Genomic DNA, 144,179 nt, shown 5'->3' on the forward strand with positions numbered 1-144,179 from the left:
AAAAAAAAAAAAGGTCTTACTAAATCTTAAATAAATAAACCTCAAACTAAAATGAGGCAACATCAATTTTTGATTATTTAATACATTTAGACAAAATGTAGCTAGAATTCATTTGACATAGCTGATTTCCTAAATGAAACTTGAGAATTTTGACACATTCAAAGGAAACATAACATTTCAAATAATCAATACAGAAATATCACTTTCAGCTTTGTTTATTGATAATCTTATAAACATTAGTGATAGTAACATTATATAAATTCCTAGGCAGGCAGGATGGGTCCCCACTGAAACCTAATCTTCAAGCCAAAGACAGTCTGAAGCCTGAATACCAAGCTGCCAGTTCTAAGTTAAGTACACAACCGGAGTGAGAACTTCCTCAGTGCCTTTTAGCCAAAGAAGTGGTACTTTTTCCAGGTCTGGCCATGGGCCAATCAGCACATACTCCTCCATTCTGAGCCCATAAATACCCCAGACTCAGCCTCACTGATGGTTACCCACTTTTGGGCCCCCTCTCACAAAGAGGGCTACCCACTTCAGGTCCCTTCTTGTTGAGAGCTTTTCTGTCTCTCAATGAAATTCTTCTCTGCCTAGCTCACTCTCCAGTGTCTGTGTATGTTATTCCTCTTGGTCGCAGGACAAGAACCTGGAACCAGCCAAATAGTCAGTGCAAAAAGAGCTGAAAATGTGCTCCTTCTTACTGAGCTATGAGAGTGAAAAAACTGCTGGATGCCACACACCCCCATTTGCCAAGCTGTGTGTGGTGGGAACAAACAAAAGCTGTAACACCTACAGGGGGTTCAGACCTTGGGACTCCCTAAGCTAAAGCTGTAACACCCATGGGGCTCTATGGTTGCTGGCATCTCTGAGTTTTTGGGCCCTGCCATGTACCCCTCATCCAAATGCCAGCGCCCAAGGTGGAAACCAGTTACAGTGTGCCTGGATCAGCCACAGGCTGAGCCCAGAGCCACGGCAGGCATAGGATCTGGCCTGGTAGCATAAGCTGATCAAAACCTGCCAGGCCGAGTGCGTAGAATTAGCCCAGCCAGTTCCAATGAAGCCTGAGCAGAGGTACCATCAGCTGTGGAGATTTCTGTCTAGTGAAGCAACACTAAAAATATCACATGTCATTAGCATTACATAGACTCATTATTTTATTAAAATTTATAAGAATAATATTTTTATTATTCTTTCAATTAAACTATCATGTCCTGCAATACATTACAATTCTGGAGAAATTTCTGTTTACTTGCTTTGTATTTCTATGTGAAGATGTTTTGGTAGAATTAAGTCTCTTGCTTAATATCTCACATTGTAAATTCACTTGTCCTCACTCTGTGACCCAACTGGTGTGCAGCATGCATTCTTCCACATTTCTCCGTGTGGAATGCACTAATCTGTTAAACAGCCACAACTGGTGGAGATACTTTTTCTCTTCCTTTTTTTTTTCTACCATAATAATGTAAGAAAACAATCCTGAATGAATATACCCTGTTTTCTATGAAAATATTTTCTAGGGAAGGTTGTTTCAAGCTTGAGGATGAGAGTAGATATTTAAAATCTCAAATCTAGACCCATTTTCAATACAAAGTGGACATATACATGTCTATTTACTAGACCCACTCTCTGTCTACTGTCTCTGGGACTAGGGCAAGGAAGAAAGAGTCATTAGTAGTTGAACTCTAAAATACAATATTTTTAGTGTGTTCATAAAAGATACCTTCCCTTTCCAAAATTGTCCCCCTTTTTAGAATTTTTCTTGTAGGTTTTAATATATATAGTTCTATTTATCTAACATTTAACATTGACATTCTTTAGATGTATGTAAACACATATTCATGTAAACATATTCAGGTAATTATATTCATTTTTCTCCTTGAAAATAGTATAGGTGAAATAAAAAAAAAGTGTTGATAAGAAGTTATGTTAAAATAAGAAACTGAAATTGTACTAAGGAATCGATATGTCTTCATGAAATATTCTATGATAGTGATACAGATATGTAACCTTAGATCCAGACAAAGCCCTGATATTTAGGAATAACCCACAATAATGGATAATTTGAATAGCAGTATAGGTTGTACTTTATACAGATAAGAAGGACAAGAGAAAAAAATGGGAGAGAGACGGGAAGAGAGATAGTGGAACTGAGCTGAATCAGATAAAATAGAAACAGATTTCTGTGGAATTGTATAAGGAAATGAAATCTGATGGAATAGTACCAAGGTATATTAGGGTAAAATAGGAAACTTTAAACTCTGAAAAAGACTGGAAAATATACAATTTCTTTAGATGGTAAAGAATGATAGTTGTTATCTTAGTATATGCATATGTTATTTTAGTATGTGCATTTTAGAGTAAGGTTAAAAGATGCTTATCTCCCAAGCTCAAACACAAGACTTCGTTACTAATATGAACATTAAGATCACAATTGTAGTCCTACTTTAACTGGAACTATAGAAAATGCCTCATTGTGTGTGTGCTCACGCATGCACGTACATGTGAAAATTACCACCCAGAACATATTCTCATTTCAGCCAACATTATTTTGCTTTCATCCCAACAAAAATTATCTTGCCAATAAGCAACTTTAGTAACTTGAACTGCTAACCTCAATTCACTTGAGTTAACTCCAATTTACTTGAAACGATGTAATTATATATTTAAAGTGGAGAATCTTTAAAACCTGGAAAGTTTTAGAATAAAATATAGAGATGATGAGGTAAATCATACACATATTAATGATATTATTTAGGCTAACTATATTATCTAAGTTGGAATTAAAATATAATGATTAAGGTAATTAACTGTATTCGATAAAATAAACACATAGCTTTGTAATTCCATTTAAAATGTGTAACTGAGTGACAGATTTTAAGCTTTTGACCTTTAATTGAAAAGTTCTTTGGGCATTTTACTTTCTACAACAACATTAGAATCTTTAAGACGAGATACAATCTTATAAGTTTATTAAATTTACTATTTTAGTTTAAGTAATCATGATTATAGCGTCAGTGCTTGAAATTTTAAGAGAATGCAATGCTAATTAAAAAAATAAACTGTAAAAATATCAAATAACCTGGTTCTATTATAGTACATTGTAGTAGTTTATCCTTTAGAGCAACATGTGATCCCTTCTTTCTCTCTCTTTGAACACCATCTTCTCTTTCTTTCTCTTTCCTAAAATAAATAACAGTATATATAAAACTATACTCTCCCTTAGGCCAAGGTTTCTAACTTGTGTCCTTAGATTCACATGACCTAGCAGAAGTCCACGCTTTTCAGGCTCCAATCAGCTGGCTGGACATTCCTCACGAGATCACTTACAAGACTTTTTATTTTCTTTAAAGATCAAGTTATTTATAATCACTAAAGAAAGAAAGAGATAAAGGCTAGAGATCAAAGGTCTAATTTCATCCCTTTAATTTTTTCATCTCAAAACACATGTTCCTTTAATGTTTTTAATTGCTTTTTTCATTACTATTGCTTATATTTAATTTTCTAATTATTGATATTTAAAAATGTTTCTATAATTATTCATATTATTCTTAAATTATTCTTTTGATATTTTAATCATCCATTTTCTAATGCCTTAATTATGTTTTATATATTTGAGATATATGTTAAATTAACTTGTCCGAAATCAGTGAGGAATTAGGAGAGGTTTATCTCCACATAGCAGTTTACAAAGTGTAATAGCTGCTTCTCTGACGTATCTAAGGAAGGAACCAGACATAAGAATAAATGATCTTCAAAATAGAATGTCCTTGTGACTTCTTATCTTTCAGCTAAGGGGTTGTTGTTGACTCATGCTTTTCAATCTTCCACTGGCCTGAACTACTGGCTTCAAATCTGTGTTTTCTTTTTTTCTTGGATCTGATTGGATTTGGGGAGTTGGCTTCAGTTTTTACGCTTTGACACCATATACCTGACATTTTCTACAATTCTATGCCTGGTCTGGTTTTCATTTTGTTGTTGTTGTTACAGTTGTACCTATATTTGTTTCTTATGGCTGTTTCAACAAATTACCACAAACACAGTGGCTTAAAACAACACACATCTATAGTTTTACGTTTCTGGATACCAGAAGTCCAAAATCAGTTCACTAGGCTAAAGTCAAGGTGTCAACTGGGCTGGTTCTATCTGGAGGCTCTGAGAGAATAATCCATTTAGCTTTTTGACTGTCACCATATTCCCTTGCTTGTGGCCCCTCCCTCTATATTCAAAGCTGATGACTTCAATTTCTGCTTCCATCATTGTATCAACTTTTCCTCTTCTGTACTCAAATACCTCTCTGCCTCTCTTTCGTAAAGACACTGGTGATTAAGTTTAGGACTATGAGATAATTCAGGATACTCTATCTAAAGATATTTAATATGTATTCTTTTTACATTTAAGGAGGAGACATGGCTTCCTACTATGATTAGTCAACACAGATGTAAATATCCTGGCCAATGCTGTAAGAAGAGAAAAAAAGTAATAAGGATGTCAGAACAAGGAAAAAAGATATAACTTCCTTATTATTTTAAGAGTGTATTTTATCTGCCTGGTAAAACCAGGTACAAAATTAATGTTTTTAGAATAAATGAGAGGCCGGGTGCGATGGTTCACACCTGTGTAATCCCAGCATTTTCAGAGACCAAGACAGGAAGATTGCTGGAGGCCAGGAGTTCAAGACCAACCTGGTCAACATAGAAAGACTTTGTCTCTACAAATAGTCACAATAATAATAATAATAATAATAATAAATCAGTCAGGTGTAGTCATATATGTCTGTAATCCTAACTACTCAGGAGGCTGAGGTGGGAGAACCACTTGAGCCCAGGAGTTCAAGGCCTCCATGAGCCATGATTGCATCATTGTACTCCAGCCTGGGCAATAACAAAATGAGACTGTGTTTCTAAAAAAGTAATAAATAAAAATAAATCAGTAAGTAAATAAAATAAATAAGAGCATTTATATATACCATAAATATATATAATTTTTATTTGTCAATTAAAAAAATAGGAAAAAGTAATGAAAACATCCCACATGTATTTCTAACCTTTTTCATGCAAATACCATGTATGTGTATATATACATACATATATACATACATATAAATATATAAAGGTTCTGCAAACTTAAAAAAAGCAAAATAAAATAATTAAATTGAATAAGAATTCAACAGGGTAATACCTACTAGATCAACTTAAAAATCAATATTATTTTAGTTTATAATTAAATAATCAACACAATATGCATTTAAAAAGTAGAGACTGTGTTGTCAATCTAGCAAAGCTGAGATAATGTTTTGTAAAATTTCTTATTTTCCCCAGGTCCCCAATATTATCAATTATGTCTGAAATTTGCATGAGATTCAGAAAGTTGAAGCAGAAATCATGTTTTTTTTTTTTTTATGCTTGAAATTTGGTGTCAGGCTCCAACCACAGTATTAGGTCAAGCACGTTGCCAATGATTTACAAGATTATCTCGGTGTGAGTAGAAAGAAGCCAGGTACACAACTCTTCCAGGTACTGCTGGATCTTCCCTTGTAGATTCTACAAATCCTGGACCAGATATGTTGGCACGTGTAGCTCTGTGGCTAGGATGCTAATTTCTCATGAACCTTCAAAATCGGAAATGTTGAGAGACACATATAGGTTCACGCAGGTCCATTGTTGCAGTAAGTGCATTCTACCTGATTCTTCTGAGTTTCACCTCATCATTATTGCTTTAAATTTGTCATGGGATTTTGTCTGTCCTGCTTTTCCCCATTTTACATCCCAATACAGTTGCAGTCTTGACTGACCTAAGTTTCCTTAAACCCAACAGCATGTGCAGAAGCAACAGCCAGCCATGCAGAGACATTCAATTAACCCTGTGATTGTATAAGACCTTATAACTATAAAAAACTTTTTATTGTACATCACTCATATGGGTTCTTATTCCCTGATGGAATCCTAGCAGACAATTGTACTATATATTATAGAAACAAAAACAATAGGAATCTAGAAATTAATCTAAAAATGCTAAGACTTCCATTTGGAAAACTCTAATTCTTTATGATGAAGAATTAGGAAAATATGTAGATGAAAGAAAAGACATCTTGTGATATTGAATGGAATGACATGATATTATAAATAGTTTTTCTCCAAATAATTTTTAAATATGATCCTATTTAATCAAAATTATATTTAGATATTTATTTTGAAACATGATAAGCTTGTACTAAGATATATGTGGAGGAATAAAAATTTGCCAATAGCTATTTCAACTGCTAACTTACAAAGAATAACTGGGTAAATGTTCCTCCAGATATTAAGATATTTAATAAAATCATTCCAATGAAAGCAGCATGCTATTGTTTCAGGAAAGGTTCAGTTGCATAAACTATGAGTCAATTCAAAATGATGTAGACAATATACCTCATCTGCATCACAAGAGTGTTGCCTAAATTACATCTTCATAAAAATTCTAAAGTTGAATTGCTCGTAGTGGCTGAGTCAATATAATATTTCTAATCATACCTAATATTGATGTTTTTTGTTCAATTCATATTTACAATTAGTAATTTACTTTTCTATTCCTGCTATCATAAATTTAGTAGTTAAAACAATACATTATTGTACAGTTCTGTAGGTTACAAGCCTGACATGGGTCTCAGGGGGCTAAAATCAAGGTTCTGACAGGCCATTGTTTCTTTTTTGAAGCCTCCAAGAGAAAATACATTAGCTTGTCTTTCCAGCTTCTAGAGGTCACTGACCTTCATTTGCTCGTGGCCCTCTTCCTACACCTTCAAAGCAACACCATTGCGTTTCTCTCATCATTCTTTTATATCACAAATCCCTGTGACTCTGAACATATCCAGAAACTGTTCTCTGACTTTAATGACCCATGTGATTAGCTGGAATCTACTTGGATAATCTAAGAGAAGCTCCCTACCTCAATGTACGTAGCAATCTTATCTACAGATTTCCTTGTGTCACGTGAGTTAACATATGCACAGGTTCCCGAGATTGGTATGTGGTCATTACTGGGGGACCTTATTTTGCCTATCACATATATACTAATTTAAAGTGATAAAGCAAGTGGCTATGTGACCAAAAAAAAAAAATTTACATAAAGTTTCCCAATTCAATGCAAAAACTCTCAGCATTTCTAGACCTGTGGATTTAATCCCACTGCAGGGATGCAAACTGTTCTTGCCTTTCCCAATGTGTGAAGGTCAAGTCCTTTTCCAGAGCTTCTGACCTTGCTTTGATAAAACCTTTTTTTGCCAGATGCTATCCAAAATATTATTCTAGGCTTCTCAGACCTATCACCACAGTAATATTTCTTGAAAATGTTAGGGCTTAATTGAGACTGATAATGATCAATCTAAGTCATAGTTTTATTCCAATTTATGTGATTTTGTTTTCTTTAGAAGCACCTTACTTCATGCATATGGATAAAACAGATGGTTGCCTTTAAATAGAGTCAAATTAGAGTTAGATGATACAAGTGTAATATTTCATCAGAAAACCAAGCATATTCAGATGATATCAATAAAGTGAGCTCTTAAGAAAACAGCCATATAATTGAGGTTGATGATGGATAGGGGTAAGTGGATATATCAGAGGGTGAAATAACGTGATGATGTAAAAGAACAATTGAAGAGAAAGTACTTGAATAAGCATGTTGCATGTTAAGAGATTGCATTTGGAAAATAGCATGTCTGAGTTTGTGATGTAAGAGATGATTCAGTTTTGCATAATGACAAATTCCAGCCTGAGACTGGAATTGAAGTGGAGTGGAAGAGAAGGAATATAATGGATGGGCCATTCACAGGGATGTTTAAATAATACATGTTAATGAGAGGAGTTTAAAACAGTACAAGAATGTGATGCAGGAGCTTAAGCTGTTGATAAATGATAGAGAGTTAACATAAGTAAATAGATAATCCTTATGTGAAGGACATGAAAAAGCAAGAGACACAGTACTGAGAAGAACCAGAATTTTTACCACATTATAGAAAAGAAATACCTTAAAAATTTGTTTGCAAGTGAGGGTGATACCAAATTCATCTCCGTACCCTGAGTTATATGTGGCATGAAAGAGAAATGACGCTTAAGTGATAAGGGAAATAAGATCCACAGGTGATATTAATATTTTAATAAAAGGAAGAAAGCCAAAGTAACATTCAGAGGAACATTTGCTGACCATGAATGGACATTTCAAAGTACATTAAAAAAAGTTGGTCAATTGGAGGGAAAGGAATTATTAAGTAAGTGTAAATGTGCACATAATGTAATTTAAACTAAATACATAATTACCAGTACGGTGCAGGTACCAAACAAGCAGAACAGATGCTATCCGAAAATAACCAATAGAACTATACTTGTTTTTAGCTGCTAAACATCAGTGTTAGTGTTGTCTTCTAGTGAGGATAGATAGAAAATCTGAAGGTAAGAGCATAATAAATAAAAAGAGGTTTCAGCCAGGGATCTTGTAGTGAAGGGAACACAGGTTTGAGGTGATGGACCTTGTGTTCACTGTCCTCGGATGGTGTTGGTGGTTGCAATGATTGTTGTCATTTTTGTCAACCGTGTGCAAATGCATCAGTCAGATGGTTTATTAACACTTGAGAGGCATTTGGCAGTAACTCTAAATAAGCCAAGCATCTTCTGGGAGGCTATTGCAATGATCAGAGAAAAAAAATTCCAAAGGCCTGTTGATTCATGGGGAGGCATAACTGCTCTCCATGTTCAAAATAGGTGGGAGGTTATCCCATATCACATACTGAGTACTCTTTCCAGCTACATCGTGTGTGTGTGTGTGTGTGCACGCGCGCCTTGGGGTGGAGGACATAAACTGAACAGTCCTGCCCTTAGCTTTGGTGTTTATAAACATTAATTCTGTCTTCTCATACTTTCCCTTTTTCTTCTTGGGGTGAGCTATGAGGATTTTCTGGCAGTTTTTGCTCCTTTGTACAGAAAATGGCATTAACTGTAAAAACCAAACCCTCAGAAGGTAGCAATGTTTTCAGAAAGGGCTTCTGGAATATTCTGGTTTTGCTATGCTTCCTGAGATAAAAGCAGAAACGTTTATCCACAGGATGGTTCCTGTAATCTATAATTCCATTGCTTTTAGATAGTCAATTTGAAGCAGCCTTACTCATATACAGGTACAAAATCGAAAGCACAGTATGTGCAGTTTGACCTATTATCTTGGATTTACTTCTGCTTTCAGGTTGTCCATGCTGATTTCAAGGCCTGCACTTACTCCTGAGGCAGAGTGGGCCTAAGAAATATAAAATTAAGAATTGATTTACCATTCAGGGCAGTCTTCTGTGAGATACCTTTTAGTGGATTCATTTATTTACAACTGGTAAATGCTAAAATTATGCACATGTCATGTGTTTGGTTTACAAAAATCAGAAAAAAAATTCCCCAAAATTCACAGAATTATCAACCTTATTTTCTGCCTTATTCAACTCTATATCCAATAGGTTAATAACTATTATAGATGCCAATATTTCTGGATGATTTTAGATGCCTGACTTCTAATCTGAGTATAGCAATTGGTGCTATAATCCTATAATTTTGTCCTTTAATATCATTCACTGATATTTGCACATTTTCATTCTTCAGCTGATATTAGCACTTTTTCTGTCTAACAATCTGTTCCCTTCAAGAAAGTTGAAACCATTAGTCAGGAACTACATCCGTTTCCGTATTTTTGCACTCAAAACAAGTTTTATAAACACACATGTGTGTGCGTGTGCGTGCACACACACACGCACACACCCTTCTCAGGGAGATCCTTCTTTAAATCCAGTTTCTCCACTGGCTTTACTAATCCAATCCTTATCTATCCCATTTAAAACCTCTTCAAATATATTGAATTGGATTGATTGCTCCATCTTGGCTATATAGCCCCATATCAAAAGATGCTCAGGCCTTTCCCAAGAAAAACAAGAAACATTCCAAGATCTTACCTTGCTACAGTATTTTGTAAAATGGAAGGCATCATTTTATGATCTACTTTCACCTATTAACAGAACTTCAGTCAGAATTCTTTCCTTATTTCCCACACCACATTTTTACAATGAAGTCATATTGATCTCACGATTTGTTATTCTATTAGATGCTTTCTCATCTTTCTCCTATAGAAAACTCTACGGTGTATTGTATGCTGTCCATCAAAGCCTCTTTATAAAATTTTTTATGCCTTTGAATTGTTTCTGAATATGTTTTACTCATGCTGTTTCTGCTTCTTATATCTTCTTTCAATTCTAGATCTTTTATGAGAGCCTTACTTATTCCCATGCTTTAATGCTCATTCTTTCCGTTTTTTCTCTAAAATTCTACTCATTATCCCATCTATATATTTTCTCTAAAACATTTATTTTCTCATTGCTTCAGCTACTACTTGTATATCAAATGCTAGCTAATCTCTAGAATGGTCTCTGAATGACACAGTTTGTAGCAAAACTTTTTGGATTATCACCATCTTCTCAGATTATCTCAATCTGGATGTTCTATATAAAAACTGAATTTCATTATGTCCTTCAAAAGACTATATTTAGTTTATTTTAATTGCTTTTTACATATATCAACTTTTGCCCACTTCTTTTAACTCACTTCCTAACTTTCAAGAATTCTCCTTCCTTCACTTCATATTCGTCAATACATGTATGCAAGGACAAGCAAACAGGCTACCTCCCAGCACAGTTTTTATATATGTGCTCCAGACTTATGTCCATTTTCTGCAGAATAGCCTTCTCTATATTTCTCACAGGAATTTTGGGTTCTATATATGCCTTTCCAAACCTGTTTCATAACTTCCTGTTTTCATTTCTGATTTCTGCCATCATCTATCAATCTCCCAAGTCAAAAAAATGTGATTTGCCCCTAACTCTTCCTTTTATTAACTTCTGACATATAATCGATGAACAGATATTGCTTATTTTTCTTCTTTGTTATGTAGTAGATCCTTATTTTACAAGTATTCCTTACTTTAGCTCCTGTGATTTATGTTGACATGAAAATAACCATGACAAGTAAATAATCTTAAGCTGATCACATTACATTTGTCCATTATAAAAAATATTTTTTCAAGTTTAGATTCTATTTCTTATCTATAACACCAATGTATTTGTGAATTAGTTTCCTAATTATGAGATATACAGTAAACATACAGTATAAAACAATTATAAAATAAAGTTATAAATTTAGCATGAAATAGAATTTCATCAAGTTTGTAAAAATGATCTTGGATACATAATAGAAATCAGGGTAAATTAAAGGAAAAAGTCAAAGTTAAAGACAGGTAGATGCCAGAAAAGAAAGGATACAAAGTCCCATAGACAACTGAGGTATCCCTTGATTACTTATGAAAAAAATTCCCTTTATGATTTTGATGCAAAAGCCAATGGGGAAATGGAAGACTTGATTATATAGTTGTACATACTGTTTGAAATAAAATGAAAAAGATAATCACTACTGGATTCAGACTCTGGTGCAATAATAAATAGTTATACAAATATAACCTATATTTTGTTAAATTCAGGATACAATTCAATATTATTTTAAAATAATTTGTAGTTTTATTGTTCATAAATGTTAGTATATATTTTTACTATTTGTAATAAACTTCAATTTCTCATTTTAGTTAATTTACTTTAATGATCCATTTTTTAGGTGTCAATGAGGTTTGATATAACACCAAGATGGATTTCATGTATATTCCCCAGTAAATGTACTCTTTAAATACAGTAATATTTACTGTTTTTTTTGTTGTTGTTGTTCTTTTGTTTTATTTTTGAGATGGATTCTTGCTGTGTCCCAGGTTGGAGTGCAGTGCACAATCTCTGCTCACTGCAACTCTGCCTCCCAGGTTCAAGTGATTCTCCTGCCTCAGCCTCCGGAGTAGTTGAGTCTGCAGGCATGTGTCACCACACCCAGCTAATTTTTGTATTTTCAGTAGAGACGGGGTTTCACAATGTTGGTCAAGATGGTCTCGATTTCCTAATCTTGTGATCCTCCCGTCTTGGCCTCCAAAAGTGTTGGACTTACAGGCATGAGCCACTGTGCCCGGCCATTTCCATGTTTTTGTATTTGCTTTTTTGCTCCTCCCGACATCAATATATGTGTGAGTTGTTAAAGAATAACTTAATGTTACTTTTTAATTAAAAAAAAAAAAAAAACTATGTCAAACACAGCACCTGAGACCACATAGGTATCCAAATAATGTCTATTGTCTGGATTCTAAGAAACTCTGGCCTCACAGAGTGATCAATCTAATACTTAAAGCTATTTTCTGATGTAAGAGGAAGAGTTATTAAGAACATATTATGCTCACTCATCCCTCAAAAAATAACCACATAAATATATGGAAAATGATAAATACAAAAGAAAAAGAAAGAGGGAATAGAAAGACATACTAGTTTCCAGCAAGAGAAAGTGTGTGTGTGTGTGTGTGTGTGTGTGTGTATCTCATACCTCTTATTGGTTCACACCCAGTCATTATTAACGTATATAATTCCAGAGTTAATGTGTTCAAAATATAGCTATATTTTTGAAAAATAAATTCTCATAAAATAAAATGACTATTAAATACTTTGATGAAGAGGGCAAAAATCATTTCCAATTGATCAGAAATCAAATATAAAATCAGGCAGAAATCAATGTTCTTCATTAACACATGGAGAACTATATGGACATGTTTCAAACCTCACAATGATCTATGAGAAAAATTGACAAATTTTGGTAAGAAATCTCAAAATCTCAACATAATAGTGGAAGTACTTCATATATTAAACAATAGTTATAAAAACCTATATTTAAAAATTAAAAGATTTTTTTAAAGGGAGATCATGAATACAATAAGTACTTCAACAATTTAACGGTAATATTTGTATTATAGTTTTTGTATTCTTGTAGTAAGAAAGGGAAATCCCTTTTTGACCCAATGATTTAAGAATTTAATAGTGGCATATCAGAGAATTATATGTGCAATGAAACTAATTACACTGATAATGCTTCCAATTGTAGACAGACACCTAGGGAGATAAATATATTTTTGTAATATTTCTTTTAAATGCACAGTTAGAACAAAAATCTTAGATTTCATTGCAAGCATCAGAATCAGATAATATATATAAATTATCCATATAATAAATAAAGTCTCTAGCTGTGTGAGTATATTTGTAATATGTATATAACATATTTGCTCTAAAGATGGGTTTTAGAAAAAATACTTCACATTTATAAGCTTTGTTATTAATATCCATACATATTTTTAATGATCCTCCTAAAAAACAAGTTCTGTGAAACTTATGAAGCATAAAGTTTCATAGGTATAGCATGTTTTTATATTGATTAGAAAAAAAATTTCTTGAGATAAATGTACTAGCTCAGAAAATGTTGAGAATAAATTTGGACAATAATTCATAGAAAACAAAGGTTGAAAGAAGGAAGGAGAGAAGGGAGGAAGGAAGGGAGGGAGGAAAGAAGGAAGGAAAGAAGGGAGGTGGGGAGGGAGGAACGAAGAAAAGAGAGAGAGAAAGTGAGAGAAGGGAGGAAGAGACAGCTCCTAAACTGGGAAAAGGTGGAAGAGAAGAAAGAAAAGACTAGGGAAGGCAAGTACTGATACATCCTGATACATCCCATCGAGAGAGACAGAAAGAGAGAGAGAGACAGAGAGATGTTTTATATATGAAATAGGCACATGAAATTATGAGAGCTAAGAAATCCTGAGATCTGCAGGGTGAGTCTGCAAATTGAAGACCCACCCACATTGGGGTGACCAATTTGCTTTACTCAGTCTACAAATTTAAATGTAAATCTCCTCCAAAACCATCCTTACAGAAACATCTAGAATAATGTTTGACCAAATGTTTGACTACCCACAGCACAGTTAAATTGACACATAATAATCATCTATGAAAAGCCACACAATAAATTATTGAACTGATTTTAAAATGTAAAATAACAAAATTAATCATCATTGGAGGGAAGACTGATGGAAGGAAAAGAAGGAAGGCAAGAAGGAACAAAACTCTCAGGGCAGAGTACACAGTACACTGGCTAGATGAATGAATTCTCCATACAAACTGAGAGGTAGATTAGTGTTCTTTCCATGGGCATAGCATGTGAGAAATCAATATTTCAGATTGACAAGTACCACGTCCCATGTCAGAAGCGCATGCAGACAATGCAGGAATGTCATCTGAGCTTCCCCATCTGAGGCAGCTCCGTGACGGAGTCTCGCTGTGTCTCCCAGGCTGGAGTGCAGTGGTGTGATCTCGGCTCACTGCAAGCTCCGCCTCCCGGGTTCACGCCATTCTCCCGCCTCAGCCTCCCAAGTAGCTGAGACTACAGGCGCCCGCCACCACGCCCGGCTAGTTTTTTGTATTTTTAGTAGAGACGGGGTTTCACCATGTTAGCCAGGATAGTCTCGATCTCCTGACCTGGTGATCCACCCGCCTCGGCCTCCCAAAGTGCTGGGATTACAGGCTTGAGCCACCGCGCCCGGCCTGTGGGAAGATTTCATGTTAGGTTCAGAGGGAAGGTAGTTTCCTATCACGTATTTACAAGTCCAGAAATGTCACATGTGTCCTATTACCCATGAGATACTCTTTCTGCGGGCACTGAGTGAATAAGGGAAAGTGAGATCTCAGGAATCAGTGGTCTTACCTTCCTCTCCCTCCCTCTCTCCATCGCTCCTTCCTCTTACTTTTCTCTTTCAACAAGAGTTCTTTCTCTTTGGCTTGGCATAGATTTTGTAGCAGTATGGTGAAGCAGTCTGGTGAAGCAGTACGATGAACCCCTTTTCAAAATAATGCTTTTCAAAGTAAAAAAAAAAAAAAATGTTTTAAGAATATATAGGACTATAGGCCGGGCACGGTGGCTCACGCCTGTAATCCCGGCACTTTGGGAGGCCGAGGCGGGCGGATCACTAGGTCAGGAGATCGAGACCATCCTGGCTAACACGGTAAAACCCCGTCTCTACTAAAAATAAAAAATTTAGCCAGGTGTGGTGGCGGGCGCCTGTAGTTCCAGCTACTCGGGAGGCTGAGGCAGGAGAATGGTGTGAACCTGGGACGCAGAGCTTGCAGTGAGCTGATATCGCACCACTGCACTCCAGCCTGGGCGACAGAGTGACACTCTGTCTCAAAAAAAGCAAAAACAACAACAACAAAAAGAATATATGGGATCATAAAGGGAACCAGTTCTTTTAACATAGCTATTAAAATAACAATATGAAAATTTCTGTGATTCTGTGTCAATTCATTGATAAAAGTGATACCATACAGCCTCATGTTAACGAAACACCATAATTTTAAAGTAGTAAGGAGCACAAGTGACTTTTATGAAAATATGCAATAAATATAATGGGGAATGTAAATATCTGTGACATTTAATTGTAAAAATGTTACAGGTATTGCTCTTACTGATGTGGTTTGCCACTGAGGTTCATAATTGAATATTAAATGTCAATGAGAGCATAAGAAAATAAAGTTGTATATTTTTCCATTTAAATTCATGAAATCTCCTCATTCTATCCAGGAATCCCTGGGAGGTGGTTGGACCATTTTGGTAGACAAAAGGCAATAAGCCTTGTATAAAGGAGCCACAAGCCTATGCTCTGTTCTCTCTACCATTTGGAAATAGCCTTTAGGTAAAACCCACAGCTGTTGAATAAAGTTACAGTACTTGATGTTTTAAAATTCAATGAACCTATCGATATTTAAAGATTTTTAAATTGTTTTTATATTCCAAATCTTAGAATGCAAATAACTTTTATATCTCAAATCTTAGAATACAAATAACTAAACCTACCCAATTACGCTGAAACACTTCGTTCTTCATGTTTTAATAAACACACAATCTAAATAAAACATTTACATTGATATAATCAAGCCAGAAAAGTGTGAGATCTTAATGATGCTTGTTCTTCTTTACATTTATAGGGTTTAATAGAATCAATGCTCAATTACATAGGAAAAAAAAATCATGAAAAGTTAGGTCTACCTTGCTTTTTAAATTGCCTTAGTCATTGTATGTGGATCAGAATACAGATATAAATTCCATATATCTGGTAACCTTTCCTTAATGCAATGTTTCATTTTCTTTGCTTAAAATAGAAATAAGCAATTTATTTTTATAGTACCTAAAATAGTTAATAGTTCGTAATATCTGACAACTTCGGATGAATGAGAAGGAATAAAAATGACTACATATATGATGCTGTCAGCATAAACAAATTCAATCAAACCCCAGCATTGAGCCTTCCTTGAGCAGTTGAAATCTTAAAATTTTAGAAGCATAATTTGTCACCACATTTTATTAATTATTCTTGGTCATTGCTTATCTCCATCATTGAAAGAAGCCACTGCATCAGAGAACCTTACTGTAGATTAATAATCAGAATAACTCCATGTTTAAATATCATTTTTGTTAATGTCTGAGTTTGTAACTACTGCAAGACCCTTATTTCTCAATTCCTCAGTTAAATGCATAATGAAAACTGAGGGGTCATATTCTTTCAATAACTAATTTAGATATTGTTGGAGGGAGTATCTTAAGTTTAATTACACACTACACTTTCATATGGTTGTTGTAGGAAAAATTAAATGTACACAATTCAAGATAAAGTTATTCTACTCATGTTTTGTTTGTTTTTGTCTCCCTTAACTTTGTCTTAGAAAGTGTACCTACAAGAATACTCTTGAAGTGCCACAGCAAAGTGGGGAGAGAAGGTCATTTGGTCTTTAGTTCTTGGTCGTTGGGCATCTGAAGTAGCATCTAGTGAGTTTCCTATCATCTCTTCTGGTCCTTTATGTTCTCATCAGTTTAGATGTTTGCATTTGCACGAGTCTCAACGTTTCATTTATTGCAGCATACACTGCAACATCTTGTGTGTCCTGAAAATAAGACCTATTTTTCCTGGCTGTCAGTGCAATAGTCTATTAGCCAAAGGGAAAGGATCAACTTGCTTCTTTTTCCTTGCTGGGTTGTATGGAAATTGTGTTTCTTCCATCCCATCTTCATAAACATTGTACATAACCATACTGTTTTTACACTAGCCTGAACACTGTTTCTTATCTATGAGGCCCACCTGTTTTCTTGTATCTTACCTGGGAAGTTAGGCTATCATAACCTCATTTAGCAGATATTCCAAACATCTGGCCTTTCATTTGCTCCATCTCCATCTTGCTATGAAGGAGCTTAGTTTGGAGGTAGGGGAGCAGTGAGCGGGCCTCCTTTTGAGACCAACTCCAGTATCAACCTGTTTTAATATCCAAGCTAACAGGCATTAATTTTTTGTTCAATTTCTTAATGAGAGGAAAGTGGGAAAAAAATCCCATCTCAGACACAGGGAATGTGAATAAATAAATAATAATTAAAAATACATCAAAAATACATGAACATATATATATATTCATTCCAGATACCTAACTTTGAAATATTGAAGGCAAATAATTTACTATCATTTTAAAATTATTTTCCTAACACACAAAAACCAAAACATAGAAAGTTTAGCAATAGGCTGGGTGGTGTGGCACATGGCTGTAATCCCAGCACTTTGGGAGGCCTAAGTGGGAGGACTACTTGAGCCCAGGAGATCAAGACCAGCCTGGGCAACACAGGGAGACCCCATCTCTACAACAAATTTAAAAATTACCTGGACATGATGGCATGTGCCTGTAGTCCCTGTTATGCAGGAGCCTGAGGTGGGAGGATTCCTTGCACCTGGGAAGTTGAGCTACAGTGAACTGTGATCACCCCACTGCATTCTAGCCTGGGAGACACAGCAAGACCTTATCTCAAAAAAAAAAAAAAAAAAAAAAGACAGAGAGAGAGAGAAAGAGAGTTAGCATTAGGGTGTGGAGTAGTGGAGCAGTATTGAGTAAAAGGAATTAACAAGAATAAAAAGCTCATTAGTAGATCAAAATCTTACCCTGCTAATAAGTGCAAATGATGAAGGTACACCCACACCCACACACACACACACACAAATATACCACACACAAATATAGTTGTGCTAACGAGTTTTTTACTATTTTATAAAAAATAAAAGGTCTAATCAACACTATTTACATTATAAATAATTCTCAGTAGTCTTCTACTTTAAAATAAATTAGAATATTTTAGTACTTTTGTAGATAAAACTTGATTTTTCAGACAATATTATGGCTAAAGTTTATTAACGTTCTTCCTATCTCCATAATTAAATTATACTCTAAGCACAAATTCAAAATCTTAACGTTCTTCCTACCTCCATAATTAAATTATACTCTAAGCACAAATTCAAAATCAAAGAGAAAATCATAGCATCAAAAAGCTGTTTCAGAGAAGAAAGATGAGGTTTAAAAATGATTCTATTCATAGTTATTGACACCAATATTTAGCAATAATGTCATTTTATTCAATGTATTAGCTGTCAACTAAATGATGAAAAGATGTAATTAAATCTGGAAAATGTGGAACCAGGCAAATATATAAACATATTAAATCAATAATAAAAAAATACTTATGTGAAGTCATAAAAACAAAAACACAATAATTATATTCAGTGCAATCTGATTTTAATTACAATTCAAAGTATCTCCTTTACAATACTATAGCTTCATATTCTAATATAGGGTGTGCCAAAAAGTTTCGTTTTATTATACTTTGGATTTATATTTAGGTCAAGCAAAATTTTACATTGTTGCCAACCACTTAAAACTTCTATATAAAGTTTTTGTAAAATCCTCTATTATTTTAATAGAAATTAGAAAACGTCCTAAATTAGACATCTGCTCCTTTAACATTCATTCTGACAGTGGATTTGTTTTTAAGGAATAAAAAAGTCAAAATTTAAGATGATGATTCTTTATTTGATATAAAACAGAATATAATAGGTATAATACTTCCTGCAAAGATCATGCTCCACCCTACTTACAATATCCGTAATTGTCTTGGCACTAAACCACTTTCTTCATGGCTGTAAATGTGTAATTATTGTCATGTCTTGGGTTACAGTAATCACACATTAGTATGAAACATTAATATGTAGGGGTAACATGATTTCTAGGGAGAAGCAGCTTGGAGAGACATAAAATTCATCTAATTTATATTTCAAAAAAATTTATTTGATCCAGACTCATTACGTCTTAGAAAAACATGTCGTAAAGAATTGCTTAGATTCTTTTAATCTCAGTACATTATTATCCCTCAGTGTTAGCTACATCACAGAATTGTTTCAATAATTAAATAATATATTTATAAAATGTCTAATCTGTAACAGTAACTAATATTTAATAGGTGGGCAGTATATATAGCTTTCTTTCTTATGCATTATCTCCTATTGATTTAAGTAATAAGTCTTCTCTTAGACAAATAACAGTGGTTCTGAATGAAAAAGCATTATTTCTAAAGTTTTAAAGGACAGAAATGAGAAATTAATATTTATGAGCACTTCCTCTGCATTTGGCATTATTTTTTATATTACAGAGACCAAAATAAAATTTTCAACTTTCCTAGTTTGCCCACCACCAAATAGAAACCTCCCCAAGCCTTTGGGAAATAGGAAGTACATTTGCCTAGTTGTCCAACTTAAAACATTGGAGCCGTCTCTGAGGCCTCTTTCTTCTTTATATCCTTTCCCTTTCCAACTTGTCTAACTTACCAACAGCACCTCCAACATCCATCTTCATTCCCTTCATCCTGACCGTAAGTACTCAGAACAGACCAGCAGCATCCTTTGCCTGAACTATAACATACCATATAACTCCCTGCATTATTGGGTTCTCCAGAGAAAGAACAAATAGGATGAAAATAAAGAGAAACGTGGATATATGACAGATGGCTTATTGGTGGGTTGGTCTCACAAGAGTATAAAGGCTAGGAAGTCCCACAACAGGCCCTTTGCAAGCTTGAGAATCAGGGAAGCCAGTAGTGTGGCTCAGTATAATTCTGAAAAGCCTTAGAACCGGGGAAGCTGGTGATGTAACTCTCAATTCAAGCCTGAATGCCTGAGAAACTGGGGGAGAGCAGGTGCAAGTTCCTAGTCCAAAGGCTGAAGAGCCTAAAGTTCTAGTCCAAGGGCAGGAGAGGGTGTCCCAGCTCCAGAAGACAGAGAGAGAACTCACCTTTCTTCTGCCTTTTTGTTCTGTCTGGGCTCTCAGCCAAATTGGATGGTGGCGGCCCACCACATTATGTGACAAGGATCTTCTTTACTCAGTCCACTGGTTCAAATGCCAGTCTGTTTCATAAACACCCTCACAGACATACCTAGAAATACTGCTTTGGGTATAATGGGGATCCCTTGATCCACTCAAGTTGACACCTAAAATTAACCATCACATTCCTCTTCTTAAAATTTTTCAGCATCTTTTATTGAAACTCAAACTTAATTATCTTAGAAAACGAGACTATAAGATATGGGTAATTTGTGCGTTTTTTTGTTTTGTTTTGTTTTTTGAGAGAGTTTTGCTATTGTCACCCAGGCTGGAGTGCAGTGATGCAATCTTGGCTCACTGCAACTTCCACCTCCTGGGTTCAAGTGATTCTCCTGCCTCAGCCTCCTGAGTAGCTGAGATTACAGGTGTGCACCACCACGCCTGGCTAATTTTTGTATTTTTGCTAGAGATGGGGTTTCACCATGTTGACCAGGCTGGTCTCGAACTCCTGACCCCAAGTGATCCACCCTCCTTGGCCTCCCAAAGTGCTGGGATTACAGTTGTGAGCCACTGCACCAGGCCAATATGTGCTTTTATGACTTCATGTTTCTATGTCTGTATATATATATGTGTATATATATATAAAATATAGTTTGTGATGATGCCCAATTTTTTTCTTCTATTCAGATCTTGTTAATTTTATCATTTCAAGACATGTGTTTCTTGCCCTGATTCTTTGAATATCTGGCTGTGCAGATAATTTGTGTCTTCATTTAAATGTGTACATATACACTTATGATGTACACACATATTAATAGCAGGATTATTTGTGATTGTCCAAATTTAAATAGATACAATGTGATAATAATAAGATAGAAAACTATAGGACAATAACAATAAATGAAAACACTATTACTCACGATAACATAGATGAAACTCACAGATGTGATACTGAGTGAAGGGAAGCAGACAGACACTAAATAAGATACACTCTGTCCTTCTACTTACATAAAATTTAAAATAGGCCAAACTGTATTAACTTTAAGATTGTCAGGGAGAAGACAGGACATAGCAATTGGGAACGGGCATGAGGAGGCTTTGTTTATGAAGATTACACATCAATTTAAATGGTTTATTGAAATGACTGTTATTCACATTGTTAGTAAAGAGAGTGGAGGTGCCAAGGTTAAGAATACACATGGATTTGTAATTAGTTGGCAGCTATAAAATCCACATAAAGAATAATAGAAGGATATGTTTTGAGTGAAAGCTGGGATGAGATTGTGAAGAATACTGAATTCTAAATTAGGGGTATACATTTTAGCCTACATATAAGGATGAACTATTGGAATTTTTTATTCAGTTTTCCTACATTAAGAACATTGTCTCAAACCACAAATTATTCCCTCCTAGTAGGTATGGTAAGACATAATTCAGAAATGAAATTGATAGATTAATAATAAATATATAAAAACTTCATTATCAAGAGGCCTGGTTTCCATATGCACAGGTATTTCTGCTTCTTCCCTCCAGCACAGGTAAACAGCTAACTTCTGTCTGCACTGCCAGCAGGGCATAAAGTGTCATTACCTCTTGCTCTAAGCCGCCAAACCCAGCATTCACTCAGCAATCGGCTTTTTTCCCCACTGCCACTCAGAGAATGTTCTGTAAGCCTTCCACCTTAGGTAATAAAGTCTTGGATCCCACTGTTCCTATTTTAGTACAGACTTTTTCTAATTTTGTTTTTTTTGAGATGGAGTCTTACTCCGTTGCCCAGGCTGGAGTGCAGTGGCACCATCTAGGAGCATTGCAAGCTCCGCCTCCCCAGTTGACGCCATTCTCCTGCCTCAGCCTCCCAAGTAGCTGGGACTACAGGCTCCTGCCACCACGCCCAGCTATTTATTTTATTTTATTTTATTTCATTTTTATTTTTATTTTATTTTATTTTATTTTTATTTTTATTTTATTTTATTTTATTTTTTGTATTTTTAGTAGAAACGGGGTTTCACCGTGTTAGCCAGGATGGTTTCCATCTCCTGACCTCGTGATCCACTTGCCTCGGCCTCCCAAAGTGCTGGGATGACAGGCGTGAGCCATCACACCCGGCCTTTAGTACAGACTTCTATACTTATTGGACTTAACCTCTCATTTAATATGGAGGATGATTCTTTCATTGTCTTATTTTGAATGAAATCACCCCAGATTTGGGGAGTTTTCTTCTTACTCATGTTTTACTCAGTATCTTACCACAACGTTCCTCAAGATCCCATCCCAAGTTTTTCTTTCTTTCGTTTCCACACTTTCTGAATTATCCTGTCCATTCCTGTCATTTTAAATGTAAATCTTATGCTGATCTTTCCCTTGATTTCTGGCTTACACTTCACACTTGAAAAATTACAATCAGAAGCCATAAATCTCTTTAAATTAGCCTCAGTGAAATTTGAATAACACTATTATGCCACATGCCAATAACAGGAAACTCAACAGGACACGTGCGCTTTTGAGAATTTAAATCACTTAACAACTAGTGTTTGTTTGGATAGAAAAGTAAGCATTTTAGTAAATATATAACATTACTATACATTAATTTAAATCAATTTTGGGGACTATTTTTAACATCTTAAGATATATTTTTAATCTATTTACCAAACAGCAAAATCTTTCCCAAAATCTCAAAGTAATTTCGCGTTTGTTTTAGTTTGAATTTTTAGCTGTTTCTAAGAACTATTGATTCATAAACTTGTAATAATAAATGTTAACTTAAGAGTTCACTTAGAGTTGTATCTATTTCCCCCATAGATGGTTCATTTTGGTCATCAACATTACGATGTTAACTATAACTTCAGCAATATATTGCTAATATACTCAAATAATCATATTAAAATTAATATTAGTAACATAGATAAAATACATTTACCTTTTTAAAAGCCCAGATACAATAAAGTAATGCTAACTAATTCATTATTTTACCACACAAAGTTACCCATCTATATATGTGTGTTTGCCTGTATGCACACATATGAATATATATATATAAAATGACAATTTTTTATCTAGAGTCCCCCTAGTTCTCTCAAAGTTCAATTATTAAAATGGAACTACATATTTTGCTCCTGAAATGATTCCTTAGCAAATGTCTGTCATTCTAATAAATTGCATTGTCTTCTACCCGGTTAATTTAAGTTGGAATCTGAGTAACTTATAATTTTTAGATTTTTCACCTCCTCTATTCATTCCATTAGCATTTCCTCTTGCCATTTATTTTTTCATTTTACCGTCTCCATTTCCCTGAAATTAATCTGCTCAAAATCACCATATGCTTCTCCAAAGCTATTATTATTCATGCCTCATCCTGCATTACCCATCCCACAGAGAATCATGTAAAAAATATTTAGTTTCTCCACATCCTCACCAACACTTATCTTTCCTTTTTTGATAATCTAACCAGTGTGAGGTAATGTCTCATGATGATTTTAATTTAAATTTCCCTGATGATTAGAAATGTTGAGCATTTGTTCACGTATCTGTTGCTCCTTTGTATGTCTTCCTTTGAGAAATGGCTGATTAGATTCTTTCCCTTTTTTTAACAGGATTTTTTGTTATCTTGTTATTTAGTTTGAGTTCCTTTTGTATTTTAGATATGAGCCCCTTCTCCAATACATAATTTGTAAATATTTTCTTCCCATCTGTGGACTGTTTTTCACATCTATCAATTGTTTTCTTTCCTGTGGACAGACTTTTTAGTTTGATATAATCTCTTGTGTCTATGTTTGCTTTCATTTTCCACAATTGTTGGGGTCATATCCAAGAAATCACTGCCTAGACCAAGTTCATAGAGCTTTTTCCCTATGTTTTCTTGGTAGTTTTACACTTTGAGGTCTTATGTTTAGGTCATTAGTCTATTTTGAGTCAATTCTTGTATAAGGGGTGAGAAATGGCCCCATTTTCTTTTTTCTGCGTATACATATTATTTTCCAAATACCATTTATTAAAGAAACTGCTCATTCTTGATGCCTTTGTTAAAATCAATTGACCATAGATGTTCAGGTTCATTTCTGGGCTCCTTATTCAATTCCACTGAGCAATGAGTCTGTTTTTATGCCAGTATTATGCTGTTTTGATATCTATGTTTCTGTAATATATTTTGAAATCTGGTAGTGTGATGCTTCCAGCTTTGTTCTTTTTGGTCATGATTGCTAATCATTGGCTAATAGATGTCTTTCATAGTTCTATTTGAATTTTAACATTCTCTTCTATTTTTTTGAAGAATGACGTTGGAATTTTGATAGCGATAGATTAAATCTGTAGGTCACTTTGAGTAGTATGGACATTTTAACAATATGAATTCTTCTAAGCTATGAACAGAGAATATCTTTTCAGTTACGGGTTTTTTCTTCAATTTCCTTCATTGATGTTGTATGGAAACACTTGTACACTCCTGGAGTTATTATAAATTAGTATAGCAATTTTGGAAAACAGTATAGATGTTTCTTAAAAAAAACTAATATAATAATTACATGATTCAGCAATCTTATTTCTAGGTATATCTGCAAAGGAACTGAAATCAATATGTTGAAGAGATGCCTGCATTCCCGTGTTCATTGCAGCATTATTTACAATAGCCAAGATATAAAAACAGCCTAGGTAGCCATCAATAGATGAATGAATTTTTATAATGTGTTATATATATGCAGTGGAAACTATTCAGCCAAAAAAAACAAACAAACAAACAAATAAAACACAACTGGGCGAGGTGGCTCACACCTGTAATCCCAGCACTTTGGGAGGCTGAGGCAGGTGGATCACGAGGTCAAGAGATTGAGACCCTCCTGGCTAACACCGTGAAACCCCGTCTCCACTAAAAAAAAAAAAAAAAAAAAAGCCAGGTGTGGTGGTGGGCACCTGTAGTCCCAGGTTCTCGGGAGGCTGAGCAGGAGAATGGCGTGAACCCGGGAGGTGGAGCTTGCAGTGAGCTGAGATGGTGCCACTGCACTCCAGCTTGGGCAACAGAATGAGACTGTGTCTCAAAAAAAAAAAAAAAAAAATTGTGACAACATGGATGAACCTAGAAGACCTTGTGTTAAGTGGAATAGCAAAGCACTGAAAGACCAATAGTGTATAATCTCACTTTTATTCAAAATCCAAAAAAGTCAAAATTATGGAAGTAAAGAGTAAACTAGTAGTTATCAGAGACTGGTGGGGAAGGGGGTGGATGGGAAAAGAGGAAATGTTAGTGAAAGAGTACAAAGGTTCAGCTAGACAGGAGGAATAAATTTGATGATCTATTGCATAGCAATGACTGTAGTTAATAATAACACATATTTCAAAATATTATAAATACAATTATTGTCAATTTAAAAATAAAAATTGAAATAAATCATTTATAGTTATATATAGTTATATACAATATATATGTACGTATTAACATTTGGTAATGTCACTTTCTTTTCCAAGTTATTTGATGGTTTTTACTGTGCTTTCTATAAAGTCTCAACTACCTATCATAGCCAAATAGGTTTGCGTAATCTACTTTCAACTGTTTTTCCAAAATCAATACTTACACTCTTCTACTTGGTAAACTGTTTCTCGTCAAAGTGTTGTGATTCTGTTCCTTAAACGTCAAAGTCTTCTACACTCTACAATCTGTGAATTCACTGTTTTATGCCTTAGGAAAGCTCTTAAAATATTGTAAGCTTAGCTGATTCCTAATTTTATAGTTATCAGGGCCGTTGTTTTCGTGTGACAGATTCTACTGTCTACAGAGTGCAGACCTACTTAAATAGGTCTTCCTTTTCATTCTCTCCCAACATCTTGTTTTTTTCTTCATAGATGTTCTCAACCTAATTTTTTTTTGCTTATTTCTTTATTTTTTTAATCTCTAAAATTTAAGTTCTTATAAGACAAATAATCTTTTCTGTCTTGTTTAATAGTTTATTGCTTACATACAGCAAATATCCTAATGTGTGATAAGTGTATTCATTTCTTATTTATTCTATAAAATGATATCACACACTTAATCACTTAAAACAACACAAATGTATTACCTTAAAGTTGTAGAGATTGCAGTTGAAAATGGGCCTTACTGGGTTAACATAATGGTGTTAGGAAGCTGGGCTTCATTTCTTCTGGAAATTCTAGGGAGAATCTATTCCTTTGACTTTTCCAGCTTCAAGAGACTGCCCACATTTATAATTCATGGTCCCATCCCTCCATCTACAAAGCCACAAGGTTCGGGAGGGTGTTTGTCACAATGCTGTATCTCTAGTTCTTTCTCTTTTGTCTTCTTTCATTCATAAGGATCCTCCTAATTACATTAGACCTAGCTGGATAACTCAGGATAATCTTCTCACCAATTAGCACTTTCATTTTATCTGCAACTTTATTTCCCAATTGCCATGTAATTTAACTAATTCACATGGTATTGAGAAGTAGGACATTAATACATTTGGAGGCTTACTATTTTGCCTGCTGCAGTAGGTAATCATATTTTTTATTTCAACAAGGGAACAGATGAGAAATTTTCCTTGAAGTGTCTGTGTGTTTAATCTCTAAAATATATGGTTACATTGGTGAGTTAGGTGACATTGTGCTACTCATAAGCATACATTCAAAATTAATGGAAATATAATTTATAAGTTAAATATTTTTGATTGACAATATAATTCCTTATGAAAACAATAATAAGCACAACCAAATAAACAAACAGAGTTATCTCAACTATTTACAATAGCCCAGGGCTGTGGACAAGGTTAGATCTTTGGGGGAAAAAAATGAAAATTGATTTCTGTCTCCAAAAATGTAAGTAAATTGTAAAACCATGGCGAACTTATACAACCTCTCTGTATGATTTGGCCTCATTCTGAACACATAAAATAGAGATTTTTAAAAATTATTTCAATCCTATTTATGGTAAATATTTTACAGAGGGTAGATATCTATAAGTATTACTAGTAATTGTTGATGATACATCCTGTCATTATTATTACAGAATACTTGCCTGTAGAAATGTTTTTAATAGTTAGAATTATAGTACTTAGGAATTTTAAAATATCTCTCTTCAAAGCAAGTGTTTTCATATAATCATTGATTTGGGAAGTTGTGTCTGTCAAAAGTGGGCTATAAGAAAGGGCTCTAAAAAGATTATTCTAGTTCTCTAATACACACTCTTTTCTCTCAACTGTCAGTTTCATCCTTTAACATCTGCTCTGAAATAATTTACCATTTCAGCTCTGTTCAACTTCCAGAATTTGTGACTCATTATGCTTTTCTTAATCACTTCCAAAAAAGTAGTCATAATCTCCCTCAATTGCTTAGGGGAGAGGAAGTAAAACACATCTATTCCTTTTCATCACAATTTAAATTGGATGCAATATTATTCCTAAAATGTATCAAATCATGCTTATAAAAATAATTTTCAAAAGATGGCAAATTAAAACACATATTTTTACATCTCTGATAAGAAGGCATTGTATCCATCAATCTTTAAAACTTCAAGAAGACAAATTTTGTGATAGTTTATTTTACCCAACTAACTCTTTTTTCATGTGAACTGTGAAACATTTGATGTCCCATAAAAATTCTGTCTTGTATAGGATGGGTGTTATTTTATAAGGTTTATGTTGTAAAACCTTATAAACACTTTATCTGTTCTACCCGTAGACTTCACTTTATCTGTTCTACCCTTAGACTTTATTTGATATTTTGAAGGTTTTTTCTCCTTAAATAATTTTAAGTTGTTTTTCCTTTATATATGGCAATAAATATATGTGGTTTTAATGTTATATAGTGCTATAAATTAATTGAAAAAAATAGCAGAAGCTCCTTGTTGTTTTTTCTTCAAACACCATCCTGCTTTCTAGAGGCAGTACTTTTCACTGTTTTACTGTTTTCCAAACTGTTATATCTTTATTTACAAGTTGTATATTATATATTGTTATTCACCTTCCTGCTATAAAAGATGAAGATTTTGGCTTATTTGTATTCTTAGCACTTTCCTACCCAACAGCTATGTCCACATTTTTGTTTCAATAGAAAATCACTTTTAATATTATCATCCAGTTAAGAGTAGTACTTTATTTCTATTTTTCTATTGGACAACATAAGGCTTTTCAAATTGCCTAATTTTTGAAAAAAAATTCTATCTTATTATATCATTGCTTACTCACCAACAATTGCTCAAAAGTACTCAATATAATTTGATATTTAGTCAGACATCTCATGCAATATCACAGATTTTATTGTATTTTCAGGAAAAGGGTTGTTTTGTGTGTTTTTTGTTCTATTATATATAAAATTATTTAGGAAATCTTATAATTTTTAGTTTAATTTTTGTAGTATAATCTTTTGTAGTCTTTATTTGAAGTTGTTATAATTATCAGTAACAGATCTAATTAGTAAAACTAGAAACTTAATTTTACACAGTAACGTCTAGAAACTACTTCCATAAGAATAATCTAATCTAGTCACATTTTATTATCATTACATTTAATGTCACATACCATCATGAGTCATTTGCTTTTAACTTGAAGCTTTCTAACGCTATTTCCATTCACTTGATTAGTAAAAACCCTAAATTTGTTTTCATTGATTCATTTACTGCATCCACCCCAGATAGGCATTTTACACCTGCACATCAAAGAATAATCATCTTTTATTTCCTGAATTCTTTAGATTTCCATTCTCTGAGACAGCAAGTTCAATTCTTCTCAAGTCTTCAAAGTCTCCTACCACCACCTCATTTACACTACTGATTTTGCTTCCTATTTCACTGAAGCTTCTGTTTCTCTTTAGTTGCAAAACTCCTTCAAAAAGTCTTTCTATATTTATTCTCTCAAAATCTTCTCAACCTTTTCTTTCTAAAACATATTTCATCAGACTTTTGTTCCATTACTTAATGATGTCCTCACATCAAGATCATTTGTGCCACATGAAGCTAAATAAGATATGGCCAATTCTTGTTTTTCATATTCTCTGCTGTCTCTGGAGGACTTGACACTTTTGTTCACTCGCTTTCTATACTTATCTTCCTAGGCTTGGCAATATAATGGCTTTCTTCTTATCACCTTGACACTTCCTTTCACATCTACTCCTCACTCCCCAATGGCTTCACATTGGAAAGGTTTAGAATATATTTCTCAGAAATCACATCTTTTATCTCTTGAGACTATAAATATAATTGAGATGCTGATGACTCCCAAATGTGAATTTCTATGTTTACCCACTAGAGTGAAGTTCAGCCTTGTGTTTCCGACTGCTCCCACATCTTCACTTAAACTTTTTAATCAGTATCCAAACTTATCATGTCAAAACTGAACTTGAATCCTTATTCCTGATCCATCCGACAGGGTCCTCGTGCAAGCTTTCTGATATCAGTCAAGGGTCAGTTTCTTAGACCACACAGGCAAATCTTGTAGGTTTACCTTTCAAATAAGTGTATCGAGACCCTGAATGCTTATTACTGCCTTAACTGCTTATCTCCTCCTCACTTTGGTACAAGCCATTATCGGCACCTTCATCTGCATTTTGTGTAAATGTGATGGATATTCTGTATTATATGTCAGCTTATTAGACTTTAAATATGATGAGGCCAGGGATCTTTGTTTTGCCCAATTACATATATCAAGAGGCTTGATAGTGGCTGAACTAAGTGTCCCATCAATATTTGTTTGATGAATATTTTTTGTTGTTGTTTTGCTTTGTTTTTATTGTTTGTATGTGTGTGTGTGTATGTGTGCACACATGCTGAAAACACTAAATAAATTACCTCAACGAATCCTCCTCAATATTTCTGCTAGGGGAAAATTTGAGATAATTATTATCTTGGTATACATAAAAAATAAAACCTTGCCTTAAAAAGTCACTTGATAATTTCCAGACACAAGATTCAAATTTGGTCTATGTGTATTCAGTTCAGTCTATGTGATTACTATATGACTGTCTGTCACTTTATTACATGAACATACTTTGATATATCTTAGATGCTTCACAATAAACACAGGAGAGAAATATAATAACCCCCTTCTCTTACAGATAAAAATTATCACATTGAGAAACTAATTTACCTGCAAATCTTCACAGAAGTGATGAAACCAAGATTTCTACATTGGGTTTTTGACTTTAAATTAACAACATGATCTACTATAATGGCAATATTTATTACAGTGGATAATAGAAAACGTTGTTATCTAAAGAGAAGTATTTATTAGCCTAAGGATATTGCAAATTTTACTTAGCTGCTATTTGTATTACCAAATGTTTGTTAAAAAGCACTATTTGTGGATTAAAATAAATACACACTCTATTATTACAGAACTTAGAAAAAGTTACCCTGAAACTCTGTTAAATAATCTGGTACGGCACTTAGGCAGCTATAATAACTTTGGTCTTATGTAATAACTTAGAACTATGGCCTTCCAATATTTTGCTCAAGTATTCCTGAAAATATTTTTTTAAACCATGGTATCAAAAATTTGCATAACATAAATATTTACAAAGAATGTAACTGTTAACATATTTTAGATACTAACATAACAATTTGTTTTCATGCTAGAGATCTATATATTCAACGAAGAATGCAAAAGCTGAAAATTTGTGATTGGTCAAAGATAAACACTTTAATTATAAAGTGATAGTAGAAGGATTGTGAAAGAGGGCTTGTAAAAACAGTCCCAGCATGTTGCCTCCATTAGAAATGCATTTTAGGCACTTCAGTTTTAGGAAAACGATGAGGTTCTGAAAATATATTTCCTTTTATTATCCAACACACTTAGTAAACTCTTGATGTACTTATAAAGGTATCTATGCCCAAGTTTGAAAAAGCTATTCCAGAAAATTGAGACTTACCAAGCTTTTACTAAGAAATGTTTTTTTGTACTCAAACTATTCAGGAAGAAGCAATATCAAAAATAGAGTGCAAACATAAAATGTTTTTTGATAGTTCAATTTTGGAAAAATTAACCTGAAATGGATGAAGAGCTTAACAAAGAAAAAAAGAAGAAAAAAATAATTAATGCATGAGTGACTAACCTCTGCATTGAGATATCTTTAAGCAATTCTAAGAACAATTCAGAGGTGGGCAATTATAACAACACAAAAGTATACACAGATGGAGTTATAGAAAATAACTACTTCAGCTTTTTCTCAATTTTTTCTAAACAGGACACAATCCTAAGTATATGAGGCACCATATTGTATTATAACCAAAAGTACCACTCTGGAACTGCACTGCAAGGTGTTAAGTTATGGTTTTGTCATTTGAGGCAGTTCTCAAAACTCTCTTCTATTGAGTTACTTCATATATAGATGTATGATAATAAAATACGAGGGCGGAGCAAGATGACCGAATAGGAAAAGCACCAGTCTCCAGCTCCCAGCGTGAGCGACACAGAAGACTGGTGATTTCTGCATTTTCAACTGAGGTACTGGGTTCATCTCACTAGGGAGTGCTGGACAATCGGTGCTGGTCAGCTGCTGCAGCCCGACCAGCGAGAGCTGAAGCAGGGCGAGGCATCGCCTCACCTGGGAAGTGCAAGGGGGAAGGGAATCCCTTTTCCTAGCCAGCGGAACTGAGACACACAACACCTGGAAAATCGGGTAACTCTCACCCCAGTATGGCACTTTACCAAGGATCTTAGCAAATGGGCACACCAGGAAATTATATCCCACACTTGGCTGGGAGGGTCCCACGCCCTCGGAGCCTCCCTCATTGCTAGCAAAGCAGTCTGCGATCTAACAGCAAGGCAGCAGTGAGGCTGGGGGAGGGGTGCCCGCCATTGCTGAGGCTTAAGTAAGTAAAGCCGCTGGGAAGCTTGAACTGGGTGGAGCTCACAGCAGCTCAAGGAGGCCTGCCTGTCTCTGTAGACTCCACCTCTGGGGACAGAACACAGCTAAACAACAACAACAACAACAACAAAAGCAACAGAAACCTCTGCAGATGCAAACGACTCTGTCTGACAGCTCTGAAGAGAGCAGTGGATCTCCCAACATGGAGATTGAGATCTGAGAACGGACAGACTGCCTGCTCAAGTGGGTCCCTGACCCTGAGTAGCCTAACTGGGAGACATCCCCCACTAGGGGCAGACCGACACCCCACACCTCAGATGGTAGAGTACACCCCTGAGAGGAAGCTTCCAAAGCAAGAATCAGACAGGTACACTCGCTGTTCAGAAATATTCTATCTTCTACAGCCTCTGCTGCTGATACCCAGGCAAACAGTGTCTGGAGTGGACCTCAAGCAATCTCCAACAGACCTACAGCTGAGGGTCCTGACTGTTAGAAGGAAAACTATCAAACAGGAAGGACACCCACACCAAAACCCCATCAGTACATCACCATCATCAAAGACCAGAGGCAGATAAAACCACAAAGATGGGGAAAAAGCAGGACAGAAAAGCTTGTAATTCAAAAAATAAGAGCGCATCTCCCCCTGCAAAGGAGCGCAGCTCATCGCCAGCAATGGATCAAAGCTTGACGGAGAATGACTTTGACGAGATGAGAGAAGGCTTCAGTCCATCAAACTTCTCAGAGCTAAAGGAGGAATTACATACCCAGCGCAAAGAAACTAAAAATCTTGAAAAAAGAGTGGAAGAATTGATAACTAGAATAATTAATGCAGAGAAGGCCATAAACGAACTGACAGAGATGAAAACCATGACACGAGAAATACGTGACAAATGCACAAGCTGCAATAACTGACTCCATCAACTGGAAGAAAGAGTATCAGCGATTGAGGATCAAATGAATGAAATGAAGCGAGAAGAGGAACCTAAAGAAAAAAGAAGAAAAAGAAATGAACAAAGCCTGCAAGAAGTATGGGATTATGTAAAAAGACCAAATCTACGTCTGATTGGGGTGCCTGAAAGTGAGGGGAAAAATGGAACCAAGTTGGAAAACACTCTTCAAGATATCATCCCGGAGAACTTCCCCAACCTAGTATGGCAGGCCAACATTCAAATTCAGGAAATACAGAAAACACCACAAAGATACTCCTTGAGAAGAGCAACTCCAAGACACATAATTGCCAGATTCACCAAAGTTGAAATGAAGGAAAAAATGTTAAGGGCAGCCAGAGTGAAAGGGCAGGTTACCCACAAAGGGAAGCCCATCAGACTAACAGCAGATCTCTCAGCAGAAGCTCTACGAGCCAGAAGAGAGTGGGGGCCAATATTCAACATTCTTAAAGAAAAGAATTTTAAACCCAGAATTTCATATCCAGCCAAACTAACTTTCATAAGTGAAGGAGAAATAAAATCCTTTACAGATAAGCAAATGCTTAGAGATTTTGTCACCACCAGGCTTGCCTTACAAGAGAACCTGAAGGAAGCACTAAACATAGAAAGGAACAACCGGTACCAGCCTTTGCAAAAACATGCCAAAATGTAAAGACCATCGATGCTAGGAAGAAACTGCATCAACTAACGAGCAAAATAACCAGTTAATATCATAATGGCAGGATCAAGTTCACACATAACAATATTAACCTTAAATGTAAATGGACTAAATGCTCCAATTAAAAGACACAGACTGGCAAACTGGATAAAGAGTCAAGACCCATCAGTTTGCTGTATTCAGGAGACCCATCTCACATGCAGAGATATACATAGGCTCAAAATAAAGGGATGGAGGAAGATCTACCAAGCAAATGGAGAACAACAAAAAAAGCAGGAGTTGCAATACTAGTCTCTGATAAAACAGACTTTAAACCATCAAAGATCAAAAGAGACAAAGAAGGCCATTACATAATGGTAAAGGGATCAATTCAACAAGAAGAGCTAATATCCTAAATATATATGCACCCAATACAGGAGCACCCAGATTCATAAAGCAAGTCCTTAGAGACTTACAAAGACACTTAGACTCCCATAAAATAATAATGGGAGACTTCAACACCCCACTGTCAACATTAGACAGATCAACGAGACAGAAAGTTAACAAGGATATCCAGGAATTGAACTCATCTCTGCAGCAAGGAGACCTAATAGACATCTACAGAATTCTCCACCCCAAATCAACAGATTATACATTCTTCTCAGCACCACATCACACTTATTCCAAAATTGACCACATAATTGGAAGTAAAGCACTCCTCAGCAAATGTACAAGAACAGAAATTATAACAAACTGTCTCTCAGACCACAGTGCAATCAAACTAGAACTCAGGACTAAGAAACTCAATCAAAACTGCTCAACTACATGGAAACTGAATAACCTGCTCCTGAATGACTACTGGGTACATAACAAAATGAAGGCAGAAATAAAGATGTTCTTTGAAACCAATGAGAACAAAGATACAACATACCAGAATCTCTGGGACACATTTAGAGCAGTGTATAGAGGGAAATTTATAGCACTAAATGCCCACAAGAGAAAGCAGGAAAGATCTAAAATTGACACTCTAACATCACAATTAAAAGAACTAGAGAAGCAGGAGCAAACACATTCAAAAGCTAGCAGAAGGCAAGAAATAACTAAGATCAGAGCAGAAATGAAGGAGATAGAGACACAAAAAACCCTCCAAAAAATCAATGAATCCAGGAGTTGGTTTTTTGAAAAGATCAACAAAATTGATAGACCGCTAGCAAGACTAATAAAGAAGAAAAGAGAGAAGAATCAAATAGACGCAATAAAAAAATGATAAAGGGGATATCACCACCGACCCCACAGAAACACAAACTACCATCAGAGCATACTATAAACACCTCTATGCAAATAAACTAGAAAATCTAGAAGAAATGGATAATTTCCTGGACACTTACACTCTCCCAAGACTAAACTAGGAAGAAGCTGAATCCCTGAATAGACCAATAGCAGGCTCTGAAATTGAGGCAATAATTAATAGCCTACCAACCAAAAAAAGTCCAGGACCAGATGGATTCACAGCTGAATTCTACCAGAGGTACAAGGAGGAGCTGGTACTATTCCTTCTGAAACTATTCCAATCAATAGAAAAAGAGGGAATCCTCCCTAACTCATTTTATGAGGCCAACATCATCCTGATACCAAAGCCTGGCAGAGACACAACAAAAAAGAGAATTTTAGACCAATATCCCTGATGAACATCGATGCAAAAATCCTCAATAAAATATTGGCAAACCGGATCCAGCAGCACATCAAAAAGCTTATCCACCATGATCAAGTAGGCTTCCTCTTTGGGATGCAAGGCTGGTTCAACATATGCAAATCAATAAACGTAATCCAACATATAAACAGAACCAAAGACAAAAACCACATGATTATCTCAGTAGATGCAGAAAAGGCCTTTGACAAAATTCAACAGCCCTTCATGCTGAAAACGCTCAATAAATTCGGTATTGATGGAACGTATCTCAAAATAATGAGAGCTATTTATGACAGACCCACAGCCAATATCATACTGAATGGGCAAAAACTGGAAAAATTCTCTTTGAAAACTGGCACAAGAGAGGGATGCCCTCTCTCACCACTCCTGTTCAACCTTGTGTTGGAAGTTCTGGCTAGGGCAATCAGGCAAGAGAAAGAAATCAAGGGTATTCAGTTAGGAAAAGAAGAAGTCAAATTGTCCAGCTTTGCAAATGACATGATTGTATATTTAGAAAACCCCATTGTCTCAGTCCAAAATCTCCTTAAGCTGATAAGCAACTTCAGCAAAGTCTCAGGATACAAAATTAATGTGCAAAAATCATAAGCATTCTTATACACCAGTAACAGACAGAGAGCCAAATCATGAATGAACTTGCATTCACAATTGCTTCAAAGAGAATAAAATACCTAGGAATCCAACCTACAAGGGATGTAAAGGACCTCTTCAAGGAGAACTACAAACCACTGCTCAGTGAAATCAAAGAGGACACAAACAAATGGAAGAACATACCATGCTCATGGATAGGAAGAACCAATATCGTGAAAACGGCCATACTGCCCAAGGTAATTTATAGATTCAATGCCATCGCCATCAAGCTACCAATGAGTTTCTTCACAGAATTGGAAAAAACTGCTTTAAAGTTCATATGGAACCAAAAAAGAGCCCGCATTGCCAAGACAATCCTAAGTCAAAAGAACAAAGCTAGAGGCATCACGCTACCTGACTTCAAACTATACTACAAGGCTACAGTAACCAAAACAGCATGGTACTGGTACCAAAACAGAGATATAGACCAATGGAACAGAACAGAGTCCTCAGAAATAATAGCACACATCTACAGCCATCTGATCTTTGACAAACCTGACAAAAACAAGAAATGGGGAAAGATTCCCTATTTAATAAATCGTGCTGGAGAAATTGGCTAGCCACAGGTAGAAAGCTGAAACTAGATGCTTTCCTTACTCCTTATACAAAAATTAATTCAAGATGGATTAGGGACTTAAATGTTAGACCTAATACCATAAAAACCCTAGAAGAAAACCTAGGTAATACCATTCAGGACATAGGCATGGGCAAGAACTTCATGTCTAAAACACCAAAAGCAACGGCAACAAAAGCCAAAATTGACAAATGGGATCTCATTAAACTAAAGAACTTCTGCACAGCAAAAGAAAATACCATCAGAGTGAACAGGCAACCTACAGAATGGGAGAAAATTTTTGCAATCTACTCATCTGACAAAGGGCTAATATCCAGAACCTACAAAGAACTCAAACAAATTTACAAGAAAAAAACAAACAACCCCATCGAAAAGTGGGCAAAGGATATGAACAGACATTTCTCAAAAGAAGGCATTCATACAGCTGACAGACACATGAAAAAATGCTCATCATCACTGGCCATCAGAGAAATGCAAATCAAAACCACAATGAGATACCATCTCACACCAGTTAGAATGGCGATCATTAAAAAGTCAGGAAACAACAGGTGCTGGAGAGGATGTGGAGAAATAGGAACACTTTTACACTGTTGGTGGGATTGTAAACTAGTTCAACCATTATGGAAAACAGTATGGTGATTCCTCAAGGATCTAGAACTAGAAATATCATATGACCCAGCCATCCCATTACTGGGAATATACCCAAAGGATTATAAATCATGCTGCTATAAAGACACATGCACACGTATGTTTATTGCGGCACTATTCACAATAGCAAAGACTTGGAATCAACCCAAATGTCCATCAGTGACAGACTGGATTAAGAATATGTGGCACATATACACCATGGAATACTATGCAGCCATAAGAAAGGGTGAGTTCATGTCCTTTGTAGGGACATGGATGCTGCTGGAAACCATCATTCTCAGCAAACTATCACAAGAACAGAAAACCAAACACCGCATGTTCTCACTCACAGGGGGAAGTGAACAATGAGATCACTTGGACTCGGGAAGGGGAACATCATACACCAGGGCCTATCATGGGGAGGGGGGAGGGGGGAGGGATTGCATTGGGAGTTATACCTGATGTAAATGACGAGTTGATGGGTGTTGACGAGTTGATGGGTGCAGCACACCAACATGGCACAAGTATACATATGTAACAAACCTGCACGTTATGCATATGTACCCTAGAACTTAAAGTATAATAATAAGAAGAAAAAAAAAAAAAAAATAAAATAAAATAAAATAAAATACTACCTCAGGGAATTGACATGAGAATTAGAGAATGTACTAACTATATTATTCTATATTAATAAAAATGCTTAAATCATCACATTTCCCATAATAAGGAAAATGTGAATGTTATTGGTATATTATCTTATTATTGTTTATATGCATATGAATATCATGTCTGTGAAAGGAAATGTAAAACCCATATTAAATGTATATATTTATTATGCATATATTATCTATTAAAGTATACATATTAAACACATAAATGATATTGTTTGTTTATTATATCAAATGAGAACTATTTAGTTAACTGTAGAATTTCTATATGTGGTCTCTGCAGTTTTCTCTGATTATCCCAGAGTGGTTAATAAAAGATATTTAGGTGCTGATGTTTTCTAAGTGTCTTAGTCTGTTCTGCATTGCCATAACAGAATACCTGAGACTGGGTATTTTATAAAGATGATAGGTTTATTTAGCTCATCATTCTGGGGACTGGGAAGTTCAAGAAGGGTGGCATCATCATCTGGATGGCTTCTGGTGAGGCCCATGTCATAACATGGTAGAGAAGAGGAGAAGAAAGCGAGTGTATCAAAAGGGACCAAAAACAAGAAGCAACCTCAATTTACAAAATCTGCTTTCACAATAACTAATTCAGTCCTGTAAGAACTAGTTCATTCCTTGGAGAACTAACCCAGTCACTCCATAAATATATTAATCTGGTTTAATAAACTCATCCCCTCTTACAAGCATCACCTCCCAATATCTTTACATTGGTGATTCAATTTCAACATGAATTTTGGCAGGGACAAACCACATCCAAACAACAGCACTAAATATGTAAATTTATAGTGTTAAAATATGGCCAGCTTTGAAATGGAGCTCAGTTAATTGAATTGGTTAATTATTGATTGGTTAATTGTTTAATTTTTTAAACTACATATATATGTCAAGATATAACAGCCAGGAAAGTTTATTTCAATTATTAGTGTATAATTAATAAATCTCTATTGTTTTTAAAAAAGGTTAGTGTCCAGAGTATAAAAAGACTTACTTAATATACAATTTTACATGTTTATTTATATTCCCAGAAAAAAAAAATCACCCTTTTAATTAAGAATTTAGAATTTAATAGCTGGAATTTAAATTTCCCCAATGAAAGATTAAATGAATATCAACTTTAATACATATTAACTTTTAAAGAATACTAATGTCAAACTTAATGAAAACAGGAGATAAACCAAAATACGGAGTAAGCCATCATGTGGAACAGATCTTTTGACACAAAACACTGAAAGTTGATATAGAAATGATGTAAACACCATGGTTGAAGAAAAAGAAAGCTGAGAAGCATGCTTAGAAATGCTGGGTGCAAGGACAGGCCCCAGCCATGAACCAACTGGAGTGCAGTGGCACAATCTCGGCTTGCTGCAACCTCCGCCTCCTGGGTTCAAGCGATTCTCCTGCCTCAGCCCCTTGAGTAGCTGGACCTACAGGCACGTGCCACCATGCCCGGCTAATTTTTTGTATTTTTTTAGTAGAGACGGGGTTTCACTCTGTTAGCCAGGATGGTCTCGATCTCCTGACCTCGTGATCTGCCTGCTTCGGCTTCCCAAAGTGCTGGGATTACAGGCATGAGCCACCATGCCCGGCCGACATTTCTGTTTTAATAAAGTATGAAATAGGAATAGGCATTGTTCCCCCGTTTCTGAGCTAAAAGAGAAAGTGTTTTTATTTCACTGAAAAGGGTGGTATTTGTTGTAAAAGAATTGTTTGATACTCTTTACTATATTGAGTGTTTTCTTCCATTCCTTTTTGTGAAAAAAAATTCACATGAAATAATGACATATTTTTTACGTCTCTTTTACCCTGTTAACAGTGCAAATTATATTAAATTGTTGAATTTTTAGATGCTAAAGCAACTTTTATTCTTACAATCAACCAAAAAGTGAGCATTACATTACCATTTTTATCCATTGCCTAGATTCAGAATACTGAGATTTCTTTAGTATTTTTGCACCTATGCTCATGAGGACTAATAGCCAGTGATATTCTTCTGCATGTCCCTGACTGGTTTTGGCGAAAAGGGAATGATGATCTTTTAAAAATATTTAGTATTGTTATATGCATTAAATTTTATTTGGTTAAAAAGTAAAGAATTGGAGTTTTTAAAGCGAGATTTACAGATTCAATTTTATTTTTTAGTGCGTAAGACACTGATATGATGCTCTCTTTTACGATCTTAATATTGGTCACTTGTGCTTCGTTTTGCTTATTTGCAAGTATTTTTTTTTTTTTTTTAGTTTCCCTTAGACTTAAAATATTACAACTCTGATTGTTGACATTTTTATTGTCCAATTTCCTTGCCACATTTTGTATTTATTGGATGTATTGATAATTATACTGAAATTATAAAAACTATTGATCTGACTGTAGGTTTATGTTATGTCTTCTAATTCTCTCAGTGTTTCCTTTATATATGTTGTGGTCATACTATCAAGTACATGTATTTCTAACATGACCTTTTTATTGTTTTGAAATAATTCACTTTTATCTAATTGCACTTTTTGGAAAATCTATGTTTAATATTATAACAGCTAAGTAATATTTGTTTTGTTAGTGTTTCTATAACTTTTTAAATATTATTTGCTCTGTCTTCCTATATAAAGTGTTTCTTTTATGCCTCATATAGTTGAATTTTGTTTTCATCTTATCTGACATTTTTTAAAACTGTAGTATGTGACCTGCTATGGTCAGAATGTCTTTGTATCCTCCAAATTCAACCCTTATGGGTTGAAAATCTATCCTGTAAGGTCATGGTATTCAGAGGTGAAGTCTTTTGGAAGGTTATTAGGTCATGTGGGAGGAGCCCTCATGAGTAGGTTAGTGCCCTGGCACAAACATTGAGAAGGCCCAAGTCAATGGGCCCACAACCGGTCATGGAATCTCCCTGCACCTGGATCATGGATTTCTCAGCCTACAGAAATGTGATAATAAAATTCTGATGCTTTATAAGCTATCTAGTTTATGATGCTTTGGTATAGCAGTTTGAATGAACTAAAAAAAGATCCATTCTTTTTCAAAGTGATTACTGACATTTGCAAATCCCATCTAGCATCTTCCTTTGAATATTTTCTTTTATTTTGATCTGTCTCACTATACTTTAAGTTGTTGTTCTTGTTTCTTATTTTCTATTACATTTTTATTATTTCATTTTATTTTTGTTAGTTATACATTCTCTTTACAATTCATTAAGTGACTATGCTAGAGATTTTAATGTGCATCCTAGACTTACTAAAATCTTATAAAAAGGAGTAACTTTATGCTTTTCAGATAAATGCAAGAATCTTCAAGTACATTAACTCACATTCTGTTATGGATCACAGGCTGTTTGGCTCCCTATGTAATGGAAATTGACACAAGGCCAAGTAGATTTCCCAGACAAGGCTCTATTTTGGGGCTTGTGCTCGAGTACAAGGAAAAACCCAAAGGTGCAAGAATTTTCCAGCTGGTTCCCCAAAAACAGCCTTAGTCAAAGTATGGCATTTAACATCAGGGGTAAGATATGAAGGCTGGATTGGGCAAAAGACATGAGGGGTGGGGTATGCAGGTCACCATATCTGGTTGTGATAGTTATATTTAGTAATGGGCCATGTCGTTGTTTGGCCTGTGGCAAAAAGGCTATAAATCAATTGTTCAGCATTCCTTCCCTTGTTGGAACATTTCACAATCTTGATTTGATTTTTGAATTGCCTAAAACCAGTTTCTAGAATTCTTTAAATAAAAGCCATGTTTACACATTTTGAGAGCACAGAAGAACCATACATAATGACTACTTTCTTTGCATGAATATTTGCAGATATAGAATCAGTGAAGTAGTGGTGTGACTTTTGTGATCAGTAGGAGTGCATGAAAGAATGTTCTAGTGGGGTGAACTGAAGCTAAGCCCTGTCCCTAATCTTTCTCCTTCTCATTCTCCCCTGGGAGATTTTATCCTCCTTATTATTTTTTTCTTTGTTAGATAGTCTTGTTCTGTTACCCAGGATGGTGTGCAGTGGCGCACTCTTGGCTCACTGTAATCTCTGCCTCCTGGGTTCAAGTGATTCTTGTGCCTCATCCTCCAAAGTAGCTGCAATTACAAGCGTGCATCACCACGTCTGGCTAAATTTTGTATTTTTAGTAGAGACAGGGTTTGCCATGTTGGCCAGGCTGGTCTTGAACTCCTGACCTCAGGTGATCTGCCCACCTCAGTCAGGATTGGGATTACAGCCATGAGCCACCGTGTCCGGATGTTCCTCATTCTTAAGGAGAAAAGGCAGTCGTCTTGTCTTTCACAGCTGCTTCCTGCTGGCCAGGATCGTCATCCCACCTAATTTTGGAGGTCACACAAAAAAATCTCTTATTGACTTATTTAATGTTTTATAGGGACTTCATTCCTCCTGGGATGGTAGGGGTTGGAATCTGCATTACCATCAGCTTGATGTAAAGTATTGAAGCCTGAAAGACAAACTTTAATCATTTGCACCTCTGTTGAATATAAAAAATAATTATTTTAAAAATTGAATAACAGCCAGAAATAATTAATAAATATTTAAGCTCAGTTTAACAATGCATATTAGAACCAATCAGGCTGGGCGTGGTGACTCATGTCTATAATCCCAGCATTTTGGGAGGCCAAGGTGGGCGGATCACCTGAGGTTGGGATTTTGAGATCTGCCTGACCAATATGGAAAAACCTAGTTTCTACTAAAAATACAAAATTAGCTGGCCATGGTGGTGCATGCCTGTAATCTTAGTTACTCGGGAGGCTGAGGCAGTGGAATCTCTTGAATCCATGAGGCAGAGATTGCGGTGAGCTGAGATCACACCATTGCATTCCACCCTGGGCAACAAGAGCAAAAACTTCATCTCAAAAATTAAAAAGAAAAGAAACAGATCAGATGCTATTTGGAAGCTAAGTGAATAGGCTAGAAAACCAGACTCCTGTTACCTGCAATATGAAGCTAAGAGTTTTAATAAGAGGCATTTCTATGGGGACAGATGAAAAACAAATGTTAATGGTGGACGTAATATATTTAGAGGTTAGATTGAAAGCATCTTTAGTTATAGAGGAGGAGGGTGATGACAATGTCCATGTTTTGCTTGCCTCTATTATAAAGAGTAAGTTCATCTTGCAGAGCCTCAGGCACATGATAGGAGCAATTTCATTAAGTGAGAAGAATGGAATACTTGTAACCTGGAAAAATTTCATGATCCAGTTAGTAAATAATATAAAACATTAAGAAACAATGGGAAACACTAGACTCTAATAAACAGATATAGTAGAGTCTTTCTCCAGTCTCTCATTTTTATCAAAGACAAATCACAGTAGAACCAACTTATTTGGAAAGTAAGTTATAGTCTTATTACACTTAGCCTCATTATTTGCATAAATTGCAGCAGCAATAATTATTTTCCATATAGCCTTTCTCTCTCTGTTTTTTTTTTTTTAATTGGCTTTGCTGGAACATTGTTTCATAAGGAATCTTTATAAAGATTAGAATGTATGAAGCCTGAGCCCAGCCACAGATTTATCTGTGTCTCTAAATATCTATATAAATTAGGCAAATTTCTCTCCCCATGAGGTCCCAAGATAACTTGGGGCTCCTTGACCTGTCAGGAAGTGGCATTCTTTACTTGTCACAGGTCAAAAATTCTGTACAGGGCTGTGTAGACAAGGTATGAGGCCAGTTTCTCCAAGAGGCTTTTATCAGCTTTATAAGTCAAACTCAATTTTTTCAAAGCAGTCTGAAAGCATGCCATTTCAGTGAAAGCCTTAGTAAAAACTCCAGCTGTGTCCATTACAAAATAAAATATATTGTTTTTGCATTTATGCAAACAACTATATTTCCATAAGTTAAGAATACTCACAAATAGTTTTAACATTCTGGATAAATCAGGTAGAGAGAAGGAAACATGCTCCAAATTTTGCTTATGGGAGTATTTTGCTCCATTTTTAAAAGCTGTAAATAATTTAAAAGGCAAAAATTTTCATTATTCTGAAAAGAAACATAATCAATAATGTTTTAAGAAAAAAAAGTAATAAAATATTATATCAATCTTCTATTAGTTTAGTTCATGCAATTTACTCCTGCTCTGCTGGATATTTATGAATACATGAACTTTCTGAGGCAGTCTTGGAAGCTTTTCCTTCTATTCTAATATAACAATCTTTGAAGTTATCAGAGACCTGTATTCAAGAGTACCTGTTCGAGTGCTAACATTCATTATACATTGCCTTTTGAAAAGATCAGAGCAAAACAACAATTGCCTGTCGATGACAAAAGTCAGGACAGCCACAGTTAAAGACACAATCAATGAGAAAATCTGATCATCTCTGTGGCACACAATAATTTAACAAAACAATTGTAATTATTAAGATACACTGAGACTTATCAGAATTATAAAAATCTAGTATAGTTTTGGAATATATATTAGTAACATATTTATATAAGTATAATTTAAAGACAGTTAAACACCATTTTACATTTTACAATGTTTTCTGTATTTTTGTTTGTTTGTCTGTTTGTTTTTTGAGACTGAGTTTTGCTCTTGTTGCCCAGTCTGGAGTGCAATGGCGCAATCTTGGCTCACCACAACCTCCACCTCCCGAGTTCAAGTGATTCTCCTGCCTCAGCCTCCCAAGTAGCTGGGATTACAGACATGCACTACTACACCCGGCTAATTTTGTATTTTTAGTAGAGGCAGAGTTTCTCCATGTTGGTCAGGCTGGTGTTGAACTCCTAACCTCAGGTGATCCACCTGCCTCGGCCTCCCAAAGTGCTGGGTTTACAGGTGTGAGCCGTGGTGCCAGCCTTTATATGGTTTTAATCCACCAAATAAGCCTAATATGTGTTTTTTGACTTCAGGAGACCTAATACTTAATTTCATACTGGGAAGTTTGTCAAACATCAAAAGTTTTAAAACACTTGATATCACAAAATAAAATTCCAGATTACTATAAGTCATTTAATTGACCAAAATGGTAACTAAAAAAAAAATTAAAAATGAAAAACATTTACTCATTGATAAAGGAGAGACCCAGCTTTCCAAACAACAAGACCCAATAAAGACAGCAGGAGGACAGTTGAATCTGTCTGTTCTTTGTCCTCTCTTTTTTCTGTAGTTTATTTAAAAGACAAACCAAAGTTTTTCATTATTTTTAATATTACCCAAAAATCTTGTTAAAAATAAACAAATATATCCAATTTTAATTAGTTTAACCATAAGGTAATATTTCATAATCTATGTAACCCTTTACACTTTTTATAAAAAAGTAGATTAATGCTATACATGAACCCTATTTTCAGACACAGGGGCCCAGATTCTGGGCCAGCATTAGTCTGCTTTGTATATTAATGTTCATCTCATAGAAAAACTGAATAATCCCCTTCAAACTTTGGCCAACTTGCTCAAACACAGACCTTCTTTTACAAGATTAATCTTTTATAAATCTTTTATGGCTTCCTTCAACCTTAAGAAAGAAACCTAAAACATCCTGAAAACCTCCAAATGAGACAAAATTATTTTCTCTATAAAAACTCATATTCCCCATGACTCTTTATAATATTTTAGCAAAAATACCTAATTTTTATTTTAGTTAAAAACCTAGGAGGGAAGCAATTTTAATTATGTACCAGGCGCAGAAGCTAGGACACAGGACAGAACTGTAGATAATATCTGACTATTTCTAACATAGGTAGGGGACATGGCTCATTCCACATGTCCCCAGGCCATTCTAGAATCTAATGGCTCTTGAGCAGGCAAGATGAACAATTATCAAAAGTTACAGGAGCAGTTTATAACCTTAAAGCAGTTAGCAAGACAGTGTCTGAATTGCCTAATTTATACCAAATGTCTAAATTTTGATGAATTTTTATTTCATTTTACCAACAGTCTTTAATATTGTCTTTATTTACCAGAGATTACTAAAGTTACGTCAACTAAAAGACATTAAAATTTCTATTTTTTGGACAAAATATTTTATTTAAGTTCTTCTTTTTAAGCTAATTAATTAGAGATCTTTCATATACTTTGGGAGTAAAACATCACATCCATGACACCTATAAATACACAGAAAACAGACAGAAGTAGATTTGGTAGAGTTATAAGATTCTTCCCTTGCCAGTTTTTAAGATTTTTTTTTTTTTTTCAATTTTAGACTATGTACTCTCTTGATTACCCTTTCCCCAAGTTAAAAAGTTGTCAGCGAGGCAACTCCAAATTTGCATTTCTGAAGGCACAACTCTTAGGTAAAACAAGATTGAGAATTTATATTTTACTTAAACCAAAAAACGTGAGTAAAAGTTCAAGTGAGATGGCCAGGAACAGCACACATCCTCACATGTGGAGATTGCTTTAAAAATGTCCATTTTTAAATTTCATTATTGGCTTTAGGGTGGAGCCTTTTCAGGAACAGGGCCAAGAAAGCATGCAGTTACTATGGTCTAAAAGGAAGGCATAGCTAGAAGGCAGGATTGAACCCCCAAAATAAAAGATCTCATTTTTACACTGAATCCTGGGTCCCTTCAAAGAAGGAAATGCTGTGAGACAACAAATGTTACACTGTTGTTGGACAGTGCAGAATTTTCATGGTGAATTTTACTGTAAGGACATTTCTTCAAGGCTGCTACACGATACATGCCACTTAGCTTCTTCTGTAATCAGCCCATCTCATATCTTTTAGGTATCTTAAGAGCACTATTTTTCTTATTGAAATGTGACAAAAGGAGTATGACCCTGTAGTAATAATCACTCACTTTAAGCAACTGCTATTAGCCATTTAAAAAAGTATATCTCTCATTTAGCTACTACACATTATGATAATTTTTTTAATGCAAAGTAATTTCTGGCTCCCCTAAAAGTCAAAAAAATTAGATACAAGAGGAAAAAGTGACAGATGGGGATAAATAAAAAATTAGTCAGAATTCTCCTGACTGAGAAGATTTTATAGAAGGAGAGCAGGGGCTTTAAAGCAGTACCTGTAAACATGTAGCCCAAATATCAGCCTGAATTAAGTTGACTTTTAACCACAGATCTCTCATAAGAAAAATTCTTTAAAATGTTTTATTACCAGATTTTAACCAGGGCAAACAGGTGATATTTCCGGCTTTTGAATTTTTTTTTTTCTAACCAAAGGTTACCTCTCATGTCAAATTAATAAGCCTTAAATAAGGTTATGACTTCACCACTGGTGCATGAGGTATTTTTAGAGGTGGCAAACTGTTTTTACAAGATTTAGAATCTCCCTAAAGGTAGCTCAGAAAAAGGAAAATTCAAGACAGGAAGTCAGAATTAGTTCATGGAGAGGAAAAGAATCAATAAATTACAAAGGTCGTACAAACACCAAACTAGAAAGCACCCATCACTTAAGCCCGGGATTGAATCCAAACCACTGTAATGAAAGAGGAAAGCCCTAGCCACTGAATCACAGCATAGGGCAGTTGTCACTACATTTCCAAAAGCAATTTAGAGCAGGCAGTTTTGAGCTTGTAATAGACTTTGACTGCTCAAGAGAATTTTTAAGGCTAGCCATGACATTATCGTATGTCCTTTCAGACTGACTGCCTGACAGGAACCCCAAAATTCTCATACTCTGCATTGTGGAGACCAAGAGACAGTACTTCCACATGGCCATGAAGTCAAGTTCTCAAGTACTAATACAAGACGAGAAGGAAACTTCATCCAGTTTTTCTTTCAGGTACCTGCAGCAAAGTTTGTACCCAACCAATGGGTTGGGCTGGCTCAAGCAGGTGACTTACAGGGATCCTAGGCTTACATTCTATTTTCTCTTACCCCTCTCCATGACAGAGTGATACAGAAAGACAAATTCATAGCTCAAAGTACACTCATTCAATACAGCCTAAGGTTAATCTCATAAATCCTTTTTCCCATTAATGGAAACCTTGCAGAGGAGACAAACAGTAATTTTTATCGTTTACTCATCTGGTTTGCACAGAGAGTGAGAAGCCAGAAGCCTGACTGGTAAGAAATGTTTACCTTTTTGCCAGCATGCTAGGTTTTGGGGTTCTCTTTCTCTGCAGCTTTCAGAAGAGCACAGTGGGATTTTGGGGTTTTTCGTTTGTTTGTTTTTGAGATGGAGTTTCAGTCTTGTCACCCTGGCTAGAGTGCAATGGTGTGATCTTAGCTCACTGCAACGTCTGCCTCCGGGGTGCAAGTGATTCTCCTGCCTCAGCCTCCCGAGTAGCTGGGATTACAAGCACCCACTAACATGCCTGGCTAATATTTGTCTTTTCAGTAGAGATGGGGTTTCACCATGTTGGCCAGGCTGGTCTCTAACTCCTGACCTCAGGAGATCTGCCCAACTCAGCTTCCCAAAGTGCTGGGATTATGGGCGTGAGTCACTGGGCCCCGCTCAGAGTGGGTTTTGATGATCCTGTTCACCGTGCTGTCATTGTGGGGCCAAACCACATTACAAAAGAAAATCATCCTCTTCTATTTCATGGAACCATAAGCAAAAGCCTCTTATTTTTGAAAAATGTCCCCCAACAGAAGCATGAGGAAATAAGATGTTGAATTAAACCTACAAAAAGAAAAAAATGATTGGGACCCGAACAATGCAAACACCCCACCCATGTGCTGTCAATTCTCTCCTCACACAAACAGCACCCAGAGTCCATAGGTATACATGCTGAAACAGGCAGACAACAGAAAAGTTTACACCCTTCCCTTCCCCTTCCCTTCCCTTGTGGGGAAGGGAGGGCCAGTGGAGAAGTACTTAGAAGACAAAGGAGATAAACAGAGTTTCCCATCAGACCATGGGTGATCACTCCTGGGAGTTAGCTATTTCCACCCATTTTACACAGATTTCTGTTCCAGATAAACCAATCAGCTGTTTCAATCCATCCCACAGGATGCCTATTTAGGTTGAGACAATACAGTTAATGAAAACAAAGGAAGGCAAGAAGGAATAAAGAAGAAGGATAAAGAAAGACACAACAAATAGGGGACAGGAAGGGAGGCAAAGCTTTGTCTGGGAGATGGCAAGGAGTCTTCAGAAGGCAGGAAGAAAACTCACTTGTCCCAGTGATAATGAATCAAAGATTCAGTGTCAGCCTAAAAGACCTCACACCCAGCCTCCTGCTTACTCATAAGCCTCTCCTTCAGGGAAGGAAAATGTCTCTGGTGTTCTTGCTCCAGTGGCCAGAGAATCTGTTACAGGCTCACAGGCTCTTAGGCTCTCCATGTAATGGAAATTAATGTGGGGACAAATTGATTGCCCAGACAAGGTTGTATTTCAGGACTTGTGCTTGATGGTAAGTGAAGCGCAACAATTTTCCAGCTGGCTCCGCAAAAAAAGCCAGTAGGGAGTATTTTTGTGTGTGCAGTGGCGCAAACATGGTTCACTGCAGCCTCGACCTCCTGGGCTCAAGGGATGCTCGCATTACAGCCTCCTGAGTAGCTAGGACTACAGGCAAGCACCACCATGCCCTGCTAATTTTTGTAATTTTTGTAGAGGTGGAGTTTGCCATGTTGCCTAGACTGGTCTCGAACTCCTGAGTTCAAGTGATTCACTGGCCTCAGCCTCAGAAAGTGCTGAATTACAGGTATTAGTCACCAGGCCCAGCCTAAGTGGGGATTTTTTATTAAGCAAAGTATCAGAATTGATATCAGAGGTAGGGTATGCAATACAGGCTGGGATGGGCAAAGCCCATGAGGGATAGGGTATTCAGGTCATATATCTGGTTGTGATGATTATCTTGAGTAATGGGCCACCTGGTGGTCTGGCCCTTGGCAACAAGGCTGTAAAACAGTTGTTCGGCATTCCTTCCCTGGTTGGGACATTCCACAATCTTGGTTTGGTATCTGAATTGCTTAAGGCCATTTCTGGAATTTTTAAAGTAAAAGGTATGGTTACACATTATGACAGCACAAAGGAGCAATATAGAATAGCTATTTTCTTTATAGAATGACTATTAGTGGGTGTGGCATCAGTGAGGCAGCTGTGTGGATTTTGTGGGGACACATGAGGAATGCTCTAGTGGAGTGAGTTGAAGCCAAGATTAATCCCCATTCTGTCTCAATTCCTCCACTATAATTTGTGTGTTTTCTCATATATTTAAAGCCCCAAATAATACAGTAAATATTATTTTGAATTTAGTTGAACATTTTATTTTTTCCTATACCATTTGCTTCACCTTATGTTTCTGTGTTTTCATCTGGTATTAATTATTCTACCTGAAGAACTCCTTTTCAATAGTACATTTCTGGCATGTCTTCCGACAATATGTTTGCAGTGTTTTCCTGGAAATGTCTTTGTTTTGTTTTCTTTATTGAGGAATATATGCAATTAATTAGGTAGTAACCCACATTAATATAAATATATAAATCAAATGCAGGAGTTTACAAATTTTAGGTTGATGATCATTTTTTTTCAACTGCCTAATAATACGTCTTCTAGCTTCCGTTATTCTTCATGAAAATTATGCAGTCAGTCTTATTTTTGTTTATTTAAAACTCTTTTTCTTTATCTAGTTTGTTTTTGGCTTTTAAGAGTTTTAACATGATGTGACCAGGTATTTTTTTTTCATTTATTCTTTGTAGGTTTATATTGCTTCTTGAAATTCTGTTATGTTTTCTGTTTTGGTAAATTATTAGTAACAATTTTAAAAATATTGCATCTGTGACATTATCTTCTGTAACTTCAACTATACATCATACAAGGCATCTATCTATCTATCTATATGAACACATACATGTCTTTATAATATGTAACTACAATCATGTACCACATAGGAATGTTTTGGTTGATCACATATAGAATTGTAGGCCTACAAGATTATAATAGTATAATTTTACTGTACCTGTTCTAGGTTTAGATATATTTAGATACACAAATACTTACAATTGTTCCAGTTTCCTACAGTATTCCGTATAGTAGCATGCTTTACAGGTTTATAACCTAAAAGCAATAGGCTATACCACATGGTATACCTGTGTATTAGTATATAATATCTAGGTTTGTGTAAGTAAACTCTATGATGTTTGCACAATAAGATAGCCTAACAAGGCATTTCTCTTAATGTATCCCTACCATTAAGCAATGCATGACTACCTGATGAATTCTTAACCCATACGTAGTCAAGAGTCAATGATATAAAACAAAATTACATTATGAAAACTCTTCTTAGTGTAAATCAAATGCAAACATGTTTCACTATTAACCAGTAAAAAAGCTTCGAACAAGGCTGGCTATGGATAAATGATTATGGTTTCTCAAGAATAAAATATGTTCACTATTTTGCAATTTTTGTGAATATCAGCTGAACTTTGTGCTCAATAAATAGAATTAATTAGGTAGTAACCCACATTAATATAAATATATAAATTAATACATTTGCTCCCTATATTTTCCAAACAATAGAGAAAGTTACAGTAATAACTCTCACACAACGTAAAGAATGGAATATATCAAGCCCACTTAATAATATACTCATTAAAGCATTTAATAAAACAAGTCAAAGTGAAGTAAAAGAAAAAAAAGACAGTGGATTTATTTTAATAAAAACACATGGTCCTCTTGTATCTTTCCTCTTCCACATAGCTTTAATCACTTAATTTGGGTTCATACCCAACTCTACTCAAATAAGATAGACAATTAAAGACAGTAAGATAGATAAATAGATGATTGATAGATAGATAGATAGATAGATAGATAGATAGATAGATAGATAGATGATTGATAGATAGACAAACAGATAGATACATAAAACCACTAACCGGTAACTGGCCCACTACCTAAACTATGTTTACCATTCACCCTTACACTTTAATGCATTCATGGTGGGGTAGCAATTACATAGCTTTTAAGATGTGGCAATTAGATGTAGTCAGCAGGACCACACAAAAGTCATATGTTAAAACAAGGCATGTATGACAGAACAGGATTTTGTTACTGATTTCAATGCATAAGATCCACTTATTTCCAAGTGCAAAACACATCCCTTCTTACATACAATTGAGCAGACACAGAAGGTCTAGGTAAATTAGAACTGTCATCAACTTCGTGCTAGAAATAAAAATTGAACAATAAATGATAAATATTCCTCTCTAGTGAAATTTTTTCAACAACCAAACTAATGTAGTGAATAATTACAAATTATGGCTTAAAGTCTGTGAAAATGTGGTATCAAGTTGAATATAGCCTATCTGGATCAAGACCATTCACAATAATGAAAAAGTCACCCAAGAATAACGTGCTTAGGGTATGGTAGTTTTAGGAATCCAACACACAACTACAGAAGCAATTTTTAAAAAGTTAAATTTAAGTGTTACTTCTTTCAAGTTGGAGAGGTGGAAAATAAAGTTTCATGTTATAGGCTCACTTTACATAGGCTAATTTCAAATTGTTTAAGAGATATAACAATAAAGAGCTTTGTAAGGTATTTTAGCAAAAATCACATTTTTACAGTAAAATTATTCGTAAATCAACTAATATATATAATTGATCTGCCTCAATTTCAGGTTCATTTGGAAGTTTCTGATATAGACAATTGAAAGTTCTGATTCAATCCCATTTTTTGGTATACAACATTTATTTAATTATAAACAAAATCTGTGAGATGAGCTGTCTATTGCATATTGAATCTCACTTTCTCTTTATTTCTGTTCACTGAGTTTCAGACATTGAATCAAGAAAATATTGTAATACCAACAAAATATATATAAATCAAAGAAAAAATGCTTCATGTTATTAAAGATCTAAACTGTGTTTTTATTTTTAAAATTTTATCTATGAAATGTTTGTGGTTCGGATTATAATGAAATGAAACACATTAAAAATTTCATTTTAAGGAAAACAAGTAGAAGGAAGGAGAAAAGCTTTAAAAGGTGCCTGATTATAATAATTTCCATATTTTCATCTAAAGACAAGAACAGATCCGAATTAGTGACCCCAAACCAAGATCAAACAAGTTTCTGATAAGAGCGAACCTGATTATGAAATACATTGTCCAAAGAAGTTAATTAAGCAGCAAAGGAACTTCTCAGACTTACCATGAAATAAATTGAGCTAGTTTGTTTTATATTACTTTCAAATAATTCACTAGGTTAAAGCGGAACACTTCTGTATGAATAGAATTGGTCATCTTGAAAGAGCAATGGCAATGTCCTTCTTGATATGTGTGTGTAGTAGGAAGTAACTATATAAATATATATTACAAAAATTTGTAAGTAATGGTTATTTTAATTATTTTATGAAATTAATTATAAATCAGAATATTCATTCAAGCATTTGAACATAATGCACTGCAAAGGATAAAATTAAGCAATAACACTGTTTTTCAAATAAATATCATTAGAATCTTTGTATTTTTTTCTTTTGGCACAAAGTGATTTTTCTTTTTGTTTTGGTTCATTTTATTTTGTTTGTGTTTGGTGACTAGACAGGGTTTCTAATCTCCTAGGGAAAGTCCGAAGAATTAATCATTTAAAACAATAAAAATAGCATGATTTCTGCTCAGATAGGGTCCCTAAGTAATCATTCCTGCACAATAGCATTTTCCTCAAGGTGGCAAGAGTACTATAATTGATGATTTGGCTATGGAATTATTATGTACTAATAACAGTACACAGCCTATTACTGTGTGATATCTCCTGCTGCTTTATAATTAGCTCCGTGCATGGCTTGGATGAGTAGCTGTGTACTTCACGGACTGTTCGCCAGGTAGAACATAACGGCTCCTTGGGAGCCAATTAGCTGGGCCTGTCAAGGCCAATTTCAGCAATTTTTAGTTTTGTGGATTATAACCCAAAACGCCGTAATTGCGACAAACATACACAGGACTTGATGAGCTAAAAAGAATATCTGCACTGACAATACAAATTATTTCCCATTCATGTTTGTTCATTATTATAATAAAGAATCATTGCTTAGAATTGCCTATGATTCTGAAATTACAGCAATGTTTAGCCTATGATGAGTAATTATTTACAATTTTTATTTTCAGGGTAGATTCTTAATTTCGAATGAAAATGAGAGAGCAAAAAGAAGTGAGACTTAATATATCCTTTCTCAAAGACGATGATAACTACACTTGATAAAATATATTAAAAGGTTTTCTCTAAGAACTGAATCCATCATAAAGCAATGAATACAAAATAAGTCATGCTTGACCCTTCGTTTTTATTGTCGCTTTGCTGTTTTGATTTCTAGAACAGTATTTTGCTTAAATTCATGGTTATTCTGTGTGATGGCCATGTCTAAATTTTACACAGGGCTGTACTAGCAGAATCTGGCAATCTTATACATAAGGTAAATACTTTATTAACCTCTTCTTTTCCTAACAGCAATAAGTTGATTGTGAATGTTCCCATGGTGTCTCCTGATGTTGCAAATAGAGGCAGGACATACCTAAAAACTAGGCCTCACTCTGTTCATAGGCAGATAATCATCACCTACAGAGTTTGAATTAAAGTGTGCCACATAGCCAGCACCAAAAATTTTATCAGAATATCATATAAAAAATGTCTATTATTATACCAATTTTTGGAGTAAAGTATTATCTTAAAATGGTGATGATAAATGCAAAAGTGTAGAAAGAGTTCAAAGGCAATTTCTTAAAGGTATTTGTTGTAAATTTTAAGAGCAAATGGTTGGCCTGAACTGTTGACTAGTTAATACATAAAAGCAAGCTTTATTATTGAAGTTGTACAAGAGAAGCCTTTGTCCATGTCAAAAATAAACTAGACATTAAATAAGCAGATATAGTACAAATTTACATATAGAATTGTCAAAATGTGTGTTTTGTTATATCATTCATTTTGTAAATTACTGAAACTGTACAAATAAATATCCTGTAATAATAGGAAAATTTTTAGCTAATAAATTGCTTGGAGTAGTTTGCATATTGTAAATTAATGTCTGCAGATAAGAAAAGACATTGTATTGTTTAACTATCTTCTACATAGCAAGAGAGCATGGCTATTTTTGAAAAACTTGTATATTTTTTCTCTTTTCTATAAAAAAGGGTAAACAATATCATAATTATACAAAACTCTAATGCTTAACATTCAAGACCAATATTTTTATAGGTGGGGGTACAGAAGAAAACAAAAAACTGTCCCTCAACTATCTCACACTTTTATTCATTTTTTTAAAAAAGCTATGATGTAGTAGTAATGTTTTCCAAATACAGTTTTGTAATATGTTAAGGTGAGGTATACAGTAGAGAAAATAATACCAATGTAGACCAGTTATATGAATGCAATTATAGTTGAAAAATTCTCTTTGGGTTAAATGTATAAAAATATTAAAGTGTATTTGTTATTCTTTAAGCCAGGTACAAAACAGTAGTACTTGAAAAAAAAAACACCTGAATTAAAAAATTGTCTAAATTACTCTGGCTCCATACATTTTATTTCATAGAAGAATTTGCAATGTATGCATGTTAATATTAAATTTTGTAAAGATATTATAAATGCTTGAGGTAATAGATATCCCAATTGTTCTAATTTAATCATTACACATCGTATGCTTGTATCGAAATACCATGTGCTGCATAAATATATACAAATATTATAAATCCATAATAATTACAATATATTTTAATCTGAAAATCATTTAGGCCGATTATATTTATTAAAATAAATTTGAAGGCAAATCTGAATTTATATTTCAGTATCATCTTCCTTTTGCATTTCAAGACAGTTATTTAAAATGGTAATAACATAAAGAAGATATTGTGCTGTTTAGATGCTAACAGGGATTAAGGATTATACCCGAATCTCAACTTTATTATTAAAATACTAGTTTAAAACATTGCACAGCAAGATGTATCATATGCTGACCCACAGTACAAAACTACATAAATTGCAAATAATTGAATGCTGATATGATTTGACTATGTCCCCACTCAAATCTCATCTCGATTTGTAATCTCCATATCCCCACATCAAGGGAGGAACCCGATGGGAGGTGATTGGATCATGGTGGGGTGAGTGGTGTTCCCTCATGCTGTTCGCATGAGAATGATTTAAATTATGATGACAATTTAGATAATAAAGTTCCAAAAGAAAACATGGCTGGGGCGTGGTGGCTCACTCCTTTAATCCTAGCACTTTGGGAGGCCGAGGCGGGCAAATCATGAAGTCAGGAAATCGAGAGCATCCTGGCTAACACGGTGAAACCCCGTCTCTACTAAAAGTACAAAAAAAAAAAAAAAAATTAGTCGGTGGTGGTGGCAGTCGCCTGTAGTCCCAGCTACTTGGAGGCTGAGGCAGGAGAATGGCGTGAACTCTGGAGGCGGAGCTTGCAGTGAGCCGAGATCGCATCACTGCACTCCAGCCTGGGCAACAGAGCAAGACTAGGTCTCAAAAAAAAAAAAAAAAAGAAAACGTTAGAGTTGTTTTAAAAAAAAAAATAATAGAATGAGGAGTCAATATATTCTGAGAGAGCAGCAGATACAACCTTTGTCTTGGAAACCCGATACACAAGATTTAAAACATTTTTGAAGTATAACGTATTTGAGTTTTAGTGACAACTGGAATATTTTAAGATTGTAACTCTGACACTGTTTATATTCAGTTATATTTTATTAGTATTTTTGTAACTGATTACGATAGGTCTGTGCTTAAGTTGATATTTTTACTGGAAAATGTATGTAAAATTGTATTTATGATATGTTTAATATATTATGCAAATAAAACAGGTTTTGTAATTTTTATTTCAGAAAATAAGTGAATGCTTTTTGTACTTTTATTTTATGAAATTATTAAGTATTAGTTATAATCATTTAAAAATAATATAATTTTGATTTTATCTATTATTTTCCTGTTGTGATTAAACAGAAAGTTGTTTAGGTAAACCATACCTTTATTTTATGTTTTTAAAAATGTATAATTTTTCCTTACCAGTTTATAGTAGAAAGAAAGTACTTTTTTGCATACGAGTTACAAAAAATATATACTCACAACTGGTACCCAGATATCTTGATAGCAATCTGAATAGTCCATCACAGGCATGTACTCCTTGACCCAGGTGTACTGATAACAATCTGAACAGCCAGTCAGTGGCATGTACACCGTGACCTAGATCACTTCCAGCAGCCTGGCATCTGGCCCTTGAGTCTCTCAAGTATCACTTCTGATGTCAAGTTGAACTCATAGCTTTCAATATCTTTTAGCATATTATTGCTAGATGACATTTATTCTGAAAACACTTGACTCTTGAACGACATAGAGTTAAGGGCACCAACCCCTGTGCAGTCAAAAATCTGTGTGTACTTTTTGATTCCCCCCAAAATTAACTACTAACAATCCACTATTTACCATAATCCTTACCTATAATACAGTCAGTTAACACATATTTTGTATTTTATGTGGATCATGTACCATATTCTTACAATAAAGTAAGCTAGAGAAAAGAAAATATTGTTAAGAAAATCATAAGGAAGAGAAAATGTATTTACTATTCATGAAGTGGAAGTGGGTTACCATAAAGGTCTTCATCCTCATTGTCTTCAAGTTGAATAGGATAAGGAGAATAAAGACCCTAGTCTTGGGTCTCAGGTATGGCAGAAGTGGAAGAAAATCCATGTGTCAGTGTATCCATGCAGTGAACACGTGTTATTCAATGGTCAGCTGTATATTCATATGAATTAAAATTAATTCTAAAAGTGAACTCAATGTACCAGCAAGTGGCAAAGTTTTATATCTAACAGATTTTGTAAGTTTGTTCATATTTGGGTGGTGGTGTACAGTCATGCAATTTGATAGCCCGTTATTTATTTAGAGTAATTATACACATCTATTAAACTCTATGTGCATAAATTAAGTCTTGATATCATGAAATACTATACCCATTAGTCTTTGATATTTATTTAATGTATTCTTATATGTACTCTTATATGATATTTATTTAATGTATTCTTATTTAATGTATATGTATATACATATAAGAAATCAGAAATTATATATATACACACTCACACACAAACACACCCAGTAGTGAGATTGTTGAATTTTACAGTAGTCTAATTTGCTAATTTTAATTTTTTGAGGAACCATCATAATGATTTGCATAATGGCTATATTAATTTACATTCCCACCAACATGATACAAAGGATCCTCTTCTCCACGTCTTCTCCAACACTTGCTATTTTTCGTATTTTTGATAATGGCCATTCTAGCAGATGTGAGATGATATCTCATTGTGGATTAACTTGGCATTTCCCTGATGATCAGTGATGCTGAACATTTTTTACATGCTTATTGACTATTTTGTGTATTCTTTTGAGAAATGTCTATTCAAATCCTTCACTCATTTTTCATTGGGTTATTTGTTTTCTTCCTATTGAGTTCTTTGAGTTGCTAATATATTATGAATATTAACTCCTTATCTGATGTATACATTGCAAATATTTTCCCCAATCTGTAGGTAGCAGTTTTACTCTAATGACTGTTTAATTTGCTGTTCACAAGCTGTTTAGCTTGATGAAAATTCATTTGTCTACTTTTGCTTCCATTACCTGTGGTTTGGAGTTATATTGAAAAAGTCATTCCCCAGACCAATATCATGAACTTTTTCTCTATGTTTTTTTTGAAAATGTTCATAGTTTTCAGTCCTAAGTTTTAGTATTATGTTGCCTTATAGTTTATTTTTTCATGGTGTGAAATAAGGGTACGATTTCATTCTTTCACATGTGGCTGTATGTGTGTCCCAACACCACTGATTGAAGAGACTTTCTTTTTGAACCACTTTGTGTTCTTTTCAACTTTGTTAAAAATCAGTTGGCTGTGAATGTGTAGATTTATTTGGTGGCTCTCTATTCTTTTTCATTGCTCTATGTGTCTGTTTTTAGGTCAGTAACATGGTTCTTTAATTACTATAGATTTGAAGTGAGGAGTGTGATGCCTTCAACTTTGTTCTTGCTCGAGATTGCTTTGGCTATTCTGGGTCTTTTGTGGTTCCATACAAATTTTAGAATTGTTTTTCCTATTTCTCTCAATAATGTGGTTAGCAATTTGACAGAGTGTGTTGAATCTGTAGATTGCTTTGGATAATATGGACATGTTAATAATATTCATTCTTCCAGTCCATGAACTTGAGATATCATTCCCTTCATTTGTGTCTTCTTCAATTTCTTTCGTCAATGTTTTATAGGTTTTAGTGTATAGATCTTTCATCTCATAGTTAAATTTATTCCTAAGTATTTTCTTTTGTAAATATTATAAAAGTAATGGCATTCTTGATTTTCTTTTTAGGTATATCATTGTTAGTGTATAAAATGCTAGTAATTTTTCCATGTAGATTTTATATCCTGCAACTTTATTTAGTATATTTATTGTATCTCTTTTTTTTTAAATTTTTAGTGGAGTCTTTAGGATTTCTATATTTAAGATCATGTTTTCTGCAAACAGGGACAATTTAACTTCTTATTTTTCCATGTGGATGCCTTTTATTGTTTTCATCTGCTAATTCCTCTGCCTGGGACCTCTAGTACTACATTGCATAGGAGTGGCAATAGTGAGCATACTTGTCTTATTTCATAGCTTAGATGAAAAGTTTTCAAATTTCCCCCATTGAGAATAATGTTATCTTTCAGTGTGTCATATATGGCCTTAATTATATTCAGTTACATTCCTTCTATACTTAATGTCGTGATATTTTGTCATAAAATGATGTTGAATATTGTCAAGTGCTTTTGCTCTAACTATAGAAATAATCATATGGTTTTCATTCTTCATTCCTTTAATGTAATGCATCACAATTATTAATTTATGCCTGATGAACTGTATTTGCATTACTGAGATAAACGCACTTGTTTATGGTAAATTATCTTCCAAATTTGTTGTTCAATTTCATTTGCTTATATTTTGTCGAACATTTTTGCATCTGTGTTCATCAGGGATATTGGCCTAGAGTTTTCTGTTTTTGTAGTGTCTTTGTCTGCCTTTGGTGTCAGCATGAGGCTGACCTGGTAAAATGAGTTTTGCAACAGCCTCTTCTCTTCAATTTTCTGGGAAATTTGAGAAAAAGTGGGAGTCATTCTTCTGTAAAAGTTTTATGGAATTCATCAGTGAAGCCATCAGGTCATGAGCTTTTCTTTATTGAGAAACTTTCCATTACAGTTTCAATATCCTTACTCATTATTAAGCTATTCTGTTAAGCTATTGTATTTCTCTATAATTCAGTCTTTGTAGGTTATATGCATCAAGAAAATTACTAGTGTATAATTATTCATAAGTCATTTATGATCCTTTGCATTTCTGTTGATTCAGTTGTAATATTCTTTAATTTTGGATTTTATTTATTTGAGTATTCTCGTTCTTCGTCTAATAGTTGTCAATTTTATGGTTGTTAATGTCAATTTTAAAACTTAGTTTCGTTGATCTTTTTTGGTTTCTTACTCTTTATATCATTTATTTATGCACTGATGGCTATTAATTTCTTCCTGCAACTAACTTTGGATTCAGTTTGTTTTTGTTCTTCTAGTTCCTTGAGAATGACCCTAAAGGAATTTCAGAGGTCTTCAAGGCTTTCCATCTTATCACAAGTCAAGAGTGCTAGAGCCTTGCAGTCAGAATTTCTTAAAGGGAGGGGCCCAGGGCACAATGGGTACTTTTGGACTCACTGTCCAGGGCTGTCACAAGTATATGCTCCTTGTGTTTTCCTTAGGCAGGCCCAGGTGCATCTCAGGCCACAATTCTGGAAGGTGCAAAAGGTGAGCTATGGCGGCAAGTACATGGTGCTTACTCTGAAGGTGTATGGTGCATAGGAGCTGTGGAGGCATGACTTCACCTATCTTTATTTGAAAGGATGCCTCAGAAAGTGTTGGTGCCTAACCAACAATTTGCTACTTAGGTGGAGGTATCACGGAGAGCCCCCAATAGTGCAATGCTTAGTGGAATTGTGGGGGCAGGACTGCCTCTGAGACCCCATAACTGTAGAGCAATCAGCATGATATGCCAGCCTGTGAGAGATGTAGGCACATGACTCCAACCTATGAGAGCTTTTGTGCACACTTTGCCCAGCAAAGCCATGGTTACAGGGCTGTCCAAGGCTTTAAGGACCCAACTCCCACTCTAGTGTGTCCAGAAGCCCAGACATGGAGTCAAAAAAGATTATAATTAAACCTTAAGATTTAATTTTGTTTTTCTTTTTGAGTTTTGGGCTTACTTGAGCCCTATTACCTCTCTCCTTTCTTACCACTACCTTTTGGAATGGAAATGTCTGTCCTATGCCTGTCTCACCATTGGATTTTGAAAGCACATAACTTGTTTGATTTCACAGGCTCTCAGCAAGAGAAAAATTTATTTTTGTAATAAATTGTGCCTTAAGTCTCACCGAAATCTGATTTAGATGAAGTTTTAGACTTAGATTTTAAAGTTGATGTTGGGATGAGTTCAGAATTTGGGGGCTGCTGGGCATAGGAGTGCAAGCCTACAGTCCCAGCTACTTAGAGGCTGAGGCAGGAAAATCACTTGAGCCCAGGAGTTGGAGTCTGGCCTCGGTAACAGCAAAGCACTGTCTCTAAGTTTAAAACATACATAGATTGTTTAAATTAAATAATTTAATTTGGGGTGTTATGTAAATGGAATGTATTTTTTGAATAAGGACATCAATTTCGGAGCACCAGGGACAGAATTTTGTCCTCTCCAAATTTTCTGTTAAAACTTAATCCCTAATGTATTGAAAAGCATAGTTTTTTGAAAGGTAGTTAGATCAAGAGGGTGCTACACTTATGAATGGACTAATGCCTTTATAAAAAGGACTTGTGAGGGAAGTTTGCTTTCTTTTTCTGTTCTACCATGTGAGGACAGGGTGTTCATCCTTTCTGGCCATTCCACATTCCACTATGTGGAAACACAGTAAGAAGACCCTGAGAAGATGTTGGCACCTTGATCTGGACATTCTGGAATCTAGTATTTGTTTTTTAGAAATACTGAAGTGTGAGAAATAAATATATATTTCTCACAAATTATCCACTTTAAGTATTCTGTTAAAGCAGCACAAACTGAGAAAGAGAGAAATTGATCACATGCCAGAGATGCAAATATGGTTTAACATATACATATCTATTAATGTGACATACCACATTAACAAATCTGTATGACCATTTTTATAGATACAAAGGATGTTTTTGATGAAATTCAACATGTTTTCATGATGAAAAGTCTAAAATATTAGATGTAGAAGGAGTTTACATCAATACAATAAAGGTTATATGTTCCAAACAAGAGATAACATCAGTCTCAATAGGGTAATGTTAAAGCTTTTCCCCTAAGATATGAAATAAGACAATTTTGCCCACTCTTGCTACTCCTATACAACATAGTACTAGAAGTCCCAGCCAGAGTAATTAGATAAGTGAAAACAATAAAAAGCACCTAAATGGAATAATTAAAAGTTAAATTTTCCTCATTTGAAGATGGCATGATCTTCTATATAGAAAATTCTAAACACTCCACCAAATAAAAAACTATCAGATCTGATAAATATACTAAATAAAATTGAAAGATAGAAAAAAAAAGTAGGATTTTATATACTAACAATGAAATATCTAAAAAGATAATAAATAGTCCTTTTTATAATAGCTACAAAAAGTTACTTAGGGAAAAATTTAACCAATGAATGAAAGAACTTGAAGACACAATAAAAGGAATGATATGTCGTATTCATAGATTGGGTGAATATTATTAATATATCCATAATACCGAAAACAATCTACAGATTCAGCACACTACATATTTTCAATCATGCTATTGAGAGAAATAGGAAAAACAATCTTAAAGTTTGCATGGAACCACAAAAGATCCAGAATAATGAAAACAATCTTGAACAAAAAGAATAAAGCTAGAGACATTACAGCCCTGATTTCAAAATACACTATAAATCTATAGTAATAAAAACATCATGATGCTTACCTAAAAGCAGATACATGGAGCCATGGAACAGAATAAGGAACCCAGAAATAGATCCACACATTTACAACCAGCTGATTTTCAACAAAGTTGAGAAGAACAGAAAACGGGGAAAAGATAGTCCCTTTAAACGATGGTATTGAGACAAGTAGATTTTCACATTCAGATAAATGAAATTATTGTTAATTATAGTTGCTCTATTGTGCTACTAAATACTAGGTAATATTCTTTGTATCTAACTGTATTTCTGATAAATAATGATAAATATTTTAGGAGGTAAAGAATCCCAGTTATCAAGATTTGATCATTGCACACTGTATACTTGTTTCATATATCACATATGCCCCCTAAATATGTACAGCTATTATGTATTCATAGAAATTAAAATTAAAAAGCCTAAGAATGAAATTAGACCCTTACATCATACCACATACAAAAATCAACTCAAAATGGGTTACAGACTTAAATGTAATAACTGAAACTGTGTAGCCACTAGAAGAAAACATAGGAAAAAAGCTCCATTACATTTATGTGGGGAATGATTTTTTTATATGTGAACCAAAAAACAGTCAACAAAATCAAAATAGACAAATGGAACAACATCAAAGTAGAACGTTTCCATATAACAGAGGAAACAATCAAGAGAATTATGAGGCAACCTATGAAATGGATAAGATATGTTCAAACTATATATCTAACAAAGGGTTTCCATTCAACATACAGAGGAAACTCATACAACCTAGTAGCAATGAAACAAATAATTTAGAAATGGGCAAAGGATCTAAACTGAAATTTCTCAAAAGAAGACATACAAATGGTCATAAGTACATGAAAAACTGCTCTACATCATTAATCATCAGGGAAATGCAAAGTACCACTACAATGAGAGATCAACTTACACCTGTTAAAATAGCTATTACTAAAAACACTAAAGATAGCAAATGCTGCCATGTATGGTGGAAAAAATAACTCTTTCAATCTGTTGGTGGGAAAGTAAATTAGTACAGCCAGTATGGAAACAGTATGGAATATCTTCACATTAATAAGAATAGAACTATTATAGGTTTCAGCATTTACATCATAGGGTACATATCTAAAGGCAATGAAATCAGTATGTAGAAGAGATATCTGTATCATATGTTCATATTCATGACAGCATTATTCACAAAAGCCAATAATATATGAGCTCAACCTAAGTGTTCATCAACAGTGAGTGGATAATGAAAATATTGTATATGTGCACAATGGAATATTATTAAGCTTTTAAAAGAAAGAAATTTTGTCATTTTTTATGACATGAATGAACCTAGAGGACATTATATTAAGTAAAATAAGCCAGGCATAGAAAGACTAATACTACATTATCTCACTTATGTGTCCTATGTTTTAAAGTTGAATTCATAGAAGTAGAGAGTATAATTTTCTTTGTCAGAGCCCAGGAAGTGTAGAGTTTGAGGAGATGTTGGTCAACAAAATCAAATTTCAGTTAGGCAGGGAGAATAAGTTCAAGAGGTCTATTGTCCAACATGGTGACTATAGTTAATAAAAATATATTTTATTCTTGAAAATTGCTAATCGAGTAGATTATAAGTATTCTCACCACAAAATTGATGAGTATTTGAGGTAATAGTTATAATAATTAGCTCAATATAGTTATTCCATAATGTGTTTATATTTCAGAATAATATTTTGCATGATAAATATGTATTTTTTGTAAAGTAAAAACTTAATTACAATAGAGTAAGACAAAAAAGCACATGCTATATGATTCTGTGCATTTTAATTTCTAGAAAAGAAAAAATAATCTATAGTGATAGAAATTAAATCAGTTGTAGATAGGAACAACCATTAGGAATAACCAAATACCCATTTGCTGCAAAGCAGAATGAAGTAATTTTCACTGATGGAAAGAAATTATGGCATCTTAATTTGGTAGTTGCATGAGTACAAAGTTGTAAAATATCTCAAAATGTACACAAAATGTACACATTTGAATGTAAACTATATTAAAAATATAATAAAATATAAATAAATCATTAAAGTAGACTGTGATTGAGTAGTCCACAGCCATCACAGTCTCTTTCTGTCTTGACTTCCTCTAGAAGACGGTGAATAAATAGTCACACTTCTTTGAATACCTTGTATCTAATGCTGGTTTTCTGGACCAGTTCTCTCTAATAAGATGACAGCAGAATTCACTGTCAACTTCCAGGAAGCTCATTAAAGGGGAAGACTTACTGGAATGGCTATTTCAACCGCTCAGCATTTATTACTGCTTCCTTGTACTTCTCTTCATATTAAGAAATAAATACTAGTGGAGCTTTATATTCTTTCTCGTATTCTCTAATTTTTGGTTTTTACAGATATGTAGTCAACATGGAATGAGTAAACAACAGAAACAGCAACAGCAGCAGCAACAATAACAAAATATTTAGAATGGCCATTAAAAATAGATTTTCAATGATTTAGAATTCAAAGATTTTAAATAAAATACATTTAACAAAAAGAGTAATCTTATGGGAAATGTTTTCAGATCAAGCTTTCTTTATAGAATGGAAAATATTTTCTACATATCATGCATTTATAACAAAATCTGTTCAAAAAAAAATTGCACCAGACAAGTTAAATAGGCAAGCAAGACTTTATTCAGGACTGCTGCAATATGGGAGAGAGAATTACCTCAACTCCAGTGAAAAAAGTTCAAAGAGTTTTTCAGAGCTGGAATGAGGTAGTGCAAAAGGACTAGAGGGCTGGAAGACATTAGGGATGAAGTTGCTCAATGTGATTAGTCCATTTATGTTTACTACACAACAGCCTCCACGGAAGCTCCCACGGAGACTGGTAGATAGGTGTGCTGCTCCTTAATGATTTCACTTCAAAAAGATGCCTCTCATGTTGTTGAAAAATATCTTCCTGTGTTGTAAAACTGGCAAGAAGTTGAAAGAAAGTGTATTTCTCAAGGGGTCAGAGAAGAGTTTGTAATTGGGAAGTTTTCTAAAGTCACTGCACAAAGGAAAACGAAAAGGGGTCAGGGACCTAGAGTCAGTGAGCAGTAACCTGTCTAAAATTTAGTCAAGCTTAGGGGAATATTGAAGCTGTTTTGGTGACATCCAGCACAATTATGAATTAGTTTTACATAAAAACCAATTTAAAACAGCTCACAGTTTTACCACCTGCTAATACATTTTGGATAAAATGGAGAAGACAGCTGAATAAGGGTTCTTCCTTCAGTCGTGGCCAGTGTACGCTTCTCTCCAGAACTAAAGAGTACCAGATTTAAGCCTGTCCACTGGATCACTTTCTTGATCACAGCTAGAAAATTATTCTATGTTTGTCAGAAAGACCAACACACATATGCTTTTTGTAGTTGATATCTAAGATTCCACTTTCAAGCGTGTGTGTGTGTGTGTGTATGTGTTTGTGTGTGTGTATGTTGATATGCTTACTAAAAATATTTGTAAAGTTTAGGAAAACCAAGTATGGGCCATAAAGATATTATGTCATTGAAAAAGGAATGAGAGTACAAGTGCATATAAGCTGGAGAACAAGACAGGTACACAAAATACAAACTATGATTACTGATCTAAAGTTTAACTTTTTGCTCTTCCCTCTTTCATGGCAAAGTGTTTCACACTTGCGTGGCAGAGCTATGAAGTAAGTCTAGCCTGAATCATACTATTTTGGTCTGATATCATCTGCAATTTCTGTCATTCTCAGCAGTTAGATTTCTGGTTCCTGACCTAGACTCAACTAGACTTTCTAGATGTTTGGTCTCGTTGGTGCTGCATCAGTCTGAAGGTGAGAGAAATTTCACACTAAACTGATGTCAGAACACTAATGTTTTTGTTCCTGGTAGCTGTGTATTATATCTTGCCTTAATTTGTCTGAAGTCAGAGAAGCAGTAAAGGTCTTTAAGTTTTCATGAATACAACTAAAATATTTATAACACAATATTTAACATTTATTTAAGTTGGTGATAAATTATATTATGGGGGTTAAGAGAATGTACTCTTACATCAGAATCAAGAGATTTGAATCCCTGCCCAGCCACTTCATAGTTGGATAACTGTGGGTCAGCTACAATAATGTCTCTGTACAACAGTTTCTTTTCTAAATGGAAAAACTAATAATGCATACTTCATTGAGGTGTTGTGAGTATGAAATACATCTGAGTCATAATATGCACTATATGTATGTGTTACCATTAATGATATTATTATTACAAATTCAGTACCGTATGACTAAGAACCAGTTCTCATGTATAGGCAAGAATATAACCCAAAGGATAACCTGCCATTTCTTTTCTTTCATCCAAGCAAAAGATGTATAAACCAGGGAAGGTTGTGTCACATGTTTCTTATCAAAAAGGGTGAAATCATGCTAATCATTATTCTTACCATGCATAATCAGTGTTTATGCTCATTTCATGCTGTGTTTAGCAGTAAGAGTCTCTTATGAAATGCCACATAGTTCATGGAAATCCTTTAATATTAACTTATAATAAATTTCTGCTCCATTTCAGACTTCCTGAATCAGAATTTCTATGTAAAATACTGAGAAATCTGCACCTTAACGAAGTATCACAGGTGTTTCTTAGATACTGAATTATGAAAACCACTGTTTGAAGGTCAAAGTACTTATGAGGAAGAACTGTAAACTGCCCTAGTCTAATGTTCTTAGATTTTATGTCATCACCCTTGTTGCTAAACCCACCATGATCTTTTTTAAAATTAATTTTAATTTTATTAATCGACAAGTAATAATGGTATGTATTTATGGCATTCAACATGATTTTTGATATATGTATACATTGTGAAATTGCTAAATCAAAGTATTTAACATAGACATTGCTTCACATATTTATCTTTATTTGTGGTGAGAACGTTTATTTGTAAGCTACTCTCTTAACCATTTTCAAGCACAGAATATATTGCTACTAACTATAGTCAGAACGACGTTGGTCAAAAGATAAAAAAAAATTATTTAATCAAGAGTAATATGCCACCCAAATCTTGGATCAACCTCCAATATATGCTCTTTAATATTAATATTACCTAGTTTCCAAATTATATCCCAGGTTTGGTAAAAATAATATTTTGTATAACTTAATATTTGAATTTGACTCTGGAGTTTGTTATTCTTTCTACTCATTTCAGTTGGAAAGGCAGCTTGCTTTATCAGCCTGCCTCACTAGTAAGACTATTTTGCACATGTGCTCTTCATTTTATGCAAAGCTTCTTGAATACTATTTGGATGCTCTGTCTGTATTCTCTCTTACTATACTCCTCCGTTGGAACATATAATAACCTAATTTTAGTTTGCTTTAAATTTTTGTTTCCAAATCAAATTGTTTTTCTAACATCCCTTCATTTATCATTTTTTTCTCCCCTAAAATAACCTATGTGATGACCGCAACTGGATTCATAACACTAATATTTGCTTCTCTCAGTTGGACAGACACTAGACTTTCTAGTTTGCCCTAATCTTTGGTGATAGGGAATGTATGTATGCTACCTTTTAAAATATATACCAAATGGACAAATCAAAGCTTATTTCCAAATAGAATTTTATATCTCCAATTTTAAAATAAAATGTTGCCTAGAAAGTAATAATGTAAAAAATGAATAATATCTACAAGACTCATTTGCTGCTGAATAATAATCTTCTTCTTTGGTTAGGAAATGGCACAAAGAGTGGGAATGTCTTGTAATCTATAGCTTTTTATCTATAAAATGAACTACTCTTATGAAGAAATATAGTCATAAGTTTTAATGTAAGTCAAATTATTACATTAGGGAAAACTTATTGTATATCAATTTTTCTTGACAATGGCTTGGAAGAGCTGCATCAACAGCTTTCATACTCCATCTCCTCAAAAGTCCCTCCTGCACACACTTAGGTTCTGCAACAGCTGTGCTCACATTATGTGCAATTTATCAGTATCAATGCGATCCTGAGATTTGTTCATTAATGACAAATACTTTCAATCTCTAGCAATTAATCGTAATTATTTTTGCCCCCTTTTTTTGGCTCTTTGCCTAAATGGATTGCATGAACTTAGAGAAACAAGGATAAGTTCACCATTAGAGCCAAATTAAATAGCTAAAGAAAATTTTATCTCACATATGTACATGAAAAGTAGTGATTATATTAAATACCATGTTTTAATATTTTAATAATTGCCTGATACATGGTTGGTGGGTTTCATATGTTGTCTCAAAAAGTCTTCAGAAAAACTTCATAAGACAGTTATCTTATCTTTACATTCTACGTGAGAAAACTGAGCTTTGTAAAGCTTAACTACAGCATTCCCAAATTACATGATAAATTAGCATTCAATTTTCTATTATTCTGAGGTCTCTACATTTTCTTCTCTCTTGAGTTTTGTTAGATTATAAGAAGTTGTTGATGATAGCATTATAAACTAATGAGAAACATTATAAATAGCTTTACAAGAGGCTAAATCTCTATGAAGATACATCTGAAAGTTTATCATAATAATCATTGAGGCTACTCAATTAATTAAATGGGTCTTCCTGTATTTAAATATTTTTAGAATTCTTCTTTGCGTAACACATTCAGAAACCATTTATTAGTTACAAATACATTAGTCTCATAACAATTCAATTTTATCCAATTTATTGTTTTACCAAAATTTATAACTATTTCTAAAGTATTTTAATCAGATTCAGTTGTCACAGGCTTTTGTGACCCTAACTTGACTCTCTTCAATGACTACAGATAAAGTCTTCACAATAATATTTTTCTGGGATTCCTACTCAGCAGATCATCTTTTGGAAGAAGAACTAAAGAAAGATTTTAAGTGGAATCAGTTTACTAAATAAATGAAAGCCGATTGAATGTAGTCTTGTGCAAACATAGAAAGTTACAAATCTTGAAACTGTTTGTGGCCAGAAATTAAAGAATGGAGCAATAAAAGGTAAATGTAGGGAGTCCCTATGTGGTTAATATTTTTTTCAAGTTCATGAGATACAATTGCATATAGCACAATCCTTGCTTTTAAAATGGTTAGTTCCATAAGTTCTGACAAATGGATGCAGTCAGGTAACTGCCAACACAATCATGGTATAGAACATTTTTATTATCCTCCAAAAAGTTATTTTATGCCCTCTTAGGGTCAGTATCAATCCTCACTTCATTCTCTGGAAACCACAGATTTTAATAGATTAAATACATAGAGTGCTTGCTCTGAAGCTACTCCCTTTTCATTTGTCTCAAGTACCTTGGTATCTTTTTTGATCACGCACTTTACAAGAAAAAAAAAAAAAGCTTTTACAATCTGTCATGTGTATCCATATTTTCTTTGGTGTTTTTAGTAATATAGATCATTTATTTATATCTTTGTATGCAGAAACTAATACATTTAACACAGTTGAAGTCTTGATGCTTTGGTTCTATTATAAACCTACATGACAAGATAGAAACGATCTTTATAACTTTTAAAATAATGTTAGTGATTTACATATATTCATCACATACTATGAAGGGAGGTAAACATTTATAATCTCTATTTACACAAGTGTCTCTTCTTTGAACTGCTTTAACCTTTTAAGGCAAGTAATATTGGGTGAATATATACTCGTACGTATTTTGTAACCACTAAGTTAGGAATTAGTCTAAGCATGAGGAATGCAGCAGTGAATTATTAAGACAAAAATATTTGCCCTCAAGAAACTAACATTCTTTTGGTTCTAACACTCTGTGTATTTAAAGACTATAGAGTTTGTGTCAAAATCATAGCCCTCTTAGTTGGAGTGGCCTGAATTCAGAATTTGCCCTGTTAATGTCTGCAAGACACTGTAAAGTCACCTATCCTTTAAGTACCTCAGGTTTCCAATTATAAAACAGAACTATAGATAGTTAACTTAAAATACTGCAGAATCAAGATATAGCATGTAAAGTTTTTGCATAATGTTGGAGATATGATGTATGCTTAATAAAAAGATAATTAGCATTTATTATCATGAAACAGATGACATCTTTTGATATCAGTAAAATGCTAAGCAGTATTGATACAGGAGGCAGAAATAAATTATTTAGGCAGATAGTGAGGGCAACAGAGTCCTCAGCAGAGCTTCCCTTCTAACAGAAAGCAGTCCCCGAAATCATGTCTTTTATAACAAATAGCAGCCTGAAAAATCATGCTACAAACATAGATAAGCAAGCTGGAAGCTTGCATGGGGAAATGCCAGCAGCTGTAGCAATAGAAAAGTCGTACCTGGGGTCAGGCATGTCCAATATGGAGACTTCATTTTCCTTTTTTGTTGTTGTTGTTACAATGTGTCAGGAACAAAGAAACGGGCAACATGGCACAGCTTTGGCAGAGAACCCACCTGCATCATAAAATATTAGGGTGTGGGCAGCCAGAAATTTGTGTCCTATGCCAATGCACACCTAGACCAAACCAGATCTTATGCCCTATGTAAATAGCACACCTGGTCCAACCAGTCTTTCTCACCCTACGTAAATCAGACACTCCCTGCTCACCAGTTCATCTCTAAAACCCTTTGCATTTCACCACAGATTTGGCAACCCATGTCTCTGGGAGCCCTCTCAGCAGCAGAGAACTCTTCTCTTTCTTTCACCTATTAAACTTCAGCTCTTAACCTCACTCTGTGTGTCGACATTCTTGTTGTCTATGGCTGTGATCAGGTGATACTCCAGACAGTGAGGCTGTTTCATCGTGGAGGCCCATTGAGGATCCAAGGTAGATTCGTTGGAAGGATAAGTATAGGAAGGGATCCCCCATTTTTACTTTCATTTTGGGGCTTTCTGCCCTCAATTTTAAAATCAAACTTAAAACCGAGTGTCTGATGGCCGGTTAAAAAAAACCATTTGTGTGGCTAGTGTTCTTAAGATTCAGACAACAGGCTTGCTGGGGAGAACTTAGCAAATCCCCCTGAGTCTTCACGGTGCTGGGAATATTGACTCTGTTTCAAACTGGTTTCCTTTCCTGGAGAGCCTAGCCATCGTGAAGGGCTGGAAGAAGTCCAGAGGCAACTAAGGGTTTCTGGCTGGGGCTACACTCCAATGTTAACAGAAGGCTTCTGGACTAACCCCAGCCTCTGACTGCCCAATGGGCATTGGCAGTAGGATCTTCAATCCTTTTTTATTGCAACTTTCCTCCTTTCCTTTCCTTGGCCCCCTTGCCTCCTGTCACCTCTCCGTATACAATGCCAGGGAAATTTTTACAGTTCAGGAAAATAATCCTATTAGGCAAATCAGCAAATGCCATAGAAACCAGGAATATAGCTCAAGGGATTGGCATTTTTGTGATTTTCTAGGAATAGAGAGTTTCTTCCCTGCCCCCATCAGTGAACATCTCTGTCTCTAGCCTTGGTCTGGAGAGCACATTGTATTTCTTTCTTTCTTTCTTTTTTTTTTTTAGATGGAGTCTCACTCTGTTGCCCAGGCTGGAGTATAGTGGTGCAGTCTCAGCTCACTGCAAGCTCCGCTTCCCAGGTTCAAGCTATTCCCTTTCCTCAGCCTCCCTAGTATCCTGGACTATAGGTGAGCACGACCACACCTGGCTAATTTTTGTATTTTGAGTAGAGATGGGGTTTCACCATGTTGGTCAGGCTGGTCTCAAACTGCTGACCTCAAGTGACCCACCCACCTTGGCCTTTCAAAGTGTTGGGATTACAGGCATGAGCCAATGCACCTGACCAGAAACCACATGGTATTTCGAGGCCTACAGCACCATCTAGTGGAATATGGATCCTTTCCATGTGGCATCTTATTGGCCTTTTGCCAAAGCACTCTAGTTTTCCAGTTACCCTCCCCTTCTCACCCCTCCACTAGAGACCAGGCTCTATGCCCCTTCAGTCACTGGGAAAACTCAACAATGAGGAGAAAAATGTCTCCAAATCCAAATTTTAGACCCAACACTGTCCCATCAGCAGGAAAACTGCCATTTGGTCTCCATGACATATTCTTTCAAGGCATCTATTCTGCCTTATGGAATTAAAAGAGCACTTAAATAGTAAGGGGATTTTGTGTCCAGAAATTAATCAGAACCACTGTCTAAGAATAAATGATTTAGTCAGGGCCATAATCGCAGATTATAGAGCTCAACTCAGTACACTCTGTCCATTAAGAGACCTTGCCCAAATACAACTGTTGCATAGTCTTTCCTGAGATGTATCTATTGGGGAGCCATGCAAATCACACAAGCCTAGGAAGTCAAAGAGTAATCACCAACAGAGGCCTACAGTGGCATGTGAAAGTGTAACTAATGCCACCTCTTATTTCCTCCAGATCCATGGCTGAGTATCATGCCTGTATCCATGGGTGGCGCCTTTAATGGATGCCAGGGCATATGAAACCAAAGAGGAAAAACAGTTTGGGGGGACGCTCCCACTGTATTCTCCTCCACCTGGGCCATTCCAAAGGAATTGAAGGAGACTAAAAGTACACCTTTTTTCTCACTTCTTTTTCTGGATGGGTAACAAACAATTTCAGCCTGTACTCCTCTGGATCGCATTCTAAAACACTGGTACTCCTTTGACCCTGAGACTTTGAAGAAAAAGTGGGTCATTTCCTTTTGCACAAGGGCATGGCCTTCTTACTATCTTTAACCAACCTGGCCTGCAGAGGGAAGCTTTGATTTTAACACTATCCAACAATTTGATGTTTTCTGTAGACATGAGGGCAAATGGTCTAGGGTCCTCTATGTACAGTCTTTCTTTGCTATGTGAGACAATCCAGAGCTTTGCAAGAATTACACAATTAACCTAGCTCTTACAGCAGTCATATCAGGCAGGCCCAAAGGGAATAAGTCCCCAAAACTAGAGAAGCAACTTCCAGGAGAACCATCTGAGGCAGCTATTGAGTGTTACAGCTCTTCCTTTCCCCCTTATTCAGGGCCACCATCAACCACACCATCAGCTTGCCCATCTCCACCATCTCCAAAACTCCACCTCCCCCACCTTCACTCCTATCCTTACAGGAAATGCCCAGTGGAGGTGATGCCACTAGGGTTCTGGTTCCCTTATCATTGCAGGAGCTTAGGCAAATAAAGGGAGATTTTGGCCAATTTTCTGATGACCCCAATAGATACATAGAAGTTTTCCAAAATTTAACTCAGGTGTTTGACCTCACATGGAGTGATGTTATGCTTCTCTTAAGCCAAATCTTAACTGCGGCTGTAAAACAGGCAGCTCTGCAGGCAGCAGAGAACTTTACATGCAAGCAATATGTCTCCTATTGTAAGACAAAAAGGAAAAGACAAAATACGGAAGGCAAAGAAATAGGGGCATCACCATTCCCAATAGAAAGAGAGGCAATACCAGTCGACAACCCTAATTGGAATCCCAATGACTCCACAGATGAATGGCAAATGAAACACTTTTTAATGTGCATATTGGAGGGCCTATGAGCAACTAGGGCCAAACCTCTTAATTACCCTAAATGGTCCATGATGAACCAAAAGCCAGATGAGAATTCCTCAGCCTTCATGGAAAGGCTGAAAGAGGCAATAAGAAAACACACTTCCTTATCCCCTTATTCAGTCGAGGGGCAGGTAATCCTAAAGGGAAAGTTTATTACACAGGCACCTTCTGATATTAGAAGGAAACTGTAGAAGCAGGCTATAGAACTAGATAGCACCTTGAAAAACCTCCTGACGGTAGCCACCTTGGTCTTTTATAATAGGGAGCAGGAGGAGGCCCAGGAAAAAGAAAGGAAACACAGGAGAAGAATAAAGGCTCTCATAGCTGCTTAGAAGGCTTGCAAAAAGTCCAGGATACCAGAGATGCATCCACTAGATGCTACCAGTGTGGCAAGTCAGGGCACTTTAAGCAAGAGTGTGCAGGCAGCAAGAAGAGGCCACCTCAACTGTCCAGCCTGTGGCAGGTACCACTGGAGATTGAATTGTTCCCAGAGATGGAGGTCACCAGGTTCAGAACCAGTCCCACAGATGATCCAACAGGCCTGATGGGTCCTGGGGCTGAAACCCCCGACTCCAGGGGCTCAAATTGCCATTACTGCACCAGCTGATTCTGGAAATTGAAAGAAGGAAGATGGACCTCTTTCTGGACACTGGAGCTAGTCTCTGTCTTCTCCTCTCTAATCCAGGCCTTCCCTCTTTCTATAGTACTGCCATAATGGGCATCTCAGAAAAGATTCTAACCTGATATTTATCTCAACCTGTTACTTGTAGTTGGGGGAACCTATTATTTACATACGCTTTCTTAATTATGCCTGAAAGTCCCACTCCTTTAATAGGTGGAGACATTTTAGCTTGCATGGGGGGCAAGCATTCTTATAGCCCCAGGACAAACTCTTTGTCTCCCCCTGATGGAAGCTAATATTAATCCAGAAGCGTGGGCAACTCAAGAAAAATAGGTTCAGCTATAACCTCTAGACTGGTCTGGATCCACCTTAAGGATCCCACTTCTTTTCCTAACCAGAGGCAATATTTCCTAAAGCCAGAGGCTATAAAAGGGCTAGAAACCATTATTAATAACTGAAACCACAGAGCCTTCTCAAACCCTGAAACTGCCCCTGCAACACTCCAATATTAGGAGCACAAAAACCTAATGGAGGAATGGAGACTGGTTCAGGACCTCTGCCTCATTAATAAAACTATAGTTCCAATTCATCCATTGATACCTAATCCCTACATCTTGCTAACCCAAATACTTGAGGGAACTAAGTGTTTCACAGTCTTAGATCTAAAGGATGCCTTTTTCTTTACACCGTTACATCCTGACTCTCAATACCTGTTTGCCTTTGAAGATCCCTCTGGCCAAACTCTCCAGTTAACATAGATGGTGCTGCCTCAAGGATTTTGAGACAGTCCTCACTTGTTTGGACAGGCATTGTCAAAGGACCTCTCTGAGTTTTCCCATCCTCAGGCCAAGTTCTTTCAATATATAGATGACATACTGCTCTGTGCCTCAACTGAGAAAGCTTCTCAGGAAAGCAATGAAGCTCTTCTTATTTTCTTAGCTGACAGAGGATATAAGGTGTCAAAATCCAAGGCACAGCTTTGTCAAACCTCTGCAAAGTGCCTAGGCATTGTCTGAAGGGACTAGAACATAAGTAGAAAATGAATTAAGCCTATTTTCTCCTTCCCTCAACCTAAAACCCTAAAGCAACTAAGAGGATTTTGGGGCATTACATAATTTTGCCGACTAGGCTACCTGGCTATGGTGAGATAGCTTGTCACTATGTGACCTCATAAAAGAAACTCAGGTGGTTAAAACTCATTTCCAAACCTGGGAACCTGAAGCTCAAAAGGCTTTAATTAGCTAAAATAAGCCTTACTTAAGGCATTAACCCTCAGCCTTCTCATAGAGAATGGCTTCAATCTTTATGTTTCAGAAAGTAAGGGAATGGCCCTGGGAGTTTTGTCTCAAGCCCAAGGACCAGCTCAGCAGCCAGTGGGCTACCTGCATAAATAACTTGATTTGGTGGCTAAAAGATGGCCAGTATGCTTCTGATCAGTTGCTGTAGTGGTCCTACTATTGCTAGAAGCCACCAAATTAACCCTGGGAAGTGGCTCAAATTTTTATACCCCACCTAACATAGCAGGATTGCTGTCTTCTAGGGGGAGACTTTGGCTAACAGACAGTTGGTTCCTTAAATATCAGGCTCTGCTGTTAGAAGGGTCTACAATCCAATTAAAAACTTGTTCTCATCTAAACCCAGCCACTTTCCTCCCTGAGGAAACTGGGGAAACTGAACATGACTGTAAACAAGTTGTGGTACAGACCTATGCAATCAGGGAGGATCTCAGGAATAGTCCCCTAGAAGATCCAGACTGGACCTTCTTCACAGGTGGAAGTTTCTTTGTGGAGCAAGGAGTCAGTAAGGCTGGATATATAGTAGTCACTCTGAACGATGTTATTGAAGGTACATCTGTCTCTCCAGGCACAAGCATTCAACCAGCTGAACTGATAGATCTTACAAGAGCACTTGAATTAAGCAAGGGAAAGGTAGTTAACATTTACACTGACTCCAAGTATGCTTTCTCAGTTCTTCAGCCTACCATTTGGAAGGAAACATATTTTCTTACTGCTAATGGATCACCTATAAAATACCACCAGGAAATTAACAGGTTATTAACCTCAATTTTCCTTTCATAAGAGGTAGCAATGCTGCATTGTAGCGAGGGACATCAGAAGGGAAAAGATGAAATAGCTAAAGGAAACAAGTTAACTGATCAGCCAGTCAAGTCAGTGGCAAGAAAGCCTCAGGGGTTCATCCCACTTGAAATGTGGGAAGACTCAATAAATTAAACCTCAGTGCTCTCCTAAATAGAATGGGTCATCTCTCAAGGGTATACTTCCCAGCCCTCAGAATGGTGACAGTCAGAGAATGGCAAACTCCACTTGCCGGCCTCCAGCCAATGGAAATTCCTTAATATCCTTTATCAAACTTTTCACTTGGGAAGAGATAAAACTTAACAGTGTGACCTAAGATTGTTTTCAGGTGAGAACTTATTAAAAACAGTCAAGCAGATTGTTAATGCTTATGAAGTGTGTCTTAAAAATAATCCCCTTAACAGTCGACTTCTTCCTCCTCAACCCAAAGGATGAGAAGCTATTCAAGGGAGGACCGGCAGATAAACTTCATCCACATGCCAAAAATGAAGGGAATCCAGTATTTCCTGGTATAGGGAGATACTTGCACTAACTGAATAGAAGCATTTACATGCTGTACAGAAAAGGCCTCTGAGGTAATAAAAGTGTTAGTTAATGAAATCATTTCCCACTTCGGTCTTCCTAAGTACTTCCAAAGTGACAAAGACCCCTCATTTAAGGCAGCTGCCACATAGGGGGTTTCCAAACACTAGGCTTTCAGTATCATCTCCATTGTGTTTGCAGACCCCAGTTCTCAGGAAAAGTGGAGAAGACAAATGATATTATAAGAGACACCTTAGAAAACTGTCCCAAAAGACTCACCTTCCTTGAGTCACTCTTCTCCCCTTGACTTTACGGTGGGTAAGAAATACCCTTTTTAAGTTAAGTCTGAGCCCTTTTGAAATGCTGTATGGATGGCCTTTCCTTACCTTTTCCTATTAGATCAGAAAACCTCTGAACTTGTTAAAAACATAACCTCCCTGGCTCACTTCCAATAGGAATTAACACAATTAACAGAAGCCCAAACCCAAGAAATAGGACCAACTTTAATCCAGGAGATTTGGTATTTGGAAAAGCTCACTCTTCTCTCTCTCTTTCCCTAAACCTAAGCTGGGAAGGGCCTTACACTGTTGTTCTTTCAACCCCCTTGGTGGTAAAAGTTACAGGAATTGACTCCTGGCTACATGACCCTCGAGACAAATTCTGGAAAGCTGAGGGAGCAACTCTTAACAGCCTAGAAGAATGATCCAGATATCAGTGTGAAAAAATAAAAGATCTTAACATGAAAATCATTAAAAAAAAAAAAAAGTAAATGAGTGAGGGTTACTCCTCTTACTCAATCCCACCCCTAACTCACCAGATACATTCAATCATTTCTACTTCTCCTCTCAAGATTTGGCATCAGATATTACAACTTCTTTTTAATGCATACTTCCAGGGAGATTTTGATTATCCTTGGAATTACATTTGTAACTTCATAGACCCCAAAGGGAAATTCTATATCTTGGCGAGTAAAATTTAGATCTAATTATGGATTAGGTCACACTTGCAGGGTTGCTATACTCACTCTACTATTTGCAGTAGGACTATATAGTGTGGCAACTGCAGTGTAAAATTCTGGACGGAAAATTCTAATTGCTGTAATATTCTGCCTAATTACCACCTGAATATTAGGGTTAATAATTACAGGAAGAGTTAAGCAAAGTTAACCCTAAAGTTACTCTAGCCACCCAATCCGATGCTTACCTTTAAAAAGTTGCTTCTGTATTAACGTTTCTGAGAAAGTACAGCGACATCTGGTGGAGGCAAACCAGTATTACAACCCATGAGAATGGCTAACAGGCATTGAACAAACTCTACTGTCATGGTTATGGCCTATAGTATCCCTACTCATAATGGTAATCTCAATACTCTTATTTGAATCCTATATTCTAAACCTTCTTGTAAAATTTATGTCTTATCACCTAGAAGCTGTTAACTCCAAATGGTACTGGCAGATAGAACCAAGCATGGACATGCCTTTCTTCCAAGGACCCTTAGATTGAACCCAGGAAGAACCCTGACTGCTGTTACCCACAAGATACCCCTCTTCAGCAGGGAGTAGTCAGAAAGAGTTGTCATCCAGCACTCCCTAATAGCACTTAGGATTTCAACACCTCAGGGGGAAGATGATACAGAAGGTAGAAATAAGTTATTTAGGCAGGTAGTGAGGGGAACAGAGTCCTCAGCAGAGCTTCCCTTCTAACTAAAAGCAGCCTTCAAAGTCATTTCTTTTCTAACGAAGAGTGGCCTGGAAAATCAAGCTGCAAATATAGATAAGCACACTGGAAGCTTGCATGGAGGAAAGCCAGCAGCTGCACCTATAGAAAAGGGCTACTTGGGGGCCAGGCATGTCCAACATGGAGGCTCCATCTTTCCTTTTTTTGTTACCACGTGTACAGGAACAAAGGAATGGGCAACATGGCGCAGCTCAGGCAGACAACCCACCTGCATACTAAAAGTTAAGGGTGGAGGCGGCCAGAAATTCGTGCCCTATGCAAATGGCACACCTAGTCCCAACCAGTTTTTTGCACCCTATGTAAATCAGACACTACCTCCATACCAGCTCATCTATAAAACTCCCTGCGTTTCACTGCAGATTCAGCAACCTGTTTCTCCGGGACCCCTCTTTGCAGCAGAGAGTCCTTCTCTTTCTTTCACCTATTAAACTTCCACTCTTAACCTCACTCCGTGTGTGTCTACATCGTTGTTCTTCGTGGCTGTGAGACCATGAACCTCAGGTGACACTCTATGCAACAAGGCTGTTTCAATATTACTCAAAATTATAATTTAAAAATACTGAGAAATTATAATATAAATAATTTGACAAAGATTGCATGAGTAACCAAGATTAGAACTTATAAGTCCCTCACAAGTCCTTTGTCTTACATCACAAATAGTACAGATGTCTAATGGCATTTGTATCTATATATCAGGCATCAAATTTAATAGCAATTTTACAACCTCAATGCTTTTCATTAAGTTTGGGGTAAAAAGAAAAAAGAGTTCTCATATCATAATCCTTAATTAAGATAGGCAATAACACATTTTCTGATACATAAAATTGATTATTTCTGTGAGTAGATGTTAATCTATATAAATTTATGGGATTTATTAAATTCTATTTATGTGTATATATGTATAATCATTATATTAATATTTTAATAAAATAACACAGAATAAAAAAACAAACCAGATATATTGAATTACATTTTCCATATTACCAGTTTAGCATCTTCATAACCTTCAATATTTTAAATAAATTGTATAAATAATAAAGAGTTTGTATATAATTTTAGCATTTTGACTGATAAATTATAAGCTTCATAAGCTATATAATGTCCATGTAGCCCCAGTGTTTACATTGAATAGAAAGTAGATAAGTAACTATTGAATGAATAAATATGGTGTAAAAGTTAATTTATTAGTATTATTAAAATTTAATGGTAGTTGAACATGTTACTTAAAGCTAACACATTCCTGGTTCATTTCATAAAGCTTAGAAAGGTGATTGAACGTTTAAAATTATATGCTGTACCTTTTCCTAATGCTGCTTTGTAGACTAAGTAGAAACATTTTCTGTAATTATTTCAGGGCAAAATAATTTAAGAGGATTAGGAGGCTAGATAAAATTAAACATATTCTAAAATACCCTCTCTGAAATAAACTAATTGCCTTTGTGTGTCAAGTATTATAAATGAAAGCTATTAAAGGCTTAAGCCCCTTCTTTCATTTGCTTTAAATGAGTGTAACCATCTATATGCAAAACCTTCCAGTGGCTTCCCAGAACACTTAGGAAAAAAGAACTCAAATATTTCATTACGACTATCAAGATTCTAAATAAATATCACTACCATTTTGCTTTGTTTGCAACATTATCCCTACTCTTTTACATCACCCTGGTGTAAATAGACTTCAATTTTTCTATGCCTTGAATTTGCACAATCAATTTTGCCTTAGGACCTTTGAATTTTTGTTTATATACCTAGAATTCTCTTCTCAAAATAATTCCATATACCTTGCTCCTTTATGTATGACAATACTCTTCTGGGAGGATTTCTTGATCCACTCTTGGCAAAAGTGGCCCCTTTTCTCCCAAATTTATCTTCATTTGCCTTTATATATTTTTAAATAAAACATAAGCACTCTGAAAGAAGATATTAATCAAAAGTCTTTTATTTAAGTTTATTTAATTATTCTGCATCTGTAGAGATAACGAAAATTAGTGCGTGTATAAATCATAAATGACTTTTGTGAATTCATGTTTTGGGGAGTGGTTCAAACTATTACAGTAGAGTTCTTATAATTAATGGCATGTACTTCCGGAGAATGCTTTCAAGTCTGTCTATGAATGTTGCTTGTGATTTAAGGTGGGTAGATGAACCAAAATCAAGTTTAAAAAGTGTTTACATGTTATCATTTATCTTATAATTATCAGTACCACAATGACAGAACCTATTTTAATATTTTACATTGCGAATGACAGCATTATGGCCATACGTATTAAAATATTTTCTATGTGTTAAGTTGGGAACATAGTCAAAATCTGTTACACTTGTTTCCCAATTCAAAACAACATGCTGACACTCAGGCAAATTTTTTCTATATTTATCTTGTTTGATAATTGGGAACAACATTATTCCTAAGAATTGCTTTCAGCCCCTCAGATATTAAATTCAGATGTAAGGAAACAGAGTTCAAAGTCACTGTTTTTTACTTGAGTGATAAGATTTAGCTTTTTGATTCAAACTATACTTATGTGCATAAAATATATAGTAGGTATCTACATATAACCTTTTATAAATTAGATTTAAAATCTTAAGTTATCATGTGTGTCGTTATATGCTTAAGAAAGACTCTAGAGCATATCTAAATGTTGAGCTTTAGTTAACACTATGTTCTTACCCAGGGAACATCCCTTCTCTAATAAGTAAGTGTCTTTTAGACAGACCATTAACATAGATAATGATTAATATGACACTGTAAATGATTTAGCAAGTGGCAAATATAAGGAAGCTTAAGAGGTCTTAATTGTACAAGTCTAAAACCGCAAATAATGTTCCTTAATGACTTTCCAGCAATTGTGCTAAATGACTAATTTAATGTTAGCTATCTTTCAAATTACATTCAGGTGTGAAAACATGTAAACGTTTATTACTTTTAAAGTTCTCCCTAGAATTTAGTGTTAGGTCCCTTTATTTATTTTTAAAAATATTATCATTGTACCTCCTCATAACATTTCCTTGCTTTCAAAATTATTGAACCAAAGTATAAAAGATCAAACTACAATCTTATTTTCTGCTAAGATTCACATGAAGTACTGGAGGAAATTTTTAGAACTCCATATAAATTTGTAGTATTTTAATTAAAATCTATAGGGTATAATTATTTTTATAGTATAAATTCATAAAATTATACTTCTTAGCACTTAAAGTGCAATCATATTGGGTTCTAAACAGTTATACTAATCAAATATATATGTGTAAATGGATTTGTGTGTCTTAATATGTGTGTATACATATATGTAAAACAAATATGGAAGCACACACACACATAGTTTTGCATATTTCAAAGTATATAAGCATTTTATTTCATTACTCTATGTATATAATCATCTGCAATTCATGGTTCTTGACTAAGTTATTTGTGAAATTTATCCAAGTTCATACATGCAACAGCAGGTTTTGTTTTTTTTTTCATTTTAAGTGTATGTTATGTTATTATGTTTTGCTACTAAAACCAGTGGTGCAATCAACATTCTTATCTATCATCTCCTTGTACATCTATGCGAGATGTACAAAATGATACAAGATGTTTTTCTGAGATATATATTCTGGAGTGAAATTCTTGGGAAAAAATATATGTACATCTTCATCTTTCCTAAGTGTTGCCAAATTGCTCTCCTGTAAGCTGTATCAATTTATAGCCCAATTTACACCATCAAGTTTCAACTTTTCACACCCTCACCAAGGTCTGGTAGTATCTCTTTCTTCCTTCTTTCCTTCCTTCCTTCTTTTCTCTGTCCCTCTCTTCTTACCTTTTTTCTTTTTCTGTCTTGCTTCTTCCTTTACTAAATCTTACTATTCTAGAGAATGTGAAAATGTATCTCATTGCAGTTTTTCTTACTCCTTTATCTATAGTAACTTAAAATATTTGTTCAATGTTTTCTACTTTCTCTGCTCTGTAAATTTCTTATTCACATCTTTTGTCCCATGTCATACTGAATTTTAATTGATTTTGTATGGATTTGTAGATGTTACTTTTTCTGTTTTGTATATGATATCTTTTTCCATTGTATGTAGCAAATGTCTTTTCCTAAATATCAGCTTATCATATTACAGGTGTTCTATTTTCACATGAAGATTTTCATTTTAATTTTGTAAGATGTATTATTCATTTGAACAATTCTGCATTTTAACTCATTTTGGTAGATTTTTCAATCCTTGATGTCTGTAGGAAGTCTCTGTATTAGAAATACATTTGTCATATATTTATATCAGAGTTTTAGGATTTTATCCTAAACATCAGAGGTTCTGAGCACACAAGATTTTTGTAACAAAAAGTCTCAGAATCTAACTTATTAAAATCCTCATTATAAATTACTCTTAACTTTAAAGGAAAATGTTAAAGCTTTATTTTAAATAATAGCTATAGGAGTGTATAATTTGATAACTATTATATGTATTTTCCTGTAAACATATAATTCATATTGAAGAAGAAATATATGCCAGTTAAGTATATTTTAACCACCAAAGCCTAAGGGCTTTGTTGAAATATTACACTTTATTAGCAAATGTTCATATTTGAAATATTTATCAATTGGTCAAATCCTATTTGAGTATTTTTTGTTTCTTGTTTAGGATTAAACTAAGAACAAATAAAAACAAAATTATTCACTCCTAGTATGTGGAATTTATTGAAATAAATTAAATATTCATGGATAATAATATATTTAACCAGGAAAAATTTCTGTTTAGAAATAATTTATCATGTAAAAACTGTAAAGTTTATAATCTTTATGACATCATTCTCATTTGCAGATAATTTCTAAAACAGTAGGTGTATTCATTATTATAAGCTACAGTTCTAAGACACAAAATAAGATTGGAAAGTTTAGAATTCTCAATAAAATGTTCACTGAAGTAAGCATTAGGAACAGATCTTTCTATAAGCTGACTACATACATATATTTTGAGCTACATGCCTAACATACATTATTTATTTCTATGCATATAAATGGTATTTGTGTGGATGTGTGTTTCCATTGAGTTACTTAGAAAAAAAGTGTGAGAACATCAGAAGGCCGGGCACTGTGGCTCACACCTGTAATCCAGGTACTTTGGGAGGCCGAGGTGGGCGGATCACAAGGTCAGGGTATCGAGATCATCTTGGTCAACATGGTGAAACCCCATCTCTACTAAAAAATATCAAAAATTAGCTGGGCGTGGTGGCCTGCTCCTGTAATCCCAGCTACTCGGGAGGTTGAAGCAGGAGAATTGCTCGAATCAGGGAGTCGGAGGTTGTAGTGAGCAGAGATTGTGCCACTGAATTGCAGCCCAGCCTGCCGACAGAGCAAGATTTTACCTTAATGAAAAAAATATTGTTTTAGTGGTTCAATATTTGTTTTCTTGGTTAAGGATTTAGTCTTAAAAATAATCAATATTCAAAGGCCAAGGAAGGAAATGTCAATGTTTAAAATGTGAATAATATAATGGCTAATTGCAAGCCTGAGTGTTTAACTCCTAAATGTGTTTATTTAAATACTTATTTGTTTAATTGTATCCATAGTAAATGTTATTGAAAGTTAGGACCAAAAGCAAAAATATTGATTAATCTTAATCTTTGTTATTCTCAGTGCATAAATGTGTGTATATATGAGTCTTCTATTTTGATTATTTATTGTTATAATTCATTCTTACATGTCTTTTTCAAAGTAATGAACATCTGTTAATCTACTCTCTAATACAGTAACTAGAATATCACCAGTAACTCAAAGGTACCTGTGTACCACTCCCCTGGACTGCCTAATGCATCTTCCTTGGTGGCAAGTAGTATGTTGTATTTAATATTTATCATGTCCTTTTTGCCCTTTTCAAAAGTCTTATCACACATATATGCATGCATATATAATACCTTAGGTAAATATATTTTGAACTACAGACATGGAATATGATACAATATATAATCTTCCATAAGTTGATTTCTTTTTTAATTATTGTTATTATTTTTTGAGACAGAGTCTCCCTCTTTTGCCCAGGCTGGAGTGCACTGGCACGATCTCAGCTTGCTGCAGCCTCCGCCTCCTGGGTTCAAGTGACTCTCCTGACTCAACTGGGACTACAGGCATGCGCCACCATGCTGGCTAATTTTTATTTTTTTATTTATTATTTTTTTTTTTTTGGTAGAGACAGGGTTTCACCATATTGGCCAGGCTGGTCTCAAACTCCTGACCTCATGATCCACCCACCGCGGCCTCCCAAAGTGAAGCTGTTTTCTCTTACTCAATATTTCGTTCTCAAAATCCGGCTATGCAGTTGCATATCGCTACCATCTTTTATTTTACTGCTATAAACTATTCCATTGTTTGAATATGCTACAGTTCATTTATCTGTCTTCTGGAAGTGAAAGTTGTATGGCTTCTAAGGTTTTTCTATTCTGAAAAGTGAGATTATGAAGCATATCTCAATAACTCTTTTTTCATGAAGTTTATTTGTCTGATATTAGTTTCTTTTGTTTATTTTTAAATCTTTTTTTATTTTGAGATCATTGGAGATCCACATAAAACTGTACAAGGTAATGCAGAGATTCCAAGCACTCTTCAACAAAGATTTCCCAATAACGACATCTTGCTAAACCATAGGACAAAATCACAACCAGAATATTGACATTGATAACAATCTACCAGTCTTACCTAAATTCCCCCTGCTTGCCATGCACTTGTTCATCTGTACATGTGTGGTTTTACATCTATGCAATTTTTTCGGGTGTATAGATTAATGCATCCACCACCACAGTAAATATACAGAGCAATTTAATAATCATAAGGAATGGTGGTGTTTCCCTCTTTTGCCACACCTACCTCACTCTTTCTCCTCACCCACCCTGGTCTCTAATCCCAGCAAACACTAATTTATTTTTCCATTTCCAAAATGTATCATTCCAGGAATGTCATAGAAGTGGAATCACACTCTATGAAACGTTTCGTCGTTAGCTTTTTACACTCAGCCTACTTCCCTTGATAGTTTTCTAAGTTGTGTGTAGAAATAGATTGGTCCTTTTTACTGACTAGTGGTGTTTCATAGTGTGAATATGCCACAACTTGTTTAACCCTCAAACCAGTGAAAGACATCCGGATGACTTTTTGTCATTATGAATAAGGCTTCCATGAAAATCTATATACTGATTTTTTCGGTGAATATGTTTTCATTTTGATGAGAAACATCTAAGAGTGCAATTTCTGGGCCATAGGATAATTACATGTTCAGTTTTATAAGAAAATTCCAAGGAATTTTCCAGAGTAACTATATTATTTTACAATCCCAACAGAAACGTATGAATGATCCAGCTTCTCTGAAACATTCCTATAATTTAGTCATTATTTTTCATTTTGGCCATTGATAGTTGTGTAGTGATAATTTTGGTTAATTTTAGGGTATGTCTTAATCATTATTTCATGCATTATTCACAATATCCAAGAAATGAAAACAATCTAATTACTCATCAATTGTTGAATACATAAAGAATTATGAATAAATAGAATATTGTTCAGCCTTAAAATATCCTTCCATTTAAGACAACATGGATGAAATCAGAGGACTTTATGCTAGTGAAAATAAATCAGAAGCAGACAGAAAAGTACTATATAATTTCACTTATATATGGACTTTTTAAAATTTATAGAAGATGATGGTTATCAGGTCCTCGGCAGAAGAATGGGAAAATGAGGAGATGTTGGTCAAAGGGTGCAATGTTGCAATTATGTAAAATAAATAGCTCCGGAAATCTAATGCACAGCATAGAGACTAAAGTTAGTGCTACTGTATGGAATACTTGAAATGTGCTAAGAGCATAGATCTTAAGTGTTCTCACTGAAAACAAAAATACATAAAAAAGTAACTCTGTGAGGAGTCCTGCATGTGAATTAGCTTGAATGCAGTAATCTGTTTATTTTATTTTATTTTATTTTATTTTTTATTTATTATTATTATTTTTTTGAGACGGAGTCTCGCTCTGCCGCCCAGGCTGGAATGCAGTGGCCGGATCTCAGCTCACTGCAGGCTCCGCCTCCTGGGTTCACGCAATTCTCCTGCCTCAGCCTCCCCAGTAGCTGGGACTATAGGCGCCCGCCACCCCGCCCGGCTAGTTTTTTTTTTGTATTTTTTAGTAGAGACGGGGTTTCACCATGTCAGCCAGGATGGTCTCGATCTCCTGACCTCGTGATCCGCCCGCCTCGGCCTCCCAAAGTGCTGGGATTACAGGCTTGAGCCACCGCGCCCGGCCAGTAATCTGTTTATTATGTATATTATATTAAATCATTACACAATACATTTTAAATATATAACATTTTCTTTAATTTTCTTTTCTTTTTTTTTTTGAGACAGGGTCTCTCTCTCTCATTCAGACTGGAGTGCAGTAACACAATCACAGCTCACTGCAACCTCCACTTGGCCTCCAGGGTTCAAATGATTCTCCCACCACAGCCTCCTGAATAGCTGGGACAATAGGCAGGCACCACTCTGGCTGGCTAATTTTTGTATTATTATTATTTTTTTTTCTTTTGTTGAGACGGGGTTTCGCCATGTCTCCCATGCTGATCTTGAATTCCTGGGCTCAAGCAATCCACCCACCTAGGCTTCCCAAAGTGCTGGGATTATAGGCGTGAACCACCATGCCTGGCCCTAAATTTTTATATTTAAGAAAGACAAAACAGTGAAGCTTTTAGAAGAAAAGTGATAAATAGCTTGAGCCAGGAAAACATTTTTTAAATGAGATTTTAAAAAATTAAATACAAAAGCACTTTTCCATTTAAAAAAAGGTTAATGAATTAGGTTTCATTAAAACTAAGACACACTGTTTGAAAAATAACTGGGAGAGTTTAAAATAAAGCTACAAAAAGCAAGAAATTATTTATGATATATGTAGCATGTCTTTTATACAGAACATAAATATTTTCTACTAATTATATACAGACATCCATAAAATACAAAATAGATGAAATACATGCACAGACATTTCACAAGGAGTACCAAAAGGCAAACGAACATGGAAACATGTCCAACCACACTAGAAATCAATTTAAATTTAAATCTATACTGCAATGAGGTACCATTAGTGCCTACCAAAATGGCTAAACATTTTTTAAATTATCAGATGTTGCAAAGAAGGTAATTTAAGGTAATTTGTAATTACATATACTATTGGTAGAGTGTGTAAGGGGGATATCCACTTTGGAAGTATCAACTAAAATTTCCCATACATGTATCTTTGCAAAAAAAGAAAAAAACAACAAACTCCTCTCCTAGTTACACATAAAAGAGAAATGTGGGCAGATGTGCACAATAAGACATGTGCAAAAAACATGGGCGATTTATTTAGGTCATAGCTACTATGACCTAAATGTATACCAACAGAAACATCAATAAATAAATGGATATATTCAAATAATCATCTATACTAATACTATATAGTAATAAACATGAGCACGGCTAGAATTGTGCAAAATAATGGAGATGAATATTATAAAGATAGTGTGTAAAGAAATAAGGCAAACACAAAAGTATTTGTAATGTAATGCCATTTATTTAACGTTCAAAAAGAAGCAAATCTGAAATGACTATTAGTATTCAGGATAAGTGTTTCCATTGTAGAATAAAGAGGGGTAGTTATTGGTAGATGGCAGAAGCAGTTTTCAGGGTTCTTTCACTTTTCTATTTCTTAATACTTTTTGTTACAAAGATGTGATCATGTGGCAATTCATTGAGCTCTACACGAGAATTGCTTTAACCCGGCAGGCGGATGTTGAAGTGAGCCAAGATTATGGCACTGCACTATAGCTTTGCTGACAGATAGAGACTCCATATCAAAAAATAATAATAATAATTTTTAAAAAGTTCTACAATTTTTTGTTCTACAATTATGATTTGTGTACAATTTATTTTGTATTACATTCTTCAATCATTTAACATTGCTGTAAAGATTTTAGAACTTTTCTTTATACGGTACAATATTTTATAACAATTTTCAACAGTCAACAAAATGATGATGACTCTTAGGAAGAAGTTGCAGGAATTTATAATCACACCAGTAATGAATACATTATACTATTGATTATCATCGCTTTTAATGCTTGCTATTGGCGAGACAGACAGGTTTTTCAAAATTAGATGTGAATCTTACTATCTTTATTTGTATTTATCTGATTATTAATAAAGTTAAGAATGTCTTCATCCATTTGCTTCATAATTTGCATCCTTTAATGCTCTATATATTTAGAACATTATGTAAATAGCATGGTCCCGGATTTATGTTTCTCTATCTATCTAATCTATTTTTCTCTGTAATGAGACAATTGTAAAGAATGCCTCCTATTATATTTTGAAATATAATTATTAATGTTTTTGTTATGTTTAAAACTAGTTTTATCACCAGGAGTGCTCCCTTTACCACCAGAAATGTTTCATACCCTTGCTGCTAAAAAACATTTTCTCTTAAAAGTAGTCACAGAATTATATGCAAGTTGTAACAAACAGGCTTTGGAAAGTATTAAGAGATTTCAGTATGAATTAATAAAAATGTGTGTAACTCATATACAAATTATATAACATAAGTTATATAACATGTAATAAATTACATAAAATTTGGAAAACCAATTAGAATATCGCTAATTCAACTGTAGACTAATAAAATGTAAGGTTGACACAAAGTCTGCCAACTGAATTGATAAGAAGCCTCAACTCCCTTTGTCTCCCTGAGCTGGGAGCGATGTGCACCGACCCAAGCTGATCATAACGGGGTTTCCATCCCTTGGAGAGCTATCCACAAACAAATGTTACTAGACCTGGCAGCTGGGAGTGAATAGTGGGAAAAGCAGAGAGCAATCTCCTTTGAAAAAATTGAGATAAATAAAAGTCAAGTCAAATAAGTGATGTTTGTGGGCTTCCTACTTGTGAGTATCTCAGACTTAGGTCTTTAGTTGATCTTGATTTGTTGATTGAATCATTCAATTGAAAATGAGATGAAATGTCTCCAAAGGAAGACCATGAGAAAGTAATCCTTACCTTGGTAGAAATGTGGCTCTGAATATTACTTCTGCTGTTAATATGCTGCAAGTATTCAATAATAAGTGTATAAATGTAGGTTTTGTGAAATATGGCTAGCTCCTTTAGTAGAGGGATGCAAGAAGTTTCTTGTAAATCAGCCCTTGCTAACCCGTAGAAAAGAAACTTACTAAAATAGCAACTAAAAAGTCAACAGTTTTAAAAAGAAATTTCATAAAATCAGGCACACTTGTGAAAAAAATTGAACCAGCAAAAAAATAGGACCAAAATACACAGTATTTATACAATAAGAACTGTGTCATTACAAGACAGATGTGGTGGCTCACGCCTGTAATCCCAGCACTTTGGGAGGTCAAGGTGGGTGAGTCACTTGAGGTCAGGAGTTCGAGACCAGCCTGGCCAACATGTTGAAACTCCATCTCTATTAAAAATACAAAAAATTATCCAGACATGGTGTTGCGTGCCTGTAATCCTAGCTATTCGGGAGGCTGAGGCACGAGAATTGCTTTAACCCAGGAGACAGAGGTTGAAGTGAGCTGAGATCTTGCCACTGCACTGTAGCCTGGGCGACAGATAGAGGCTCCATTGTGTTATTACAACGTGGTGTTAATTGTGGTATTAAAAATTAAACAGCTTTGGGCCAGTCAGCATCTACTGAATCAGCAGACGCTGATTGATTTCCGGAAGTTATGTTTCTTATGTTTTTGAGAAACAACATAAGAAGAAAATCCAGAAAAAAAGTTATAGGAACCAGGACACATATTAAGCAGATTTACAAGATGTGAGAACTTTGTGCCAAGACCTAGGACAGAATATCAAAGACTTTCAACTTTATTATTTTTAAAAGGGAGCTGACATTACCTTTATATTAGTAGCAGAAGTGATGACTATAGGAAATACAATCAGCAATAAGATTCTTTCCGGATCTGAATGCAATAGCTGCCCGTGGGGAAGTTGAATAGTCTGTTTTCACACTGCTATAAAGAATATTACCTGAGACTGTGTAATTATAAAGCAAAGAGGTTTAATTGACTCACAGTTCCAGGGGCTTAACAGGAAGCATGGCTACGAGGCCTCAGGAAACTTGCAAACATGGCAGAGGGGAAGGGGAAGCTGGCACCTTTTTCACAAGGTGGGAGGAGGAAGTGTGTGTGAGAATAAGGAAGTGCTATATTTTAAAACCATAAGCTCTCTTGAAAACTCACTCACTATCATGAGAACAGCATGGGGGAAACTGCCCCCATGACCCAATCACTTCCCACCTTGTCTCCGCTCCGACACCTGGGGATTACGATTCAAGATGTGATTTGGGAGGGGACACAAGTCTAACCATATCAGGAAGACATAAAATCTTTTGTAATTTAAGTATTTAAATCGTGAAAACATTGATGTCTAGCACCTAATGTTAATTACCTTGCAACTAGATCTTGAGAAAAATACCAGAGGTTACAAGTTAGCAACTAGATTAGATATAATTAAATAAAAATATAAACCTTTATAATGCCAGACATCATGAATGATAGATAATCACAGTAGATATGGCTATTTTTAATAGATTACTATCAAATTAAATCTACAAATGAAAGAAAAAGTTGTGATCAAGAATTTATCCCATGAATGTAAAGTTGGCTTAACATTAAAAAAAATTAATTTGATCTAGAGATCCCTTTGGCCTAGGTAACAAGGCTACTTACTTCATAGACAAACATTAAGATAAGCAGAGAAATAAATGGTCATGGGTACAATTGGGTTTGATTTATAAGCCATATCAATTTATTTTTGATTGATGATGTTTGATAAATATGTTGATTATGTAGACTAACATAGATACTGCCTAGTCCTGGGCCTAAGTCTTAGCTCCAAAAATTAATAACTCAATAACATACTTCACCCAACTATTTAAACTCTTTAAGCTGTAACTACGTTGTGAAATCACAAAGAGCATTCATCATTCTTGATATTGTTGTGATGTTGGTAAAATAATCTTATAAATATATGCATACTCATTACCTTATGATATCAGAAATGTTACAATTTATAGTAGTTATTATTGGTAGTATTATTATTGGTATGAATAATATGAGCATTTGTTCAGATATGCATCTGGACACCAACCCTCAAGTATCTGACTTACATATATTCTATTGCATTTACAGTTAGAAATACACATGAATGTGAAAAAATTTAGAAATTACCAACTCAGGCACATTATTTTGCAGTTACATAATGAAGTTTTAAAATAAGGCAGGTTGAACCCCCAAAGCATTTAACAAAATACTCTATAACTTTAGGTCATAAAGCCCCCCTAAATAGATAAAAAACCCAAAGTTATTATTCATATATATTTTCATATTCTTTTTTATTGAAAAAGATCTTGCTACTAGCACTGCATTCTCAAAAACCAATGAAAGGCTTTCATAGCATTCTTATTGAAGTATGCGGGTGTGTGTGTGTGTGTGTGTGTGTGTGTGTGTGTGTGTGTGTGTAACTGTGAATGGAAGTCAAGAATTATTTTTAAAAGAATTCTAGAAACTCAAATAAAGAGAAAATTTATATATAACACTAAGGTATTCAACGTTTTAGCTTCACTTCTCTGTTTTCCAAAATGTGATCAGGAGGATCATGTTAAAAATTCAGATTCTACATACCTTCCTGGTTCACTTACATTTTCAATCATAGTGTCACTTGGTAGTAATACTTTCTTCATCTTTAATAAGCTTCCAGATGACAATTTTGAACAAAGCTTGAGAGCTGCTCTTCTTTCTTGATAATAGAAAACTTTTATTTCTGTTTCTGAAACAATTTTTAATGGTCAATGGCAGAAAGCAAACTATGATATGGTTGTCAAAGCCTTTATCCCATTAGCAGGAATCATTTTCAGCCCAATATTACTAAAGTTTGAGTAGAGGTCAAAGTATGTGATGACTTAACTGCAAATTAATTTATTGTGAGTGGGAGAAGAAGGAGGACTTCACCTGACATTTGAATTTTGTGAAATATGAAAGCTAGCTGTGACATACACAGATGTCAATACGAGGCTACCTTTCTACCTGTGTTGGCAATGCACTAGAAAATACAGATGTAATGATTGAGATTATATGAAAATATTTCTGTTATGTTCAAAACTTTCCAGGGTTGCAATTTTAGGCAGGTTTGTCAAAAATTTTATGTTTTAGCATGTAGCTTGGAACTCCAGATAGGAAAACAGTGCAAAGGTTAAAAAAGACACGTAGCAGGTATATCCATCACTGCACAATAAAGCACACGAGACTTTATGATTTATAATCGCAACTGTCATTTCATTATATTTCATGGTTTTGCATGTCGGTATTTGAGCAAGGATTCATGTAAATTTCTGGCACAGGAAATCTCCTGTAATTATTCAGATGGTAGCTAGAGCTGAAATAGCAGAGATGAGTTGGATGCAGACTGGACTTTCTCTTTCCATATTGTCTTAGCCCTACATGAAGTCTCTTCTCTTTACTGGTTGGGACTTCTTCACAGAATAATCACTTCTTGTGTGTAAGACTACCTGCATCAAAGATCAGCAAGTTACAATACAAGTTGGACTGCCAAATTGAATCAGGGCACTCAGCTGAATTTCAATTTTAGTTAAACATGAATAAATTTCTGGTATAAATACGATCTGGATGCTATTTTGGACCAAATTTTATTAAAAAAGTGTTTTATGTTCATCTGAAATTCAACTTTAACTGATCATCTGTATTTTTATTTACTAAATCTGGCAATCCTAGGTCCATGGGTCATATCTTGCTTTCTGTTTTTGTAAATAAAGTTTAATTAGAACATAGCCAAGCCAAATAATTTAGATATCATCTATGGCAGGGGTCCCCAACTCTAGGACTACCGAGCAGGAGGTGAACAGTGGGCGAGTGAGCATTACTACTTGAGTTTCACCTCCTGCCAGATCAGTGGCAGCATTGGATTCTCATAGGGCCATAAACCCTATTCTGAATTCCACATGCGAGGGATCTAGGTTGTGTGTTCCTTATGAGAATCTAATGCCTGATGATCTGAGGTGGAACAGTTTCATCCCAAAACCACTCCCCTTCCCAATCCATGGAAAAATTGTCTTCCACAAAACCAGTTCCTGGTGCCAAAATAGTTGAGGACCACTGGTCTGTGGTAGATTTAGCTTTGCAACAGCAGAATTCAGTAGTTGCAAAAGAGATCACATGTCTGGCAAATCCTATTTTTTTTTTTTTTTCACTCTCTTACCCTTACAGAGAAGTTTGCCAGCTTCTGCCTTGTAGGAAAACTTACCAGTAAGAAAGATAGAAGCCATCGCCTTTCATGACTAAGCCTAGGAAGTCTCATAACTCACTTCTGGCATAGTAATAACCTGCTAAGTTTAAAGGTAAGAGGAATTAAACTCTACTTTTAAAAAATGAAGAGGGAGGTTCCAGAAAAACATGTGGAATAGTAGATATGCTTTCAAACATCTTGTAAAATACAAATTTTAATTACTAGATTGTGATTTGTTTCCAAAAAAAATTGGAGTTTTGGAACTCCAAAAACAATGAGGGAGATCACAAGCAAGAAGCTGATTTTTTCACCATAAAAATTTGTGGATGTGTAGCTTGGAGATGTTTTCTACTCACAGAATAATTCATCAAAATTAAAATATAGACTTACTTTAAGGCCTCACATTTAAATTCACTTTTTAACCTTTTAAACTGTGTTTCTACAGTGTACCAACCAGGCTAGTATTCTTCTTAAACTAAGTTTTTAAAACAGAAAATGTCAAGATGTATACAAGACAATACAAAAATTAGCCAAGCAAAGTTAACTGATTATACTTATTCTCAGATAATTTTGCTTAAAAGTTGGACATGGGATTTTCTTTCTTTTTAAGACTGAATAGTATTCCATTTGTATATATACCATATTTTTAATCTGTTCATTCAAAGATGGACACAGATTGATTTCCACCATCTTGGCTATTATAAAAAGTGCTGCAATAAGATAGGAGTCCAGATATATCTTCCATATGTTGACTTTATTTCCTATGGATAGATACCCAAATACTGGCGCTGTTAAATCACATAGTAGTTAACATTTTTCATTTTTTGAAGAACCCCATACTGTTGTCCAAAATGTCCATAATAATTTACATTTCCACTGACAGTGTATAAGAGTTTTATTTTCTCTGCATCCTCATCAGCAATTGTTATTTTTTTGTCTTTTTTATAATAGCCATTTTAACTCAGGTGAGGTGATAACTCATTGTGAGTTTAATTTGCATTTCACTGATGATTAGTGATGTTGAGCACTTTTTCAACTACTTATTGGCTGCTTGTTTATCTTCTTTTGAGAAAGATATATTCAGATGTTTGCTAATTTTTAATCAAACTATTTGGCTTTTGCTATTGAGTTGTTGGAGTTTCTTGTATATTGTGCATATTAAGCTCTTGTCAGATAGTTTGAGGATGAGACCCTGACACTTGTGACAACATGGATGAACTTAGAGGACATTCGGTTAAGTGAAATAAACCAGGTACAGAAGGACAAATATTGCCAGACCTGACTCATAGGTGGAATCTAAATAAGTCAAAGTCGTAGATATAAAGAATAGAATCAGTGGTTACCAGAAGCAGATGAGACTAGGGGAGAGGGGAAAAGGGAAAGGTTGATCAATGAATGCAAAGTTATAATTAGAAGGAATGAGTTTTGGTGTTTTATTGCACAGCAGGGTTACTACACTCAAGAGTAATGTCTTGTATATTTAAAGAGGGAGGAGAAAAAATAATTTTGAATCTTCTCATCATAAAGAAATGACAAGTGTTTGAGGTAATAGATATGCTATTTACCTTGATTTGATCATTTTACAATGTATTCAAATATGAAAACATCACACTGTGCCCCACTAATATGTATAATTATGTGTCAATTAAAACAGAACTTAAAAAGTAAAGATAGGATACACAGAGACACACTGTTCTTGAAAATGTAGTTTTCACTAGTAAGCATTTTCTGACATTTCTAATTTGCTGAAATAAGGAATATTAGTTATATGGTTAGTTACTAACAGTTTGTACTTAATACAAAATGTGTAAAATACATTTCAAAGATACTGTTTAGTTCAGTTTTCATAATTTTTTAAAGTAATATGTTTTAAAATCTACTTTCCTTAAATCAAGTGTAGGTCTTCATAAATCAACATTTGATGTTGCAGAAAGTATTAATTGTGCATTCTAGTATTTGATAGTACAGTAAGGAAGTTATTGTTAATAATAATTTATTGAATATTTCCAAATAGAAGAGAAGAATTGTAATGTTCCCAAAGAAAAGATAAAGCTTTGAGGTTATGAAGATCTCAATTACTGTGATTTGATCATTACAGATTATATAGGTATCAAAATAGCACATGTACTTTCAAAATATATTCAACTATCACATATCAATTAAAATCCTTAAAGAGTAAGTATAAGAGAATTTAGTAGGTTTATAAAAATAATTAAAATGTTTTATCATCATATTTTTTAAAAATTAGATAATAATATAGTTTCAATCGGGATGTTTAATGCTTTTACTTAATTCCTTTGCCCTCTTACCTATTTTAATCTTTATATGCACTCTGAATACTGTGTCACATTAAGAATACAGAAGTTATCTCACTTTAGTATTGTTTACTCAGCACATACACTCAAACAGATTAAGGACAATTATATCAGAAAAATTATAGATACTGATGCAGGTATTTCTGGATCATGTAATAGCAATAATTTTAAGTAAGTCATTTTCAATTTTATTTTATTCTACTTTATTTTTTAAAATGTTTTTAAAATTTCTTAGAGTTGAAAGATAAACTTTTTTTTTTTTTTTTTTTTCTGAGATATGGTCTGGCTCTGTCACCCAGGCTGGAGTGCAGTGGGGTGATCCTAGCTCTCTGCAACCTCTGCTTCCCTGGCTCAAGAGATTCTTGTGCCTTAGCCACCCAAGTAGCTGGGACTACAGGGACTTGCCACCATGTCTGCCTAATTTTTGTATTTTTTGTAGAGACAGGTTTTCACCATGCTGCCCATGCTAGTATCGAATTCCCGAGCTCAAGCAATCCACCCACCTCAGCCTTCCAAGGATTTTTAATTGATAAGTGTTAGTTGAATATATTTTGAAAGTATATGTGTTATTTTGATACCTATATAATGTGCAATGATAAAATCAGAGTAACTGAGATCTTCATCACCTCAAAATTTTCTTTTCTTTGTGTGGGAACATAACAATTCTTCCCTTCTTACTCTTTGGAAATATTCAATAAGTTATTATTAACTGTAATTTCTTTACTGTGCTATCAAATACTAGAAGCTACTATTAATACTTCCTGCAACTTCAAATATTGATTTATGAGGACCTACACTGGGATTACAGGCATGAGACACCACGTCCGGCCATCATGTTCAATTTTAAATATGGTGTCTATCTGTTGAACAATTAATATAGAGCATTTCATAATAAAAATATGTTTTTAAAGTTAGTAATTAATATAGTAGGAAAAGTTGTTTTAATTATTACAATTTTTAATTGGCAGCTGATGTTAATGAACAGTAGAACTCTACATAGGGTTTGTACACAATATGTGTAGTACATATTTACTAAATGACTTCACACAATTTTTAACTCACAAATTTTATTTTAAATTATGCATTTAATCTTTGTCAGTTAATGTTTTTATTTTTGTTTAGTTATTGAAATCCTCAATAACTAAATTATTCACATTTATTAAATGGAGGAATTTGAAGAGATAAATTCTAGGTAAAAATGTCAGCTATGGAGATGGTTCCCAGAATAATCAGTAATCTTTCGTAAGAACTTCTTAATGGGATCATTGCTCTAATTCCCTCCTTTCTAGTCATATTTCTTAAAGAGTTATCTAAATTTTCCCCTTTCAACTTATTTGTTTATTACTGTCTACTCGACACTGCATTCTGACTAAAAGCATCAGTGGCCCTTAATTGTAAACCACAATTACACTTCTACTGACCTCATTCTATTATAACTTTCCAGAGCATTTGCATCACTCCTCAAACCTTGAGACCATCTTCTGGAACAGCTGGGACTTCTGTGCACTCTACATAGAATTTACTCTTACACAGTAAATCCTACATAGAATTTACTCTTCTGTTTTGCCTTATATTTATCTGAATGTTTATTTTTTATATCTTTAGTCTTCTAGATTTTCACAACTTATCCTCTTAAAACTTCAAATTTTCTAAAGTTCAAATCTTGTCTTTTCCAATCATACTTTACTTGTCTTTGACCTGATAAGAGAGATGATATAATTTGTATGTTCATAGAAATAAAAATTAACATTATTGCTATTTTAATCTAATATGTTTATTTTTTCTTGCTATTATACATAATAGTTCTTAAAATATATAAAATGTGTGACTTTAATGTAAATAGTTTTTGGAGAAAATCTTTTATAAGTAATAAGCAGTCATTTTTGTGGCTGTGTCTGCTGGTGTGTCAAATTTCACCGGCTTTTGGCAAAAAATACTTGAGTGATACAGCTTTTAGAGTAAGAAAAGCTCTTTTTACTTAAAATGTATGGCTACATGTAAAAAAGATCTTTATTAAAGACAAATACGCGGTGGCTCAAGCCTGTAATCCCAGCACTTTGGGAGGCCGAGATGGGCGGATCACGAGGTCAGGAGATCGAGAGACGATCCCGGCTAACATGGTGAAACCCCGTCTCTACTAAAAAATACAAAAAAATAGCCGGGCGAGGTGGCGGGCGCCTGTAGTCCCAGCTACTCGGGAGGCTGAGGCAGGAGAATGGCGTAAACCTGGGAGGCGGAGCTTGCAGTGAGCTGAGATCCGGCCACTGCACTCCAGCCTGGGTGACAGAGCAAGACTCCGTCTCAAAAAAAAAAAAAAAAAAAAAAAAAGACAAATAAAGATTTTTCATGTAGTATTTCATTAGCTAATTTGTCAAATATTTAAATAATTGGCTATGATTTGCTTTAGGCAGCCTAATTTATCCAGGCTGGCTTTTTTAACATTTATATATTTTCTTAATTCTTCTGGTAGTCCTCAGGTTTGCCTTGAGGCAACACCCACATTGTATAGCAGTCACATAGGTTCTTTATTTTTATATTATTTACAAAATTGTGTATGTTTCGGTTGTACAACGTAATGTTTTCATCTACTCTCTTCTGGTATTGCTGTAAACATATCTGAAAATGTGGAAGCAGCTTTGGAACTGGGTAATGAGCAGAGGTTGGAAGTGTTTGGAGGGTCTCAAAAGAAGACAGAAAGTTGAGGGAGAGTTTGGAACTTCTTCAAGACTGGATAAATGGTTGTGACCAAAATGCTTATAGTGATACGGACAGTGAAGTCCAGGCTGTCAGGGTCTCAGTTGAAAATGAGGAATTCCTTGGGAACTGCAGCAAAGGTGACATGTGTTACACCTTAGCAAAGAGTTTGGCTTCATTCTGTTCACATCCTAGGAATATGTGGAAGTTTAAGTTTCATAGGGATGATTTAGGGTATCTGGTGGAAGAAATTTCTAAGCAACAAAGCATTTAAGAAGTTGCCTGGGTGCCTCTAATAACCTATGCTCAGGTGCAGGAGCAAAGATATTACTTAATGTTGAAACTTATGTTTAAAAGAAAAGCAGACCATACGGGTTGGGTTTTCACCCATTTTATTTCATTGCTGTATTTTCTAGTTCTGGAAGAGGCCATCTTCCCAATCCCAGCTGACAGCTGACCAAATTCCTATGTGTAATCAACTCAACCAAGGTCAACAAAGCTGCCTTATTGACTTATAAATGATCCTACAAATAAACGCAGTTGTGAACACTATTGCCATATGTCAGCTTCCTTTTAGCAGTAACAAACTAATTCCATTCTGCACACTTTATATCCACTCAAACTGAGAGATGCAACAAAACAGAATACCCTGTTTGGTTTGATTTATACACACACACACACACACACACACACACACACACACACAGACACACACCCCCACACAAATATACATAAGAACTTTTATACCTCCTATTTTCCATGAAATGTTATTCTACCCATAGTGATTAACAACTAATAAAGTAAATTCTGCACATTATATTCAAAAGTCTACATTTTCTAATAATATGAAGTTACTCTTTGACAACGAAGCATATTTTAGACTTCTTATTAAATTAAGGAAGAGCAATGACAATTAATTTGGACATCTGCAGTAAACCTGATTAATCCCTCCGGTGAGGAAATATTGATATAAAGACGCAGAAAAAATGTATAACAAACAAAAATGAGCAGCGAAAAAGCAGCAAATATTTTTTTCAAGCAGCAAATATTTACAAAAGGTATAAATAGCATGTAAAAATCTTGTGACTCTAATTTATACTTACCTACTGTGCTAAGAAATAGTTTTGCATAGTATCTACAATTTATAATTATGCCTCACTGATACATTAGTTAAATGAGCTGCAAATGTCCTGCTTGATTTTGAATTAGCAACATCAAAAGCTGATTTATAAATCTTTTACTGAAACATTTTAATTATTTTAGAAAGAAAGCCCTTTGGCTATAGCAAATAAAATACAGTGCAAGCTAAGTCAAGTGTATCTGTTCTGCATGGTTTTTATCATCACATCTGGGCACCATACAAAAAGAAAACGTGATTATAATAGAAATGCTCCCAGTGGCCCAAAGAGAAGAAGCCACTATGTCAAAAATAAAAAAAATATATTATTCAAAAGAACAAATTAAAGTTAAGAAAGGATTTAAAATGTTGCTATTAAATAAGATAAACTCATAAAAATAACAGCTGGAATGTTAGCTAGTTCTCCTACAAAAGAACTTTGGAAAAACAATGTCTAAACTTTCCTCCTAGTCAGGAAACATACTGAAATGTTTTTAATATTATTCAACCAAGTAGTTAAATTACTAAAATAGTGCCTTGTTTATTATTTTAAACTATATTACTACATTAAAGCTTTAATTCATGTAGTTTTATTATAAAGATAAGTTAAAAGTATGAGACATTTGAATTCATCAGCAATCAATTTCCACTTAATCTGGTTTCATTCATTCAATAATTCTACAAATGTTTATTGGACACCTCCTATTTCCTATACACTGCTCTAGTTGTTAGAGACAGAATAATCAGTAAAACTGAAAACATATCTTTATGAGACTATTTACGGAGGACAAACAGAAAGTAGTTTAATAAGCAGAAACACAAATAAATACTTTGTCAGCTAAAGATTAATACCCTGAAAAAAATAAATAGGATCAAAGGCATAGAATGTAGAGGGTTATTATCTTATGAGGGATCATTAGGAATGACCACTATGATAATGTAAAATTTGAGTGGAGACTGAAGGATATAAAAGGGGAACTCAGGCCCATATTTGAGTGTTGTGGGTTGAACTGTGTTCCCCAAAAAGATATGTTGAAATTCTACTTCCCCCTTTATTTGTAAATGTGATCTTATTTGGAAATAGCGTCTTTGGAGACTTGGTTAAGATGTGGGTGAGGTGGTCCCTAAAAAGCAAAATCAATCATTAAGAATTTTTTAATCTAAATCTTGTGATGAAATTCATTGCTGCTCTGTTAGAAAGCACAAGAAAAAAAAGTTAAACTGCTGTTGCCCTTAATGAACTTCATTCCCTAATTTATTTTCCTCATTAGCACTAATCATTTACTTGCTCATGTATTTACTTCTTTAGTTAGTAAAATTAAAGTATATATGTTGGGTTTTCGTCTATTTTTTCGTTGTTGTATTTTCTAGTTCTGGAAGAGATTCTCTGCCAGTACTTTCAACAAATGTTGAAACAACACATTACATCCTATATTTTGTGTGTACATGTTTTACCCATAGAAATTTGCTCCCTATGCCTTTCTTTCAGTAAAAAAATATAAAAGAGCATATTAAAAATACATTTATCGTGAATATTTACTATCTTACTATAAAAAGTTCTAGCCAAAATTTTTTGGAAATTAGATGAAACTTTCCAACCTTTGTTTATATTCACAGGTTAGGGAATAGTATTGCATGTGTTATTAGAAGAAGTGACACTGATGGATTAACAAGAATAAAATAGTATATTAATATTGAACATTGAGAGGCTTAGAAGCACTTCATGTCTAACTTTCTATGTGTTCCTTGTAATAGAACTCTATTAATAGCTTAAAATTTCATTTTAGTCTTTTACAATTTACTTTTCTCAGTGAATAGCTATTTTACTATAATTTTCTATTCTTTTTGCAATGGACAAATAAAGTATAAAAAGCATATAACTTTAAGAAAATAATTGATGTAAATAATTTTTATTCAAAACAGAAAATTCTGGCAGCAGCTATTTAAACAAATTAAAATGATTATTTTAGTTAAAGTACTACAAAATATATAAGTAAAATAATATGCCATAATTTTACTAATTACTTTGGGCACTATATTTTGTTTTATACATCTTTATCTCTGGAGTATAGTTTAGTACCCCTCTAATGTTCAAATGTGCATGCTTTATAAAAATAAAAATAGTTCGGGTGCAGTGGCTCGTGCCTGTAATCCCAGCACTTTGGGAGGCCGAGGAGGGCCAATCACCTGATGTCAGGAGTTCAAGACTAGCCTGGCCAACATAGTGAAACCCAGTGTCTACTAAAAATACAAAAATTAGTCAGGTGTGGTGGCAGTCACCTGTAATCCCAGCTACTGAGAAGGCTGAGGCAGGAGAATAGCTTGAACCCAGGAGGTGGGAGTTACAGGGAGCCAAGGTCATGCCATTGCACTCCAGCCTGGGCAACAAGCGTGAAACTCCATCTCAAAACATAAAATAAAATAAAATAAATACTACATTTGAATTTGATAATTTAAATTATTAAATTTAAATTCTTCTTAGTGTTACTTAAAATAAAGGCAAAGGTGGAAGGAGTGTTTCTAGATTTCCACGCTGAGGAATAAACACTGATTTTCAAACACTAGAAAGATTTAAAAGTTCTAATTGTTTTATTGTCCTTATTAAATGATGTCCCTTAAGAAGATATTTTTTCTGCATATCGGTAATTAAAATGCTTGTAGCTATATTTGAAGATATAAACTTTTTTTTTCATTCAGAAACAGTTTTAAACTTTACTAAATCTAATAGCAGGAACATGGCTGTGATCCATTGGTGATGCATGTAAACATTTTGGAATATGTCTTTAGCTCTATTTATCTAAATGTTTTCTTCCTGTCAGACTTTGCATATTTTAAGTGACCACCATATTCTTTCTTCATGGAATATTTTTTGTCATCTCCCTAGTGATAACAGCAAATCCCATCTTCTTCTTCAGTTGGGTGCATATGCCCCTGTGAGCTTTTCACTGCCGAAAAAAAAATTCAGATTTTAGGCATGCTATACATTTCTGAAATGTTAAAGCTTTTCTTATTATTTTAACATGGTCTGATTTTTAAAAGATTTCTAGAAATGACAATAAATCAAATGGAAACAAATGAACAAAAACCCCAACATACTAATTTTACACTTACATCAATAATAATACCTTTAAAGTGGTTCTAAGATTGTTATTTCCATTTAGCCAGTATTCTACCCTTTCTATTTCCCAGTCTTTAAATATTTATGCCTATCATGTTACATTGTATTGAACATTATTATTTAACCAACTTCAAGAAAAATGATTTATATGTGTGGAATTCTACTAGTAAGGTATAATACATGTGATAAAAATGTAGGGCTAATATCAAACTTCCGTTTATTATAATCTGAATTTTACACAATTATAGCCTTATAATCTATGACCTTCTTTGTATTCCAAGAGTTTTTGCACAGAAGAATGAATAAAATGAAAAAATAGGAGAAATAATATAGTCAGCACTAAAATTTTATCACATAAGAAGGCATAGGTCTAGCAGAAGTATGGAAATAAGCCTCAATTATATGGCAAATGTGAAATCATATTTCAATCTGAGACTATTCATAATGAAGCAAGTTCATTTGTGTATAAGTTTAAACATGACAGGAGAACACTAGCTTACAAATGCAACACATATCTTTCTGCATTTTTTATATCTATTTTCTCTAACAAATCCCTGTTTCGAAGATGGAAAAGTTTAGTCCTCTTCAACAATCCTCAAGGGTGACACTGATACCTAAGAAAATTATGCCTAAAGAAGCTCTAAGATATTTTTATATTATAGCTGCATATGATTTTTATATGAGCATTAAGTAAAGGTATATTTCCTGCAATCTCAATTTCAATTTGATGCTTCTCTTTCTTAAAAATACTATACACACACACGTACCACACATATGTACATACATATAATTATATTGATGCATATAGATATATATTGTCTATTTTTACCACAGATACAAATACCAAACAAGGGACTACATTTCTTTTTTAATTTATAAAGAAGTTTATTTGGCTCACAGTTGAGCAGGCTGTACAAGAAGCATGGCTCTGACATCTGCTTTTGGAGGGCCTCAGGCTTCTTCCACTAATGACAGAAGGCAAAGGGGAGCTGCCATGAGCAGAGACCACATGGCAAGAAAAGAAGCGAGAGAGAGAAGGGAAGTATCAGGCTCTTTTTAACAACGCAGTTAGCTCTGGGAAACTAATAGATCAAGAACTCATTCACCACCTCCCCTTGGGGGGCATTAATCTATTCATGAGAGATCTGCCCCCATGACCCAAACATTAGGGTCCCCAACAAGGGACTAAATTTAAATATGCATTTGCATGAGTACGTCCTCATAAATGATTCAGTGTGTTAATTCAATGTGTTCCAAATAATTAAGAAAACAATTAAGCATTATACATTCTTCTCAACCATATCAACAAATAGGACTAGAATACTTATGGCATAGGTTTATAGCTGATATTTCTTTTTCTGAGTCTATTCCAGAGAAAGAGCCAACAGAGGGAGACTCGGTCTCAATCAATCAATCAATGAATCAAACAGTTCATGCAAGAAAAAAAGAAAGAAAGAAAGAGAGAGAGAGAGAGAGAGGGATGGAGGGAGGGAGGGAGGGACGGAGGAAGGAAGGAAGGAAGGAAGGAGAAAGACAATGTCTTTAAATAAATAGTAATGTCAATCTACATCTATTTTTTATTCTTTTTCTGGAGTTTCTTTCTTACTGCATTTTGATTTTTAAAGGCAAATAAGTTAACTGCAAACCATTTTTTTTCCAGCTAAACTTAATGACAGATAATCACCAGTACCATGTTAATACAATATAAAATTGTATAACTTCATGCTTTTAGTGAAGACCTACAAATATATCATTATACTTTTCACATACATTACAGAAAGTGTTTAAAATTAATTTAAATGAGAAAAAAGTTAGTTGGGAAATTGTAATTTTTTTCCAAATGAGGCATATATTGATTGGATTTGCTGGGTTTTACTTATATATTGGCATTTCTAAGACCATACACTAACAATCCACATTTTTTTCTACATCCAGTCTAGGATGCCATATTGCATTAATTCATCATGTCCCTTTAGTCTCTTGGGATTTGTAAGTTTCTCAGTCTTTCCTGGCTTTCACAAAGTTCTGAAGAGTATTAATCAAATGTTGAGTACAATGATTCAATTTGTGTCTGTATTTCTCATGTTCATACTGGGAGTTAAGGGTTTATGGAAAAGATAACACAGAGTCAAGGTGCTCTTCTCACCATATTATATCATGTGATATATGATATTAATATGATATATGACTGATGATAAACTGATCACTTGGTTAAGGTGCTGTTTGCCAGATATCTCTGGTGCGAAGTCGTACATTTCCTCTCAGTACTCTTCTGGAAGGCAGTTATTAAGTCCAGCTCACCCTGAAGGGAAGGAGAAATGGGCTCCATTTATGGAGGGAGCAGTATCTACGTGTATTATTTGCAAGGTCTTCCTTTAGGAAATAATATATTTACCTCATTTTATTTATTTGTTAAATAATTTCATTAGATACTATGGACTTATAGATACTCATTCTTTGGTTATAACTCAATAATATTGTTACTTATGTTGTTTAAGATATTTGTTCGTACTTTGGCCAATGTGAGCATTCTCAGATTCATGTTGTGTCTTGTATCTTTTCTATTTGATCTATCTTTTTTCAAATTTTTTTGAAGGATAACTTCCTTACTTTCTGACACTACAGTGTGTTCCACACTTGTCATGTATTTTATGTACCTTAATTCCAGCATCAGCTACGTATGAAAAGTGAATTGTTTCGATAATTATTTCAACAGCTACACATCTGTATATATGTGTGTGTGTGTGTGTGTATGAATGAGACTTTATACTCACAATTTTTATTATAAATAAGTAATGCAAGACTTATTCTAGTTTTTCTGCCTAGCTTTTTGCAACTTCTTTCTAAGGCAATAAGAAACCTGAGTCTCATCATCTAAAATTTATTTGCATGTTTTTTCAAACTGGGTATACATGTAATATAGTTTCAAAATTGCTAAGTTATGCCATGTAGGAGAAAAGAAATACCACCCATAATAAACTGTTTACATGTAGGTCTTTTTCATTGTTGTTTTCTAAAGTTATTTGGTCAGTTCCATTTTTCACCACGTTCTTCAGTGACATTATGTCATGCATTTGTTATGTTCAATTATTTTGATTTGATCATTGAACAATGTATATATGTGTCAAAGTATTGCACCCCATAAATACGTGCAATTTTTGTGTGTCAATTTTAAAAATCTAATGATAAAGTTATTTTATCATCGTTATCATCGTTTTCATTCTATTCTGGGATGCTCCAATAACTTGACTGAGCTTTTCTTTAGACACGTAGAAAAGTTCTCTGTATAAGGAACTTGGCAAAAACATTAAGACGTCAGTATCCATTATTCAAATTCCACACTTCCATCATTGTAATAAAACACTGTGAGCATTCTTGGTCCTCCACCCTTCACTCTCAGAATCCCTGGCAACCATGGATCTGTTTTTCATCCACACAGTTTTGACTTATATTATATAATATAAATAGAATTATACATATGTAGCATTCTGAGTCTGGTTTGTTTGCCTTCACAAAATATATTTAAGATTGTGTGAATGAATAGCTTGTTCCATTTTATCACTAGATAAGTTTTTATTTTACACATGTACTATAGTTTCATTATCTATTCAAGGACATGTATATAAGGATACTTGCTTGATTCCAGTTTTTGATGATTATGAATAAAGCTGTTATAAGCATTCACATGCAGGATTTCTTGTTGACATCATTTTTAAAGTCATTTTAATAATTGCCTAACAGTGAAGTTGCTGAGTTGTGTGGGAAGCATATACACAGGAATAAGTTAGCTTAGTAGACCTCGGTTGCTCAAATCTTGTGCAACTCTCAAGAAGGGCCTGTCCTTTGTCCTCCTCGAAAAACTATAATTTTGGAATACTCCAAATTATAAGAGTTAGTAGAACATTTGGGACATGAACCATGCTATGCCAATTTCTCTAAATAGTTTGTGCAGTATAATTTATGGTGAAAACCTCCTGTCCTTCTGGGGGCTTAGAGCTTCATTAACTGCAGTCTGTCACTCAAGTACTACCGCAAATGAGCCCCAGTAAAAACCCTGGACTGCTAGGCTCAGGAAAACTTCCTTGATATGATAAATAATACTTTTCGTGCTGTTGGAGGCATTACGTGTGTCCTATTTGACTTCACTTGCAACTAGTTTCCATTGGATTTCATCCCATGCAGCTCTTCCATTTTCTGTTTTGCTTTGTATCCTTTTGCTACAATAAATTATAAACATGAGTATAACAACTTTTGAGTTCTGTGAGTTTTTCTGGTGAATTATCAAAACTTAGAGTGATCTTATAGACCCTGGAATGATACATTTTTAACTTTATACAAAACTGTCCATTTTTATTTCTGAGTGTGCTGTTTTGCATTTTCAAAAGCAATCAATGAGAGCTTCTGTTTCTCCACACAATCACCAATACTTAACATAGCTTTTCTTTCCTTTGTTTCCTTTTTTAAAAAGGAAAATTCTAAATGTTTGCTAGTATCACATTATGGCCTTAATTTGTCTTTATCTAATGATCAATTACTCTTTAATGTCTTTACATGTATTTTTTTGCTATCCGTATGTCTTCTTTAGTTAATTGTCTAGTTATTTTGTGTAATTTTCATTGGATTAATGTTTTTTTGTTTTTGAATTTAAAGACTTCTTTATATATTGAGAATAAAAGTACTTTATCAGATATATGTATTTGCAAATATTTTCTCTGGATCATTGGCTTTTCTTTCTATTCTCTTAAACATGTCTCTTACAAAACCGTTTTTTAATACTGATAAAGTTCAATGTAGTATTTTTAATGTATTATATTTTAATGTCATGTCCAAAAGCTGACTATCGAGCTAAGATCACACAGATGCTCTGCTTTATTTTCTTTTTAATATTTAATATTTTTATGTTTTGCATTTAGGTCTGTGATAATTTTTATTAAATTTTTGTAAGTGATTTGAGGGATATATACACACACACATATAATATACACACACACATATATATATATACTTAAATATAGGCATCCAATTGTTCTTGCAGCATTTGTTGATCACGACTATTTACTGAATTTTTTTGTACTATGTAAACTCAGATTGCTGGTTGCATTTGTTTTCTTACCAATGTAGAATTCAAGTGGCTTGCTTATTCAAGAACAACAGGAGAGAGGCTCTGTTCTTAGGAAGGAACTCAGCCTCTCTTTAAGATTTTCACTTAATTGAGTCAGGCCCACCCACAGTAGTCTCCTTTATGATTAACTCAGAATCAAATGATTTGGGACTGTCATTGAAACTTCAAAATCCCCTCACTTTTGCCACATTCCATAACCCAGATAAAAACTCATGGGCTAATCCACACTAAAATGGAAAGGATTATCCTAGGGCACGGCTCACTGGGAACAACTTTGTGGTATGAGCACCAAAGTGAATTTTGATAGCCGGGTCTTCTGAGGAATTGTTCAATTTCATTTAAATTACCAAATTTATGCAGAGATAGTTGTTCGTAACATACCTTTATTATCTTTAATGGGTAAAGATAGGTATTATCTTTAATAGGTATTATCTTTAATGGGTATTATCTTTAATGGGATCAGTAGTGGTGAACCCTCTCTCATTTCTGATATTGGTATTTTATGTTTTTTATTTTTCACCTCAGTTATCCTGGCTAACATCTTTGAGAGTTTCAAAAATAATAGATTTTGATTTTGTTGATGCTCTCTGTTTTATTGTTTCCATTTTATTTATTTATGCTTTAATTTTTATTATTTGCTACCTTTTGTTTGCTTTAGGTTTAATTTGTTCTTTCTCTAGTTTCCTAAGTTAGAGGCTTAAGTTATTGATTTTAGATTTTTCTTCTTTTCCAAAAAATACATTTAATAGTGCATCTCTCTCAGAACTGATTTAGCTACATCTGACAAGATTTGATAATCTGTATTTTCATTTTCATTAACTCAAAATATTTTTATATTTCCCTGGAGAATTTCTCTTTTATCCATAGGTAATTTAGATATAAATGGTTTAATTTCAATATGTGTGGTACATCTTCAACAATTTTTTTGTTATTTATTTCCAGTTTAATTATTTAATTGCTTAACAATAAAGTTTATGTTTTCTATGTTTGAAATTTATCAAGGCTTGTTTTATGGCCCATAATATGATGTGTCTTAGTGAATGTCCCATGTGCACAGAGAAATTTGTATTCTACTGTTGTCAGATGGAATAGTGTATAAATGTCAACTAGATCAAATTCATTGATAGTGTTTTTCAGCTTATATATCCTAACTTAATTTCTACCTGACCTTTCAATTACTAAAAGAGGTGTCTTAAAGTCTGCAGTTAAAATTTTAAAATTTCCAACTATAATGTGAACCTATTTCTCCTTTCATTTCTATAAGTTTTTACATGGCATATTTTTAATCTCGGTTGTTAGTTATATTGTACATCTAGAATTGCTACCACTTTTCTGAATATTGACCACTTCGTGTAATACCCTTTGCCCTTGTTATCTCTGACATTATTCCTTATTCAAACTAATATGAATACTTCAGTTGTCTCTTTGTTAGTGTTAGCATAATATATCTTTCTCCATCTCTTTACTTTTAACCTTTCTGAATCCTTGTATTTACAGTACATTTCTTCTATATAGCACATACTTGTTTTCCTTTAAACCCAAATGACAATCTCTGTTTTTTTGTTTGTTTGTTTGTTTGTTTGTTTTTTGAGACAGAGTCTTGCTCTGTCCCCCAGGTTGGAGCGCGGTGGCGCAATCTCGGCCCACTGCAAGCTTCGCCTCCTGGGTTCACGCCATTCTCCTGCCTCAGCCTCGCAAGTAGCTGGGACTACAGGCGCTCGCCACCACACCCAGTTAATTGGTTTTTTTTTTGTATTTTTAGTAGAGACGGGGTTTTACCATGTTAGCCAGGATGGTCTCGATCTCCTGACCTCGTGATCCGCCCACCTCGGCCTCTCAAAGTGCTGGGATTACAGGCTTGAGCCACCACGCCCGGCCTGTTTTTTTTATATGAGTGTTTATATTATTCATGCTTTGTGATTATTGATCATTGTATTAAAATATACCATCTGACTGCTGTTTTCTATATGGTGTATTTTTTTATCTTTTTTTCCTCTTTTTTGGCCTTCTCTTGTTTTAATTGAGCATTTTTATGATTGCTCTTTATTTCATCTATTAATGTATTTTTAATGGCTGTTGTAGTGTCTACCATGTACATTTTCAAATATTGTATTTCTTCCTTCAAATAATATCAGGTCACGTTATGTTTAGTACAAATATCTTATAATGGAATCGTTCCAATTTTTTCCTCTTTGTGAAATTGCTACCTTTAATTTCACTTTTATATATACTATAAGCACCCAATTCATTGCTTTAACTGTATATTATCCCTTAAATCAATTATGTATTAAAAAATTAAAGATTGTATTTTACCTTCCTTGATTTATTTTCTGATGCCTTTCCACTCTTTAAGTTTCTGAATCTGTATCATTTTTCTTCTTCTTGAATACTTCATTCAAATGTTTTATTACTTAGCGTTTTTATTTATAATTGAGGCATAATAATTGTAATATTTATGTAGCATGGTGTGATGCCTCAATGCATGTATATATTGTATAATGATCAAATTGGGTAATGACTACATTTATCATTTTAAATATTTACCATTTTTTGTGGTGAACACATTCAAAATTTTTCCTACTAGTCATCTTGAAATATACACTACATCATTTGCTATAGCCACTCTATGGTGTAATCATGCAGGAGAACTTATCCTTGCTGTCTAAATATAACTTTGTACCTGTTGATAAATCTCTCCCAGCTCCCAGCTCCCCTGACTCTTCCAAGCCTCAGGTAACCACTGTTCTACTCTCTACAACTGTGAAACCAAGCTTTTTAGATTCCGCATATGAAAACAAATTATCTGATTTAAAAATGGGCAGAAGACCTAAATAGACATTTATCCAATAAGCACATGTAAGTGGCCAACATATATATGACCAAATGCTCAGTATTACCAATAATCAGAAAAATTGAATCAAAATTACAATGAAGTATCACCTCACTCCAGTTAAAATAACTATCATGAAAATGACAAATAAAAATGTATGCTGGTGAGGATGTGGAGAAGAGACCTTACTGTTGGTGGGAATGTAAATTAATAAAACCATTATGGAAAACAGTATGGATCTTCCTCAAAAAATTAAAAAATAGAATTATCATATTATCCAACCATCTCATTACTGGGTATACATCCAATGGAAAGAAAATCGACACATCAAAGAGACATCTGCACTCCCAATGCAGTGCTATTCACCACAGTCAAGATAAAGAATCAGACTAAATACACATCTATGGATATATAAAGAGAATGTGGTGTGTGTGTGTGTGTGTTTATACACATACATACATGTAAAATGAAATACTGTTGAGTCATAAAACAGTATGAAATTCGGTCATTTGCCACAATGTGGAGGAACCTGAAGAACATCATGTTAAGTCAAATAAGCCAGGCCCAGAACTAGCCATACACTAAATGATCTCGCTGATATGTGGAATTTGACTTTTTGGGACATGTTGGCTGTATGTCAGATCTTTTGTAGGAGAGTCTCTTCTTCACTTTTGAAGGATATAGAATTTGGGGTTAACAAACTTCCCTTTCAATACTTAAAAAATTTCAATCTTGTGTCATCTTAGTTGTGTGATTTCCGATGTAAAATCTGTTGTAATTATTATTGTTGTTTCTGTGTTAAGTAAGGTACTTGATTTCTCTGTCTACCTTCAAGATTCTCTCTTTGTATTTGCTTTTCCACAGTTTCAATATGATACTCTTGAGTATGTTGTTGTTGTTGTTGTTTATTTGGTTTGTATTTTTTATTTCTATTTTTTGGTATTTGTCTTGATTGATGTTTCCTGACTTTCTTAGTCTGTGGTTTATTGTCTGTTGCTAATTCTGAAAATATTTAGGTCATTATTTCTTCAAACATTTTTTCTGCCGATACTCATTCTAATCTCCTTTTGACATTTCTATTACATGTATTTTGCATTATTTGGTCTTGTACCTCAGTGTTTAAATCCTCTGGATTTTTAAAAATTATTTTTCTCCTTGTATTTTAGTTTGGTTAATTTCTATTGACATATATAAGTTCACTCAGTTTATTTCTTGGCCTTGTGGAATCTGGTGATGAACTCATCAAAGGCATTCTTCATTTCTGATATTTCTTTTTCTAGCAACTCTTTAATTTTCTCATATAATTTCCATATCTCTGCTGACGTTATCCATCTGGTCTCGTATGTTATCCACCTTTTACATTAAAACCCTTAACACACTACTAAGCTTTTTAAAATTCCCCCGTCTGATGATTTCAACATCTGTAGCTTATCAGAGCTTGGTTCTAATGATTCCTTTTCTCTTCAGAATCTTTAAGGATTCCTTCTCCCCTGCCTTTCCTTATGCCTTCCATTTTTGTTGCTGTTGTTGCTGAAAGCCAGACGTACTTCACAGGCGAGTAGATTTTGAGGTAAATATGCCTTTACTCTGAGAATTTATGTTAATCTATCCAGGAGTTAAGCTGTGTTTGACTTTCAATATTGCTAATGGTTACCAGTATTAAAGTGTCTTTTTCTTTTCGGAAACAGGGTCTCATTCCCATTGTACAGGCTGGAGTGCAGTGGCATGATCTTGGCTCTCTGCAGCCTCCATCTCACTGGCTCAGGAGATCCTCCCACCTCAGCCTCCTGAGTAGCTAGGACTATAGGCACATGCCACCACGCCAGGCTAATTTTGGTATTTTTGTAGAGACAGGGTTTCTCCCTGTTGCCGAAGCTCGTCTTGAATTCCTGGGCTCAAGCAATCAACCAGACTCAGCCTACCAAGTTGCTGGGATTACAGGCATGAGCAATTGTGTTAAAGTTTCTTGCCAGGGGCCATCCAAACCTTCAAATTCCTCTATCTTTCCTGTTTGTGTCTTACATCTAGGCTTTGAGTCCCTCCTTTGTGATGATGCTCAGTTCTGATTACCCCTACCAAGATATTAGCGTACCCCCACCATAAACCCTGCAAATATTCTTGTTCCTTAGCTGCAGGAGATAATCCACCATTGTTTTCTGTGTATGTCCCTAAGGACCTCCACCCTGCAATTTAAGCTGTTTTTCTCCTTAGGAGAAGAAACTGGGCGGATAAATCAGGGCAGAGTTCCCAATCTGCACATTTAAGAATATGGAATAGGTTTTGCCATAGCTGCCTTTCCTACCCTTTAGCTAGCACAATGGAAATCCCTTTTCTGAATTTTCTCCTATCTTTTATGTGGAATAGTTTGTGTAAAGGTAACCATCTCCCTAGGACTGCATCTCCCAGGAGCTCCCCACTCTCGCTCTAGCCTATACCCAGCCTTCAGCAATTCCTCACAATTTCTAGTTTAATGTCTTTTCTGGCTCATATATAGTCTGACTGTCATTTACCCAGGAAAACAAATGCTTAGATTCTATGTTGGCCTCTCTCCAGGTTTTAAAATGACTATCTGTCCTGTGAACTCAGTTCTCTGATGCATTTCACATAAGTCATTAATTTGCTGCTTGCACAAATTTTTCTTTTAAAGATGGGAACTTTTTAAAAAATTTTTAAACATATTTATTATGAAGCTCTTTATTTTTTATCTCTGTCTGCCTCTCTGCTATGATTGCAGATACAATCCTAAAAGAATTAGCCTTATCTCAAGAAAATTGGGTGACAAATTAAGTGATGTAATAAAAATCAAAGTATAGTTACTCAGAATAGAGCTTGACTTGAAAGGGACTTGAAAACCTTTTTGGGATTATTATAACTTTCCATATGTTGATTTTTGGGTGGTGGTTATGTCGTGTCTGTGCACTCAGGCTTTGTGCATTGTTTGCAAATGATACTTCAACAAAAATAATTAAAATTATTTTTATTGTAGTACATTTTAATTATTGTTACTAAAAATAAATATTACAGAACTAATTATATATCTTAATCTTTATATGGCTTTCTGCATGTCTATTCTTCACTATGCTAAATTATGTAGAAGCAGGCCTTACAAAAGTAAGTCTTGATCAGTAGGTGGCAACATTCAGTTAACAAAAAAAAAAAAGAAGAAAACTGATATCTCTTTTTCCTCTGTCACCATAAACCAGAGGACCAAAGGTTAAAGGGTTGACTTCTGCTTCTTCTACTTGCAATGGCAGGGCACAAACTGTGATCAGCTGTCTGATTGGAAGGAGAAGGAGGATAACTTATAAAATCTAACATTAAGAAGACTAGAGAAGGGAGCAAACAAATACGTACCACAGCTAGTCTACAGACATTTCTTTTAACTGTATCAGTAATGTGAAATATTTTCATTCCTATATTGTTTAGTATAATTCGATGTTTCTATGAAGAAAGCAATTCTGAATCTGTGCTTAGAGATTCAAAAGGAGAAAATGTTATAATCTATTTGTGTTAAGTGGAGATGTCACCCCTTGCCACATTATTTCTACCATATACTAGAGCCAGGCCTTTTAACATATTTTTGCTGTGTTTGAAAGTAGTGACGGTGTCCTGGATAGTTTCCTATGTTTTTGTATAAAATACATCTGAATATGGAATTTAATCTCATGGCTAAAAATATTCCATAAATTTAAAAATCACCCTTCATTAATAATAAATTCTTATATATCCTTCTAGTATTAACTAATATTTGTAGAAGTAAATCCAGAAATAAATTTTTGTCTCTAGTCATTTTTTATATAAAAAATAGAAAATGAGATAATCTGTTTCCCACATAGTTTCTTGACTAACAATATATCTTGGAGAAAATTCAGTATCTCTCATAGTGTTTCCTCATTCTTTTCATTTTGCCATACATTTTATTTTATTTGTTGATATACTATGATTTATTTAACCAGTTCTCCATTGCTGGTAATTTGGGTTGCCGATATTATTTTTCTGTTTCAAACAAAGCTAAAATTAATAAAATAGTACATATGTCATTTCACGTGTGTGAAAACATCCAGAAGATAAATCCCCAGACATAAAATTGCTGGGGGAAACTATATATATATACATGTGTAATTTTGATATATACTGCCAATTTTCTCTCCAGGATGTTCATGCCAATGTAGACTCTCAACAGTAATACATCAGACTTAGCGTTCCTTTAGTCTTACAGGGAGTCTTATCAACATTGGATTTTGTCAAATGGATAGATGGAATATTGTATGACAAAGTACCATGCCTTATTTTTTATTGAGGTAGAATTTACATAGGGTAAATTACATAAATCTTAAACATAAGGCTTGTTGAATTTTCACATATGTATGAATTTTTCACATATCTTTAGCATGTCACACCACCTCATCAAAATATAGAGCATTTCCAGCATTTTCAAATGCTCCCTTTTGCTCACCCTAGGCAGTACACCTCTAAGGATGACCACTAATCTCTACCATCAAAATCTAGTTTTTCCTTTCTACACTTAATATACATAGAATAAAATACCACTAGAATTCTGGAGTGTCTGGCTTTTCTCCTCAATTCCATATCTATGGTATTCATCTGTGATATCATGTAAACATGTTTTGCATTTATTTTCATTGACTATGATATCTATTGTTTGAATGTATCTCAATTTATTCATCTTATGAATAAATAACACTGAAATTAATTCCTATTTTTTGCTATCAAGGAACATCATCTAGTCACTGCAGTATCTACAACCCACAATATTTATTGTTTTGTTACTCATAATAATTCCACTGAAAACATTTTCAGACATTGTGATTTCCTCCTTGCCCATGAGTTACATAAACGAGTACCTCAATTTCTAAACATTTGGAGACTTTCTAGTTAGGTTTATAATATTACATTTTAGTGAATCCACAATTGTTTCAGATCTTTGATGTTTGTTGCTATATGCTTTACAGTGGAGCATGTTAATTTCAACATGTACTTGGAAAGACTATAATTTGTATAAATTGGATATGATGTTCTAATATGTCTCAAATACACCAACATTAAACTATGTTATTTAAATTTCTCTATTTTTAATGATTTCTGTTTGCTTGTTTTATCAGTTACTGAGAAGACTTATTAAAATCTTAATTGTAGATTTTTCTACCTCAGCATTTAGTTCTGTCAAATCTTCATATTTTTGGAAAATAATTCTATCGGGTATAGAAAAATTTAGAATTGTTATATCGTATCATATAATTAATATTTTAACCATTATGATATATCTCTCCCATTTGTTTGACATTAATACCTGTCTGACATTAAGATAGCCATCCCTGCTTTTTGGGGGTAATGTTTACATGGTAAGTCTTTTTCTATACTTTTCCTTTTAATGTTTTTGTATCTTAATATTGTAAGTGGGTGAATGTTTTATAAGTAATATGTGGCTTACTTTTTAATTAATCAAATTTTACTATTTCTGTAGTTTATGTAAAGTTTAGAAATCTTAAATTTGATATATTTTCTGGTAGACTTCTATTTAAAAAATTGTGTTTTAAAATAAAATCTTTCCTATTAGCATGCATAAACAGGTTTTGTGTGAATATATATATTTTTATATTTCAGAGATAAATACCTAAGAGTACAATTGCTTTGTCTTGCAGTTGTCATATGGTTAGTATTAATATAAACGAGCAAATCATTTTCCTGGGTTGTGGTACCATTTTACATTCCCACCAGCAATGTATAAGTGATATGTTTTCTCTGCATTTTCAATTGCATTTAGCGTTGTAATTATTTAATGTTGTCACTGAAAGGAGTTGGGGAAAATGTACCAACCTGGTAGTTTGGAAATGAATGGGGTTTGTAAAACCGAAGGCAAAAAGAATTGCATATAATAATTATAAAATAGTTGATAAAGTTGTCTCCCACAGAGATATGAGGTTAATAACTCTGGAATCACTACACATACATACTGAAATTGAACAATGAAAAAATAAATGGTGGATAGTGCAACCAGGGTTCTACTGTTGAAGTCGTGTGTGCTATAGATCAGCAAATGGAGGAGGCTAAAATGATCTATGTAGTAATGGATTAGAGGTGGAGACCTGAGTATGAACTCATGTTTAGCTTAACATAGATGCTGATGGCAACATATATTTATAGATATGTGTATATATAGATGGAATAGTATACACACATGTACTTGCTTGTTCTGTTAGCTGAAAGAGTATAAAAGCATTGACATCCCAAGAGCAGCAAGCAAACTTCACACTTAGCAGACAGTTTCTAATACCACTCCTCAATAAGGAAAACAAGATCATTGGAGAAATGTCTTATTCTAGGACCCAGACATGAAATATATAAGATGATCTGGGCACACCTTACAGTCTCAGAAAGAAAGATAATACTCAAAGAAACACTGTGGGGATGGATTATATCAACAACAGAGACATAAGAGCCAAATGAAAGAGATTCCAACTGCCAATACTAGAACAATTTGAGCAACAAACTAAATTACTTTGAGATTAAACTCCAAAGTATACTATATGGATACATATATGTCATTATAGACTCATTTTATTGATTGTATATATACATGCATACACATAGAAGAGATGAGTCTATGATATAAATAAATGGATACAATATATAAATAAATGTAGGACAATAGGCAATTCTTCCACACAGAACAATTCCAAATAGTATACATAGAAACTCCCCTCAAAGAGATAGATTGTAATTCCTCTCTGTTTAAACATATCCTGTTCTTAGTGATGCTCTTCTAAGAAGTACAATTAAAAAATTGAAAATTGGGTGATTAATCTGCAGGGAAATTGATGAAAAACACCCCAGCCAAATAATCAAGAAATGATAATATGTACCCTTGATAGGATATAATGAAAATTATATTTTAACTTGACAGACTTCTCCACATCCTATAAATCTAGTCTAATCATGAGACAAACATCAAATAAATCTTAGAAATAAAGTTTAGAAATACTCTATCAAACAACTGGTCAGTACATTTCACACTGTCAAGATCATCAGAAACTAGGAGAGTCCATGAAACTGTCACAGCTAAGAAGATTCTAGGGAGACAGGACTGCTAAATATAATGTGGTATCCTGGGTGAGATTTTGGAACAAAAAGAGTAAAATAACTTTAGAAATCTAAAAATGTATGGACTTCAATTAAAATAATGTATTAATATTGCTTTATTAATTATAAAAAATATAACATTAAGGTGAGATGTCAAAAATAAAAAATTGGTGCAGGTATATAGGAACTCACTGCGTTGTCTGTGCAACTTTTCTGTAAATATATATATCTATTCTGTGGTAAAATTTTGTTTAAAATAATACAGAAAATACACCCTGACTGTTGATGGCAAGAGTGTCAAACCATTTGTAGCCACATTTAACCCATCACACAGGTTTAACCCAAGGCTATGTCTTATGACCTGGATGCTGCCTTAGAGTCAAGTCCAAAAATTTAAACTAAAACAAAGAGCAACCATTAGCTGTATGCTTCATTTAAATTGTTTAGATCATCCTGAAGCAGATTTCTGTTTAATGCATTTCATACTCTCCCACCATTTATTCATGAGTCACACATAGTTTCACGATTAACAAACAGGAAAATAATAGTATCAACAATTAAAGCAGATCAATAAAATCTATGCATTCTAATGAATAAAGTTCAATTAATACCCAAAGCCTAATGCGGATTAAAACATAAAATACAAAGTCAAGCCATTTCCTGTAATTTAATCAATTTATTATTACTAAAATAACTAAAACTTATTCAGGTTGTCTTATCTACCAAACTTTCAATATGGTCATATGTATAAATAAAGTTAAATGTGGTTCTTAATTTCTTAATTATTTGGAGGCTTTTATTAAAACAAACTTAATTTTCAAATGTTTTACTTGGCACTCTTATCTGAAATTTACCCCCTTTTTAAATAAGTTAATCTCTACAAAAATAAAAAATGTCCCTGTAGTCTCACTAATCTGTCTCAGCAACAAGTTTTCCAATACTAAAAATATCCTCCTTTGATAAATAAGGCCATGTAATTGTCACTAAAATTATTATATATGTCCATATTCTACATTAAAGGTCCTGTATATGACTATAACTGAATTATTACAGGGAATACATTCAAAATTATGTGATTATTTTTCTTCCACTAGCAGAAATGCTTTATTGTGTGTTCTATAATTTATGAAAAAATAAATATGATGGAAAATAATTTCACTCGTTATTCTAAATATATTTAGAATATATTTGTCATTAATGTCAATTGATATGTAATAATAAAAATATAAACCTAGCACAAAGAGATAGTTCACTAACACAGAATTAATATTTTGTTTCCAAATCAAAGAGGTTTTTAAATTTATAATATTAAGATAATTTTTGGCTATTCACTAAAATAAGAATCAGTACTAGATGTACTCAAAAATCTTGTCAGCAAACTTAAAACAAGAAAGGTATCCCCACCCCCCATACCCTCTGTCAGGCTTACCTCTTCTGACTTTAATATGACAAATTCTATTTAATTCCACTTATTTTTGAAAAGCCAGTTACAATATAAAATCTTATTACTCATGTAAGCCTTTTCTCCTCATATGAGTACTTTAATTACTTTATTTTAAAAAGTGATGATACACACTCACATTTGCTAGATAGTCCATTCATATTCTAATATAAAGTAGTTTGTATTAAAATAAACATTTCTTGGGCCAGGAACAGTGGCTCACGGCTGCAATGTCAACATTTTGAGAAGCCAAGGAGGGCGGATCACTTGAGGTCAAGAGTTTGAGACCACCCTGGCCAACGTGGTGAGACCTGATCTCTATTAAAACTAAAAAAATTAGCCGGATGTGGTGGCGCAGCTACTCAGGAGTAGTCCCAGCTACTCAGGAGGCTGAGGTAGGTGAATTGCTTGAACCTGGAAGGTGAAAGTTGTTGTGAGCTGAGATCACGCTACTGCAGTCCAGCCTAGGTGACATGTCGAGCAAGACTCTGTTTCTAAAAAAATAAATAATGAAAAAAAGAAACATTTCTTGAATGACATACACTAAAGTTTATTGTTCTTTTTGCACTTTTATTATTGTGTGTTGTAATAGACATATTAATTTTTATCAAATAAAAACAAAAGGCAAAAATGTCAGTTTTTTAAAAGATTTATTTAAATTATGATTACTCTATCAACATATTTAGGTTTAGTTGAATATCATAGATTGTGATGTATCAGCTTAAGTATAAAATGAGATTACAACTAGCTGAAACATATCAAATCTATATAAGTTCATTTTCTTTTTCAAAGTAAAAAATACTCTATTTTAATAAGCATTATAAGATCTATTAATTTTATTATTCCTAGAAAATCAAAATATTGTCAAACTCCTTTACAATAGCCTGACATTAAAGGCAGCAGAATGTTAGCGATGATGAGCATTTACCCAAACACATAGTGCCAGCTAACTCCTAAAAATGAGCCTACCAAATTTTCTAGGCTATGCTCTCTACAACTTAATGAAGACCTTAAAGCTCACATTTAGAAATTTGGTGGATAAAAATAACTATACTCTATGATTATAACTGTTCAATTATGTCAAGTAGACATAATGATGCTGCAAACTAAATATGTGTGCCAAGTACTTCCAGAAACATCCCCAAAGCTGCCTTCTCTGGAGAAGAATGCTCTCCTCTTAGAAAGCTGAGATTTGAAAGTGGTTTCCTGTGACTTATGCTATTGCTAAATGAACTGCATATTTTTTCCCACTAAATTGTTTTTTGAGGACTAAGACTCTTTACAGCTCAGCAATAAATAAATAAAATTATAAGAAAGTTAACTGTGGTTAATGAGAAAAACTACATTTATTTCAAATGACGTGGGACTGACTAAAAGTCTTACCAAACTGATTGCTGAGTGACTAATGATATTCAGTATGAATTGGTCTTATCAACATTATCGGTTCCTGACTAAAAAAAAATTGCTCTTATTTGAATAAATAAGGAAATGACTGAATTCATTCTTCTCTTTGTGTTAATCTCCCCTAGGACCCATTTTATCTATAACTTCTGGTGAGTTAGATAACGCTCAAATATTTTATCTTTTTATCAAATGTGTTAGCTAAGTCGTTTTCCTGTGTACAAATAACCTTGGTGCCCTGATATAATGCAACACTATTGGTTGTTTCACAATAAAAATTCTCACAAGTAATTTTTTAGCCATCACATTTCCAGAACAGATAGTACCCAAAGTATCATCCTGCTCAATTTCCCATTAGCAAGCACATATTGCTCTCTACTTTCTCACCTGAATACATTACACAAAACATCAATAAAGATATCTACACTAATGAGAATTAGTCACCCACAACTCTAGACCCTTTCTATAACTGTATAAAATAATTTACACATACACAAGCTGGGTTTAAGCCTATATTACATATAGTATTTTTAAATACTTAAAAACAATTTGAAAGTCCAGTTACAATAATTCGTATCAAATTAAAAGTAATCCAGGAGTTTTCAGATTTCTCTAATCATAGTCACATCTCTAGAAATACAGGCTATTACAGTGTTTTGAAAACTGATATAGTCCGTAGACATTTTCTTAAATCAATCCAATTACTGAATTAGAGCTCATGGCTGCTTTATATGAGTCAAGTCATGTCTGTCCAATCTGTCTTGACTGAGTTGGGTTTCCCAGATATATTGATGTGGAATAAGACAGCCCAACTGAACAAACACAGTGTCAATAGAAACCGGGCCATTCAGTCTTAAAAGAGAATCCCCGTTTGTGTGTGCAGAGAAAGGCACTCCTGAAAACAAATAAACAAACAAACAAAATGGAATAGAGCAATTGTAGAACATTTCAGTGCAAGTGAAAAGGACACTTTGTTTTCAACTTGACAAACCTGACTTAACGATTCTTTCCTATACTACTAATGGAGTTGCTGTACTGTTCATAAATATGCAATGTCAGCAAAATCACTCCAGAAAGGAGAATCTATTACAATTTGCCACTTTTGTTTACCTCAGCCTATTGAAGAAAGGACTGTATTGGTACTATAACAAATGGAGTTTTAACATATTGTGAGAATTCAAAAAATACATATTTACTGGATAAATCACAGGAGTCTTAAAATATTGTATGAAATCATACAAGATAACTTTATATATTATAGAGAAAGTTTATTCTAGAATAACAATGACAAAATTATTAGGCATAGAGAACAGAAACTTGGGTTTAAGACAATGAGGATGGCAATACCAATCTTAAGGATAAACAAATTGAAGAAAGCACTCCAATTTATTTCAAAGACCCATATAATAATTGCCTTCATTCCAGTGCAGACACTGTGAGGTCCTTTTAGTGAAATTGAAAGCCCAGTAGAAAATAATCACGCAAAATCAAATAGCATTTTGCTATCTGCTAGTAGCTCAAGGAAACTATGTGTTTTAATTAACCAAATGCCTTGTTCTTTCAAATCCAGATAAGAACATTAAGCCAACGTAATAAAAATTCAGATTGTTGTAAAGTTATACCAACAGGCTCTATAAGCTAGGGCATCAAAAAAAAAAAAAAGCTCTTTAAATGTAATTAGAAAACTAATAATGCACCCTGATAGGTTTTTTCTTCTATTTCCCTTTCTTTTTCTGTAATACAGCATGCCATTCATTCTTATGCAGACAAACAGAATAAACCCTCTTCAAACATGTAGTTTTGAACCAGTTATATTAAATAGAGCAGGATAATTTTCACATAATTTATATCCAGCTATAAATGGACAATTATCTGTAAATAGTATGGGAATGGATGCATTCCCATTTAGATGACAATCACTCTGTACAGAAACATGAAAACCAGAGTGTTTGCCAATGGAAGGTATGTGATAACAACAAAATTTCCAATAAAATAGTTCATCAAAAAATAGTTCAATTATCCAGAAAAATTCTGTCTTAGCACATACTCATGGCATTTCATTTTGTGTAATATACAGCACTGCGTCACCTGACTTTTCTTTTATTGGAGTATTTCCCAGGCTAAAAGCTGAAAACCTGATTGCATTTTTAGCCTGATAACTGACTCTCCTGTAATAATACAGTAATCAAGCTTCTGCTTATAGACCACCAACCAATATGCACAAGTATCTATGCTATATCGTATGTGCAGATACAAAACACAAATGCACAATAAGCATAATCCGGAACATTTTAAGAGGAAAGGGGAGATAAGGTGAACTTATTTTAATTAATTCATTCAGAATCGTCAGGGAAGTCCAGAGTGAGTCATACAGATGTTTGTGGCAGCATTTCTATCAGAGAGATCAAGAAGTGCAAAGGCCCTGATCCTATGCATTGTTTTGAGATGTATCAAGTAGGTCAGTGAATCTGGAAAGACCTGAGCAAGTAGGAGCATCGTAGAAGATGATCCCATGTATATAACTAGCTCATCTGGATTTTACTGTGACAGCAATGGGAAGCCATTGGTGCTTTTTGAGCAGATGGAGTAAATGACATGATGTGTTTTGAAGGAAACTATTCTGGATGCTCTGTGAGAAAAGTTTGTTCTCTCTCTCTCTAGATATAGCTTAACATATAAGTAGATATGTATATAGTTATATATGTGTTTGTGTGTATATATAGTAATTTTTAAAAAGTAATAAAAATTTAGTGGGTGTTACAGTAAATAATTTGGTATTAATGCTTTTAAATCAGAAAAAATGAAAACCCACACCTTATTAGTAGAAATGATATATTTTCAATGTGCTATAAAATATATCAGATAATAATCACTCAAAGAAATTATTATTATTATTTGAGACAGTGTCTCCCTCTGTCACCCAGGCTGGAGTGCAGTGGTGCAATCTTGGCTCACTGCAACCTCCGCTTCCTAGGAAACCTCCAGAGTAGCTGGGACTACAGGTAGGTGCCACCACGCCCAGCTAATTTTTTGTATTTTTAGTAGAGACGGAGTTTCACCGCATTAGCAGGAGGGTCTTGATCTCCTGAACTTGCGATCCACCCTCCTTGGCCTACCAAAGTGCTGGGATTACGGGAGTGAGCCACCGCACACAGCCTGAAATTATTATATTTTTATTAAGGTGCTATGTTAGCTAAGATTTGAATTTTACCTTATTTTAGTAGTTAGCATAAGATTATATGAAGTGGCCCCTTTTAAAAGATGAATATTATCAATGTTATAAAAATGCAAATGTTTAGAATACTGTAAACACTAGTTACATCAAATAAATAGATGAATGCAAAAATCAATAAATGAATGGACAAATGCACAAGTGAACAAATGGATTAATTAATAAATAATTTGTGGCATATGTTTATTTGCTATATTATTTTGTCATGCAGATAAACACACGATGCATTATGTGGTGACTGAAGTATTGTGGGGCAATTAGTTGGAAAGAATTAATTTGTCTAATTTACATGCATTTACACTTAGAGCTTAGGAGAGTCTAAATACCAACACAGAAAACAATTAGCTTGCTAAACTTGTGTTCAGAGTCAATATTTACTGCAGAGCACAAATTGAGTCACATTTTAGACGACGAAATTCTATCATGTGGTTAAAAAGAAATTCTTCCACAAAGTGTTGTTTACAAATTCTCACTTCAATGCATCTGGATAAACCAGAATATTATTTGGAAGACTTTAGTATGTCATGAGTCTGAAAAGCTCTTTACCTACTATAATCATTGAGCAATAAGGGTATCTTAGTCCATTTGGCTATATTTAAAATACCATAAACTGGGTAGATTGTAAACAACAGAAATTTATTTATCACATTTCCTGACTGGAAAGTCCAGGAAAAAAATATCAGCAAATTCAGGGTCTGGTGAGGGTTCCCTTCCTGGTTCATAGATGGCAATTTCTTATGTGTCCTCAAGTAATGGAAAGGAAAACTCTGGTCTCTTCAGCCTCTTATAAATGCACTAATCACATTCATGAGGGTTTCACTCTCGTGACATAATCACCTCCTAAAGGCTCCCTACTCCTGAAACCATCACATTTTGGTTTAGGTTTCACCGTATACATTTAGGGGAGACTCAAATATTCAGACTATAGCAATAGACAAGTAAAGATGACTTTTTATTTACTTTTGGTCAAACGTCCATTTGGTAATATCTGAATACAACTACTCAGTCTTCACCTTCTAATTTTCTTCCTTTTATACCTATCATCCGGAAAATAATAATTAAATTTAATACCTATAATTCGTAAAAATAGAGAAATTTTCAAAATGGAACTCATATAAATTTATTATTATATACAGAAATATTACTTTCTTTTTTATCAACTCATAAATTATAAATATGATATTATGTCCCATTAGCATTTACATATATTTCTTTGCTTAAATATCTGTCACAATATACTACATTGTAAACATATAGAAGAAAATGCTATTTTTTTGCCTTTATATCTTCTACATTTTCAGATTGCCTGACCTATGTTAGTAGCTTCAGAGTTTTAACACTTTTAACATATAATTTATAAGTCATAAAATAACCTCCTTTAAATGTGTACCATAAAGAATTTTAGTGTACTTACAGAGTAGAAAAACCATCACCACAATCTAATTTTGAAACATTTCCATAATCCTAAAAAAAAGCTTATGCCCACTTTCAGTCACTCTCTATTTCTACCTCCAGTCCTAGGAAAACACTAGTTTATTTTCTCTTCTCAGCATTGGTTTTTCTGGAATATTTCAGAAAAAATGAAATAATACTATATAAGCTTTTTGTCTATCTTTGTTTTAGTGAGCAAAATGTTTTTGAAGTTCATCCATGTTGTTATATATATCAGTTCTTCATTCCTTTCTACTGCCAAATTATATTTCATAGCATGAGTATGCCACATTTTGTTCATCCATTCATCAGTTGATAAATATTTAGCTTGCTTCCACTTTTGCCTATTATAAATCATGCTGCTATGAATATTATTGCACAAATGTATATGGATGTATTCATTTTCTTGGAGAGAGACACAGGAGTGGACTTTCAGTCATACGGTAAGTCTATTTTTAACTGATTAAGAAACTGCCGTAGTATTTTTAAAAATGGCTGTACTATTCTATTTTTCCACTAGCAATATTTGAGCCTTCCAGTTTTATGCATCTTGGCCAATACTTGTTAAAGTCTGTCTGCTCCTTATAAAAACCTTCAGCAAAGAAGGAACAGAAGTGTTCTTCTTCAAACTTATCAGCATCTATGAAAAGTCTGCCAGTGACATCACACTTAAGCATGAAAAATTGAATTATTTCATCCTAGTATCAGAAACATGACAAGTATATCCTCTTCCATTACTTCTACTCATCATTTTACTAGAAATACTATCTAGTAGTGCAATCGATGAAGAAAAAGGAGTCAAGGCATACAAACTCTAAAGGAAGAAGTGAAAATCTTTGATTAGATGACTTTATCGTTTTTACAGAAAATCAAATAAAATCTTTAAAAAAGTTAAAATAACCAAAAAGTGAGTTTGGCAAGTTAGCAGGATAAATTCAAAATTCAAAAGTCAATTGTATTTCTATAAGCTACCAGTGAAGAATTCAGTACTAGAATTTCAAAAATTGATTTACAATCACATCAAAAATATAAAATACACAAGGATAAATCTGACAAAAATGTGCAAGAATTTTAGTCTGAAAAGCACAAAACATTGCTGAAAACATTGACATAAATAATGCAAAAGATACACTGTTCTCATAATCAAAAGATTCCATATTGTTAACATATAATTTTTCCCCAGACTAACATAGATTTAAGGCCATTTCAATAAAAATTACAGGGGATTTTTTTTCGTAGAAATTAAAGAATCGATATAAAGATTTCAAAATTCATGTTAAAACACACGGAATAGAATATAGAACAATTAAAACAACTTTGAAAAAAAGATTGATGTTGAGAAACTGACTATGTGATATTGAAGCCAATTTTAAAGCTGAAATAATCAAAATGTTGTGACATTGGCATATAGGGATCAACAGAATAAAAAAGAGAGACTACAGATAAGCCATCCATATGTTTTCTTATGGTTATTTTTGTGTGTCAACTTGACTGGGTAAAGTGATACCAAGATATCTTGTAGAACGTTACTTCTGGGTATGTCTATTTTTGGTGTTTCCAGAAGAGATTAGCATTTGAATCAGTGGACAGAGTAAGGAAGATCCACCCCTACCATTATGGATGCCCTGAATAGAAACAAAAGGGGGAGGAAATGTGAATCCACTCTCTCTTCTTTAATTGAGATGTCCATGTTCTCTTGTCCTTGGGCATCTTGTGCTCCTGTTTCTCACATCTTCAAACTTGGATTGAATTACACAACTGGCTTTCCCAATGCTCCAGCTTACAAAAGGCATACTGTGGAACTGTGTCCAGAATTGGTTCCTTCTGGTGGGTTATTGGTCTCGCTTACCTCAAGAATGAAGCCATGGACCCTCACTGTGAGTGTTACAGTTTTTTTTTTTTTGAGACGGAGTCTCGCGCTGTCACCCACGCTGGAGTGCAGTGGTGCGATCTCGGCTCACTGCAAGCTCCACCTCCCGGGTTCACACCATTTTCCTGCCTCAGCCTCCCAAGTAGCTGGGACTACAGGCGCCAGCCACCACACCCAGCTCATTTTTTGTATTTTTAGTAGAGAGGGGGTTTTACCATGTTAGCTAGGATGGTCTTGATCTCCTGACCTCATGATCCACCCCCCTCAGCCTCCCAAGGTGCTGGGATTATAAGCGTGACCCACCACACCCGGCCAGTGTTACAGTCCTTAAAGATGGCCTGTTCAGAGTTTGTTCCTTCAGATGTTCAGATGTGTCTGGAGTTTCTTCCTTCTGGTGGGTTCGTGGTCTGGCCTGACTTCAGGAGTGAAACGGCAGACCTTTGCAGTGAGTGTTATAGTTCATAAAGGTAGCGCAGACCCAAAGAGTGAGCAGCAGCAAGATTTATTGTGAAGAAGGAAAGAACAAAGCCTCCATAGCATGGAAGGGCATTCCAGCTGGTTGCCTCTGGTTGGATGGCCAGCTTTTATTCCCTTATTTGGCCCCACTCACGTTCTGCTGATTGGTCCATTTTACAGAGTGCTGATTGGTCCATTTTACAGAGTGCTGATTGGTGCGTTTTTACAGAGTGCTGATTGGTGCGTTTACAATCCTTTAGCTAGACAGAAAAGTTCTCCAAGTCCCCACCTGACCCAGAAGCCCAGCCAGCTTCACCTCTCAGAACTACTGAGCCTCGTGCATAATCACATTAACCAATTCCCATGACAAACCTACTATATATTACATATACCCTTTTGACACTGTTTCTCTGGAGAACCCTAACTATTACATAAATGGGGGGTGAGAGGGTTGCTTTTATTGGGGGGTAAGGAGATCTTTTTGACTAGCAAAGAACCCAAACAAAAAATCTCATCAGAATTTAGGCTTTCGATGTCCCCAGTTTCATTGTCTTTCCATGCACCTCCATCTCAACTTACACGTCTTGTTGTTTCCCTTTCAATGCCCTGGCTTTAATAGGAAGTGATCCTCTAACCACATTCTTAGAGGATGAGAGTTCAACTTGGGTAGTAGTTCAGTCAATCACCATATGAGTTCACGTGCTTGATATTCAGCAATGTCAACACTGGGATTATAAGAGAGGGCTTTTCTTCAGGGCACAACTAAAATCTATGAAAGAAAAATAAACATTGGGGCCCCCAAATCACAAGCTAAAGGGAAAAAGTCAAGTTAGGAACCGCTTGGGGCAAACCTGCCTCTCATTCTATTCAAAGTCACCTCTCTGCTCATTAAGATGCATATCTTATTACCTCCTTTGGAGAGGCTAATCAGAAATTCAAAAGAATGCAACCATTTGTCTTATCTACCTATGACTTGGAAGCCCCCCCCCCCAACACTTCTAGTTGTCCTGCCTTTCTGGAATGAACCAATGTTTATCTTACATATGTTGATTGATGTCTCATATTTCCCTAATATGTATAAAACCAAACTGTGCTCTGACCACCTTGGACACGTGTCAGGACCTCCTGAGGCTGTGTCATGGGCACACATCCTCAACTTTGGCAAAATAAACATTTCTAAATTAACTGAGACCTGTCTCAGACATCCAGAATTCACATTTTGGTAAACATGGAGAGATTCTGAATAGAGGTGTCCCTGACCTTTGACAAATCATCTATTGGTGCTTGGTACCAGCATAAGCTAATTTTATGGCCAAAAATAATAGAACAAATTTGCTAAGGTCTGGGAACACACCCTCCAGAGAATCCCTGAACTCCCAAAATTTCCTTGAGATCTAAAATTTATTTTGCTGTACAACTCCTTTTTTTTTTTTTTTTTTTTTTTGGAGTGTTACTTGCTTCCCAAAAGGAAGGCAAGATTTCCTGCTTCCATGATGATGGAAGGCAAGGTAACTTCTTTATGGAACTTGAGCTCGCTCCCAGTAAGGAAGACGAGTTTATGTTTTCTCCTGCTTCTAGGATGGTAGAGAGCAGTCTTCAGTCTGAGACCCACTCCTAGGTAAGTAGCTGAGTTAGGGTTTTGTCTAGGCTAAAGTTTAACAACCAGCTGGTCCTAATTTATTCTTATCATTAAAGCACTCAGTGATCATATTGTTGGAGTTTTATTTGTTGTTGTTGTTTCTGGCCTTTCTCCCACTAGATTTGACTAACATGACCTGACTTGATTAAATCTGTGTGACAATTCCAAATTTTGGGTAAGAAAGCCTCTCTAATTTGGTTAAAATTCCTCACAGTGGGAAAAGAGGAAAAACAAACAAACAAAAACAAAAACAAAAAGGATGTGCTTGGTGTCTATGATTGCTTTCAGTCTTAAAAATCAAATGTTCTTTCATTTACTTTTCTTACACCTGATAACTTCTACCCCCTTGACCATCTGCAGTACCAAGAAATCTCGAAAAGGTTTCTACCGACTTGAACCCCTTTAAAGAATTCAGAACAAAGGCACCACTCACCCTTTTAGGGGTGCTGTGTTTTCTTTGTGGAATTGCAAGAGTCATGGGCAAATTCTTCATAGGTCTAAAGGTCTGTTTTCCTGTTTTTCATGACCTGGCTTCTTTGGCTTTGGGGTACTAGAGATGACCTTGTACTGTGAGAGGACCTCTCTTTTGGAGAGGTTAATTAGAAAATCAGAAGAATGCAATTATTTGTCTCTTATCTATCTGTGACCTGGAAGCCTTCTTCCTGTTTCAAGTTGTCCTCCCTTTCTGGATCGAACCAATGTTCTTCTTACATATATTGATTGATGTCTCATATTTCCCTAAAATGTATAAAATCAAACTGTGCTCTGACCACCTTGGGCACATGTTGTCAGGACTCCTGAGGCTGTGTCATGGGCACACATCCTCAACCTTGGCAACATAAACATTCTAAATTAACTGAGACCTGTTGCAGATATTCAGGGTTCACAAAACTCTTACATGATTTATGTAGTTCATATTGAAAATTCACATCCCTTAGCTCATTCTTTTCTTTCACCACTTGATCCTGTGACATTAGGAACAATCAACCAATGTCATTATACTTCTTAGTTTTCCCAAAATGTATGAAAGTGCCATAAACAGAGTTACTTAACTTCTTGCCTCTTGAAAGAGATTGGTTAGGAGTATAGTGCAAATATTTTTTGTGTCTCTATTATAAACAATTTACACCAAGGGTTATCAGTGTTCTCTTTCCTAGTGGAGTAGAATCTTGTAATGTCTTCAAATTTAATCAGATTAGAGAGCCAGCTGCAGAAACACCAAAGTCAATTCTAAAAACTTATCTTTAAACTTGTATTCCAGCTGGGCACAGAGGCTCACATCTGTAGTCCTGGCACTTTGGGAGGTTGAGTCAAGGTATACCTTGAGGAATTGAAGGCTAGCTTAGACAATATAGAGAAACCAAGTCTCTACAAAAATACAGAAATTAGTCAGGCATGGTGGTGTGTGTCTATAGTCCCAGCTACTGGGGTGGTGTTGGGGGATGCTGAGGTGGGAAAATCACATGATCCTGGGAGGTCAATGCTGCAGTGAGCTGTGTTCGTGCCACTGCACTTCAGTCGGGGCAACAGAGGAAGACCCTGTCTCATAAAACAACAAATACATTTAAAAAAAAAATAAAATAAAGTTCTCTTCCTCTGGAACTACTTGGGATAGCAAAATTTGTAGTCAGAATTCTCCAGAGAAGTACATTCAGTAGAATATATATGGATATATAAATGAAGGTACAAAAGCAACTGAAAGGAGAAAGAATAATCTTTTCAACATATACCACTAGAAAACTTAGAGAGCCATATGCAAATAAAAAAGAAAGAAGACAAATTATCTCTATCAATTTCTTGCAATATATACAAATACTAATTCAAGTGAAGTAGACACCTCAGTGTAAAACCTTAAACTAAAGAACTTCTAGAAGAAGGAGAAAATTTTTGTTACATTGGGGTAAACAATGATTTCTTAAGTAAAATTCCAAAAAGCACAATCTATAAAAACAGAATTGATAAACTGGAGTTCACCAAAGTTAAGAACTTCTGTTCTCTGAAAGACATTTTTAAGGCAGTGTAAATACAAACCACTGACTGAGAAAAAAATTTAGAAATTACATATCTGATGACATGGTTCGACTGTGTCCTCCCCCAAATCTCATCTTGAATTGTAGCTCCCATAATTCCCATGTGTTGTGGGAGGGATCTGGTGGGAGATAAAGAATCATGGGGGCAGTTTCCCGCATACTGTTCTCATGGTAGTGAATAAGTTTTATAAGGGGAATGGTTTTATAAAGGGAAACCCCTTTCACTTGGCTCTCATTTTCTCTCTTTTCTGCTGCCATGTAAGATGTGCCTTTCACCTTCCACTATATTGTGAGGCCTCCCCAGCCACTCAGAACTGTGGGTCCATTAAACCTCGGTTTCTGTATAAATTACCCAGTCTCAGGTATGTTCTCATCAGCAGCATGGAAATGGACTAATACATCTGATATGCACTTTTACCCAGGATACGCAAAGTATTATAAATCAATAACAAGAAATAGTCAACTAACTTTAGAATGTCAGTGAAAGTGGAACAGAAAAAAAAATGAACATTGTTACTAAAGAAGAAACATGGATGACAAATAGGCCCATGAAATATGTTAGATCACATGCAGCACTGAAACTTTTAACAATTTGAAAGGCAAGAAAGTATATTCTTTTATAATTGAATACTCAGCAATGTTTTTAAGTAATTTTTGAAGAACTTTTATATTAATATATTCTCTAGTAATATTACATTATTCTTGATTATTATTTTATTCTTTGTATCAATTTTGGTAAATTGTATTTCCTTAAAAACTGAAAATATGCACTGTTTTTCAAGTTTATGACTATAAAATTATATAAATTATTCTTTTTAGTTTAAAAATATCTAATGTTCTTTATTTATTGCAAGTCTTTTTATTTTATGCATGTGCCTTACAACCAATATATCCAAATAAGGCCAGATGTGGTGACTCACACCTGTAATCCCAGCTCTTTAGGAGACTGAGGTCGGAGGATTGCTTGAGCCCAGGAGTTCAGGACCAGCCTGGACAACATGGCAAGACTCTGTCTCTATTTTATATATATATATATAATTTGAAAATATAGATATAGATATATAATAATTTTACTTGATATGCTTTTAGTAATTTCTTTATTAATATAGCATTCTAAAATATATATCAAAATGATTGTTTATTTTATGGTAAATTCAATCATATTGTATTTTAATATGTAATCTATGTTGAAATAAAAACACATTTTTCTCAAAGAACATATCCCAAAATTTTCTCATCTACAAATGAAGAAAAACAGAACTCACTTTTTAAAAAATGAAATATTATTAGTGTAGTATCTTCTTATAAACAGAGGTAACACCAATGACAATGATGTCTAAAAATCTCAGATTTTCTATTTGTACTCTTAGTCAAGAAACTTCATTTCTTTTTAGCAAACATATTTTAATGTATGTAACTAAAGAAAATTTTAGGTTGTGATTGTCACAGTCATCAAAATATTGCAACACTCATCAAGATCTTATGTTAATATACTCCAGAATTTTTTTTGACTCAATATTCTGTATGAACAAAACACTCTCTTTCAAGTGAATCATAGCAGTTTTGGAAGGAAATCATCAATAAAATGAGAGCCTTACGAGCTACTTTTGAATAGTATGCCATTTCAGAGTTAATGAAATTCACTTACTATGCAGACAAAGGATAACAATTAGAACGCTAGGAAAAATGCCTCCTGTGAATTGCAATCAAGAAATCATCGTTTTCTACTTTCTTTTTCTTTATTGGTCTGCAAACTAAAAGAATCTTCTCATTAACAAGTGTTGTCCATATATTACACTCATTGAAAGTTTATAGCATTTATAATTTCTAAAATGTATCTTGAATGATATTTTTTGTTTCCTCTTGGTTTAGCAACTGAATTCATTAATCATGAGGAAAAAATAGTGTGCTTATATATTTTTTTCTTAACAACTGCCCATTGTATGTTTTAATCTCTATTTAAAAATACACTAATGGATAGAGAAAAGTGTCTTTGAGTCAACATGAATGTCGATCACAATAGTATCTGAAATTCCACAGGTTTGCCTCCTGTACCTATTTTATTAGAAAACTAGTTAACTTTTGCGACAATCTCGATGATTTTTATAAAAGGATCCCAACTCAAATTGAGTAATACATTAAACTAGACTTCAAGAACTATAGTTTACTTACAAGATAATATTTACTAGAGAAAGATTGTAAAAAATTGTATCAAAGAGCGTTTATTAGATTATTTAACTCTTTATATTGCTCAAATGTTTTGCCCAGTAGATCCAGGTGTCACAAACTTCCGGGAAATTAACTGTTGCCTATTTTCAATATGTAATATGAATTATGTCCAAAACTTCCAACTGTTTGGTGAAGAAGTAGAGCTGGGCATTTTTAATTAATTTAAATTATCATATGCCATATTTCAGTATGTATAAAAATCACCAACTCTTTATTATTCTGTTTAAATTTTACGTTAAATGCAGCAACTCTAAATATGGAAACTTTTTTGAGTGATTTTGGAATACAAATCTACTGGTTGGGTGCAGCAGCTCATGCCTGTAATCTCAGCACTTTGGGTGGCCAAAGTGGGTGGACAGCTTGAGTTCAGGAGTTCATGACCAGCAGCCTGGAAAAAAGTGAGACCCTGTCTCTAAAAAAAAAAAAAATTAGCTGGTGTGGTGGCAGCACGGCCTGTAGTCCCTGCTACTTGGGAGGTTAAGGTGGGAGGATTCTGTGAGCCCAAAAACCTGAAGTTGCAGTGAGCCAAGATTGGGCCACTGCACTCCAGGCTGGGCGACAGAACCAGACCTTATCTCAAAATAAATAAATAAATAAGAAAAAAAGGAATTGGCTCTACTGACTTTATCCTATTTTAAAATCAAGACATGTATCACAACTTAACACTATTATCAACTAATATTGAAAGGCTTTAAATAACATGTTTTTGAAGGGTGAATGAGTTTTGGTGAAAGACCCTGAGTAATTTAATTGGAATCAACTGGTTCCATTAGTTAGAAAAAAATGCAATTTATTATGACAACTTAATTTAAAATTACCTAGCTAAGTGTAATGTGAGATTCTCCACTGAAGACACATTTCAGTGTTTAGTATAGCCATATAAAAATTATTTAGGCTAAAACTTCATAGCTATCTTTGAGGAATTTATCAATTTAACATTCTTCATTTTAATAAGGTTATATATTAATGAATATTAGCAATGTCAGGGTGAGAACCAACCTTATATACCTGACTTATAAAACTAACGTATATTTACCTTGTCGGTCTTTTTTCTAATTTCTCTCCCATTGCTAAAGACTGAATTGCCAAGCAATGTTGTAATGAAAACGAAAGCCTCAGAATTGAGATGAAAATATTTTTAGTTCCTTTTAACAGATGATATTTCAGAGCTATCATATCTAGAAAGAAAAATACAACAATCTATGATATAAAATTAGCCTAATTCCATGTGAACATTAACATTATTTTCTCCTTTCTTTGACAAGGTCATTATTTTAAGGTTAATAATTTTTAAATTCCCAAGAATACTATAGAAATTGATTTTTTCCCTTAAGACCCTCATTTGAAAGAAAACTATTTATGTATGATACCTGTACTCCTGTCATATCCAATTTACTTTTAAAATAATTGGTTATTCAGTGTTTGTAATAGGTTCTATTTAATATAGTAATTCTATTATAAAAGTAAACTTCAGTCATGCCTTGTCTTCTCAATGCTCTGTAGTCATTTTGGAAGTTTTTCTCTCTAGTATGTAAATTTTTTTAATAGAACAGTCCCTATTAGTTCTGTTTACCAATAACTAGCTTCAATTGAATTATTTGATTCTAAAATATCTTATGAAAATAAAATCCAGCTAAATGGGAAATGAAGGAAATTACGTTATGTACAAAATCAATTATATGGAGGTATAATAATAATTGGACCTGCATTTGTTACAACACTCAGGTCAGAGCAGAACAGCATCTGAGAGTCACTCAACATAACACAGCTTTCAACATAATCTCAATCATTTTTATTTCAAGCTTTATTCAGACACACAAAGAGTACTTGAAGCCTCTTAAAACATATAACATAATTTATTATGTGTGATTTCAGCAGGAAATCATTTTATAAAACAATGATAATAAAATCTTTTCCATAAAATTATCTTCTTATATTTGTATTTATCCCATTGGATTTTAGCAGACTTATGCAGAAAAAAAAAAAAAAATGTACGACCTAAACTTTATTGTATGTTTCGCTGTGATATGCAAATTTATTTGTAAAAATTTAGGTATAGCTAGCAGTCTCTTTAACCTCTTCACTTAATTCCTTCATAATTCTACAAAATTTTACTTGATATATTTCAGATGTTTAGTGAGAAGGCTCAGCAACACCATTTCACTTTACCAGCTGATATAGTTTGGGCGTGTCCCCACCCAAATCCCATCCTGAATGGTAGTTCCCATAATCCCACAAGTCATGGATGGGACCACATGGGAGGTAACTGAATCATGCAGTGGTTACCTCCATGCTGTTCTCATAATAATGACTGAGTTCTCACGAGATCTTATGGTTTTATGAGGGTCTTTTCTCCCTCTTTTACTCAGCACTTCTCTTTGCTGCTGCAAAGAAGGATGTGTTTGCTTTCCCTTCCACCATGGTAAATGTTTCCTGAGGCCTCCCCAGGCATACTGAATTGTGAGTCAATTAAACCTCTTTCCTTTATAAATTTCAGTCTCAGGTATGTCTTTATTAGCAAAGTGAGAAAGGACTAATACGCCATCCTGTATGGCATTTGGCTCATAACTTAATGCTTCATTGTTGAATGACTGAATATCAGGCCGCAATTTTAACCATGTTTTCCTAGTATTTTGTCTCCCTATGTATCTACTTTTTTTTTTTTTTTTTTTTTTAGAGTAAAAATCAGATTAAGTCACAGTAAATTGTTAGTAAGGTATATGGGTTATATTTAATAAATGTTCAAATTAATACATGGATTTTATTTATATTATTAACTTCTAAAAATGCACAAGTACATTAAAAGAAACATAACTAAAAATTAAAAATGTTGAAGAATTATAATTGTTAATATAAGGTATCCTACTACTGAGTATTGAAGAAATATAATTTTTAACATAAAGTATCCTACTATTGAATATGTGTAGAAACAAATATTGGCAGTAAATTCCACCTGACAGATTTAATTTTCTAGAATATTACATTTGATTATATCAACATTTCATGAAAGATCACTAAATAACATAGTAAACTAGGAACTGAAGAATGTAAAACTATGCTTTCTTGAATACACAAGCAAGACTTTAACAAGTAAATAAGTAATTTAACCTATTTTTTTCCTTTTTTTTTATTATTATACTTGAAGTTCTAGGGTACATGTGCATAACGTGCAGGTTTGTTACATATGTATACTTGTGCCATGTTGGTGTGCTGCACCCATCAACTCGTCAGCACCATCAACTCGTCATTTACATCAGGTATAACTCCCAGTGCAATCCCCACTCCCCATAATAGGCCCTGGTGTGTGATGTTCCCCTTCCTGAGTCCAAGTGATCTCATTGTTCAGTTCCCACCTATGAGTGAGAACATGCGGTGTTTGGTTTTCTGGTCTTGTGATAGTTTGCCGAGAATGATGGTTTCCAGCCGCATCTATGTCCCTACAAAGGACACAAACTCATCCTTTTTTATGGCTGCACAGTATTCCACGGTGTATATGTGCCACATTTTCTTAATCCAGTCTGTGACTGATGGACATTTGGGTTGATTCCAAGTCTTTGCTATCGTGAATAGTGCCACAATCAACATACGTGTGCATGTGTCTTTATAGCAGCATGATTTATAATCCTTTGGGTATATACCCAGTAATGGGATGGCTGGGTCATATGGTACTTCTAGTTCTAGATCCTTGAGGAATCGCCATACTGTTAGACCTAATACCATGAAAACCCTAGAAGAAAACCTAGGTAATACCATTCAGGACATAGGCATGGGCAAGGACTTCATGTCTAAAACACCAAAAGCAATGGCAAAAAAAGCCAAAATTGACAAATGGGATCTCATTAAACTAAAGAGCTTCTGCACAGCAAAAGAAACTACCATCAGAGTGAACAGGCAACCTACAGAATGGGAGAAAATGTTTGCAATCTACTCATCTGACAAAGGGCTAATATCCAGAACCTACAAAGAATTCAAACAAATTTACAAGAAAAAAACAAACAACCCCATCAAAAAGTGAGCAAAGGATATGAACAGACATTTCTCAAAAGAAGACATGCATACGGCCAACAGACACATGAAAAAATGCTCGTCATCACTGGCCATCAGAGAAATGCAAATCAAAAGCACAATAGGATACCATCTCACACCAGTTAGAATGGCAATCATTAGAAAGTCAGGAAACAACAGGTGCTGGAGAGGATGTGGAGAAATAGGAACACTTTTACACTGTTGGTGGGATTGTAAACTAGTTCAACCATTATGGATAACCTATTTGTTTTAGACAGAATGTTTATGTCCTCCCCCAAATCTATTAAACTCCAAACCCCCAAAATGATGGTGACTGGAGATGGGACCTTTGAGAGCTAATTAAGTTTAGATGAGGTAATGATGATGGGGCCCCCATGATGTGATTAGTTTCTTTTTAAGAAAAGGAGTAGTGACCAGAGCTCTCCTTCTATGCCATATGAGGACACAGCATGAAGTTGGCCATATACATGCCAGAAAGGCCTCACTTGAACCCAACCATGGTGGCATCCTGACCTCAGACTTCCAGCCTCCAGAACTGTGGATATAAAATCTGTTTTTAAGTCAACCCTTCTATGGTATTTTGTTATAGCAGTCCAAGCTTGCCTCAGACAATCTCTAAGTTTATTTTTCTTCAGAGTGAATATGATATCTATAATTCATACTTGACTTTCAGGGATTATGTTGAAATATCAGATTACCTCATTGTGGTTATGATTTGAATTTCTCTAATGATTAATGATGTTGAGCATTTTTTTTTTTCCTTATGTCTGTTGGAAATTTGCATGTCTTCTTTTGAGAATGTCTATTTAGATCTTTTGCCCATTTTAAAATCAGATTGTTTTGTTGCTATTGAGTTGTTTGAGTTTCTTATATATTCTGGAAATCAACCCATTGTCAGATGCTTAGTTTGCAACTACTTTCTCACATTCTTTAGGTTGTGTCTTCATTTTATTGATTGTTTTCTTTGACATTCAGAAGCTTTTTAGCTTGATGTAATCCCATTTGTCTATTTTTGATTTTGTAGCCTGTGCTGTTAAGGCCTTATTTCAATAATTCTTACTTCATTTCAATTAGAATGGCTAATATTAAGAAAAGACAAAAGATTAAAAATGCTGATAAGAATCCAGAAAAATAGAGACCACTTATAGATCATTGTTAGAAATGTACATTAGTACAGTCATTATGGAAAACAGTATGAAATTTCTTCAAAACACTAAAAATAAAACTACCATATGATTCAGCAATCCAATCCCATTACCCGGTGTATAGCCGAAGAACTGAAATCAGTATGTTGAAGATACATCTGTACATCCATGCATATTGAAGTACAATTCACAATAGCCATGATGTTAAATCAACTTACATGCCCATGTAATGATATATGAATAAGGAAAATGTGTCTTTTCAAGTATTTCAGGTATTTAATTATCTTATCTCTAGCAACTTTGCCTTCATCACTTCATTACTTCAACCAGATAAAACCGCTTATTATTTTTTTAAAAAATATGTTCTCTCAAAGAAATTGTACTATCAGATTTTCCATACATGTATGTGTAATTTGGGTCCCTTGAAGGTGGACTGGATGAGTGCTGACTTATCTACTCTTCATCTTCGCTTGGTTTACCAAAAGGGAAGTGTGAGTGATCATTAAAAGGCAAACGTGTTTTTTGAAGGAGTTAAAGTTAACTACTCTCAAAATGGGAGCAAATAACTATAGAGAAAAAGTGAGACCAACTAAATTTGATTAATGGAGAATAAAATAAGAAAATAGTAGGAAAAATATAGTAAAATAAAAATAAATAGAAGGCCACAGAGGTGTTTTAGTTGTCCTCAATTTACTCCTTCATATTCACTCTCTAACTGACTCATCTTTCACCTTTTTTTTCTGGGCATGGAGAATCTTGTCTGTATTCCCAGGGTATCTTTGGTAAACCAAGGGAAACCACGCCAGTTCATTAGAGACAGGCTAATTTTATTGATTGCAGAACGTTGGATGCAATAATTGTCCTGACTGAAATATGAGGATTTTCATTTCAATTTGCTATTCACAAGACCTTTTCTAGCACCAACCTCCACTGATTTACTAAATGTCTTACACAATACCACAATATTACATTATTTCTTTGAACACCATAATTTACTGTGTAAACAGTAAGAAATTGGCTAAAACCTAAGGATTTCGTATCTTTCTATACCATTTATTATAAAAATAAATTTATCTTAAAGTAGGTCACATGCACTGTTGAAGGCTAATTTATGATGAAATTAGACAACATCTTACAAATTTGAGGTGTTAATCTGTCCAGTTTTTTTGTTTTCTGTACCATAACCAAGAATACATAATTTTCTTCCATAGACATAATATGTAGCTAGTGTATAAAATTTTTGTTCACTATTCAGTTAGGCTTCATTTACTTGGTGATGATCGATACTTTATATAAGTGACCAAAGGAATGAGAGAAAAACATATATTAAAAGGCTCTGATATGGTTTGGCTGTGTCCTCACCCAAATCTCATCTCGAACTGTAGTTCTCATAATCTCCATGTGTCATGGGAGTGACCTGGTGAGAAATGATTGAATCATGGGGTCAGTTTCCCCCATGTTGTTCTGGTGATACTGAGTGAATTCTCGTGAGATCTGAAGGTTTTATTAGCTTCTGGCATTTCCCCTGCTGGCACTCATTCTCTCTCCTGCTGCCCTGTGCAGAGGTGTCTTCTACCATGATTGTAAGTTTCCTGACATCTCCTCAGCTATGTGGAACTGTGAATCAATTAAAACTCTTTTCTTTATAAATCACCCCGTCTTGGATATCTCTTCACAGCAGCATGAGAAACAGGCTCTTTTTTTGGGTGACATCCAATTGAAAATTGAATATAATTCAGAAAATATTATTTATTATTATGTGTTGAGCAGATATTATTGTTATTTTTTAATTTTCTTTCTTAGTAAAGCCCCACTCTTAAGAGACTTTGTTAAATTCCTCTCATGATTTGATTCCCTATGTTTTTAAAAAGAAAAAAAGACATAAATGGTAGTTACATGGACCTTGCTTCTCTTACAGTAGAATCTCCTCTATCTGAATTCATCAAAATTATCACAGTGACAGAATCTAATTCTATTTCTTTCTTATTATAAACATTAGGTGTAGGCTTACTCTATTGTCTCAGAGCAATACACAGAACTGACTTCACCTTCTATATCCAAAACCATTACAAAAAAAAGGATCAATTAGATATATTTTTTCTTATATGAGGCATAATAATATGCATGTATTAAAGGAACAAATGCTGTCATTAAATTACGCAGACTAAACCATAACACTTGCCTCTATTCTTTTCCCTTGTTATAACTTAACCAAATTATAACATGGTAATGAAACAACATAAATCTTGAGGTATTTTGTTCAAAAGCATTATAAGTAAATAGACCTGATAAGTCTGATAATTTTTAAACAGGATTGTTCTTGAGTCACTTGTAGCAACTAATCTGAAAGTGAATGGGCAGAATTTGAGATTCGATTTTCCATAAGAAACGGAATGGCTTGTGGGAGGGTGTGTTCTCTTCCTGTTGCTTCTGGGTTCTGCGGAGTTGAAGGTTTAGAGGCCACCCCTGGATCACAAGCTGGGGTTTATCTGGGGTTCCTTGTGTAACTGAACAAACTAACAAAAATAATTCACTGTGTTACTGGGGTAATTGATCTTGACTGTTGAGGGAAAATAAGGTGACTGCTGGACAAAGGTGCAGTGGAAACCAGGAATAGGTATAGAACCCCAGGGATTCTCTGTGGTGCCTCTAGTACTTGTCCATATGGTTTAATAATAAAATCCTTGTAAACCTCCATGTAGGCCACAGAAAACCAAAGCAAAACCAGAAGTCTCTGTTCTTGAATTATAAGATTTAAGTCACACTATTAGGCAACTCACTGATGGCAAAGAATGTGTAGAATGGGTGGTAGAGAAAGAAAAGTCATAAATGTCAGTAAAATCCTTATGATTAGTTACAGAAATAAAAAATTGAGGTCTTCAACCATATTTTATTTTTTGTGCCATATAAATTTACCTATTTTAAATAATTTCTTTCTATTGATTATTTTATCCCCTTGCTATTATGTATAAAATGTGATAATGGTAATCAAAATTTTAGTGTATGTCAAGATTTAGAAAGGATGATTGCGGACAAAATACCCGACTAGAGCCGAAATGGTCATTAGAGAGCCAGATATCTGAAACATGAAACTGAAATGATGACCTAGATGATGATGGAGATGGTATTAAAGAATTTTGGAGATTTTTAAAAATAATTTGGGGCTTTTATGGGATATTCTACTTGGGAGGGAACATTGAAGAATTTGTCCAAATTGGTTAGAAAGTGGTGTGTGTGTGTGTGTGTACATATTAAGAGGAATTGACATAGACTATAGAAAGTTTGTGTAGTATTTTTTTTAATCTTTTCAGGACATACAAATTTCAATTTGAGAAACTACCTTTTCCCAAAGTTTGAAGTACTAGTAAGATTATAATAAAGATGCTCTGCTTTACTCTCTCCAAGTGAGCTATTCATGACTGAAGCTAAACTAATGATCTCATCTTTTTTAAGATGCTGATCTCAAATGACATGATAGAATAAAGAAGTCCTTGTGGACCACATTGCCCCAAGTTGCCTTAATTCCTAAAATGTTTCTTGTTTGGCTTCCAAGGACTGATTTCTGTCCTCTCTAGTATTATCAAATACTGTTTACTTTCAACATATTTATTTTTTACTTAACTTGGTCAAATGTAGATTATAAATTTTGCAACCAAGTAAACCAAATTGATAATCATGGTGCAGAGGCCTTAAATCATTTCTATTTTACTCTATAGTTGATATTAGGTTGGTGCAAAATTGTAGTTTTTGCCATTAAAAGTAATGGTGTAAGGCCAGGCATGGTGGCTTATGCCTGATAACCCTAGCACTTTGGGAGGCCGAGGCAGGCAGATCACCTGATGTCAGAAGTTTGAGACCAGCCTGGCCAACATGGTGAAATCCCATCTCTACAAAAATACAAAAATCAGCCGGGCATGATAACGGGTGCCTATAATCCCAGCTACTCGGGAGGGGGAGGAATGAGAATCGCTTGAACCCAGGAGCCAGAGGTTGCAGTGAGCCGAGATTGCACCATTGCACTCCAATCTGGGCAACAGAGTGAGACTCTATCTCAAAAAAAAAAAAAAAGATGGTATAAATCACAAGTACTTTAGCACCAATCTAATATTTTTCTTAGTAAGAATCAATGTTAAACTATATTTGACATCTTTTTTTAATCTTTGAAAAAACTTTATAGTCTTTCTCTTACATAGTAATTTATTTAATTTTATTAATATTCTGAAAAGATGTCCTTGGAATAATTTTTTTAGTGTTTTGTATATTAATGATAATATTTTAGTAGATATGCATTTATAATGGGATTCTGTACTGTTTTTAGTATGGTTGTTAATTTTTTAAGGTTTCAATAAATGTATTTCTGAATTTTATATAACTATGTATCCCTATATTATCTTAAATGAATTAAATGACATTAGATTTAACTATTCCTAAAAATTTGATCAAATTTACCTTGTTACATAAAAGTCTGGGGCTTATTGTGGTGATACTTATTTTATTCACTTACTAACTTCTCAGATATTTATTCAATTTATGACTTCTTTCTGACTTCATTTCTGATAATTGGTGTTTTTCTAATTGAACTTTAAATGGAACTTTAGAATCTCTACATTAGAGTTAGCAAATTGTCATCCTAAGCCTCATGTAGATTTTTTATTGTTTTAAAACCTCACCCCTTTTGACATGAAAACCAAAACAACAGCACTGACAAAATTTTAACATGTTAT

Source organism: Macaca mulatta, chromosome 17, assembly GCF_049350105.2.
Source record: "Macaca mulatta isolate MMU2019108-1 chromosome 17, T2T-MMU8v2.0, whole genome shotgun sequence".
NCBI lineage: Eukaryota > Metazoa > Chordata > Mammalia > Primates > Cercopithecidae > Macaca > Macaca mulatta.